Genomic DNA, 143,853 nt, shown 5'->3' with positions numbered 1-143,853 from the left:
AGTTTCTGAGAATCCTTCTCTCTAGTTTTTATGTGAAGATATTTCCTTTTCCAGCATAGGCCTCAAAGCGCTCCAAATAAACACATGCAGATTCTACAAAAGGAGTGTTTCAAAACTGTTCTATCAAAGGGAACGTTCAAGTCTGTGAGTTGAATGTACTCATCACACAGATGTTTCTCAGAATGCTTCTGCCTAGTTTTTAGGTGAAGAGATTTCATTTCCCAGCATAGGCCTCAAAGCGCTCCAAATATCCACTTGCAGAATCTACGAAAAGAGTGTTTCAAAGCTGCTCTTTCAAAAGCAAGGTTCAAGTCTGTGTGTTGAATGTACTCATCTGAAAGAAGTTTCTGAGAATGCTTCTGTCTAGTTCTTACGTGAAGATATTTCCTTTTCCAGCTTAGGCCTCAAAGCGCTCCAAATAAACACTTGCAAATTCTACAAAAGGAGTGTTTCAAAAGAGTTCTATCAAAAGGAACGTTCAAGTCTGTGAGTTGAATGCACTTATCATACCGAAGTTTCCTGGAATGCTTCTGTCTAGTTTTTATGTGAAGACATTTCCTTTTACAGCATAGGCCTCAAAGCACTCCAAATATCCACTTGCAGATTCTACAAAAAGAGTGTTTCAAAACTGCTCTATCAAAAGCAAGCTTCAACACTGTGAGTAGAATGCACTCATCACAAAGAAGTTTCTGAGAATGCTTCTGTCTAGGTTTTATGTGAAGAGATTTCCTTTTCCAACATAGGCCTCAAAGCGCTCCAAATAAACACTTGCAGATTCTACAAAAGGAGTGTTTCGAAACTGCTCTTTCAAGACGAACGTTCAAGTCTGTGAGTTGAATGCACTCATCACAAAGAAGTTTCTCAGAATGCTTCTGTCTAGTTTTTATGTGAAGATATTTCCTTTTCCAGCATAGGCCTCAAAACGCTCCAAATATCCTCTTGCAGATTCTACAAAAAGAGTGTTTCAAAACTGTTCTATCAAAAGGAAGGTTCAACTCTGTGAGTTGAATGAATGCATCGTGAAGAACTTTCTGAGAATGCTTCTCTGTAGTTTTTAGGTGAAGATATTCCAAAACCCAGCACAGGCCTCGAAGTGCTCCAAATAACCACTTGCAGATTTTACCAAAAGAGTGTTTCAAAACTGCTCTTTCTATAGGTAAGTTCAAGTCTGTGAGTTGAATGCACTCAACACAAAGAAGTTTCTGAGAATGCTTCTGTTCAGTTTTTATGTGAAGATATTTCCTTTTCCAGCATAGGCCTCAAACGGCTCCAAATATCCACTTGCAGATTCTACAAAAAGAGTGTTTCCAAACTTCTCTATCAATTGGTAGGTTCAACTCTGTGAGTTGAATGAACTCATCACAAAGAAGTTTCTGAGAATCCTTCTCTCTAGCTTTTATGTGAAGATATTTCCTTTTCCAACATAGGCCTCAAGGTGCTCCGAATAAACACTTGCAGATTCTACAAACTTAATGTTTCAAAACTGTTCTATCAAAAGGAACGTTGAAGTCTGTGAGTTGAATGCACTCATCACAAAGAAGTTTCTCAGAATGCTTCCGTCTAGTTTTTAGGTGAAGAGATTTCATTTCCCAGCATAGGCCTCAAAGCGCTCCAAATATCCACTTGCAGATTCTATAAGAAGAGTGTTTCCAAACTGCTCTTTCAAAAGGAAGCTTCAAGTCTGTGAGTTGAATGCACTCATCACAAAGAAGTTTCTGAGAATGCTTCCGTCTAGTTTCTATATGAAGATATTTCCTTTTCCAACATAGGCCCCAAAGTGCTCCAAATAAACCCTTGCAGATTCTACAAAAGGAGTGTTTCAAAACTGCTCTTTCTATAGGTAAGTTCAAGTCTGTGAGTTGAATACACTCAACACAAAGAAGTTTCTGAGAATGCTTCTGTTCAGTTTTTATGTGAAGATATTTCCTTTTCCAGCATAGGCCTCAAACGGCTCCAAATATCCACTTGCAGATTCTACAAAAACAGTGTTTCCAAACTTCTCTATCAATTGGTAGGTTCAACTCTGTGAGTTGAATGAACTCATCACAAAGAAGTTTCTGAGAATCCTTCTCTCTAGTTTTTATGTGAAGATATTTCCTTTTCCAACATAGGCCTCAAAGCACTCCAAATAAACACATGCAGATTCTACAAACGGAGTGTTTCAAAACTGTTCTATCAAAGGGAACGTTCAAGTCTGGGAGTTGAATGTACTCATCACACAGATGTTTCTCAGAATGCTTCTGTCTAGTTTTTAGGTGAAGAGATTTCATTCCCAGCATAGGCCTCAAAGCGCTCCAAATATCCACTTGCAGATTCTATAAGAAGAGTGTTTCCAAACTGCTCTTTCAAAAGGAAGCTTCAAGTCTGTGAGTTGAATGCACTCATCACAAAGAAGTTTCTGAGAATGCTTCCGTCTAGTTTCTATATGAAGATATTTCCTTTTCCAACATAGGCCCCAAAGTGCTCCAAATAAACCCTTGCAGATTCTACAAAAGGAGTGTTTCAAAACTGCTCTTTCTATAGGTAAGTTCAAGTCTGTGAGTTGAATACACTCAACACAAAGAAGTTTCTGAGAATGCTTCTGTTCAGTTTTTATGTGAAGATATTTCCTTTTCCAGCATAGGCCTCAAACGGCTCCAAATATCCACTTGCAGATTCTACAAAAACAGTGTTTCCAAACTTCTCTATCAATTGGTAGGTTCAACCCTGTGAGTTGAATGAACTCATCACAAAGAAGTTTCTGAGAATCCTTCTCTCTAGTTTTTATGTGAAGATATTTCCTTTTCCAACATAGGCCTCAAAGCGCTCCAAATAAACACATGCAGATTCTACAAACGGAGTGTTTCAAAACTGTTCTATCAAAGGGAACGTTCAAGTCTGTGAGTTGAATGTACTCATTACACAGATGTTTCTCAGAATGCTTCTGTCTAGTTTTTAGGTGAAGAGATTTCATTCCCAGCATAGGCCTCAAAGCGCTCCAAATATCCACTTGCAGAATCTACGAAAAGAGTGTTTCAAAGCTGCTCTTTCAAAAGCAAGGTTCAAGTCTGTGTGTTGAATGTACTCATCTGAAAGAAGTTTCTGAGAATGCTTCTGTCTAGTTCTTACGTGAAGATATTTCCTTTTCCAGCTTAGGCCTCAAAGCGCTCCAAATAAACACTTGCAAATTCTACAAAAGGAGTGTTTCAAAAGAGTTCTATCAAAAGGAACGTTCAAGTCTGTGAGTTGAATGCACTTATCATACCGAAGTTTCCTGGAATGCTTCTGTCTAGTTTTTATGTGAAGACATTTCCTTTTACAGCATAGGCCTCAAAGCACTCCAAATATCCACTTGCAGATTCTACAAAAAGAGTGTTTCAAAACTGCTCTATCAAAAGCAAGCTTCAACACTGTGAGTAGAATGCACTCATCACAAAGAAGTTTCTGAGAATGCTTCTGTCTAGTTTTTATGTGAAGAGATTTCCTTTTCCAACATAGGCCTCAAAGCGCTCCAAATAAACACTTGCAGATTCTACAAAAGGAGTGTTTCGAAACTGCTCTTTCAAGACGAACGTTCAAGTCTGTGAGTTGAATGCACTCATCACACAGAAGTTTCTGAGAATGCTTCTGTCTAGTTTTTATGTGAAGATATTTCCTTTTCCAGCATAGGCCTCAAAACGCTCCAAATATCCTCTTGCAGATTCTACAAAAAGAGTGTTTCAAAACTGTTCTATCAAAAGGAAGGTTCAACTCTGTGAGTTGAATGAATGCATCGTGAAGAACTTTCTGAGAATGCTTCTCTGTAGTTTTTAGGTGAAGATATTCCAAAACCCAGCACAGGCCTCGAAGTGCTCCAAATAACCACTTGCAGATTTTACCAAAAGAGTGTTTCAAAACTGCTCTTTCTATAGGTAAGTTCAAGTCTGTGAGTTGAATGCACTCAACACAAAGAAGTTTCTGAGAATGCTTCTGTTCAGTTTTTATGTGAAGATATTTCCTTTTCCAGCATAGGCCTCAAACGGCTCCAAATATCCACTTGCAGATTCTACAAAAAGAGTGTTTCCAAACTTCTCTATCAATTGGTAGGTTCAACTCTGTGAGTTGAATGAACTCATCACAAAGAAGTTTCTGAGAATCCTTCTCTCTAGCTTTTATGTGAAGATATTTCCTTTTCCAACATAGGCCTCAAGGTGCTCCGAATAAACACTTGCAGATTCTACAAACTTAATGTTTCAAAACTGTTCTATCAAAAGGAACGTTGAAGTCTGTGAGTTGAATGCACTCATCACAAAGAAGTTTCTCAGAATGCTTCCGTCTAGTTTTTAGGTGAAGAGATTTCATTTCCCAGCATAGGCCTCAAAGCGCTCCAAATATCCACTTGCAGATTCTATAAGAAGAGTGTTTCCAAACTGCTCTTTCAAAAGGAAGCTTCAAGTCTGTGAGTTGAATGCACTCATCACAAAGAAGTTTCTGAGAATGCTTCCGTCTAGTTTCTATATGAAGATATTTCCTTTTCCAACATAGGCCCCAAAGTGCTCCAAATAAACCCTTGCAGATTCTACAAAAGGAGTGTTTCAAAACTGCTCTTTCTATAGGTAAGTTCAAGTCTGTGAGTTGAATACACTCAACACAAAGAAGTTTCTGAGAATGCTTCTGTTCAGTTTTTATGTGAAGATATTTCCTTTTCCAGCATAGGCCTCAAACGGCTCCAAATATCCACTTGCAGATTCTACAAAAAGAGTGTTTCCAAACTTCTCTATCAATTGGTAGGTTCAACTCTGTGAGTTGAATGAACTCATCACAAAGAAGTTTCTGAGAATCCTTCTCTCTAGTTTTTATGTGAAGATATTTCCTTTTCCAACATAGGCCTCAAAGCACTCCAAATAAACACATGCAGATTCTACAAACGGAGTGTTTCAAAACTGTTCTATCAAAGGGAACGTTCAAGTCTGTGAGTTGAATGTACTCATCACACAGATGTTTCTCAGAATGCTTCTGTCTAGTTTTTAGGTGAAGAGATTTCATTCCCAGCATAGGCCTCAAAGCGCTCCAAATATCCACTTGCAGAATCTACGAAAAGAGTGTTTCAAAGCTGCTCTTTCAAAAGCAAGGTTCAAGTCTGTGTGTTGAATGTACTCATCTGAAAGAAGTTTCTGAGAATGCTTCTGTCTAGCTCTTACGTGAAGATATTTCCTTTTCCAGCTTAGGCCTCAAAGCGCTCCAAATAAACACTTGCAAATTCTACAAAAGGAGTGTTTCAAAAGAGTTCTATCAAAAGGAACGTTCAAGTCTGTGAGTTGAATGCACTTATCATACCGAAGTTTCCTGGAATGCTTCTGTCTAGTTTTTATGTGAAGACATTTCCTTTTCCAGCATAGGCCTCAAAGCACTCCAAATATCCACTTGCAGATTCTACAAAAAGAGTGTTTCAAAACTGCTCTATCAAAAGCAAGCTTCAACACGGTGAGTAGAATGCACTCATCACAAAGAAGTTTCTGAGAATGCTTCTGTCTAGTTTTTATGTGAAGAGATTTCCTTTTCCAACATAGGCCTCAAAGCGTTCCAAATAAACACTTGCAGATTCTACAAAAGGAGTGTTTCGAAACTGCTCTTTCAAGAGGAACGTTCAAGTCTGTGAGTTGAATGCCCTCATAACACAGAAGTTTCTGAGAATGCTTCTGTCTAGTTTTTATGTGAAGATATTTCCTTTTCCAGCATAGGCCTCAAAACGCTCCAAATATCCTCTTGCAGATAATACCAAAAGAGGGTTTCAAAACTGTTCTATCAAAAGGAAGATTCAACTCTGTGAGTTGAATGAATGCATCGTGAAGAACTTTCTGAGAATGCTTCTCTGTAGTTTTTAGGTGAAGATATTCCAAAACCCAGCACAGGCCTCGAAGTGCTCCAAATAACCACTTGCAGATTTTACCAAAAGAGTGTTTCAAAACTGCTCTTTCTACAGGTAGGTTCAAGTCTGTGAGTTGAATGCACTCAACACAAAGAAGTTTCTGAGAATGCTTCTGTTCAGTTTTTATGTGAAGATATTTCCTTTTCCAGCATAGGCCTCAAACGGCTCCAAATATCCACTTGCAGATTCTACAAAAAGAGTGTTTCCAAACTTCTCTATCAATTGGTAGGTTCAACTCTGTGAGTTGAATGAACTCATCACAAAGAAGTTTCTGAGAATCCTTCTCTCTAGCTTTTATGTGAAGATATTTCCTTTTCCAACATAGGCCTCAAGGTGCTCCGAATAAACACTTGCAGATTCTACAAACTTAATGTTTCAAAACTGTTCTATCAAAAGGAACGTTGAAGTCTGTGAGTTGAATGCACTCATCACAAAGAAGTTTCTCAGAATGCTTCCGTCTAGTTTTTAGGTGAAGAGATTTCATTTCCCAGCATAGGCCTCAAAGCGCTCCAAATATCCACTTGCAGACTCTATAAGAAGAGTGTTTCCAAACTGCTCTTTCAAAAGGAAGCTTCAAGTCTGTGAGTTGAATGCACTCATCACAAAGAAGTTTCTGAGAATGCTTCCGTCTAGTTTCTATATGAAGATATTTCCTTTTCCAACATAGGCCCCAAAGTGCTCCAAATAAACCCTTGCAGATTCTACAAAAGGAGTGTTTCAAAACTGCTCTTTCTATAGGTAAGTTCAAGTCTGTGAGTTGAATACACTCAACACAAAGAAGTTTCTGAGAATGCTTCTGTTCAGTTTTTATGTGAAGATATTTCCTTTTCCAGCATAGGCCTCAAACGGCTCCAAATATCCACTTGCAGATTCTACAAAAACAGTGTTTCCAAACTTCTCTATCAATTGGTAGGTTCAACTCTGTGAGTTGAATGAACTCATCACAAAGAAGTTTCTGAGAATCCTTCTCTCTAGTTTTTATGTGAAGATATTTCCTTTTCCAACATAGGCCTCAAAGCACTCCAAATAAACACATGCAGATTCTACAAACGGAGTGTTTCAAAACTGTTCTATCAAAGGGAACGTTCAAGTCTGGGAGTTGAATGTACTCATCACACAGATGTTTCTCAGAATGCTTCTGTCTAGTTTTTAGGTGAAGAGATTTCATTCCCAGCATAGGCCTCAAAGCGCTCCAAATATCCACTTGCAGATTCTATAAGAAGAGTGTTTCCAAACTGCTCTTTCAAAAGGAAGCTTCAAGTCTGTGAGTTGAATGCACTCATCACAAAGAAGTTTCTGAGAATGCTTCCGTCTAGTTTCTATATGAAGATATTTCCTTTTCCAACATAGGCCCCAAAGTGCTCCAAATAAACCCTTGCAGATTCTACAAAAGGAGTGTTTCAAAACTGCTCTTTCTATAGGTAAGTTCAAGTCTGTGAGTTGAATGCACTCAACACAAAGAAGTTTCTGAGAATGCTTCTGTTCAGTTTTTATGTGAAGATATTTCCTTTTCCAGCATAGGCCTCAAACGGCTCCAAATATCCACTTGCAGATTCTACAAAAAGAGTGTTTCCAAACTTCTCTATCAATTGGTAGGTTCAACTCTGTGAGTTGAATGAACTCATCACAAAGAAGTTTCTGAGAATCCTTCTCTCTAGTTTTTATGTGAAGATATTTCCTTTTCCAACATAGGCCTCAAAGCGCTCCAAATAAACACATGCAGATTCTACAAACGGAGTGTTTCAAAACTGTTCTATCAAAGGGAACGTTCAAGTCTATGAGTTGAATGTACTCATCACACAGATGTTTCTCAGAATGCTTCTGTCTAGTTTTTAGGTGAAGAGATTTCATTCCCAGCATAGGCCTCAAAGCGCTCCAAATATCCACTTGCAGAATCTACGAAAAGAGTGTTTCAAAGCTGCTCTTTCAAAAGCAAGGTTCAAGTCTGTGTGTTGAATGCACTCATGTGAAAGAAGTTTCTGAGAATGCTTCTGTCTAGTTCTTACGTGAAGATATTTCCTTTTCCAGCTTAGGCCTCAAAGCGCTCCAAATAAACACTTGCAAATTCTACAAAAGGAGTGTTTCAAAAGAGTTCTATCAAAAGGAATGTTCAAGTCTGTGAGTTGAATGCACTTATCATACCGAAGTTTCCTGGAATGCTTCTGTCTATTTTTTATGTGAAGACACTTCCTTTTACAGCATAGGCCTCAAAGCACTCCAACTATCCACTTGCAGATTCTACAAAAAGAGTGTTTCAAAACTGCTCTATCAAAAGCAAGCTTCAACACTGTGAGTAGAATGCACTCCTCACAAAGAAGTTTCTGAGAATGCTTCTGTCTAGTTTTTATGTGAAGAGATTTCCTTTTCCAACATAGGCCTCAAAGCGCTCCAAATAAACACTTGCAGATTCTACAAAAGGAGTGTTTCGAAACTGCTCTTTCAAGAGGAACGTTCAAGTCTGTGAGTTGAATGCCCACATAACACAGAAGTTTCTGAGAATGCTTCTGTCTAGTTTTTATGTGAAGATCTTTCCTTTTCCAGCATAGGCCTCAAAACGCTCCAAATATCCTCTTGCAGATAATACAAAAAGAGTGTTTCAAAACTGTTCTATCAAAAGGAAGGTTCAACTCTGTGAGTTGAATGAATGCATCGTGAAGAACTTTCTGAGAATGCTTCTCTGTAGTTTTTAGGTGAAGATATTCCAAAACCCAGCACAGGCCTCGAAGTGCTCCAAATAACCACTTGCAGATTTTACCAAAAGAGTGTTTCAAAACTGCTCTTTCTACAGGTAAGTTCAAGTCTGTGAGTTGAATGCACTCAACACAAAGAAGTTTCTGAGAATGCTTCTGTTCAGTTTTTATGTGAAGATATTTCCTTTTCCAGCATAGGCCTCAAACGGCTCCAAATATCCACTTGCAGATTCTACAAAAAGAGTGTTTCCAAACTTCTCTATCAATTGGTAGGTTCAACTCTGTGAGTTGAATGAACTCATCACAAAGAAGTTTCTGAGAATCCTTCTCTCTAGCTTTTATGTGAAGATATTTCCTTTTCCAACATAGGCCTCAAGGTGCTACGAATAAACACCTGCAGATTCTACAAACTTAATGTTTCAAAACTGTTCTATCAAAAGGAACGTTGAAGTCTGTGAGTTGAATGCACTCATCACAAAGAAGTTTCTCAGAATGCTTCCGTCTAGTTTTTAGGTGAAGAGATTTCATTTCCCAGCATAGGCCTCAAAGCGCTCCAAATATCCACTTGCAGATTCTATAAGAAGAGTGTTTCCAAACTGCTCTTTCAAAAGGAAGCTTCAAGTCTGTGAGTTGAATGCACTCATCACAAAGAAGTTTCTGAGAATGCTTCCGTCTAGTTTCTATATGAAGATATTTCCTTTTCCAACATAGGCCCCAAAGTGCTCCAAATAAACCCTTGCAGATTCTACAAAAGGAGTGTTTCAAAACTGCTCTTTCTATAGGTAAGTTCAAGTCTGTGAGTTGAATGCACTCAACACAAAGAAGTTTCTGAGAATGCTTCTGTTCAGTTTTTATGTGAAGATATCTCCTTTTCCAGCATAGGCCTTAAACGGCTCCAAATATCCACTTGCAGATTCTACAAAAAGAGTGTTTCCAAACTTCTCTATCAATTGGTAGGTTCAACTCTGTGAGTTGAATGAACTCATCACAAAGAAGTTTCTGAGAATCCTTCTCTCTAGTTTTTATGTGAAGATATTTCCTTTTCCAGCATAGGCCTCAAAGCGCTCCAAATAAACACATGCAGATTCTACAAAAGGAGTGTTTCAAAACTGTTCTATCAAAGGGAACGTTCAAGTCTGTGAGTTGAATGTACTCATCACACAGATGTTTCTCAGAATGCTTCTGCCTAGTTTTTAGGTGAAGAGATTTCATTTCCCAGCATAGGCCTCAAAGCGCTCCAAATATCCACTTGCAGAATCTACGAAAAGAGTGTTTCAAAGCTGCTCTTTCAAAAGCAAGGTTCAAGTCTGTGTGTTGAATGTACTCATCTGAAAGAAGTTTCTGAGAATGCTTCTGTCTAGTTCTTACGTGAAGATATTTCCTTTTCCAGCTTAGGCCTCAAAGCGCTCCAAATAAACACTTGCAAATTCTACAAAAGGAGTGTTTCAAAAGAGTTCTATCAAAAGGAACGTTCAAGTCTGTGAGTTGAATGCACTTATCATACCGAAGTTTCCTGGAATGCTTCTGTCTAGTTTTTATGTGAAGACATTTCCTTTTACAGCATAGGCCTCAAAGCACTCCAAATATCCACTTGCAGATTCTACAAAAAGAGTGTTTCAAAACTGCTCTATCAAAAGCAAGCTTCAACACTGTGAGTAGAATGCACTCATCACAAAGAAGTTTCTGAGAATGCTTCTGTCTAGTTTTTATGTGAAGAGATTTCCTTTTCCAACATAGGCCTCAAAGCGCTCCAAATAAACACTTGCAGATTCTACAAAAGGAGTGTTTCGAAACTGCTCTTTCAAGACGAACGTTCAAGTCTGTGAGTTGAATGCACTCATCACAAAGAAGTTTCTCAGAATGCTTCTGTCTAGTTTTTATGTGAAGATATTTCCTTTTCCAGCATAGGCCTCAAAACGCTCCAAATATCCTCTTGCAGATTCTACAAAAAGAGTGTTTCAAAACTGTTCTATCAAAAGGAAGGTTCAACTCTGTGAGTTGAATGAATGCATCGTGAAGAACTTTCTGAGAATGCTTCTCTGTAGTTTTTAGGTGAAGATATTCCAAAACCCAGCACAGGCCTCGAAGTGCTCCAAATAACCACTTGCAGATTTTACCAAAAGAGTGTTTCAAAACTGCTCTTTCTATAGGTAAGTTCAAGTCTGTGAGTTGAATGCACTCAACACAAAGAAGTTTCTGAGAATGCTTCTGTTCAGTTTTTATGTGAAGATATTTCCTTTTCCAGCATAGGCCTCAAACGGCTCCAAATATCCACTTGCAGATTCTACAAAAAGAGTGTTTCCAAACTTCTCTATCAATTGGTAGGTTCAACTCTGTGAGTTGAATGAACTCATCACAAAGAAGTTTCTGAGAATCCTTCTCTCTAGCTTTTATGTGAAGATATTTCCTTTTCCAACATAGGCCTCAAGGTGCTCCGAATAAACACTTGCAGATTCTACAAACTTAATGTTTCAAAACTGTTCTATCAAAAGGAACGTTGAAGTCTGTGAGTTGAATGCACTCATCACAAAGAAGTTTCTCAGAATGCTTCCGTCTAGTTTTTAGGTGAAGAGATTTCATTTCCCAGCATAGGCCTCAAAGCGCTCCAAATATCCACTTGCAGATTCTATAAGAAGAGTGTTTCCAAACTGCTCTTTCAAAAGGAAGCTTCAAGTCTGTGAGTTGAATGCACTCATCACAAAGAAGTTTCTGAGAATGCTTCCGTCTAGTTTCTATATGAAGATATTTCCTTTTCCAACATAGGCCCCAAAGTGCTCCAAATAAACCCTTGCAGATTCTACAAAAGGAGTGTTTCAAAACTGCTCTTTCTATAGGTAAGTTCAAGTCTGTGAGTTGAATACACTCAACACAAAGAAGTTTCTGAGAATGCTTCTGTTCAGTTTTTATGTGAAGATATTTCCTTTTCCAGCATAGGCCTCAAACGGCTCCAAATATCCACTTGCAGATTCTACAAAAACAGTGTTTCCAAACTTCTCTATCAATTGGTAGGTTCAACTCTGTGAGTTGAATGAACTCATCACAAAGAAGTTTCTGAGAATCCTTCTCTCTAGTTTTTATGTGAAGATATTTCCTTTTCCAACATAGGCCTCAAAGCACTCCAAATAAACACATGCAGATTCTACAAACGGAGTGTTTCAAAACTGTTCTATCAAAGGGAACGTTCAAGTCTGGGAGTTGAATGTACTCATCACACAGATGTTTCTCAGAATGCTTCTGTCTAGTTTTTAGGTGAAGAGATTTCATTCCCAGCATAGGCCTCAAAGCGCTCCAAATATCCACTTGCAGATTCTATAAGAAGAGTGTTTCCAAACTGCTCTTTCAAAAGGAAGCTTCAAGTCTGTGAGTTGAATGCACTCATCACAAAGAAGTTTCTGAGAATGCTTCCGTCTAGTTTCTATATGAAGATATTTCCTTTTCCAACATAGGCCCCAAAGTGCTCCAAATAAACCCTTGCAGATTCTACAAAAGGAGTGTTTCAAAACTGCTCTTTCTATAGGTAAGTTCAAGTCTGTGAGTTGAATACACTCAACACAAAGAAGTTTCTGAGAATGCTTCTGTTCAGTTTTTATGTGAAGATATTTCCTTTTCCAGCATAGGCCTCAAACGGCTCCAAATATCCACTTGCAGATTCTACAAAAACAGTGTTTCCAAACTTCTCTATCAATTGGTAGGTTCAACCCTGTGAGTTGAATGAACTCATCACAAAGAAGTTTCTGAGAATCCTTCTCTCTAGTTTTTATGTGAAGATATTTCCTTTTCCAACATAGGCCTCAAAGCGCTCCAAATAAACACATGCAGATTCTACAAACGGAGTGTTTCAAAACTGTTCTATCAAAGGGAACGTTCAAGTCTGTGAGTTGAATGTACTCATTACACAGATGTTTCTCAGAATGCTTCTGTCTAGTTTTTAGGTGAAGAGATTTCATTCCCAGCATAGGCCTCAAAGCGCTCCAAATATCCACTTGCAGAATCTACGAAAAGAGTGTTTCAAAGCTGCTCTTTCAAAAGCAAGGTTCAAGTCTGTGTGTTGAATGTACTCATCTGAAAGAAGTTTCTGAGAATGCTTCTGTCTAGTTCTTACGTGAAGATATTTCCTTTTCCAGCTTAGGCCTCAAAGCGCTCCAAATAAACACTTGCAAATTCTACAAAAGGAGTGTTTCAAAAGAGTTCTATCAAAAGGAACGTTCAAGTCTGTGAGTTGAATGCACTTATCATACCGAAGTTTCCTGGAATGCTTCTGTCTAGTTTTTATGTGAAGACATTTCCTTTTACAGCATAGGCCTCAAAGCACTCCAAATATCCACTTGCAGATTCTACAAAAAGAGTGTTTCAAAACTGCTCTATCAAAAGCAAGCTTCAACACGGTGAGTAGAATGCACTCATCACAAAGAAGTTTCTGAGAATGCTTCTGTCTAGTTTTTATGTGAAGAGATTTCCTTTTCCAACATAGGCCTCAAAGCGTTCCAAATAAACACTTGCAGATTCTACAAAAGGAGTGTTTCGAAACTGCTCTTTCAAGAGGAACGTTCAAGTCTGTGAGTTGAATGCCCTCATAACACAGAAGTTTCTGAGAATGCTTCTGTCTAGTTTTTATGTGAAGATATTTCCTTTTCCAGCATAGGCCTCAAAACGCTCCAAATATCCTCTTGCAGATAATACCAAAAGAGGGTTTCAAAACTGTTCTATCAAAAGGAAGATTCAACTCTGTGAGTTGAATGAATGCATCGTGAAGAACTTTCTGAGAATGCTTCTCTGTAGTTTTTAGGTGAAGATATTCCAAAACCCAGCACAGGCCTCGAAGTGCTCCAAATAACCACTTGCAGATTTTACCAAAAGAGTGTTTCAAAACTGCTCTTTCTACAGGTAGGTTCAAGTCTGTGAGTTGAATGCACTCAACACAAAGAAGTTTCTGAGAATGCTTCTGTTCAGTTTTTATGTGAAGATATTTCCTTTTCCAGCATAGGCCTCAAACGGCTCCAAATATCCACTTGCAGATTCTACAAAAAGAGTGTTTCCAAACTTCTCTATCAATTGGTAGGTTCAACTCTGTGAGTTGAATGAACTCATCACAAAGAAGTTTCTGAGAATCCTTCTCTCTAGCTTTTATGTGAAGATATTTCCTTTTCCAACATAGGCCTCAAGGTGCTCCGAATAAACACTTGCAGATTCTACAAACTTAATGTTTCAAAACTGTTCTATCAAAAGGAACGTTGAAGTCTGTGAGTTGAATGCACTCATCACAAAGAAGTTTCTCAGAATGCTTCCGTCTAGTTTTTAGGTGAAGAGATTTCATTTCCCAGCATAGGCCTCAAAGCGCTCCAAATATCCACTTGCAGACTCTATAAGAAGAGTGTTTCCAAACTGCTCTTTCAAAAGGAAGCTTCAAGTCTGTGAGTTGAATGCACTCATCACAAAGAAGTTTCTGAGAATGCTTCCGTCTAGTTTCTATATGAAGATATTTCCTTTTCCAACATAGGCCCCAAAGTGCTCCAAATAAACCCTTGCAGATTCTACAAAAGGAGTGTTTCAAAACTGCTCTTTCTATAGGTAAGTTCAAGTCTGTGAGTTGAATACACTCAACACAAAGAAGTTTCTGAGAATGCTTCTGTTCAGTTTTTATGTGAAGATATTTCCTTTTCCAGCATAGGCCTCAAACGGCTCCAAATATCCACTTGCAGATTCTACAAAAACAGTGTTTCCAAACTTCTCTATCAATTGGTAGGTTCAACTCTGTGAGTTGAATGAACTCATCACAAAGAAGTTTCTGAGAATCCTTCTCTCTAGTTTTTATGTGAAGATATTTCCTTTTCCAACATAGGCCTCAAAGCACTCCAAATAAACACATGCAGATTCTACAAACGGAGTGTTTCAAAACTGTTCTATCAAAGGGAACGTTCAAGTCTGGGAGTTGAATGTACTCATCACACAGATGTTTCTCAGAATGCTTCTGTCTAGTTTTTAGGTGAAGAGATTTCATTCCCAGCATAGGCCTCAAAGCGCTCCAAATATCCACTTGCAGATTCTATAAGAAGAGTGTTTCCAAACTGCTCTTTCAAAAGGAAGCTTCAAGTCTGTGAGTTGAATGCACTCATCACAAAGAAGTTTCTGAGAATGCTTCCGTCTAGTTTCTATATGAAGATATTTCCTTTTCCAACATAGGCCCCAAAGTGCTCCAAATAAACCCTTGCAGATTCTACAAAAGGAGTGTTTCAAAACTGCTCTTTCTATAGGTAAGTTCAAGTCTGTGAGTTGAATGCACTCAACACAAAGAAGTTTCTGAGAATGCTTCTGTTCAGTTTTTATGTGAAGATATTTCCTTTTCCAGCATAGGCCTCAAACGGCTCCAAATATCCACTTGCAGATTCTACAAAAAGAGTGTTTCCAAACTTCTCTATCAATTGGTAGGTTCAACTCTGTGAGTTGAATGAACTCATCACAAAGAAGTTTCTGAGAATCCTTCTCTCTAGTTTTTATGTGAAGATATTTCCTTTTCCAACATAGGCCTCAAAGCGCTCCAAATAAACACATGCAGATTCTACAAACGGAGTGTTTCAAAACTGTTCTATCAAAGGGAACGTTCAAGTCTATGAGTTGAATGTACTCATCACACAGATGTTTCTCAGAATGCTTCTGTCTAGTTTTTAGGTGAAGAGATTTCATTCCCAGCATAGGCCTCAAAGCGCTCCAAATATCCACTTGCAGAATCTACGAAAAGAGTGTTTCAAAGCTGCTCTTTCAAAAGCAAGGTTCAAGTCTGTGTGTTGAATGCACTCATGTGAAAGAAGTTTCTGAGAATGCTTCTGTCTAGTTCTTACGTGAAGATATTTCCTTTTCCAGCTTAGGCCTCAAAGCGCTCCAAATAAACACTTGCAAATTCTACAAAAGGAGTGTTTCAAAAGAGTTCTATCAAAAGGAATGTTCAAGTCTGTGAGTTGAATGCACTTATCATACCGAAGTTTCCTGGAATGCTTCTGTCTATTTTTTATGTGAAGACACTTCCTTTTACAGCATAGGCCTCAAAGCACTCCAACTATCCACTTGCAGATTCTACAAAAAGAGTGTTTCAAAACTGCTCTATCAAAAGCAAGCTTCAACACTGTGAGTAGAATGCACTCCTCACAAAGAAGTTTCTGAGAATGCTTCTGTCTAGTTTTTATGTGAAGAGATTTCCTTTTCCAACATAGGCCTCAAAGCGCTCCAAATAAACACTTGCAGATTCTACAAAAGGAGTGTTTCGAAACTGCTCTTTCAAGAGGAACGTTCAAGTCTGTGAGTTGAATGCCCACATAACACAGAAGTTTCTGAGAATGCTTCTGTCTAGTTTTTATGTGAAGATCTTTCCTTTTCCAGCATAGGCCTCAAAACGCTCCAAATATCCTCTTGCAGATAATACAAAAAGAGTGTTTCAAAACTGTTCTATCAAAAGGAAGGTTCAACTCTGTGAGTTGAATGAATGCATCGTGAAGAACTTTCTGAGAATGCTTCTCTGTAGTTTTTAGGTGAAGATATTCCAAAACCCAGCACAGGCCTCGAAGTGCTCCAAATAACCACTTGCAGATTTTACCAAAAGAGTGTTTCAAAACTGCTCTTTCTACAGGTAAGTTCAAGTCTGTGAGTTGAATGCACTCAACACAAAGAAGTTTCTGAGAATGCTTCTGTTCAGTTTTTATGTGAAGATATTTCCTTTTCCAGCATAGGCCTCAAACGGCTCCAAATATCCACTTGCAGATTCTACAAAAAGAGTGTTTCCAAACTTCTCTATCAATTGGTAGGTTCAACTCTGTGAGTTGAATGAACTCATCACAAAGAAGTTTCTGAGAATCCTTCTCTCTAGCTTTTATGTGAAGATATTTCCTTTTCCAACATAGGCCTCAAGGTGCTACGAATAAACACCTGCAGATTCTACAAACTTAATGTTTCAAAACTGTTCTATCAAAAGGAACGTTGAAGTCTGTGAGTTGAATGCACTCATCACAAAGAAGTTTCTCAGAATGCTTCCGTCTAGTTTTTAGGTGAAGAGATTTCATTTCCCAGCATAGGCCTCAAAGCGCTCCAAATATCCACTTGCAGATTCTATAAGAAGAGTGTTTCCAAACTGCTCTTTCAAAAGGAAGCTTCAAGTCTGTGAGTTGAATGCACTCATCACAAAGAAGTTTCTGAGAATGCTTCCGTCTAGTTTCTATATGAAGATATTTCCTTTTCCAACATAGGCCCCAAAGTGCTCCAAATAAACCCTTGCAGATTCTACAAAAGGAGTGTTTCAAAACTGCTCTTTCTATAGGTAAGTTCAAGTCTGTGAGTTGAATGCACTCAACACAAAGAAGTTTCTGAGAATGCTTCTGTTCAGTTTTTATGTGAAGATATCTCCTTTTCCAGCATAGGCCTTAAACGGCTCCAAATATCCACTTGCAGATTCTACAAAAAGAGTGTTTCCAAACTTCTCTATCAATTGGTAGGTTCAACTCTGTGAGTTGAATGAACTCATCACAAAGAAGTTTCTGAGAATCCTTCTCTCTAGTTTTTATGTGAAGATATTTCCTTTTCCAGCATAGGCCTCAAAGCGCTCCAAATAAACACATGCAGATTCTACAAAAGGAGTGTTTCAAAACTGTTCTATCAAAGGGAACGTTCAAGTCTGTGAGTTGAATGTACTCATCACACAGATGTTTCTCAGAATGCTTCTGCCTAGTTTTTAGGTGAAGAGATTTCATTTCCCAGCATAGGCCTCAAAGCGCTCCAAATATCCACTTGCAGAATCTACGAAAAGAGTGTTTCAAAGCTGCTCTTTCAAAAGCAAGGTTCAAGTCTGTGTGTTGAATGTACTCATCTGAAAGAAGTTTCTGAGAATGCTTCTGTCTAGTTCTTACGTGAAGATATTTCCTTTTCCAGCTTAGGCCTCAAAGCGCTCCAAATAAACACTTGCAAATTCTACAAAAGGAGTGTTTCAAAAGAGTTCTATCAAAAGGAACGTTCAAGTCTGTGAGTTGAATGCACTTATCATACCGAAGTTTCCTGGAATGCTTCTGTCTAGTTTTTATGTGAAGACATTTCCTTTTACAGCATAGGCCTCAAAGCACTCCAAATATCCACTTGCAGATTCTACAAAAAGAGTGTTTCAAAACTGCTCTATCAAAAGCAAGCTTCAACACTGTGAGTAGAATGCACTCATCACAAAGAAGTTTCTGAGAATGCTTCTGTCTAGTTTTTATGTGAAGAGATTTCCTTTTCCAACATAGGCCTCAAAGCGCTCCAAATAAACACTTGCAGATTCTACAAAAGGAGTGTTTCGAAACTGCTCTTTCAAGACGAACGTTCAAGTCTGTGAGTTGAATGCACTCATCACAAAGAAGTTTCTCAGAATGCTTCTGTCTAGTTTTTATGTGAAGATATTTCCTTTTCCAGCATAGGCCTCAAAACGCTCCAAATATCCTCTTGCAGATTCTACAAAAAGAGTGTTTCAAAACTGTTCTATCAAAAGGAAGGTTCAACTCTGTGAGTTGAATGAATGCATCGTGAAGAACTTTCTGAGAATGCTTCTCTGTAGTTTTTAGGTGAAGATATTCCAAAACCCAGCACAGGCCTCGAAGTGCTCCAAATAACCACTTGCAGATTTTACCAAAAGAGTGTTTCAAAACTGCTCTTTCTATAGGTAAGTTCAAGTCTGTGAGTTGAATGCACTCAACACAAAGAAGTTTCTGAGAATGCTTCTGTTCAGTTTTTATGTGAAGATATTTCCTTTTCCAGCATAGGCCTCAAACGGCTCCAAATATCCACTTGCAGATTCTACAAAAAGAGTGTTTCCAAACTTCTCTATCAATTGGTAGGTTCAACTCTGTGAGTTGAATGAACTCATCACAAAGAAGTTTCTGAGAATCCTTCTCTCTAGCTTTTATGTGAAGATATTTCCTTTTCCAACATAGGCCTCAAGGTGCTCCGAATAAACACTTGCAGATTCTACAAACTTAATGTTTCAAAACTGTTCTATCAAAAGGAACGTTGAAGTCTGTGAGTTGAATGCACTCATCACAAAGAAGTTTCTCAGAATGCTTCCGTCTAGTTTTTAGGTGAAGAGATTTCATTTCCCAGCATAGGCCTCAAAGCGCTCCAAATATCCACTTGCAGATTCTATAAGAAGAGTGTTTCCAAACTGCTCTTTCAAAAGGAAGCTTCAAGTCTGTGAGTTGAATGCACTCATCACAAAGAAGTTTCTGAGAATGCTTCCGTCTAGTTTCTATATGAAGATATTTCCTTTTCCAACATAGGCCCCAAAGTGCTCCAAATAAACCCTTGCAGATTCTACAAAAGGAGTGTTTCAAAACTGCTCTTTCTATAGGTAAGTTCAAGTCTGTGAGTTGAATACACTCAACACAAAGAAGTTTCTGAGAATGCTTCTGTTCAGTTTTTATGTGAAGATATTTCCTTTTCCAGCATAGGCCTCAAACGGCTCCAAATATCCACTTGCAGATTCTACAAAAACAGTGTTTCCAAACTTCTCTATCAATTGGTAGGTTCAACTCTGTGAGTTGAATGAACTCATCACAAAGAAGTTTCTGAGAATCCTTCTCTCTAGTTTTTATGTGAAGATATTTCCTTTTCCAACATAGGCCTCAAAGCACTCCAAATAAACACATGCAGATTCTACAAACGGAGTGTTTCAAAACTGTTCTATCAAAGGGAACGTTCAAGTCTGGGAGTTGAATGTACTCATCACACAGATGTTTCTCAGAATGCTTCTGTCTAGTTTTTAGGTGAAGAGATTTCATTCCCAGCATAGGCCTCAAAGCGCTCCAAATATCCACTTGCAGATTCTATAAGAAGAGTGTTTCCAAACTGCTCTTTCAAAAGGAAGCTTCAAGTCTGTGAGTTGAATGCACTCATCACAAAGAAGTTTCTGAGAATGCTTCCGTCTAGTTTCTATATGAAGATATTTCCTTTTCCAACATAGGCCCCAAAGTGCTCCAAATAAACCCTTGCAGATTCTACAAAAGGAGTGTTTCAAAACTGCTCTTTCTATAGGTAAGTTCAAGTCTGTGAGTTGAATACACTCAACACAAAGAAGTTTCTGAGAATGCTTCTGTTCAGTTTTTATGTGAAGATATTTCCTTTTCCAGCATAGGCCTCAAACGGCTCCAAATATCCACTTGCAGATTCTACAAAAACAGTGTTTCCAAACTTCTCTATCAATTGGTAGGTTCAACCCTGTGAGTTGAATGAACTCATCACAAAGAAGTTTCTGAGAATCCTTCTCTCTAGTTTTTATGTGAAGATATTTCCTTTTCCAACATAGGCCTCAAAGCGCTCCAAATAAACACATGCAGATTCTACAAACGGAGTGTTTCAAAACTGTTCTATCAAAGGGAACGTTCAAGTCTGTGAGTTGAATGTACTCATTACACAGATGTTTCTCAGAATGCTTCTGTCTAGTTTTTAGGTGAAGAGATTTCATTCCCAGCATAGGCCTCAAAGCGCTCCAAATATCCACTTGCAGAATCTACGAAAAGAGTGTTTCAAAGCTGCTCTTTCAAAAGCAAGGTTCAAGTCTGTGTGTTGAATGTACTCATCTGAAAGAAGTTTCTGAGAATGCTTCTGTCTAGTTCTTACGTGAAGATATTTCCTTTTCCAGCTTAGGCCTCAAAGCGCTCCAAATAAACACTTGCAAATTCTACAAAAGGAGTGTTTCAAAAGAGTTCTATCAAAAGGAACGTTCAAGTCTGTGAGTTGAATGCACTTATCATACCGAAGTTTCCTGGAATGCTTCTGTCTAGTTTTTATGTGAAGACATTTCCTTTTACAGCATAGGCCTCAAAGCACTCCAAATATCCACTTGCAGATTCTACAAAAAGAGTGTTTCAAAACTGCTCTATCAAAAGCAAGCTTCAACACTGTGAGTAGAATGCACTCATCACAAAGAAGTTTCTGAGAATGCTTCTGTCTAGTTTTTATGTGAAGAGATTTCCTTTTCCAACATAGGCCTCAAAGCGCTCCAAATAAACACTTGCAGATTCTACAAAAGGAGTGTTTCGAAACTGCTCTTTCAAGACGAACGTTCAAGTCTGTGAGTTGAATGCACTCATCACACAGAAGTTTCTGAGAATGCTTCTGTCTAGTTTTTATGTGAAGATATTTCCTTTTCCAGCATAGGCCTCAAAACGCTCCAAATATCCTCTTGCAGATTCTACAAAAAGAGTGTTTCAAAACTGTTCTATCAAAAGGAAGGTTCAACTCTGTGAGTTGAATGAATGCATCGTGAAGAACTTTCTGAGAATGCTTCTCTGTAGTTTTTAGGTGAAGATATTCCAAAACCCAGCACAGGCCTCGAAGTGCTCCAAATAACCACTTGCAGATTTTACCAAAAGAGTGTTTCAAAACTGCTCTTTCTATAGGTAAGTTCAAGTCTGTGAGTTGAATGCACTCAACACAAAGAAGTTTCTGAGAATGCTTCTGTTCAGTTTTTATGTGAAGATATTTCCTTTTCCAGCATAGGCCTCAAACGGCTCCAAATATCCACTTGCAGATTCTACAAAAAGAGTGTTTCCAAACTTCTCTATCAATTGGTAGGTTCAACTCTGTGAGTTGAATGAACTCATCACAAAGAAGTTTCTGAGAATCCTTCTCTCTAGCTTTTATGTGAAGATATTTCCTTTTCCAACATAGGCCTCAAGGTGCTCCGAATAAACACTTGCAGATTCTACAAACTTAATGTTTCAAAACTGTTCTATCAAAAGGAACGTTGAAGTCTGTGAGTTGAATGCACTCATCACAAAGAAGTTTCTCAGAATGCTTCCGTCTAGTTTTTAGGTGAAGAGATTTCATTTCCCAGCATAGGCCTCAAAGCGCTCCAAATATCCACTTGCAGATTCTATAAGAAGAGTGTTTCCAAACTGCTCTTTCAAAAGGAAGCTTCAAGTCTGTGAGTTGAATGCACTCATCACAAAGAAGTTTCTGAGAATGCTTCCGTCTAGTTTCTATATGAAGATATTTCCTTTTCCAACATAGGCCCCAAAGTGCTCCAAATAAACCCTTGCAGATTCTACAAAAGGAGTGTTTCAAAACTGCTCTTTCTATAGGTAAGTTCAAGTCTGTGAGTTGAATACACTCAACACAAAGAAGTTTCTGAGAATGCTTCTGTTCAGTTTTTATGTGAAGATATTTCCTTTTCCAGCATAGGCCTCAAACGGCTCCAAATATCCACTTGCAGATTCTACAAAAAGAGTGTTTCCAAACTTCTCTATCAATTGGTAGGTTCAACTCTGTGAGTTGAATGAACTCATCACAAAGAAGTTTCTGAGAATCCTTCTCTCTAGTTTTTATGTGAAGATATTTCCTTTTCCAACATAGGCCTCAAAGCACTCCAAATAAACACATGCAGATTCTACAAACGGAGTGTTTCAAAACTGTTCTATCAAAGGGAACGTTCAAGTCTGTGAGTTGAATGTACTCATCACACAGATGTTTCTCAGAATGCTTCTGTCTAGTTTTTAGGTGAAGAGATTTCATTCCCAGCATAGGCCTCAAAGCGCTCCAAATATCCACTTGCAGAATCTACGAAAAGAGTGTTTCAAAGCTGCTCTTTCAAAAGCAAGGTTCAAGTCTGTGTGTTGAATGTACTCATCTGAAAGAAGTTTCTGAGAATGCTTCTGTCTAGCTCTTACGTGAAGATATTTCCTTTTCCAGCTTAGGCCTCAAAGCGCTCCAAATAAACACTTGCAAATTCTACAAAAGGAGTGTTTCAAAAGAGTTCTATCAAAAGGAACGTTCAAGTCTGTGAGTTGAATGCACTTATCATACCGAAGTTTCCTGGAATGCTTCTGTCTAGTTTTTATGTGAAGACATTTCCTTTTCCAGCATAGGCCTCAAAGCACTCCAAATATCCACTTGCAGATTCTACAAAAAGAGTGTTTCAAAACTGCTCTATCAAAAGCAAGCTTCAACACGGTGAGTAGAATGCACTCATCACAAAGAAGTTTCTGAGAATGCTTCTGTCTAGTTTTTATGTGAAGAGATTTCCTTTTCCAACATAGGCCTCAAAGCGTTCCAAATAAACACTTGCAGATTCTACAAAAGGAGTGTTTCGAAACTGCTCTTTCAAGAGGAACGTTCAAGTCTGTGAGTTGAATGCCCTCATAACACAGAAGTTTCTGAGAATGCTTCTGTCTAGTTTTTATGTGAAGATATTTCCTTTTCCAGCATAGGCCTCAAAACGCTCCAAATATCCTCTTGCAGATAATACCAAAAGAGGGTTTCAAAACTGTTCTATCAAAAGGAAGATTCAACTCTGTGAGTTGAATGAATGCATCGTGAAGAACTTTCTGAGAATGCTTCTCTGTAGTTTTTAGGTGAAGATATTCCAAAACCCAGCACAGGCCTCGAAGTGCTCCAAATAACCACTTGCAGATTTTACCAAAAGAGTGTTTCAAAACTGCTCTTTCTACAGGTAGGTTCAAGTCTGTGAGTTGAATGCACTCAACACAAAGAAGTTTCTGAGAATGCTTCTGTTCAGTTTTTATGTGAAGATATTTCCTTTTCCAGCATAGGCCTCAAACGGCTCCAAATATCCACTTGCAGATTCTACAAAAAGAGTGTTTCCAAACTTCTCTATCAATTGGTAGGTTCAACTCTGTGAGTTGAATGAACTCATCACAAAGAAGTTTCTGAGAATCCTTCTCTCTAGCTTTTATGTGAAGATATTTCCTTTTCCAACATAGGCCTCAAGGTGCTCCGAATAAACACCTGCAGATTCTACAAACTTAATGTTTCAAAACTGTTCTATCAAAAGGAACGTTGAAGTCTGTGAGTGGAATGCACTCATCACAAAGAAGTTTCTCAGAATGCTTCCGTCTAGGTTTTAGGTGAAGAGATTTCATTTCCCAGCATAGGCCTCAAAGCGCTCCAAATATCCACTTGCAGATTCTATAAGAAGAGTGTTTCCAAACTGCTCTTTCAAAAGGAAGCTTCAAGTCTGTGAGTTGAATGCACTCATCACAAAGAAGTTTCTGAGAATGCTTCCGTCTAGTTTCTATATGAAGATATTTCCTTTTCCAACATAGGCCCCAAAGTGCTCCAAATAAACCCTTGCAGATTCTACAAAAGGAGTGTTTCAAAACTGCTCTTTCTATAGGTAAGTTCAAGTCTGTGAGTTGAATGCACTCAACACAAAGAAGTTTCTGAGAATGCTTCTGTTCAGTTTTTATGTGAAGATATTTCCTTTTCCAGCATAGGCCTCAAACGGCTCCAAATATCCACTTGCAGATTCTACAAAAAGAGTGTTTCCAAACTTCTCTATCAACTGGTAGGTTCAACTCTGTGAGTTGAATGAACTCATCACAAAGAAGTTTCTGAGAATCCTTCTCTCTAGTTTTTATGTGAAGATATTTCCTTTTCCAGCATAGGCCTCAAAGCGCTCCAAATAAACACATGCAGATTCTACAAAAGGAGTGTTTCAAAACTGTTCTATCAAAGGGAACGTTCAAGTGTGTGAGTTGAATGTACTCATCACACAGATGTTTCTCAGAATGCTTCTGTCTAGATTTTAGGTGAAGAGATTTCATTCCCAGCATAGGCCTCAAAGCGCTCCAAATATCCACTTGCAGAATCTACGAAAAGAGTGTTTCAAAGCTGCTCTTTCAAAAGCAAGGTTCAAGTCTGTGTGTTGAATGCACTCATCTGAAAGAAGTTTCTGAGAATGCTTCTGTCTAGTTCTTACGTGAAGATATTTCCTTTTCCAGCTTAGGCCTCAAAGCGCTCCAAATAAACACTTGCAAATTCTACAAAAGGAGTGTTTCAAAAGAGTTCTATCAAAAGGAACGTTCAAGTCTGTGAGTTGAATGCACTTATCATACCGAAGTTTCCTGGAATGCTTCTGTCTAGTTTTTATGTGAAGACACTTCCTTTTACAGCATAGGCCTCAAAGCACTCCAACTATCCACTTGCAGATTCTACAAAAAGAGTGTTTCAAAACTGCTCTATCAAAAGCAAGCTTCAACACTGTGAGTAGAATGCACTCATCACAAAGAAGTTTCTGAGAATGCTTCTGTCTAGTTTTTATGTGAAGAGATTTCCTTTTCCAACATAGGCCTCAAAGCGCTCCAAATAAACACTTGCAGATTCTACAAAAGGAGTGTTTCGAAACTGCTCTTTCAAGAGGAACGTTCAAGTCTGTGAGTTGAATGCCCTCATAACACAGAAGTTTCTGAGAATGCTTCTGTCTAGTTTTTATGTGAAGATATTTCCTTTTCCAGCATAGGCCTCAAAACGCTCCAAATATCCTCTTGCAGATAATAAAAAAAGAGTGTTTCAAAACTGTTCTATCAAAAGGAAGGTTCAACTCTGTGAGTTGAATGAATGCATCGTGAAGAACTTTCTGAGAATGCTTCTCTGTAGTTTTTAGGTGAAGATATTCCAAAACCCAGCACAGGCCTCGAAGTGCTCCAAATAACCACTTGCAGATTTTACCAAAAGAGTGTTTCAAAACTGCTCTTTCTACAGGTAAGTTCAAGTCTGTGAGTTGAATGCACTCAACACAAAGAAGTTTCTGAGAATGCTTCTGTTCAGTTTTTATGTGAAGATACTTCCTTTTCCAGCATAGGCCTCAAACGGCTCCAAATATCCACTTGCAGATTCTACAAAAAGAGTGTTTCCAAACTTCTCTATCAATTGGTAGGTTCAACTCTGTGAGTTGAATGAACTCATCACAAAGAAGTTTCTGAGAATCCTTCTCTCTAGCTTTTATGTGAAGATATTTCCTTTTCCAACATAGGCCTCAAGGTGCTCCGAATAAACACCTGCAGATTCTACAAACTTAATGTTTCAAAACTGTTCTATCAAAAGGAACGTTGAAGTCTGTGAGTGGAATGCACTCATCACAAAGAAGTTTCTCAGAATGCTTCCGTCTAGTTTTTAGGTGAGGAGATTTCATTTCCCAGCATAGGCCTCAAAGCGCTCCAAATATCCACTTGCAGATTCTATAAGAAGAGTGTTTCCAAACTGCTCTTTCAAAAGGAAGCTTCAAGTCTGTGAGTTGAATGCACTCATCACAAAGAAGTTTCTGAGAATGCTTCCGTCTAGTTTCTATATGAAGATATTTCCTTTTCCAACATAGGCCCCAAAGTGCTCCAAATAAACCCTTGCAGATTCTACAAAAGGAGTGTTTCAAAACTGCTCTTTCTATAGGTAAGTTCAAGTCTGTGAGTTGAATGCACTCAACACAAAGAAGTTTCTGAGAATGCTTCTGTTCAGTTTTTATGTGAAGATATCTCCTTTTCCAGCATAGGCCTTAAACGGCTCCAAATATCCACTTGCAGATTCTACAAAAAGAGTGTTTCCAAACTTCTCTATCAATTGGTAGGTTCAACTCTGTGAGTTGAATGAACTCATCACAAAGAAGTTTCTGAGAATCCTTCTCTCTAGTTTTTATGTGAAGATATTTCCTTTTCCAGCATAGGCCTCAAAGCGCTCCAAATAAACACATGCAGATTCTACAAAAGGAGTGTTTCAAAACTGTTCTATCAAAGGGAACGTTCAAGTGTGTGAGTTGAATGTACTCATCACACAGATGTTTCTCAGAATGCTTCTGTCTAGATTTTAGGTGAAGAGATTTCATTCCCAGCATAGGCCTCAAAGCGCTCCAAATATCCACTTGCAGAATCTACGAAAAGAGTGTTTCAAAGCTGCTCTTTCAAAAGCAAGGTTCAAGTCTGTGTGTTGAATGCACTCATCTGAAAGAAGTTGCTGAGAATGCTTCTGTCTAGTTCTTACGTGAAGATATTTCCTTTTCCAGCTTAGGCCTCAAAGCGCTCCAAATAAACACTTGCAAATTCTACAAAAGGAGTGTTTCAAAAGAGTTCTATCAAAAGGAACGTTCAAGTCTGTGAGTTGAATGCACTTATCATACCGAAGTTTCCTGGAATGCTTCTGTCTAGTTTTTATGTGAAGACATTTCCTTTTCCAGCGTAGGCCTCAAAGCACTCCAAATATCCACTTGCAGATTCTACAAAAAGAGTGTTTCAAAACTGCTCTATCAAAAGCAAGCTTCAACACTGTGAGTAGAATGCACTCATCACAAAGAAGTTTCTGAGAATGCTTCTGTCTAGTTTTTATGTGAAGAGATTTCCTTTTCCAACATAGGCCTCAAAGCGCTCCAAATAAACACTTGCAGATTCTACAAAAGGAGTGTTTCGAAACTGCTCTTTCAAGACGAACGTTCAAGTCTGTGAGTTGAATGCACTCATCACACAGAAGTTTCTGAGAATGCTTCTGTCTAGTTTTTATGTGAAGATATTTCCTTTTCCAGCATAGGCCTCAAAACGCTCCAAATATCCTCTTGCAGATTCTACAAAAAGAGTGTTTCAAAACTGTTCTATCAAAAGGAAGGTTCAACTCTGTGAGTTGAATGAATGCATCGTGAAGAACTTTCTGAGAATGCTTCTCTGTAGTTTTTAGGTGAAGATATTCCAAAACCCAGCACAGGCCTCGAAGTGCTCCAAATAACCACTTGCAGATTTTACCAAAAGAGTGTTTCAAAACTGCTCTTTCTATAGGTAAGTTCAAGTCTGTGAGTTGAATGCACTCAACACAAAGAAGTTTCTGAGAATGCTTCTGTTCAGTTTTTATGTGAAGATATTTCCTTTTCCAGCATAGGCCTCAAACGGCTCCAAATATCCACTTGCAGATTCTACAAAAAGAGTGTTTCCAAACTTCTCTATCAATTGGTAGGTTCAACTCTGTGAGTTGAATGAACTCATCACAAAGAAGTTTCTGAGAATCCTTCTCTCTAGCTTTTATGTGAAGATATTTCCTTTTCCAACATAGGCCTCAAGGTGCTCCGAATAAACACTTGCAGATTCTACAAACTTAATGTTTCAAAACTGTTCTATCAAAAGGAACGTTGAAGTCTGTGAGTTGAATGCACTCATCACAAAGAAGTTTCTCAGAATGCTTCCGTCTAGTTTTTAGGTGAAGAGATTTCATTTCCCAGCATAGGCCTCAAAGCGCTCCAAATATCCACTTGCAGATTCTATAAGAAGAGTGTTTCCAAACTGCTCTTTCAAAAGGAAGCTTCAAGTCTGTGAGTTGAATGCACTCATCACAAAGAAGTTTCTGAGAATGCTTCCGTCTAGTTTCTATATGAAGATATTTCCTTTTCCAACATAGGCCCCAAAGTGCTCCAAATAAACCCTTGCAGATTCTACAAAAGGAGTGTTTCAAAACTGCTCTTTCTATAGGTAAGTTCAAGTCTGTGAGTTGAATGCACTCAACACAAAGAAGTTTCTGAGAATGCTTCTGTTCAGTTTTTATGTGAAGATATTTCCTTTTCCAGCATAGGCCTCAAACGGCTCCAAATATCCACTTGCAGATTCTACAAAAAGAGTGTTTCCAAACTTCTCTATCAATTGGTAGGTTCAACTCTGTGAGTTGAATGAACTCATCACAAAGAAGTTTCTGAGAATCCTTCTCTCTAGTTTTTATGTGAAGATATTTCCTTTTCCAACATAGGCCTCAAAGCGCTCCAAATAAACACATGCAGATTCTACAAACGGAGTGTTTCAAAACTGTTCTATCAAAGGGAACGTTCAAGTCTGTGAGTTGAATGTACTCATCACACAGATGTTTCTCAGAATGCTTCTGTCTAGTTTTTAGGTGAAGAGATTTCATTCCCAGCATAGGCCTCAAAGCGCTCCAAATATCCACTTGCAGAATCTACGAAAAGAGTGTTTCAAAGCTGCTCTTTCAAAAGCAAGGTTCAAGTCTGTGTGTTGAATGCACTCATCTGAAAGAAGTTTCTGAGAATGCTTCTGTCTAGTTCTTACGTGAAGATATTTCCTTTTCCAGCTTAGGCCTCAAAGCGCTCCAAATAAACACTTGCAAATTCTACAAAAGGAGTGTTTCAAAAGAGTTCTATCAAAAGGAACGTTCAAGTCTGTGAGTTGAATGCACTTATCATACCGAAGTTTCCTGGAATGCTTCTGTCTAGTTTTTATGTGAAGACATTTCCTTTTACAGCATAGGCCTCAAAGCACTCCAACTATCCACTTGCAGATTCTACAAAAAGAGTGTTTCAAAACTGCTCTATCAAAAGCAAGCTTCAACGCGGTGAGTAGAATGCACTCATCACAAAGAAGTTTCTGAGAATGCTTCTGTCTAGTTTTTATGTGAAGAGATTTCCTTTTCCAACATAGGCCTCAAAGCGCTCCAAATAAACACTTGCAGATTCTACAAAAGGAGTGTTTCGAAACTGCTCTTTCAAGAGGAACGTTCAAGTCTGTGAGTTGAATGCCCTCATAACACAGAAGTTTCTGAGAATGCTTCTGTCTAGTTTTTATGTGAAGATATTTCCTTTTCCAGCATAGGCCTCAAAACGCTCCAAATATCCTCTTGCAGATAATACCAAAAGAGGGTTTCAAAACTGTTCTATCAAAAGGAAGGTTCAACTCTGTGAGTTGAATGAATGCATCGTGAAGAACTTTCTGAGAATGCTTCTCTGTAGTTTTTAGGTGAAGATATTCCAAAACCCAGCACAGGCCTCGAAGTGCTCCAAATAACCACTTGCAGATTTTACCAAAAGAGTGTTTCAAAACTGCTCTTTCTACAGGTAGGTTCAAGTCTGTGAGTTGAATGCACTCAACACAAAGAAGTTTCTGAGAATGCTTCTGTTCAGTTTTTATGTGAAGATATTTCCTTTTCCAGCATAGGCCTCAAACGGCTCCAAATATCCACTTGCAGATTCTACAAAAAGAGTGTTTCCAAACTTCTCTATCAATTGGTAGGTTCAACTCTGTGAGTTGAATGAACTCATCACAAAGAAGTTTCTGAGAATCCTTCTCTCTGGCTTTTATGTGAAGATATTTCCTTTTCCAACATAGGCCTCAAGGTGCTCCGAATAAACACCTGCAGATTCTACAAACTTAATGTTTCAAAACTGTTCTATCAAAAGGAACGTTGAAGTCTGTGAGTTGAATGCACTCATCACAAAGAAGTTTCTCAGAATGCTTCCGTCTAGTTTTTAGGTGAAGAGATTTCATTTCCCAGCATAGGCCTCAAAGCGCTCCAAATATCCACTTGCAGATTCTATAAGAAGAGTGTTTCCAAACTGCTCTTTCAAAAGGAAGCTTCAAGTCTGTGAGTTGAATGCACTCATCACAAAGAAGTTTCTGAGAATGCTTCCGTCTAGTTTCTATATGAAGATATTTCCTTTTCCAACATAGGCCCCAAAGTGCTCCAAATAAACCCTTGCAGATTCTACAAAAGGAGTGTTTCAAAACTGCTCTTTCTATAGGTAAGTTCAAGTCTGTGAGTTGAATGCACTCAACACAAAGAAGTTTCTGAGAATGCTTCTGTTCAGTTTTTATGTGAAGATATTTCCTTTTCCAGCATAGGCCTCAAACGGCTCCAAATATCCACTTGCAGATTCTACAAAAAGAGTGTTTCCAAACTTCTCTATCAACTGGTAGGTTCAACTCTGTGAGTTGAATGAACTCATCACAAAGAAGTTTCTGAGAATCCTTCTCTCTAGTTTTTATGTGAAGATATTTCCTTTTCCAGCATAGGCCTCAAAGCGCTCCAAATAAACACATGCAGATTCTACAAAAGGAGTGTTTCAAAACTGTTCTATCAAAGGGAACGTTCAAGTGTGTGAGTTGAATGTACTCATCACACAGATGTTTCTCAGAATGCTTCTGTCTAGATTTTAGGTGAAGAGATTTCATTCCCAGCATAGGCCTCAAAGCGCTCCAAATATCCACTTGCAGAATCTACGAAAAGAGTGTTTCAAAGCTGCTCTTTCAAAAGCAAGGTTCAAGTCTGTGTGTTGAATGCACTCATCTGAAAGAAGTTGCTGAGAATGCTTCTGTCTAGTTCTTACGTGAAGATATTTCCTTTTCCAGCTTAGGCCTCAAAGCGCTCCAAATAAACACTTGCAAATTCTACAAAAGGAGTGTTTCAAAAGAGTTCTATCAAAAGGAACGTTCAAGTCTGTGAGTTGAATGCACTTATCATACCGAAGTTTCCTGGAATGCTTCTGTCTAGTTTTTATGTGAAGACACTTCCTTTTACAGCATAGGCCTCAAAGCACTCCAACTATCCACTTGCAGATTCTACAAAAAGAGTGTTTCAAAACTGCTCTATCAAAAGCAAGCTTCAACACTGTGAGTAGAATGCACTCATCACAAAGAAGTTTCTGAGAATGCTTCTGTCTAGTTTTTATGTGAAGAGATTTCCTTTTCCAACATAGGCCTCAAAGCGCTCCAAATAAACACTTGCAGATTCTACAAAAGGAGTGTTTCAAAACTGCTCTTTCAAGAGGAACGTTCAAGTCTGTGAGTTGAATGCACTCATCACACAGAAGTTTCTGAGAATGCTTCTGTCTAGTTTTTATGTGAAGACATTTCCTTTTCCAGCATAGGCCTCAAAACGCTCCAAATATCCTCTTGCAGATTCTACAAAAAGAGTGTTTCAAAACTGTTCTATCAAAAGGAAGGTTCAACTCTGTGAGTTGAATGAATGCATCGTGAAGAACTTTCTGAGAATGCTTCTCTGTAGTTTTTAGGTGAAGATATTCCAAAACCCAGCACAGGCCTCGAAGTGCTCCAAATAACCACTTGCAGATTTTACCAAAAGAGTGTTTCAAAACTGCTCTTTCTATAGGGAAGTTCAAGTCTGTGAGTTGAATGCACTCAACACAAAGAAGTTTCTGAGAATGCTTCTGTTCAGTTTTTATGTGAAGATATTTCCTTTTCCAGCACAGGCCTCAAACGGCTCCAAATATCCACTTGCAGATTCTACAAAAAGAGTGTTTCCAAACTTCTCTATCAATTGGTAGGTTCAACTCTGTGAGTTGAATGAACTCATCACAAAGAAGTTTCTGAGAATCCTTCTCTCTAGCTTTTATGTGAAGATATTTCCTTTTCCAACATAGGCCTCAAGGTGCTCCGAATAAACACCTGCAGATTCTACAAACTTAATGTTTCAAAACTGTTCTATCAAAAGGAACGTTGAAGTCTGTGAGTGGAATGCACTCATCACAAAGAAGTTTCTCAGAATGCTTCCGTCTAGTTTTTAGGTGAGGAGATTTCATTTCCCAGCATAGGCCTCAAAGCGCTCCAAATATCCACTTGCAGATTCTATAAGAAGAGTGTTTCCAAACTGCTCTTTCAAAAGGAAGCTTCAAGTCTGTGAGTTGAATGCACTCATCACAAAGAAGTTTCTGAGAATGCTTCCGTCTAGTTTCTATATGAAGATATTTCCTTTTCCAACATAGGCCCCAAAGTGCTCCAAATAAACCCTTGCAGATTCTACAAAAGGAGTGTTTCAAAACTGCTCTTTCTATAGGTAAGTTCAAGTCTGTGAGTTGAATGCACTCAACACAAAGAAGTTTCTGAGAATGCTTCTGTTCAGTTTTTATGTGAAGATATCTCCTTTTCCAGCATAGGCCTCAAACGGCTCCAAATATCCACTTGCAGATTCTACAAAAACAGTGTTTCCAAACTTCTCTATCAATTGGTAGGTTCAACTCTGTGAGTTGAATGAACTCATCACAAAGAAGTTTCTGAGAATCCTTCTCTCTAGTTTTTATGTGAAGATATTTCCTTTTCCAACATAGGCCTCAAAGCGCTCCAAATAAACACCTGCAGATTCTACAAACGGAGTGTTGCAAAACTGTTCTATCAAAGGGAACGTTCAAGTCTGTGAGTTGAATGTACTCATCACACAGATGTTTCTCAGAATGCTTCTGTCTAGTTTTTAGGTGAAGAGATTTCATTCCCAGCATAGGCCTCAAAGCGCTCCAAATATCCACTTGCAGAATCTACGAAAAGAGTGTTTCAAAGCTGCTCTTTCAAAAGCAAGGTTCAAGTCTGTGTGTTGAATGCACTCATCTGAAAGAAGTTTCTGAGAATGCTTCTGTCTAGTTCTTACGTGAAGATATTTCCTTTTCCAGCTTAGGCCTCAAAGCGCTCCAAATAAACACTTGCAAATTCTACAAAAGGAGTGTTTCAAAAGAGTTCTATCAAAAGGAACGTTCAAGTCTGTGAGTTGAATGCACTTATCATACCGAAGTTTCCTGGAATGCTTCTGTCTAGTTTTTATGTGAAGACATTTCCTTTTACAGCATAGGCCTCAAAGCACTCCAACTATCCACTTGCAGATTCTACAAAAAGAGTGTTTCAAAACTGCTCTATCAAAAGCAAGCTTCAACGCGGTGAGTAGAATGCACTCATCACAAAGAAGTTTCTGAGAATGCTTCTGTCTAGTTTTTATGTGAAGAGATTTCCTTTTCCAACATAGGCCTCAAAGCGCTCCAAATAAACACTTGCAGATTCTACAAAAGGAGTGTTTCGAAACTGCTCTTTCAAGAGGAACGTTCAAGTCTGTGAGTTGAATGCCCTCATAACACAGAAGTTTCTGAGAATGCTTCTGTCTAGTTTTTATGTGAAGATATTTCCTTTTCCAGCATAGGCCTCAAAACGCTCCAAATATCCTCTTGCAGATAATACCAAAAGAGGGTTTCAAAACTGTTCTATCAAAAGGAAGGTTCAACTCTGTGAGTTGAATGAATGCATCGTGAAGAACTTTCTGAGAATGCTTCTCTGTAGTTTTTAGGTGAAGATATTCCAAAACCCAGCACAGGCCTCGAAGTGCTCCAAATAACCACTTGCAGATTTTACCAAAAGAGTGTTTCAAAACTGCTCTTTCTACAGGTAGGTTCAAGTCTGTGAGTTGAATGCACTCAACACAAAGAAGTTTCTGAGAATGCTTCTGTTCAGTTTTTATGTGAAGATATTTCCTTTTCCAGCATAGGCCTCAAACGGCTCCAAATATCCACTTGCAGATTCTACAAAAAGAGTGTTTCCAAACTTCTCTATCAATTGGTAGGTTCAACTCTGTGAGTTGAATGAACTCATCACAAAGAAGTTTCTGAGAATCCTTCTCTCTGGCTTTTATGTGAAGATATTTCCTTTTCCAACATAGGCCTCAAGGTGCTCCGAATAAACACCTGCAGATTCTACAAACTTAATGTTTCAAAACTGTTCTATCAAAAGGAACGTTGAAGTCTGTGAGTTGAATGCACTCATCACAAAGAAGTTTCTCAGAATGCTTCCGTCTAGTTTTTAGGTGAAGAGATTTCATTTCCCAGCATAGGCCTCAAAGCGCTCCAAATATCCACTTGCAGATTCTATAAGAAGAGTGTTTCCAAACTGCTCTTTCAAAAGGAAGCTTCAAGTCTGTGAGTTGAATGCACTCATCACAAAGAAGTTTCTGAGAATGCTTCCGTCTAGTTTCTATATGAAGATATTTCCTTTTCCAACATAGGCCCCAAAGTGCTCCAAATAAACCCTTGCAGATTCTACAAAAGGAGTGTTTCAAAACTGCTCTTTCTATAGGTAAGTTCAAGTCTGTGAGTTGAATGCACTCAACACAAAGAAGTTTCTGAGAATGCTTCTGTTCAGTTTTTATGTGAAGATATTTCCTTTTCCAGCATAGGCCTCAAACGGCTCCAAATATCCACTTGCAGATTCTACAAAAAGAGTGTTTCCAAACTTCTCTATCAACTGGTAGGTTCAACTCTGTGAGTTGAATGAACTCATCACAAAGAAGTTTCTGAGAATCCTTCTCTCTAGTTTTTATGTGAAGATATTTCCTTTTCCAGCATAGGCCTCAAAGCGCTCCAAATAAACACATGCAGATTCTACAAAAGGAGTGTTTCAAAACTGTTCTATCAAAGGGAACGTTCAAGTGTGTGAGTTGAATGTACTCATCACACAGATGTTTCTCAGAATGCTTCTGTCTAGATTTTAGGTGAAGAGATTTCATTCCCAGCATAGGCCTCAAAGCGCTCCAAATATCCACTTGCAGAATCTACGAAAAGAGTGTTTCAAAGCTGCTCTTTCAAAAGCAAGGTTCAAGTCTGTGTGTTGAATGCACTCATCTGAAAGAAGTTGCTGAGAATGCTTCTGTCTAGTTCTTACGTGAAGATATTTCCTTTTCCAGCTTAGGCCTCAAAGCGCTCCAAATAAACACTTGCAAATTCTACAAAAGGAGTGTTTCAAAAGAGTTCTATCAAAAGGAACGTTCAAGTCTGTGAGTTGAATGCACTTATCATACCGAAGTTTCCTGGAATGCTTCTGTCTAGTTTTTATGTGAAGACACTTCCTTTTACAGCATAGGCCTCAAAGCACTCCAACTATCCACTTGCAGATTCTACAAAAAGAGTGTTTCAAAACTGCTCTATCAAAAGCAAGCTTCAACACTGTGAGTAGAATGCACTCATCACAAAGAAGTTTCTGAGAATGCTTCTGTCTAGTTTTTATGTGAAGAGATTTCCTTTTCCAACATAGGCCTCAAAGCGCTCCAAATAAACACTTGCAGATTCTACAAAAGGAGTGTTTCAAAACTGCTCTTTCAAGAGGAACGTTCAAGTCTGTGAGTTGAATGCACTCATCACACAGAAGTTTCTGAGAATGCTTCTGTCTAGTTTTTATGTGAAGACATTTCCTTTTCCAGCATAGGCCTCAAAACGCTCCAAATATCCTCTTGCAGATTCTACAAAAAGAGTGTTTCAAAACTGTTCTATCAAAAGGAAGGTTCAACTCTGTGAGTTGAATGAATGCATCGTGAAGAACTTTCTGAGAATGCTTCTCTGTAGTTTTTAGGTGAAGATATTCCAAAACCCAGCACAGGCCTCGAAGTGCTCCAAATAACCACTTGCAGATTTTACCAAAAGAGTGTTTCAAAACTGCTCTTTCTATAGGGAAGTTCAAGTCTGTGAGTTGAATGCACTCAACACAAAGAAGTTTCTGAGAATGCTTCTGTTCAGTTTTTATGTGAAGATATTTCCTTTTCCAGCACAGGCCTCAAACGGCTCCAAATATCCACTTGCAGATTCTACAAAAAGAGTGTTTCCAAACTTCTCTATCAATTGGTAGGTTCAACTCTGTGAGTTGAATGAACTCATCACAAAGAAGTTTCTGAGAATCCTTCTCTCTAGCTTTTATATGAAGATATTTCCTTTTCCAACATAGGCCTCAAGGTGCTCCGAATAAACACCTGCAGATTCTACAAACTTAATGTTTCAAAACTGTTCTATCAAAAGGAACGTTGAAGTCTGTGAGTGGAATGCACTCATCACAAAGAAGTTTCTCAGAATGCTTCCGTCTAGTTTTTAGGTGAGGAGATTTCATTTCCCAGCATAGGCCTCAAAGCGCTCCAAATATCCACTTGCAGATTCTATAAGAAGAGTGTTTCCAAACTGCTCTTTCAAAAGGAAGCTTCAAGTCTGTGAGTTGAATGCACTCATCACAAAGAAGTTTCTGAGAATGCTTCCGTCTAGTTTCTATATGAAGATATTTCCTTTTCCAACATAGGCCCCAAAGTGCTCCAAATAAACCCTTGCAGATTCTACAAAAGGAGTGTTTCAAAACTGCTCTTTCTATAGGTAAGTTCAAGTCTGTGAGTTGAATGCACTCAACACAAAGAAGTTTCTGAGAATGCTTCTGTTCAGTTTTTATGTGAAGATATCTCCTTTTCCAGCATAGGCCTTAAACGGCTCCAAATATCCACTTGCAGATTCTACAAAAAGAGTGTTTCCAAACTTCTCTATCAATTGGTAGGTTCAACTCTGTGAGTTGAATGAACTCATCACAAAGAAGTTTCTGAGAATTCTTCTCTCTAGTTTTTATGTGAAGATATTTCCTTTTCCAGCATAGGCCTCAAAGCGCTCCAAATAAACACATGCAGATTCTACAAAAGGAGTGTTTCAAAACTGTTCTATCAAAGGGAACGTTCAAGTCTGTGAGTTGAATGTACTCATCACACAGATGTTTCTCAGAATGCTTCTGCCTAGTTTTTAGGTGAAGAGATTTCATTTCCCAGCATAGGCCTCAAAGCGCTCCAAATATCCACTTGCAGAATCTACGAAAAGAGTGTTTCAAAGCTGCTCTTTCAAAAGCAAGGTTCAACTCTGTGTGTTGAATGCACTCATCCGAAAGAAGTTTCTGAGAATGCTTCTGTCTAGTTCTTACGTGAAGATATTTCCTTTTCCAGCTTAGGCCTCAAAGCGCTCCAAATAAACACTTGCAAATTCTACAAAAGGAGTGTTTCAAAGGAGTTCTATCAAAAGGAACGTTCAAGTCTGTGAGTTGAATGCACTTATCATACCGAAGTTTCCTGGAATGCTTCTGTCTAGTTTTTATGTGAAGACACTTCCTTTTACAGCATAGGCCTCAAAGCACTCCAAATATCCACTTGCAGATTCTACAAAAAGAGTGTTTCAAAACTGCTCTATCAAAAGCAAGCTTCAACACTGTGAGTAGAATGCACTCATCACAAAGAAGTTTCTGAGAATGCTTCTGTCTAGTTTTTATGTGAAGAGATTTCCTTTTCCAACATAGGCCTCAAAGCGCTCCAAATAAACACTTGCAGATTCTACAAAAGGAGTGTTTCGAAACTGCTCTTTCAAGAGGAACGTTCAAGTCTGTGAGTTGAATGCCCTCATAACACAGAAGTTTCTGAGAATGCTTCTGTCTAGTTTTTATGTGAAGATATTTCCTTTTCCAGCATAGGCCTCAAAACGCTCCAAATATCCTCTTGCAGATAATACAAAAAGAGTGTTTCAAAACTGTTCTATCAAAAGGAAAGTTCAACTCTGTGAGTTGAATGAATGCATCGTGAAGAACTTTCTGAGAATGCTTCTCTGTAGTTTTTAGGTGAAGATATTCCAAAACCCAGCACAGGCCTCGAAGTGCTCCAAATAACCACTTGCAGATTTTACCAAAAGAGTGTTTCAAAACTGCTCTTTCTACAGGTAAGTTCAAGTCTGTGAGTTGAATGCACTCAACACAAAGAAGTTTCTGAGAATGCTTCTGTTCAGTTTTTATGTGAAGATATTTCCTTTTCCAGCATAGGCCTCAAACGGCTCCAAATATCCACTTGCAGATTCTACAAAAAGAGTGTTTCCAAACTTCTCTATCAATTGGTAGGTTCAATTCTTGAGTTGAATGAACTCATCACAAAGAAGTTTCTGAGAATCCTTCTCTCTAGCTTTTATGTGAAGATATTTCCTTTTCCAACATAGGCCTCAAGGTGCTCCGAATAAACACCTGCAGATTCTACAAACTTAATGTTTCAAAACTGTTCTATCAAAAGGAACGTTGAAGTCTGTGAGTTGAATGCACTCATCACAAAGAAGTTTCTCAGAATGCTTCCGTCTAGTTTTTAGGTGAAGAGATTTCATTTCCCAGCATAGGCCTCAAAGCGCTCCAAATATCCACTTGCAGATTCTATAAGAAGAGTGTTTCCAAACTGCTCTTTCAAAAGGAAGCTTCAAGTCTGTGAGTTGAATGCACTCATCACAAAGAAGTTTCTGAGAATGCTTCCGTCTAGTTTCTATATGAAGATATTTCCTTTTCCAACATAGGCCCCAAAGTGCTCCAAATAAACCCTTGCAGATTCTACAAAAGGAGTGTTTCAAAACTGCTCTTTCTATAGGTAAGTTCAAGTCTGTGAGTTGAATGCACTCAACACAAAGAAGTTTCTGAGAATGCTTCTGTTCAGTTTTTATGTGAAGATATTTCCTTTTCCAGCATAGGCCTCAAACGGCTCCAAATATCCACTTGCAGATTCTACAAAAACAGTGTTTCCAAACTTCTCTATCAATTGGTAGGTTCAACTCTGTGAGTTGAATGAACTCATCACAAAGAAGTTTCTGAGAATCCTTCTCTCTAGTTTTTATGTGAAGATATTTCCTTTTCCAACATAGGCCTCAAAGCGCTCCAAATAAACACCTGCAGATTCTACAAACGGAGTGTTTCAAAACTGTTCTATCAAAGGGAACGTTCAAGTCTGTGAGTTGAATGTACTCATCACACAGATGTTTCTCAGAATGCTTCTGTCTAGTTTTTAGGTGAAGAGATTTCATTCCCAGCATAGGCCTCAAAGCGCTCCAAATATCCACTTGCAGAATCTACGAAAAGAGTGTTTCAAAGCTGCTCTTTCAAAAGCAAGGTTCAAGTCTGTGTGTTGAATGCACTCATCTGAAAGAAGTTTCTGAGAATGCTTCTGTCTAGTTCTTACGTGAAGATATTTCCTTTTCCAGCTTAGGCCTCAAAGCGCTCCAAATAAACACTTGCAAATTCTACAAAAGGAGTGTTTCAAAAGAGTTCTATCAAAAGGAACGTTCAAGTCTGTGAGTTGAATGCACTTATCATACCGAAGTTTCCTGGAATGCTTCTGTCTAGTTTTTATGTGAAGACATTTCCTTTTACAGCATAGGCCTCAAAGCACTCCAACTATCCACTTGCAGATTCTACAAAAAGAGTGTTTCAAAACTGCTCTATCAAAAGCAAGCTTCAACGCGGTGAGTAGAATGCACTCATCACAAAGAAGTTTCTGAGAATGCTTCTGTCTAGTTTTTATGTGAAGAGATTTCCTTTTCCAACATAGGCCTCAAAGCGCTCCAAATAAACACTTGCAGATTCTACAAAAGGAGTGTTTCAAAACTGCTCTTTCAAGAGGAACGTTCAAGTCTGTGAGTTGAATGCACTCATCACACAGAAGTTTCTGAGAATGCTTCTGTCTAGTTTTTATGTGAAGACATTTCCTTTTCCAGCATAGGCCTCAAAACGCTCCAAATATCCTCTTGCAGATTCTACAAAAAGAGTGTTTCAAAACTGTTCTATCAAAAGGAAGGTTCAACTCTGTGAGTTGAATGAATGCATCGTGAAGAACTTTCTGAGAATGCTTCTCTGTAGTTTTTAGGTGAAGATATTCCAAAACCCAGCACAGGCCTCGAAGTGCTCCAAATAACCACTTGCAGATTTTACCAAAAGAGTGTTTCAAAACTGCTCTTTCTATAGGGAAGTTCAAGTCTGTGAGTTGAATGCACTCAACACAAAGAAGTTTCTGAGAATGCTTCTGTTCAGTTTTTATGTGAAGATATTTCCTTTTCCAGCACAGGCCTCAAACGGCTCCAAATATCCACTTGCAGATTCTACAAAAAGAGTGTTTCCAAACTTCTCTATCAATTGGTAGGTTCAACTCTGTGAGTTGAATGAACTCATCACAAAGAAGTTTCTGAGAATCCTTCTCTCTAGCTTTTATGTGAAGATATTTCCTTTTCCAACATAGGCCTCAAGGTGCTCCGAATAAACACCTGCAGATTCTACAAACTTAATGTTTCAAAACTGTTCTATCAAAAGGAACGTTGAAGTCTGTGAGTGGAATGCACTCATCACAAAGAAGTTTCTCAGAATGCTTCCGTCTAGTTTTTAGGTGAGGAGATTTCATTTCCCAGCATAGGCCTCAAAGCGCTCCAAATATCCACTTGCAGATTCTATAAGAAGAGTGTTTCCAAACTGCTCTTTCAAAAGGAAGCTTCAAGTCTGTGAGTTGAATGCACTCATCACAAAGAAGTTTCTGAGAATGCTTCCGTCTAGTTTCTATATGAAGATATTTCCTTTTCCAACATAGGCCCCAAAGTGCTCCAAATAAACCCTTGCAGATTCTACAAAAGGAGTGTTTCAAAACTGCTCTTTCTATAGGTAAGTTCAAGTCTGTGAGTTGAATGCACTCAACACAAAGAAGTTTCTGAGAATGCTTCTGTTCAGTTTTTATGTGAAGATATCTCCTTTTCCAGCATAGGCCTTAAACGGCTCCAAATATCCACTTGCAGATTCTACAAAAAGAGTGTTTCCAAACTTCTCTATCAATTGGTAGGTTCAACTCTGTGAGTTGAATGAACTCATCACAAAGAAGTTTCTGAGAATTCTTCTCTCTAGTTTTTATGTGAAGATATTTCCTTTTCCAGCATAGGCCTCAAAGCGCTCCAAATAAACACATGCAGATTCTACAAAAGGAGTGTTTCAAAACTGTTCTATCAAAGGGAACGTTCAAGTCTGTGAGTTGAATGTACTCATCACACAGATGTTTCTCAGAATGCTTCTGCCTAGTTTTTAGGTGAAGAGATTTCATTTCCCAGCATAGGCCTCAAAGCGCTCCAAATATCCACTTGCAGAATCTACGAAAAGAGTGTTTCAAAGCTGCTCTTTCAAAAGCAAGGTTCAACTCTGTGTGTTGAATGCACTCATCCGAAAGAAGTTTCTGAGAATGCTTCTGTCTAGTTCTTACGTGAAGATATTTCCTTTTCCAGCTTAGGCCTCAAAGCGCTCCAAATAAACACTTGCAAATTCTACAAAAGGAGTGTTTCAAAGGAGTTCTATCAAAAGGAACGTTCAAGTCTGTGAGTTGAATGCACTTATCATACCGAAGTTTCCTGGAATGCTTCTGTCTAGTTTTTATGTGAAGACACTTCCTTTTACAGCATAGGCCTCAAAGCACTCCAAATATCCACTTGCAGATTCTACAAAAAGAGTGTTTCAAAACTGCTCTATCAAAAGCAAGCTTCAACACTGTGAGTAGAATGCACTCATCACAAAGAAGTTTCTGAGAATGCTTCTGTCTAGTTTTTATGTGAAGAGATTTCCTTTTCCAACATAGGCCTCAAAGCGCTCCAAATAAACACTTGCAGATTCTACAAAAGGAGTGTTTCGAAACTGCTCTTTCAAGAGGAACGTTCAAGTCTGTGAGTTGAATGCCCTCATAACACAGAAGTTTCTGAGAATGCTTCTGTCTAGTTTTTATGTGAAGATATTTCCTTTTCCAGCATAGGCCTCAAAACGCTCCAAATATCCTCTTGCAGATAATACAAAAAGAGTGTTTCAAAACTGTTCTATCAAAAGGAAAGTTCAACTCTGTGAGTTGAATGAATGCATCGTGAAGAACTTTCTGAGAATGCTTCTCTGTAGTTTTTAGGTGAAGATATTCCAAAACCCAGCACAGGCCTCGAAGTGCTCCAAATAACCACTTGCAGATTTTACCAAAAGAGTGTTTCAAAACTGCTCTTTCTACAGGTAAGTTCAAGTCTGTGAGTTGAATGCACTCAACACAAAGAAGTTTCTGAGAATGCTTCTGTTCAGTTTTTATGTGAAGATATTTCCTTTTCCAGCATAGGCCTCAAACGGCTCCAAATATCCACTTGCAGATTCTACAAAAAGAGTGTTTCCAAACTTCTCTATCAATTGGTAGGTTCAATTCTTGAGTTGAATGAACTCATCACAAAGAAGTTTCTGAGAATCCTTCTCTCTAGCTTTTATGTGAAGATATTTCCTTTTCCAACATAGGCCTCAAGGTGCTCCGAATAAACACCTGCAGATTCTACAAACTTAATGTTTCAAAACTGTTCTATCAAAAGGAACGTTGAAGTCTGTGAGTTGAATGCACTCATCACAAAGAAGTTTCTCAGAATGCTTCCGTCTAGTTTTTAGGTGAAGAGATTTCATTTCCCAGCATAGGCCTCAAAGCGCTCCAAATATCCACTTGCAGATTCTATAAGAAGAGTGTTTCCAAACTGCTCTTTCAAAAGGAAGCTTCAAGTCTGTGAGTTGAATACACTCATCACAAAGAAGTTTCTGAGAATGCTTCCGTCTAGTTTCTATATGAAGATATTTCCTTTTCCAACATAGGCCCCAAAGTGCTCCAAATAAACCCTTGCAGATTCTACAAAAGGAGTGTTTCAAAACTGCTCTTTCTATAGGTAAGTTCAAGTCTGTGAGTTGAATGCACTCAACACAAAGAAGTTTCTGAGAATGCTTCTGTTCAGTTTTTATGTGAAGATATTTCCTTTTCCAGCATAGGCCTCAAACGGCTCCAAATATCCACTTGCAGATTCTACAAAAACAGTGTTTCCAAACTTCTCTATCAATTGGTAGGTTCAACTCTGTGAGTTGAATGAACTCATCACAAAGAAGTTTCTGAGAATCCTTCTCTCTAGTTTTTATGTGAAGATATTTCCTTTTCCAACATAGGCCTCAAAGCGCTCCAAATAAACACCTGCAGATTCTACAAACGGAGTGTTTCAAAACTGTTCTATCAAAGGGAACGTTCAAGTCTGTGAGTTGAATGTACTCATCACACAGATGTTTCTCAGAATGCTTCTGTCTAGTTTTTAGGTGAAGAGATTTCATTCCCAGCATAGGCCTCAAAGCGCTCCAAATATCCACTTGCAGAATCTACGAAAAGAGTGTTTCAAAGCTGCTCTTTCAAAAGCAAGGTTCAAGTCTGTGTGTTGAATGCACTCATCTGAAAGAAGTTTCTGAGAATGCTTCTGTCTAGTTCTTACGTGAAGATATTTCCTTTTCCAGCTTAGGCCTCAAAGCGCTCCAAATAAACACTTGCAAATTCTACAAAAGGAGTGTTTCAAAAGAGTTCTATCAAAAGGAACGTTCAAGTCTGTGAGTTGAATGCACTTATCATACCGAAGTTTCCTGGAATGCTTCTGTCTAGTTTTTATGTGAAGACATTTCCTTTTACAGCATAGGCCTCAAAGCACTCCAACTATCCACTTGCAGATTCTACAAAAAGAGTGTTTCAAAACTGCTCTATCAAAAGCAAGCTTCAACGCGGTGAGTAGAATGCACTCATCACAAAGAAGTTTCTGAGAATGCTTCTGTCTAGTTTTTATGTGAAGAGATTTCCTTTTCCAACATAGGCCTCAAAGCGCTCCAAATAAACACTTGCAGATTCTACAAAAGGAGTGTTTCGAAACTGCTCTTTCAAGAGGAACGTTCAAGTCTGTGAGTTGAATGCACTCATCACACAGAAGTTTCTGAGAATGCTTCTGTCTAGTTTTTATGTGAAGATATTTCCTTTTCCAGCATAGGCCTCAAAACGCTCCAAATATCCTCTTGCAGATTCTACAAAAAGAGTGTTTCAAAACTGTTCTATCAAAAGGAAGGTTCAACTCTGTGAGTTGAATGAATGCATCGTGAAGAACTTTCTGAGAATGCTTCTCTGTAGTTTTTAGGTGAAGATATTCCAAAACCCAGCACAGGCCTCGAAGTGCTCCAAATAACCACTTGCAGATTTTACCAAAAGAGTGTTTCAAAACTGCTCTTTCTATAGGTAAGTTCAAGTCTGTGAGTTGAATGCACTCAACACAAAGAAGTTTCTGAGAATGCTTCTGTTCAGTTTTTATGTGAAGATATTTCCTTTTCCAGCATAGGCCTCAAACGGCTCCAAATATCCACTTGCAGATTCTACAAAAAGAGTGTTTCCAAACTTCTCTATCAATTGGTAGGTTCAACTCTGTGAGTTGAATGAACTCATCACAAAGAAGTTTCTGAGAATCCTTCTCTCTAGCTTTTATGTGAAGATATTTCCTTTTCCAACATAGGCCTCAAGGTGCTCCGAATAAACACTTGCAGATTCTACAAACTTAATGTTTCAAAACTGTTCTATCAAAAGGAACGTTGAAGTCTGTGAGTTGAATGCACTCATCACAAAGAAGTTTCTCAGAATGCTTCCGTCTAGTTTTTAGGTGAAGAGATTTCATTTCCCAGCATAGGCCTCAAAGCGCTCCAAATATCCACTTGCAGATTCTATAAGAAGAGTGTTTCCAAACTGCTCTTTCAAAAGGAAGCTTCAAGTCTGTGAGTTGAATGCACTCATCACAAAGAAGTTTCTGAGAATGCTTCCGTCTAGTTTCTATATGAAGATATTTCCTTTTCCAACATAGGCCCCAAAGTGCTCCAAATAAACCCTTGCAGATTCTACAAAAGGAGTGTTTCAAAACTGCTCTTTCTATAGGTAAGTTCAAGTCTGTGAGTTGAATGCACTCAACACAAAGAAGTTTCTGAGAATGCTTCTGTTCAGTTTTTATGTGAAGATATTTCCTTTTCCAGCATAGGCCTCAAACGGCTCCAAATATCCACTTGCAGATTCTACAAAAACAGTGTTTCCAAACTTCTCTATCAATTGGTAGGTTCAACTCTGTGAGTTGAATGAACTCATCACAAAGAAGTTTCTGAGAATCCTTCTCTCTAGTTTTTATGTGAAGATATTTCCTTTTCCAGCATAGGCCTCACAGCACTCCAAATAAACACATGCAGATTCTACAAACGGAGTGTTTCAAAACTGTTCTATCAAAGGGAACGTTCAAGTCTGTGAGTTGAATGTACTCATCACACAGATGTTTCTCAGAATGCTTCTGTCTAGTTTTTAGGTGAAGAGATTTCATTCCCAGCATAGGCCTCAAAGCGCTCCAAATATCCACTTGCAGAATCTACGAAAAGAGTGTTTCAAAGCTGCTCTTTCAAAAGCAAGGTTCAAGTCTGTGTGTTGAATGTACTCATCTGAAAGAAGTTTCTGAGAATGCTTCTGTCTAGCTCTTACGTGAAGATATTTCCTTTTCCAGCTTAGGCCTCAAAGCGCTCCAAATAAACACTTGCAAATTCTACAAAAGGAGTGTTTCAAAAGAGTTCTATCAAAAGGAACGTTCAAGTCTGTGAGTTGAATGCACTTATCATACCGAAGTTTCCTGGAATGCTTCTGTCTAGTTTTTATGTGAAGACATTTCCTTTTCCAGCATAGGCCTCAAAGCACTCCAAATATCCACTTGCAGATTCTACAAAAAGAGTGTTTCAAAACTGCTCTATCAAAAGCAAGCTTCAACACGGTGAGTAGAATGCACTCATCACAAAGAAGTTTCTGAGAATGCTTCTGTCTAGTTTTTATGTGAAGAGATTTCCTTTTCCAACATAGGCCTCAAAGCGTTCCAAATAAACACTTGCAGATTCTACAAAAGGAGTGTTTCGAAACTGCTCTTTCAAGAGGAACGTTCAAGTCTGTGAGTTGAATGCCCTCATAACACAGAAGTTTCTGAGAATGCTTCTGTCTAGTTTTTATGTGAAGATATTTCCTTTTCCAGCATAGGCCTCAAAACGCTCCAAATATCCTCTTGCAGATAATACCAAAAGAGGGTTTCAAAACTGTTCTATCAAAAGGAAGATTCAACTCTGTGAGTTGAATGAATGCATCGTGAAGAACTTTCTGAGAATGCTTCTCTGTAGTTTTTAGGTGAAGATATTCCAAAACCCAGCACAGGCCTCGAAGTGCTCCAAATAACCACTTGCAGATTTTACCAAAAGAGTGTTTCAAAACTGCTCTTTCTACAGGTAGGTTCAAGTCTGTGAGTTGAATGCACTCAACACAAAGAAGTTTCTGAGAATGCTTCTGTTCAGTTTTTATGTGAAGATATTTCCTTTTCCAGCATAGGCCTCAAACGGCTCCAAATATCCACTTGCAGATTCTACAAAAAGAGTGTTTCCAAACTTCTCTATCAATTGGTAGGTTCAACTCTGTGAGTTGAATGAACTCATCACAAAGAAGTTTCTGAGAATCCTTCTCTCTAGCTTTTATGTGAAGATATTTCCTTTTCCAACATAGGCCTCAAGGTGCTCCGAATAAACACCTGCAGATTCTACAAACTTAATGTTTCAAAACTGTTCTATCAAAAGGAACGTTGAAGTCTGTGAGTGGAATGCACTCATCACAAAGAAGTTTCTCAGAATGCTTCCGTCTAGGTTTTAGGTGAAGAGATTTCATTTCCCAGCATAGGCCTCAAAGCGCTCCAAATATCCACTTGCAGATTCTATAAGAAGAGTGTTTCCAAACTGCTCTTTCAAAAGGAAGCTTCAAGTCTGTGAGTTGAATGCACTCATCACAAAGAAGTTTCTGAGAATGCTTCCGTCTAGTTTCTATATGAAGATATTTCCTTTTCCAACATAGGCCCCAAAGTGCTCCAAATAAACCCTTGCAGATTCTACAAAAGGAGTGTTTCAAAACTGCTCTTTCTATAGGTAAGTTCAAGTCTGTGAGTTGAATGCACTCAACACAAAGAAGTTTCTGAGAATGCTTCTGTTCAGTTTTTATGTGAAGATATTTCCTTTTCCAGCATAGGCCTCAAACGGCTCCAAATATCCACTTGCAGATTCTACAAAAAGAGTGTTTCCAAACTTCTCTATCAACTGGTAGGTTCAACTCTGTGAGTTGAATGAACTCATCACAAAGAAGTTTCTGAGAATCCTTCTCTCTAGTTTTTATGTGAAGATATTTCCTTTTCCAGCATAGGCCTCAAAGCGCTCCAAATAAACACATGCAGATTCTACAAAAGGAGTGTTTCAAAACTGTTCTATCAAAGGGAACGTTCAAGTGTGTGAGTTGAATGTACTCATCACACAGATGTTTCTCAGAATGCTTCTGTCTAGATTTTAGGTGAAGAGATTTCATTCCCAGCATAGGCCTCAAAGCGCTCCAAATATCCACTTGCAGAATCTACGAAAAGAGTGTTTCAAAGCTGCTCTTTCAAAAGCAAGGTTCAAGTCTGTGTGTTGAATGCACTCATCTGAAAGAAGTTGCTGAGAATGCTTCTGTCTAGTTCTTACGTGAAGATATTTCCTTTTCCAGCTTAGGCCTCAAAGCGCTCCAAATAAACACTTGCAAATTCTACAAAAGGAGTGTTTCAAAAGAGTTCTATCAAAAGGAACGTTCAAGTCTGTGAGTTGAATGCACTTATCATACCGAAGTTTCCTGGAATGCTTCTGTCTAGTTTTTATGTGAAGACACTTCCTTTTACAGCATAGGCCTCAAAGCACTCCAACTATCCACTTGCAGATTCTACAAAAAGAGTGTTTCAAAACTGCTCTATCAAAAGCAAGCTTCAACACTGTGAGTAGAATGCACTCATCACAAAGAAGTTTCTGAGAATGCTTCTGTCTAGTTTTTATGTGAAGAGATTTCCTTTTCCAACATAGGCCTCAAAGCGCTCCAAATAAACACTTGCAGATTCTACAAAAGGAGTGTTTCAAAACTGCTCTTTCAAGAGGAACGTTCAAGTCTGTGAGTTGAATGCACTCATCACACAGAAGTTTCTGAGAATGCTTCTGTCTAGTTTTTATGTGAAGACATTTCCTTTTCCAGCATAGGCCTCAAAACGCTCCAAATATCCTCTTGCAGATTCTACAAAAAGAGTGTTTCAAAACTGTTCTATCAAAAGGAAGGTTCAACTCTGTGAGTTGAATGAATGCATCGTGAAGAACTTTCTGAGAATGCTTCTCTGTAGTTTTTAGGTGAAGATATTCCAAAACCCAGCACAGGCCTCGAAGTGCTCCAAATAACCACTTGCAGATTTTACCAAAAGAGTGTTTCAAAACTGCTCTTTCTATAGGGAAGTTCAAGTCTGTGAGTTGAATGCACTCAACACAAAGAAGTTTCTGAGAATGCTTCTGTTCAGTTTTTATGTGAAGATATTTCCTTTTCCAGCACAGGCCTCAAACGGCTCCAAATATCCACTTGCAGATTCTACAAAAAGAGTGTTTCCAAACTTCTCTATCAATTGGTAGGTTCAACTCTGTGAGTTGAATGAACTCATCACAAAGAAGTTTCTGAGAATCCTTCTCTCTAGCTTTTATGTGAAGATATTTCCTTTTCCAACATAGGCCTCAAGGTGCTCCGAATAAACACCTGCAGATTCTACAAACTTAATGTTTCAAAACTGTTCTATCAAAAGGAACGTTGAAGTCTGTGAGTGGAATGCACTCATCACAAAGAAGTTTCTCAGAATGCTTCCGTCTAGTTTTTAGGTGAGGAGATTTCATTTCCCAGCATAGGCCTCAAAGCGCTCCAAATATCCACTTGCAGATTCTATAAGAAGAGTGTTTCCAAACTGCTCTTTCAAAAGGAAGCTTCAAGTCTGTGAGTTGAATGCACTCATCACAAAGAAGTTTCTGAGAATGCTTCCGTCTAGTTTCTATATGAAGATATTTCCTTTTCCAACATAGGCCCCAAAGTGCTCCAAATAAACCCTTGCAGATTCTACAAAAGGAGTGTTTCAAAACTGCTCTTTCTATAGGTAAGTTCAAGTCTGTGAGTTGAATGCACTCAACACAAAGAAGTTTCTGAGAATGCTTCTGTTCAGTTTTTATGTGAAGATATCTCCTTTTCCAGCATAGGCCTTAAACGGCTCCAAATATCCACTTGCAGATTCTACAAAAAGAGTGTTTCCAAACTTCTCTATCAATTGGTAGGTTCAACTCTGTGAGTTGAATGAACTCATCACAAAGAAGTTTCTGAGAATTCTTCTCTCTAGTTTTTATGTGAAGATATTTCCTTTTCCAGCATAGGCCTCAAAGCGCTCCAAATAAACACATGCAGATTCTACAAAAGGAGTGTTTCAAAACTGTTCTATCAAAGGGAACGTTCAAGTCTGTGAGTTGAATGTACTCATCACACAGATGTTTCTCAGAATGCTTCTGCCTAGTTTTTAGGTGAAGAGATTTCATTTCCCAGCATAGGCCTCAAAGCGCTCCAAATATCCACTTGCAGAATCTACGAAAAGAGTGTTTCAAAGCTGCTCTTTCAAAAGCAAGGTTCAACTCTGTGTGTTGAATGCACTCATCCGAAAGAAGTTTCTGAGAATGCTTCTGTCTAGTTCTTACGTGAAGATATTTCCTTTTCCAGCTTAGGCCTCAAAGCGCTCCAAATAAACACTTGCAAATTCTACAAAAGGAGTGTTTCAAAGGAGTTCTATCAAAAGGAACGTTCAAGTCTGTGAGTTGAATGCACTTATCATACCGAAGTTTCCTGGAATGCTTCTGTCTAGTTTTTATGTGAAGACACTTCCTTTTACAGCATAGGCCTCAAAGCACTCCAAATATCCACTTGCAGATTCTACAAAAAGAGTGTTTCAAAACTGCTCTATCAAAAGCAAGCTTCAACACTGTGAGTAGAATGCACTCATCACAAAGAAGTTTCTGAGAATGCTTCTGTCTAGTTTTTATGTGAAGAGATTTCCTTTTCCAACATAGGCCTCAAAGCGCTCCAAATAAACACTTGCAGATTCTACAAAAGGAGTGTTTCGAAACTGCTCTTTCAAGAGGAACGTTCAAGTCTGTGAGTTGAATGCCCTCATAACACAGAAGTTTCTGAGAATGCTTCTGTCTAGTTTTTATGTGAAGATATTTCCTTTTCCAGCATAGGCCTCAAAACGCTCCAAATATCCTCTTGCAGATAATACAAAAAGAGTGTTTCAAAACTGTTCTATCAAAAGGAAAGTTCAACTCTGTGAGTTGAATGAATGCATCGTGAAGAACTTTCTGAGAATGCTTCTCTGTAGTTTTTAGGTGAAGATATTCCAAAACCCAGCACAGGCCTCGAAGTGCTCCAAATAACCACTTGCAGATTTTACCAAAAGAGTGTTTCAAAACTGCTCTTTCTACAGGTAAGTTCAAGTCTGTGAGTTGAATGCACTCAACACAAAGAAGTTTCTGAGAATGCTTCTGTTCAGTTTTTATGTGAAGATATTTCCTTTTCCAGCATAGGCCTCAAACGGCTCCAAATATCCACTTGCAGATTCTACAAAAAGAGTGTTTCCAAACTTCTCTATCAATTGGTAGGTTCAATTCTTGAGTTGAATGAACTCATCACAAAGAAGTTTCTGAGAATCCTTCTCTCTAGCTTTTATGTGAAGATATTTCCTTTTCCAACATAGGCCTCAAGGTGCTCCGAATAAACACCTGCAGATTCTACAAACTTAATGTTTCAAAACTGTTCTATCAAAAGGAACGTTGAAGTCTGTGAGTTGAATGCACTCATCACAAAGAAGTTTCTCAGAATGCTTCCGTCTAGTTTTTAGGTGAAGAGATTTCATTTCCCAGCATAGGCCTCAAAGCGCTCCAAATATCCACTTGCAGATTCTATAAGAAGAGTGTTTCCAAACTGCTCTTTCAAAAGGAAGCTTCAAGTCTGTGAGTTGAATGCACTCATCACAAAGAAGTTTCTGAGAATGCTTCCGTCTAGTTTCTATATGAAGATATTTCCTTTTCCAACATAGGCCCCAAAGTGCTCCAAATAAACCCTTGCAGATTCTACAAAAGGAGTGTTTCAAAACTGCTCTTTCTATAGGTAAGTTCAAGTCTGTGAGTTGAATGCACTCAACACAAAGAAGTTTCTGAGAATGCTTCTGTTCAGTTTTTATGTGAAGATATTTCCTTTTCCAGCATAGGCCTCAAACGGCTCCAAATATCCACTTGCAGATTCTACAAAAACAGTGTTTCCAAACTTCTCTATCAATTGGTAGGTTCAACTCTGTGAGTTGAATGAACTCATCACAAAGAAGTTTCTGAGAATCCTTCTCTCTAGTTTTTATGTGAAGATATTTCCTTTTCCAACATAGGCCTCAAAGCGCTCCAAATAAACACCTGCAGATTCTACAAACGGAGTGTTTCAAAACTGTTCTATCAAAGGGAACGTTCAAGTCTGTGAGTTGAATGTACTCATCACACAGATGTTTCTCAGAATGCTTCTGTCTAGTTTTTAGGTGAAGAGATTTCATTCCCAGCATAGGCCTCAAAGCGCTCCAAATATCCACTTGCAGAATCTACGAAAAGAGTGTTTCAAAGCTGCTCTTTCAAAAGCAAGGTTCAAGTCTGTGTGTTGAATGCACTCATCTGAAAGAAGTTTCTGAGAATGCTTCTGTCTAGTTCTTACGTGAAGATATTTCCTTTTCCAGCTTAGGCCTCAAAGCGCTCCAAATAAACACTTGCAAATTCTACAAAAGGAGTGTTTCAAAAGAGTTCTATCAAAAGGAACGTTCAAGTCTGTGAGTTGAATGCACTTATCATACCGAAGTTTCCTGGAATGCTTCTGTCTAGTTTTTATGTGAAGACATTTCCTTTTACAGCATAGGCCTCAAAGCACTCCAACTATCCACTTGCAGATTCTACAAAAAGAGTGTTTCAAAACTGCTCTATCAAAAGCAAGCTTCAACGCGGTGAGTAGAATGCACTCATCACAAAGAAGTTTCTGAGAATGCTTCTGTCTAGTTTTTATGTGAAGAGATTTCCTTTTCCAACATAGGCCTCAAAGCGCTCCAAATAAACACTTGCAGATTCTACAAAAGGAGTGTTTCGAAACTGCTCTTTCAAGAGGAACGTTCAAGTCTGTGAGTTGAATGCACTCATCACACAGAAGTTTCTGAGAATGCTTCTGTCTAGTTTTTATGTGAAGATATTTCCTTTTCCAGCATAGGCCTCAAAACGCTCCAAATATCCTCTTGCAGATTCTACAAAAAGAGTGTTTCAAAACTGTTCTATCAAAAGGAAGGTTCAACTCTGTGAGTTGAATGAATGCATCGTGAAGAACTTTCTGAGAATGCTTCTCTGTAGTTTTTAGGTGAAGATATTCCAAAACCCAGCACAGGCCTCGAAGTGCTCCAAATAACCACTTGCAGATTTTACCAAAAGAGTGTTTCAAAACTGCTCTTTCTATAGGTAAGTTCAAGTCTGTGAGTTGAATGCACTCAACACAAAGAAGTTTCTGAGAATGCTTCTGTTCAGTTTTTATGTGAAGATATTTCCTTTTCCAGCATAGGCCTCAAACGGCTCCAAATATCCACTTGCAGATTCTACAAAAAGAGTGTTTCCAAACTTCTCTATCAATTGGTAGGTTCAACTCTGTGAGTTGAATGAACTCATCACAAAGAAGTTTCTGAGAATCCTTCTCTCTAGCTTTTATGTGAAGATATTTCCTTTTCCAACATAGGCCTCAAGGTGCTCCGAATAAACACCTGCAGATTCTACAAACTTAATGTTTCAAAACTGTTCTATCAAAAGGAACGTTGAAGTCTGTGAGTGGAATGCACTCATCACAAAGAAGTTTCTCAGAATGCTTCCGTCTAGTTTTTAGGTGAGGAGATTTCATTTCCCAGCATAGGCCTCAAAGCGCTCCAAATATCCACTTGCAGATTCTATAAGAAGAGTGTTTCCAAACTGCTCTTTCAAAAGGAAGCTTCAAGTCTGTGAGTTGAATGCACTCATCACAAAGAAGTTTCTGAGAATGCTTCCGTCTAGTTTCTATATGAAGATATTTCCTTTTCCAACATAGGCCCCAAAGTGCTCCAAATAAACCCTTGCAGATTCTACAAAAGGAGTGTTTCAAAACTGCTCTTTCTATAGGTAAGTTCAAGTCTGTGAGTTGAATGCACTCAACACAAAGAAGTTTCTGAGAATGCTTCTGTTCAGTTTTTATGTGAAGATATCTCCTTTTCCAGCATAGGCCTTAAACGGCTCCAAATATCCACTTGCAGATTCTACAAAAAGAGTGTTTCCAAACTTCTCTATCAATTGGTAGGTTCAACTCTGTGAGTTGAATGAACTCATCACAAAGAAGTTTCTGAGAATTCTTCTCTCTAGTTTTTATGTGAAGATATTTCCTTTTCCAGCATAGGCCTCAAAGCGCTCCAAATAAACACATGCAGATTCTACAAAAGGAGTGTTTCAAAACTGTTCTATCAAAGGGAACGTTCAAGTCTGTGAGTTGAATGTACTCATCACACAGATGTTTCTCAGAATGCTTCTGCCTAGTTTTTAGGTGAAGAGATTTCATTTCCCAGCATAGGCCTCAAAGCGCTCCAAATATCCACTTGCAGAATCTACGAAAAGAGTGTTTCAAAGCTGCTCTTTCAAAAGCAAGGTTCAACTCTGTGTGTTGAATGCACTCATCCGAAAGAAGTTTCTGAGAATGCTTCTGTCTAGTTCTTACGTGAAGATATTTCCTTTTCCAGCTTAGGCCTCAAAGCGCTCCAAATAAACACTTGCAAATTCTACAAAAGGAGTGTTTCAAAGGAGTTCTATCAAAAGGAACGTTCAAGTCTGTGAGTTGAATGCACTTATCATACCGAAGTTTCCTGGAATGCTTCTGTCTAGTTTTTATGTGAAGACACTTCCTTTTACAGCATAGACCTCAAAGCACTCCAAATATCCACTTGCAGATTCTACAAAAAGAGTGTTTCAAAACTGCTCTATCAAAAGCAAGCTTCAACACTGTGAGTAGAATGCACTCATCACAAAGAAGTTTCTGAGAATGCTTCTGTCTAGTTTTTATGTGAAGAGATTTCCTTTTCCAACATAGGCCTCAAAGCGCTCCAAATAAACACTTGCAGATTCTACAAAAGGAGTGTTTCGAAACTGCTCTTTCAAGAGGAACGTTCAAGTCTGTGAGTTGAATGCCCTCATAACACAGAAGTTTCTGAGAATGCTTCTGTCTAGTTTTTATGTGAAGATATTTCCTTTTCCAGCATAGGCCTCAAAACGCTCCAAATATCCTCTTGCAGATAATACAAAAAGAGTGTTTCAAAACTGTTCTATCAAAAGGAAAGTTCAACTCTGTGAGTTGAATGAATGCATCGTGAAGAACTTTCTGAGAATGCTTCTCTGTAGTTTTTAGGTGAAGATATTCCAAAACCCAGCACAGGCCTCGAAGTGCTCCAAATAACCACTTGCAGATTTTACCAAAAGAGTGTTTCAAAACTGCTCTTTCTACAGGTAAGTTCAAGTCTGTGAGTTGAATGCACTCAACACAAAGAAGTTTCTGAGAATGCTTCTGTTCAGTTTTTATGTGAAGATATTTCCTTTTCCAGCATAGGCCTCAAACGGCTCCAAATATCCACTTGCAGATTCTACAAAAAGAGTGTTTCCAAACTTCTCTATCAATTGGTAGGTTCAATTCTTGAGTTGAATGAACTCATCACAAAGAAGTTTCTGAGAATCCTTCTCTCTAGCTTTTATGTGAAGATATTTCCTTTTCCAACATAGGCCTCAAGGTGCTCCGAATAAACACCTGCAGATTCTACAAACTTAATGTTTCAAAACTGTTCTATCAAAAGGAACGTTGAAGTCTGTGAGTTGAATGCACTCATCACAAAGAAGTTTCTCAGAATGCTTCCGTCTAGTTTTTAGGTGAAGAGATTTCATTTCCCAGCATAGGCCTCAAAGCGCTCCAAATATCCACTTGCAGATTCTATAAGAAGAGTGTTTCCAAACTGCTCTTTCAAAAGGAAGCTTCAAGTCTGTGAGTTGAATGCACTCATCACAAAGAAGTTTCTGAGAATGCTTCCGTCTAGTTTCTATATGAAGATATTTCCTTTTCCAACATAGGCCCCAAAGTGCTCCAAATAAACCCTTGCAGATTCTACAAAAGGAGTGTTTCAAAACTGCTCTTTCTATAGGTAAGTTCAAGTCTGTGAGTTGAATGCACTCAACACAAAGAAGTTTCTGAGAATGCTTCTGTTCAGTTTTTATGTGAAGATATTTCCTTTTCCAGCATAGGCCTCAAACGGCTCCAAATATCCACTTGCAGATTCTACAAAAACAGTGTTTCCAAACTTCTCTATCAATTGGTAGGTTCAACTCTGTGAGTTGAATGAACTCATCACAAAGAAGTTTCTGAGAATCCTTCTCTCTAGTTTTTATGTGAAGATATTTCCTTTTCCAACATAGGCCTCAAAGCGCTCCAAATAAACACCTGCAGATTCTACAAACGGAGTGTTTCAAAACTGTTCTATCAAAGGGAACGTTCAAGTCTGTGAGTTGAATGTACTCATCACACAGATGTTTCTCAGAATGCTTCTGTCTAGTTTTTAGGTGAAGAGATTTCATTCCCAGCATAGGCCTCAAAGCGCTCCAAATATCCACTTGCAGAATCTACGAAAAGAGTGTTTCAAAGCTGCTCTTTCAAAAGCAAGGTTCAAGTCTGTGTGTTGAATGCACTCATCTGAAAGAAGTTTCTGAGAATGCTTCTGTCTAGTTCTTACGTGAAGATATTTCCTTTTCCAGCTTAGGCCTCAAAGCGCTCCAAATAAACACTTGCAAATTCTACAAAAGGAGTGTTTCAAAAGAGTTCTATCAAAAGGAACGTTCAAGTCTGTGAGTTGAATGCACTTATCATACCGAAGTTTCCTGGAATGCTTCTGTCTAGTTTTTATGTGAAGACATTTCCTTTTACAGCATAGGCCTCAAAGCACTCCAACTATCCACTTGCAGATTCTACAAAAAGAGTGTTTCAAAACTGCTCTATCAAAAGCAAGCTTCAACGCGGTGAGTAGAATGCACTCATCACAAAGAAGTTTCTGAGAATGCTTCTGTCTAGTTTTTATGTGAAGAGATTTCCTTTTCCAACATAGGCCTCAAAGCGCTCCAAATAAACACTTGCAGATTCTACAAAAGGAGTGTTTCGAAACTGCTCTTTCAAGAGGAACGTTCAAGTCTGTGAGTTGAATGCACTCATCACACAGAAGTTTCTGAGAATGCTTCTGTCTAGTTTTTATGTGAAGATATTTCCTTTTCCAGCATAGGCCTCAAAACGCTCCAAATATCCTCTTGCAGATTCTACAAAAAGAGTGTTTCAAAACTGTTCTATCAAAAGGAAGGTTCAACTCTGTGAGTTGAATGAATGCATCGTGAAGAACTTTCTGAGAATGCTTCTCTGTAGTTTTTAGGTGAAGATATTCCAAAACCCAGCACAGGCCTCGAAGTGCTCCAAATAACCACTTGCAGATTTTACCAAAAGAGTGTTTCAAAACTGCTCTTTCTATAGGTAAGTTCAAGTCTGTGAGTTGAATGCACTCAACACAAAGAAGTTTCTGAGAATGCTTCTGTTCAGTTTTTATGTGAAGATATTTCCTTTTCCAGCATAGGCCTCAAACGGCTCCAAATATCCACTTGCAGATTCTACAAAAAGAGTGTTTCCAAACTTCTCTATCAATTGGTAGGTTCAACTCTGTGAGTTGAATGAACTCATCACAAAGAAGTTTCTGAGAATCCTTCTCTCTAGCTTTTATGTGAAGATATTTCCTTTTCCAACATAGGCCTCAAGGTGCTCCGAATAAACACTTGCAGATTCTACAAACTTAATGTTTCAAAACTGTTCTATCAAAAGGAACGTTGAAGTCTGTGAGTTGAATGCACTCATCACAAAGAAGTTTCTCAGAATGCTTCCGTCTAGTTTTTAGGTGAAGAGATTTCATTTCCCAGCATAGGCCTCAAAGCGCTCCAAATATCCACTTGCAGATTCTATAAGAAGAGTGTTTCCAAACTGCTCTTTCAAAAGGAAGCTTCAAGTCTGTGAGTTGAATGCACTCATCACAAAGAAGTTTCTGAGAATGCTTCCGTCTAGTTTCTATATGAAGATATTTCCTTTTCCAACATAGGCCCCAAAGTGCTCCAAATAAACCCTTGCAGATTCTACAAAAGGAGTGTTTCAAAACTGCTCTTTCTATAGGTAAGTTCAAGTCTGTGAGTTGAATGCACTCAACACAAAGAAGTTTCTGAGAATGCTTCTGTTCAGTTTTTATGTGAAGATATTTCCTTTTCCAGCATAGGCCTCAAACGGCTCCAAATATCCACTTGCAGATTCTACAAAAACAGTGTTTCCAAACTTCTCTATCAATTGGTAGGTTCAACTCTGTGAGTTGAATGAACTCATCACAAAGAAGTTTCTGAGAATCCTTCTCTCTAGTTTTTATGTGAAGATATTTCCTTTTCCAACATAGGCCTCAAAGCACTCCAAATAAACACATGCAGATTCTACAAACGGAGTGTTTCAAAACTGTTCTATCAAAGGGAACGTTCAAGTCTGTGAGTTGAATGTACTCATCACACAGATGTTTCTCAGAATGCTTCTGTCTAGTTTTTAGGTGAAGAGATTTCATTCCCAGCATAGGCCTCAAAGCGCTCCAAATATCCACTTGCAGAATCTACGAAAAGAGTGTTTCAAAGCTGCTCTTTCAAAAGCAAGGTTCAAGTCTGTGTGTTGAATGTACTCATCTGAAAGAAGTTTCTGAGAATGCTTCTGTCTAGCTCTTACGTGAAGATATTTCCTTTTCCAGCTTAGGCCTCAAAGCGCTCCAAATAAACACTTGCAAATTCTACAAAAGGAGTGTTTCAAAAGAGTTCTATCAAAAGGAACGTTCAAGTCTGTGAGTTGAATGCACTTATCATACCGAAGTTTCCTGGAATGCTTCTGTCTAGTTTTTATGTGAAGACATTTCCTTTTCCAGCATAGGCCTCAAAGCACTCCAAATATCCACTTGCAGATTCTACAAAAAGAGTGTTTCAAAACTGCTCTATCAAAAGCAAGCTTCAACACGGTGAGTAGAATGCACTCATCACAAAGAAGTTTCTGAGAATGCTTCTGTCTAGTTTTTATGTGAAGAGATTTCCTTTTCCAACATAGGCCTCAAAGCGTTCCAAATAAACACTTGCAGATTCTACAAAAGGAGTGTTTCGAAACTGCTCTTTCAAGAGGAACGTTCAAGTCTGTGAGTTGAATGCCCTCATAACACAGAAGTTTCTGAGAATGCTTCTGTCTAGTTTTTATGTGAAGATATTTCCTTTTCCAGCATAGGCCTCAAAACGCTCCAAATATCCTCTTGCAGATAATACCAAAAGAGGGTTTCAAAACTGTTCTATCAAAAGGAAGATTCAACTCTGTGAGTTGAATGAATGCATCGTGAAGAACTTTCTGAGAATGCTTCTCTGTAGTTTTTAGGTGAAGATATTCCAAAACCCAGCACAGGCCTCGAAGTGCTCCAAATAACCACTTGCAGATTTTACCAAAAGAGTGTTTCAAAACTGCTCTTTCTACAGGTAGGTTCAAGTCTGTGAGTTGAATGCACTCAACACAAAGAAGTTTCTGAGAATGCTTCTGTTCAGTTTTTATGTGAAGATATTTCCTTTTCCAGCATAGGCCTCAAACGGCTCCAAATATCCACTTGCAGATTCTACAAAAAGAGTGTTTCCAAACTTCTCTATCAATTGGTAGGTTCAACTCTGTGAGTTGAATGAACTCATCACAAAGAAGTTTCTGAGAATCCTTCTCTCTAGCTTTTATGTGAAGATATTTCCTTTTCCAACATAGGCCTCAAGGTGCTCCGAATAAACACCTGCAGATTCTACAAACTTAATGTTTCAAAACTGTTCTATCAAAAGGAACGTTGAAGTCTGTGAGTGGAATGCACTCATCACAAAGAAGTTTCTCAGAATGCTTCCGTCTAGGTTTTAGGTGAAGAGATTTCATTTCCCAGCATAGGCCTCAAAGCGCTCCAAATATCCACTTGCAGATTCTATAAGAAGAGTGTTTCCAAACTGCTCTTTCAAAAGGAAGCTTCAAGTCTGTGAGTTGAATGCACTCATCACAAAGAAGTTTCTGAGAATGCTTCCGTCTAGTTTCTATATGAAGATATTTCCTTTTCCAACATAGGCCCCAAAGTGCTCCAAATAAACCCTTGCAGATTCTACAAAAGGAGTGTTTCAAAACTGCTCTTTCTATAGGTAAGTTCAAGTCTGTGAGTTGAATGCACTCAACACAAAGAAGTTTCTGAGAATGCTTCTGTTCAGTTTTTATGTGAAGATATTTCCTTTTCCAGCATAGGCCTCAAACGGCTCCAAATATCCACTTGCAGATTCTACAAAAAGAGTGTTTCCAAACTTCTCTATCAACTGGTAGGTTCAACTCTGTGAGTTGAATGAACTCATCACAAAGAAGTTTCTGAGAATCCTTCTCTCTAGTTTTTATGTGAAGATATTTCCTTTTCCAGCATAGGCCTCAAAGCGCTCCAAATAAACACATGCAGATTCTACAAAAGGAGTGTTTCAAAACTGTTCTATCAAAGGGAACGTTCAAGTGTGTGAGTTGAATGTACTCATCACACAGATGTTTCTCAGAATGCTTCTGTCTAGATTTTAGGTGAAGAGATTTCATTCCCAGCATAGGCCTCAAAGCGCTCCAAATATCCACTTGCAGAATCTACGAAAAGAGTGTTTCAAAGCTGCTCTTTCAAAAGCAAGGTTCAAGTCTGTGTGTTGAATGCACTCATCTGAAAGAAGTTGCTGAGAATGCTTCTGTCTAGTTCTTACGTGAAGATATTTCCTTTTCCAGCTTAGGCCTCAAAGCGCTCCAAATAAACACTTGCAAATTCTACAAAAGGAGTGTTTCAAAAGAGTTCTATCAAAAGGAACGTTCAAGTCTGTGAGTTGAATGCACTTATCATACCGAAGTTTCCTGGAATGCTTCTGTCTAGTTTTTATGTGAAGACACTTCCTTTTACAGCATAGGCCTCAAAGCACTCCAACTATCCACTTGCAGATTCTACAAAAAGAGTGTTTCAAAACTGCTCTATCAAAAGCAAGCTTCAACACTGTGAGTAGAATGCACTCATCACAAAGAAGTTTCTGAGAATGCTTCTGTCTAGTTTTTATGTGAAGAGATTTCCTTTTCCAACATAGGCCTCAAAGCGCTCCAAATAAACACTTGCAGATTCTACAAAAGGAGTGTTTCGAAACTGCTCTTTCAAGAGGAACGTTCAAGTCTGTGAGTTGAATGCCCTCATAACACAGAAGTTTCTGAGAATGCTTCTGTCTAGTTTTTATGTGAAGATATTTCCTTTTCAAGCATAGGCCTCAAAACGCTCCAAATATCCTCTTGCAGATAATAAAAAAAGAGTGTTTCAAAACTGTTCTATCAAAAGGAAGGTTCAACTCTGTGAGTTGAATGAATGCATCGTGAAGAACTTTCTGAGAATGCTTCTCTGTAGTTTTTAGGTGAAGATATTCCAAAACCCAGCACAGGCCTCGAAGTGCTCCAAATAACCACTTGCAGATTTTACCAAAAGAGTGTTTCAAAACTGCTCTTTCTACAGGTAAGTTCAAGTCTGTGAGTTGAATGCACTCAACACAAAGAAGTTTCTGAGAATGCTTCTGTTCAGTTTTTATGTGAAGATATTTCCTTTTCCAGCATAGGCCTCAAACGGCTCCAAATATCCACTTGCAGATTCTACAAAAAGAGTGTTTCCAAACTTCTCTATCAATTGGTAGGTTCAACTCTGTGAGTTGAATGAACTCATCACAAAGAAGTTTCTGAGAATCCTTCTCTCTAGCTTTTATGTGAAGATATTTCCTTTTCCAACATAGGCCTCAAGGTGCTCCGAATAAACACCTGCAGATTCTACAAACTTAATGTTTCAAAACTGTTCTATCAAAAGGAACGTTGAAGTCTGTGAGTGGAATGCACTCATCACAAAGAAGTTTCTCAGAATGCTTCCGTCTAGTTTTTAGGTGAGGAGATTTCATTTCCCAGCATAGGCCTCAAAGCGCTCCAAATATCCACTTGCAGATTCTATAAGAAGAGTGTTTCCAAACTGCTCTTTCAAAAGGAAGCTTCAAGTCTGTGAGTTGAATGCACTCATCACAAAGAAGTTTCTGAGAATGCTTCCGTCTAGTTTCTATATGAAGATATTTCCTTTTCCAACATAGGCCCCAAAGTGCTCCAAATAAACCCTTGCAGATTCTACAAAAGGAGTGTTTCAAAACTGCTCTTTCTATAGGTAAGTTCAAGTCTGTGAGTTGAATGCACTCAACACAAAGAAGTTTCTGAGAATGCTTCTGTTCAGTTTTTATGTGAAGATATCTCCTTTTCCAGCATAGGCCTTAAACGGCTCCAAATATCCACTTGCAGATTCTACAAAAAGAGTGTTTCCAAACTTCTCTATCAATTGGTAGGTTCAACTCTGTGAGTTGAATGAACTCATCACAAAGAAGTTTCTGAGAATCCTTCTCTCTAGTTTTTATGTGAAGATATTTCCTTTTCCAGCATAGGCCTCAAAGCGCTCCAAATAAACACATGCAGATTCTACAAAAGGAGTGTTTCAAAACTGTTCTATCAAAGGGAACGTTCAAGTGTGTGAGTTTAATGTACTCATCACACAGATGTTTCTCAGAATGCTTCTGTCTAGATTTTAGGTGAAGAGATTTCATTCCCAGCATAGGCCTCAAAGCGCTCCAAATATCCACTTGCAGAATCTACGAAAAGAGTGTTTCAAAGCTGCTCTTTCAAAAGCAAGGTTCAAGTCTGTGTGTTGAATGCACTCATCTGAAAGAAGTTGCTGAGAATGCTTCTGTCTAGTTCTTACGTGAAGATATTTCCTTTTCCAGCTTAGGCCTCAAAGCGCTCCAAATAAACACTTGCAAATTCTACAAAAGGAGTGTTTCAAAAGAGTTCTATCAAAAGGAACGTTCAAGTCTGTGAGTTGAATGCACTTATCATACCGAAGTTTCCTGGAATGCTTCTGTCTAGTTTTTATGTGAAGACATTTCCTTTTCCAGCATAGGCCTCAAAGCACTCCAAATATCCACTTGCAGATTCTACAAAAAGAGTGTTTCAAAACTGCTCTATCAAAAGCAAGCTTCAACACTGTGAGTAGAATGCACTCATCACAAAGAAGTTTCTGAGAATGCTTCTGTCTAGTTTTTATGTGAAGAGATTTCCTTTTCCAACATAGGCCTCAAAGCGCTCCAAATAAACACTTGCAGATTCTACAAAAGGAGTGTTTCGAAACTGCTCTTTCAAGACGAACGTTCAAGTCTGTGAGTTGAATGCACTCATCACACAGAAGTTTCTGAGAATGCTTCTGTCTAGTTTTTATGTGAAGATATTTCCTTTTCCAGCATAGGCCTCAAAACGCTCCAAATATCCTCTTGCAGATTCTACAAAAAGAGTGTTTCAAAACTGTTCTATCAAAAGGAAGGTTCAACTCTGTGAGTTGAATGAATGCATCGTGAAGAACTTTCTGAGAATGCTTCTCTGTAGTTTTTAGGTGAAGATATTCCAAAACCCAGCACAGGCCTCGAAGTGCTCCAAATAACCACTTGCAGATTTTACCAAAAGAGTGTTTCAAAACTGCTCTTTCTATAGGTAAGTTCAAGTCTGTGAGTTGAATGCACTCAACACAAAGAAGTTTCTGAGAATGCTTCTGTTCAGTTTTTATGTGAAGATATTTCCTTTTCCAGCATAGGCCTCAAACGGCTCCAAATATCCACTTGCAGATTCTACAAAAAGAGTGTTTCCAAACTTCTCTATCAATTGGTAGGTTCAACTCTGTGAGTTGAATGAACTCATCACAAAGAAGTTTCTGAGAATCCTTCTCTCTAGCTTTTATGTGAAGATATTTCCTTTTCCAACATAGGCCTCAAGGTGCTCCGAATAAACACTTGCAGATTCTACAAACTTAATGTTTCAAAACTGTTCTATCAAAAGGAACGTTGAAGTCTGTGAGTTGAATGCACTCATCACAAAGAAGTTTCTCAGAATGCTTCCGTCTAGTTTTTAGGTGAAGAGATTTCATTTCCCAGCATAGGCCTCAAAGCGCTCCAAATATCCACTTGCAGATTCTATAAGAAGAGTGTTTCCAAACTGCTCTTTCAAAAGGAAGCTTCAAGTCTGTGAGTTGAATGCACTCATCACAAAGAAGTTTCTGAGAATGCTTCCGTCTAGTTTCTATATGAAGATATTTCCTTTTCCAACATAGGCCCCAAAGTGCTCCAAATAAACCCTTGCAGATTCTACAAAAGGAGTGTTTCAAAACTGCTCTTTCTATAGGTAAGTTCAAGTCTGTGAGTTGAATGCACTCAACACAAAGAAGTTTCTGAGAATGCTTCTGTTCAGTTTTTATGTGAAGATATTTCCTTTTCCAGCATAGGCCTCAAACGGCTCCAAATATCCACTTGCAGATTCTACAAAAACAGTGTTTCCAAACTTCTCTATCAATTGGTAGGTTCAACTCTGTGAGTTGAATGAACTCATCACAAAGAAGTTTCTGAGAATCCTTCTCTCTAGTTTTTATGTGAAGATATTTCCTTTTCCAACATAGGCCTCAAAGCGCTCCAAATAAACACATGCAGATTCTACAAACGGAGTGTTTCAAAACTGTTCTATCAAAGGGAACGTTCAAGTCTGTGAGTTGAATGTACTCATCACACAGATGTTTCTCAGAATGCTTCTGTCTAGTTTTTAGGTGAAGAGATTTCATTCCCAGCATAGGCCTCAAAGCGCTCCAAATATCCACTTGCAGAATCTACGAAAAGAGTGTTTCAAAGCTGCTCTTTCAAAAGCAAGGTTCAAGTCTGTGTGTTGAATGCACTCATCTGAAAGAAGTTTCTGAGAATGCTTCTGTCTAGTTCTTACGTGAAGATATTTCCTTTTCCAGCTTAGGCCTCAAAGCGCTCCAAATAAACACTTGCAAATTCTACAAAAGGAGTGTTTCAAAGGAGTTCTATCAAAAGGAACGTTCAAGTCTGTGAGTTGAATGCACTTATCATACCGAAGTTTCCTGGAATGCTTCTGTCTAGTTTTTATGTGAAGACACTTCCTTTTACAGCATAGGCCTCAAAGCACTCCAAATATCCACTTGCAGATTCTACAAAAAGAGTGTTTCAAAACTGCTCTATCAAAAGCAAGCTTCAACACTGTGAGTAGAATGCACTCATCACAAAGAAGTTTCTGAGAATGCTTCTGTCTAGTTTTTATGTGAAGAGATTTCCTTTTCCAACATAGGCCTCAAAGCGCTCCAAATAAACACTTGCAGATTCTACAAAAGGAGTGTTTCGAAACTGCTCTTTCAAGAGGAACGTTCAAGTCTGTGAGTTGAATGCCCTCATAACACAGAAGTTTCTGAGAATGCTTCTGTCTAGTTTTTATGTGAAGATATTTCCTTTTCCAGCATAGGCCTCAAAACGCTCCAAATATCCTCTTGCAGATAATACAAAAAGAGTGTTTCAAAACTGTTCCATCAAAAGGAAAGTTCAACTCTGTGAGTTGAATGAATGCATCGTGAAGAACTTTCTGAGAATGCTTCTCTGTAGTTTTTAGGTGAAGATATTCCAAAACCCAGCACAGGCCTCGAAGTGCTCCAAATAACCACTTGCAGATTTTACCAAAAGAGTGTTTCAAAACTGCTCTTTCTACAGGTAAGTTCAAGTCTGTGAGTTGAATGCACTCAACACAAAGAAGTTTCTGAGAATGCTTCTGTTCAGTTTTTATGTGAAGATATTTCCTTTTCCAGCATAGGCCTCAAACGGCTCCAAATATCCACTTGCAGATTCTACAAAAAGAGTGTTTCCAAACTTCTCTATCAATTGGTAGGTTCAATTCTTGAGTTGAATGAACTCATCACAAAGAAGTTTCTGAGAATCCTTCTCTCTAGCTTTTATGTGAAGATATTTCCTTTTCCAACATAGGCCTCAAGGTGCTCCGAATAAACACCTGCAGATTCTACAAACTTAATGTTTCAAAACTGTTCTATCAAAAGGAACGTTGAAGTCTGTGAGTTGAATGCACTCATCACAAAGAAGTTTCTCAGAATGCTTCCGTCTAGTTTTTAGGTGAAGAGATTTCATTTCCCAGCATAGGCCTCAAAGCGCTCCAAATATCCACTTGCAGATTCTATAAGAAGAGTGTTTCCAAACTGCTCTTTCAAAAGGAAGCTTCAAGTCTGTGAGTTGAATGCACTCATCACAAAGAAGTTTCTGAGAATGCTTCCGTCTAGTTTCTATATGAAGATATTTCCTTTTCCAACATAGGCCCCAAAGTGCTCCAAATAAACCCTTGCAGATTCTACAAAAGGAGTGTTTCAAAACTGCTCTTTCTATAGGTAAGTTCAAGTCTGTGAGTTGAATGCACTCAACACAAAGAAGTTTCTGAGAATGCTTCTGTTCAGTTTTTATGTGAAGATATTTCCTTTTCCAGCATAGGCCTCAAACGGCTCCAAATATCCACTTGCAGATTCTACAAAAAGAGTGTTTCCAAACTTCTCTATCAATTGGTAGGTTCAACTCTGTGAGTTGAATGAACTCATCACAAAGAAGTTTCTGAGAATCCTTCTCTCTAGTTTTTATGTGAAGATATTTCCTTTTCCAACATAGGCCTCAAAGCGCTCCAAATAAACACCTGCAGATTCTACAAACGGAGTGTTTCAAAACTGTTCTATCAAAGGGAACGTTCAAGTCTGTGAGTTGAATGTACTCATCACACAGATGTTTCTCAGAATGCTTCTGTCGAGTTTTTAGGTGAAGAGATTTCATTCCCAGCATAGGCCTCAAAGCGCTCCAAATATCCACTTGCAGAATCTACGAAAAGAGTGTTTCAAAGCTGCTCTTTCAAAAGCAAGGTTCAAGTCTGTGTGTTGAATGCACTCATCTGAAAGAAGTTTCTGAGAATGCTTCTGTCTAGTTCTTACGTGAAGATATTTCCTTTTCCAGCTTAGGCCTCAAAGCGCTCCAAATAAACACTTGCAAATTCTACAAAAGGAGTGTTTCAAAGGAGTTCTATCAAAAGGAACGTTCAAGTCTGTGAGTTGAATGCACTTATCATACCGAAGTTTCCTGGAATGCTTCTGTCTAGTTTTTATGTGAAGACACTTCCTTTTACAGCATAGGCCTCAAAGCACTCCAAATATCCACTTGCAGATTCTACAAAAAGAGTGTTTCAAAACTGCTCTATCAAAAGCAAGCTTCAACACTGTGAGTAGAATGCACTCATCACAAAGAAGTTTCTGAGAATGCTTCTGTCTAGTTTTTATGTGAAGAGATTTCCTTTTCCAACATAGGCCTCAAAGCGCTCCAAATAAACACTTGCAGATTCTACAAAAGGAGTGTTTCGAAACTGCTCTTTCAAGAGGAACGTTCAAGTCTGTGAGTTGAATGCCCTCATAACACAGAAGTTTCTGAGAATGCTTCTGTCTAGTTTTTATGTGAAGATATTTCCTTTTCCAGCATAGGCCTCAAAACGCTCCAAATATCCTCTTGCAGATAATACAAAAAGAGTGTTTCAAAACTGTTCCATCAAAAGGAAAGTTCAACTCTGTGAGTTGAATGAATGCATCGTGAAGAACTTTCTGAGAATGCTTCTCTGTAGTTTTTAGGTGAAGATATTCCAAAACCCAGCACAGGCCTCGAAGTGCTCCAAATAACCACTTGCAGATTTTACCAAAAGAGTGTTTCAAAACTGCTCTTTCTACAGGTAAGTTCAAGTCTGTGAGTTGAATGCACTCAACACAAAGAAGTTTCTGAGAATGCTTCTGTTCAGTTTTTATGTGAAGATATTTCCTTTTCCAGCATAGGCCTCAAACGGCTCCAAATATCCACTTGCAGATTCTACAAAAACAGTGTTTCCAAACTTCTCTATCAATTGGTAGGTTCAACTCTGTGAGTTGAATGAACTCATCACAAAGAAGTTTCTGAGAATCCTTCTCTCTAGTTTTTATGTGAAGATATTTCCTTTTCCAACATAGGCCTCAAAGCGCTCCAAATAAACACCTGCAGATTCTACAAACGGAGTGTTTCAAAACTGTTCTATCAAAGGGAACGTTCAAGTCTGTGAGTTGAATGTACTCATCACACAGATGTTTCTCAGAATGCTTCTGTCTAGTTTTTAGGTGAAGAGATTTCATTCCCAGCATAGGCCTCAAAGCGCTCCAAATATCCACTTGCAGAATCTACGAAAAGAGTGTTTCAAAGCTGCTCTTTCAAAAGCAAGGTTCAAGTCTGTGTGTTGAATGCACTCATCTGAAAGAAGTTTCTGAGAATGCTTCTGTCTAGTTCTTACGTGAAGATATTTCCTTTTCCAGCTTAGGCCTCAAAGCGCTCCAAATAAACACTTGCAAATTCTACAAAAGGAGTGTTTCAAAAGAGTTCTATCAAAAGGAACGTTCAAGTCTGTGAGTTGAATGCACTTATCATACCGAAGTTTCCTGGAATGCTTCTGTCTAGTTTTTATGTGAAGACATTTCCTTTTACAGCATAGGCCTCAAAGCACTCCAACTATCCACTTGCAGATTCTACAAAAAGAGTGTTTCAAAACTGCTCTATCAAAAGCAAGCTTCAACGCGGTGAGTAGAATGCACTCATCACAAAGAAGTTTCTGAGAATGCTTCTGTCTAGTTTTTATGTGAAGAGATTTCCTTTTCCAACATAGGCCTCAAAGCGCTCCAAATAAACACTTGCAGATTCTACAAAAGGAGTGTTTCGAAACTGCTCTTTCAAGAGGAACGTTCAAGTCTGTGAGTTGAATGCCCTCATAACACAGAAGTTTCTGAGAATGCTTCTGTCTAGTTTTTATGTGAAGATATTTCCTTTTCCAGCATAGGCCTCAAAACGCTCCAAATATCCTCTTGCAGATAATACCAAAAGAGGGTTTCAAAACTGTTCTATCAAAAGGAAGGTTCAACTCTGTGAGTTGAATGAATGCATCGTGAAGAACTTTCTGAGAATGCTTCTCTGTAGTTTTTAGGTGAAGATATTCCAAAACCCAGCACAGGCCTCGAAGTGCTCCAAATAACCACTTGCAGATTTTACCAAAAGAGTGTTTCAAAACTGCTCTTTCTACAGGTAGGTTCAAGTCTGTGAGTTGAATGCACTCAACACAAAGAAGTTTCTGAGAATGCTTCTGTTCAGTTTTTATGTGAAGATATTTCCTTTTCCAGCATAGGCCTCAAACGGCTCCAAATATCCACTTGCAGATTCTACAAAAAGAGTGTTTCCAAACTTCTCTATCAATTGGTAGGTTCAACTCTGTGAGTTGAATGAACTCATCACAAAGAAGTTTCTGAGAATCCTTCTCTCTGGCTTTTATGTGAAGATATTTCCTTTTCCAACATAGGCCTCAAGGTGCTCCGAATAAACACCTGCAGATTCTACAAACTTAATGTTTCAAAACTGTTCTATCAAAAGGAACGTTGAAGTCTGTGAGTTGAATGCACTCATCACAAAGAAGTTTCTCAGAATGCTTCCGTCTAGTTTTTAGGTGAAGAGATTTCATTTCCCAGCATAGGCCTCAAAGCGCTCCAAATATCCACTTGCAGATTCTATAAGAAGAGTGTTTCCAAACTGCTCTTTCAAAAGGAAGCTTCAAGTCTGTGAGTTGAATGCACTCATCACAAAGAAGTTTCTGAGAATGCTTCCGTCTAGTTTCTATATGAAGATATTTCCTTTTCCAACATAGGCCCCAAAGTGCTCCAAATAAACCCTTGCAGATTCTACAAAAGGAGTGTTTCAAAACTGCTCTTTCTATAGGTAAGTTCAAGTCTGTGAGTTGAATGCACTCAACACAAAGAAGTTTCTGAGAATGCTTCTGTTCAGTTTTTATGTGAAGATATTTCCTTTTCCAGCATAGGCCTCAAACGGCTCCAAATATCCACTTGCAGATTCTACAAAAAGAGTGTTTCCAAACTTCTCTATCAACTGGTAGGTTCAACTCTGTGAGTTGAATGAACTCATCACAAAGAAGTTTCTGAGAATCCTTCTCTCTAGTTTTTATGTGAAGATATTTCCTTTTCCAGCATAGGCCTCAAAGCGCTCCAAATAAACACATGCAGATTCTACAAAAGGAGTGTTTCAAAACTGTTCTATCAAAGGGAACGTTCAAGTGTGTGAGTTGAATGTACTCATCACACAGATGTTTCTCAGAATGCTTCTGTCTAGATTTTAGGTGAAGAGATTTCATTCCCAGCATAGGCCTCAAAGCGCTCCAAATATCCACTTGCAGAATCTACGAAAAGAGTGTTTCAAAGCTGCTCTTTCAAAAGCAAGGTTCAAGTCTGTGTGTTGAATGCACTCATCTGAAAGAAGTTGCTGAGAATGCTTCTGTCTAGTTCTTACGTGAAGATATTTCCTTTTCCAGCTTAGGCCTCAAAGCGCTCCAAATAAACACTTGCAAATTCTACAAAAGGAGTGTTTCAAAAGAGTTCTATCAAAAGGAACGTTCAAGTCTGTGAGTTGAATGCACTTATCATACCGAAGTTTCCTGGAATGCTTCTGTCTAGTTTTTATGTGAAGACACTTCCTTTTACAGCATAGGCCTCAAAGCACTCCAACTATCCACTTGCAGATTCTACAAAAAGAGTGTTTCAAAACTGCTCTATCAAAAGCAAGCTTCAACACTGTGAGTAGAATGCACTCATCACAAAGAAGTTTCTGAGAATGCTTCTGTCTAGTTTTTATGTGAAGAGATTTCCTTTTCCAACATAGGCCTCAAAGCGCTCCAAATAAACACTTGCAGATTCTACAAAAGGAGTGTTTCAAAACTGCTCTTTCAAGAGGAACGTTCAAGTCTGTGAGTTGAATGCACTCATCACACAGAAGTTTCTGAGAATGCTTCTGTCTAGTTTTTATGTGAAGACATTTCCTTTTCCAGCATAGGCCTCAAAACGCTCCAAATATCCTCTTGCAGATTCTACAAAAAGAGTGTTTCAAAACTGTTCTATCAAAAGGAAGGTTCAACTCTGTGAGTTGAATGAATGCATCGTGAAGAACTTTCTGAGAATGCTTCTCTGTAGTTTTTAGGTGAAGATATTCCAAAACCCAGCACAGGCCTCGAAGTGCTCCAAATAACCACTTGCAGATTTTACCAAAAGAGTGTTTCAAAACTGCTCTTTCTATAGGGAAGTTCAAGTCTGTGAGTTGAATGCACTCAACACAAAGAAGTTTCTGAGAATGCTTCTGTTCAGTTTTTATGTGAAGATATTTCCTTTTCCAGCACAGGCCTCAAACGGCTCCAAATATCCACTTGCAGATTCTACAAAAAGAGTGTTTCCAAACTTCTCTATCAATTGGTAGGTTCAACTCTGTGAGTTGAATGAACTCATCACAAAGAAGTTTCTGAGAATCCTTCTCTCTAGCTTTTATGTGAAGATATTTCCTTTTCCAACATAGGCCTCAAGGTGCTCCGAATAAACACCTGCAGATTCTACAAACTTAATGTTTCAAAACTGTTCTATCAAAAGGAACGTTGAAGTCTGTGAGTGGAATGCACTCATCACAAAGAAGTTTCTCAGAATGCTTCCGTCTAGTTTTTAGGTGAGGAGATTTCATTTCCCAGCATAGGCCTCAAAGCGCTCCAAATATCCACTTGCAGATTCTATAAGAAGAGTGTTTCCAAACTGCTCTTTCAAAAGGAAGCTTCAAGTCTGTGAGTTGAATGCACTCATCACAAAGAAGTTTCTGAGAATGCTTCCGTCTAGTTTCTATATGAAGATATTTCCTTTTCCAACATAGGCCCCAAAGTGCTCCAAATAAACCCTTGCAGATTCTACAAAAGGAGTGTTTCAAAACTGCTCTTTCTATAGGTAAGTTCAAGTCTGTGAGTTGAATGCACTCAACACAAAGAAGTTTCTGAGAATGCTTCTGTTCAGTTTTTATGTGAAGATATCTCCTTTTCCAGCATAGGCCTTAAACGGCTCCAAATATCCACTTGCAGATTCTACAAAAAGAGTGTTTCCAAACTTCTCTATCAATTGGTAGGTTCAACTCTGTGAGTTGAATGAACTCATCACAAAGAAGTTTCTGAGAATTCTTCTCTCTAGTTTTTATGTGAAGATATTTCCTTTTCCAGCATAGGCCTCAAAGCGCTCCAAATAAACACATGCAGATTCTACAAAAGGAGTGTTTCAAAACTGTTCTATCAAAGGGAACGTTCAAGTCTGTGAGTTGAATGTACTCATCACACAGATGTTTCTCAGAATGCTTCTGCCTAGTTTTTAGGTGAAGAGATTTCATTTCCCAGCATAGGCCTCAAAGCGCTCCAAATATCCACTTGCAGAATCTACGAAAAGAGTGTTTCAAAGCTGCTCTTTCAAAAGCAAGGTTCAACTCTGTGTGTTGAATGCACTCATCCGAAAGAAGTTTCTGAGAATGCTTCTGTCTAGTTCTTACGTGAAGATATTTCCTTTTCCAGCTTAGGCCTCAAAGCGCTCCAAATAAACACTTGCAAATTCTACAAAAGGAGTGTTTCAAAGGAGTTCTATCAAAAGGAACGTTCAAGTCTGTGAGTTGAATGCACTTATCATACCGAAGTTTCCTGGAATGCTTCTGTCTAGTTTTTATGTGAAGACACTTCCTTTTACAGCATAGGCCTCAAAGCACTCCAAATATCCACTTGCAGATTCTACAAAAAGAGTGTTTCAAAACTGCTCTATCAAAAGCAAGCTTCACCACTGTGAGTAGAATGCACTCATCACAAAGAAGTTTCTGAGAATGCTTCTGTCTAGTTTTTATGTGAAGAGATTTCCTTTTCCAACATAGGCCTCAAAGCGCTCCAAATAAACACTTGCATATTCTACAAAAGGAGTGTTTCGAAACTGCTCTTTCAAGAGGAACGTTCAAGTCTGTGAGTTGAATGCCCTCATAACACAGAAGTTTCTGAGAATGCTTCTGTCTAGTTTTTATGTGAAGATATTTCCTTTTCCAGCATAGGCCTCAAAACGCTCCAAATATCCTCTTGCAGATAATACAAAAAGAGTGTTTCAAAACTGTTCTATCAAAAGGAAAGTTCAACTCTGTGAGTTGAATGAATGCATCGTGAAGAACTTTCTGAGAATGCTTCTCTGTAGTTTTTAGGTGAAGATATTCCAAAACCCAGCACAGGCCTCGAAGTGCTCCAAATAACCACTTGCAGATTTTACCAAAAGAGTGTTTCAAAACTGCTCTTTCTACAGGTAAGTTCAAGTCTGTGAGTTGAATGCACTCAACACAAAGAAGTTTCTGAGAATGCTTCTGTTCAGTTTTTATGTGAAGATATTTCCTTTTCCAGCATAGGCCTCAAACGGCTCCAAATATCCACTTGCAGATTCTACAAAAAGAGTGTTTCCAAACTTCTCTATCAATTGGTAGGTTCAATTCTTGAGTTGAATGAACTCATCACAAAGAAGTTTCTGAGAATCCTTCTCTCTAGCTTTTATGTGAAGATATTTCCTTTTCCAACATAGGCCTCAAGGTGCTCCGAATAAACACCTGCAGATTCTACAAACTTAATGTTTCAAAACTGTTCTATCAAAAGGAACGTTGAAGTCTGTGAGTTGAATGCACTCATCACAAAGAAGTTTCTCAGAATGCTTCCGTCTAGTTTTTAGGTGAAGAGATTTCATTTCCCAGCATAGGCCTCAAAGCGCTCCAAATATCCACTTGCAGATTCTATAAGAAGAGTGTTTCCAAACTGCTCTTTCAAAAGGAAGCTTCAAGTCTGTGAGTTGAATGCACTCATCACAAAGAAGTTTCTGAGAATGCTTCCGTCTAGTTTCTATATGAAGATATTTCCTTTTCCAACATAGGCCCCAAAGTGCTCCAAATAAACCCTTGCAGATTCTACAAAAGGAGTGTTTCAAAACTGCTCTTTCTATAGGTAAGTTCAAGTCTGTGAGTTGAATGCACTCAACACAAAGAAGTTTCTGAGAATGCTTCTGTTCAGTTTTTATGTGAAGATATTTCCTTTTCCAGCATAGGCCTCAAACGGCTCCAAATATCCACTTGCAGATTCTACAAAAACAGTGTTTCCAAACTTCTCTATCAATTGGTAGGTTCAACTCTGTGAGTTGAATGAACTCATCACAAAGAAGTTTCTGAGAATCCTTCTCTCTAGTTTTTATGTGAAGATATTTCCTTTTCCAACATAGGCCTCAAAGCGCTCCAAATAAACACCTGCAGATTCTACAAACGGAGTGTTTCAAAACTGTTCTATCAAAGGGAACGTTCAAGTCTGTGAGTTGAATGTACTCATCACACAGATGTTTCTCAGAATGCTTCTGTCTAGTTTTTAGGTGAAGAGATTTCATTCCCAGCATAGGCCTCAAAGCGCTCCAAATATCCACTTGCAGAATCTACGAAAAGAGTGTTTCAAAGCTGCTCTTTCAAAAGCAAGGTTCAAGTCTGTGTGTTGAATGCACTCATCTGAAAGAAGTTTCTGAGAATGCTTCTGTCTAGTTCTTACGTGAAGATATTTCCTTTTCCAGCTTAGGCCTCAAAGCGCTCCAAATAAACACTTGCAAATTCTACAAAAGGAGTGTTTCAAAAGAGTTCTATCAAAAGGAACGTTCAAGTCTGTGAGTTGAATGCACTTATCATACCGAAGTTTCCTGGAATGCTTCTGTCTAGTTTTTATGTGAAGACATTTCCTTTTACAGCATAGGCCTCAAAGCACTCCAACTATCCACTTGCAGATTCTACAAAAAGAGTGTTTCAAAACTGCTCTATCAAAAGCAAGCTTCAACGCGGTGAGTAGAATGCACTCATCACAAAGAAGTTTCTGAGAATGCTTCTGTCTAGTTTTTATGTGAAGAGATTTCCTTTTCCAACATAGGCCTCAAAGCGCTCCAAATAAACACTTGCAGATTCTACAAAAGGAGTGTTTCGAAACTGCTCTTTCAAGAGGAACGTTCAAGTCTGTGAGTTGAATGCACTCATCACACAGAAGTTTCTGAGAATGCTTCTGTCTAGTTTTTATGTGAAGATATTTCCTTTTCCAGCATAGGCCTCAAAACGCTCCAAATATCCTCTTGCAGATTCTACAAAAAGAGTGTTTCAAAACTGTTCTATCAAAAGGAAGGTTCAACTCTGTGAGTTGAATGAATGCATCGTGAAGAACTTTCTGAGAATGCTTCTCTGTAGTTTTTAGGTGAAGATATTCCAAAACCCAGCACAGGCCTCGAAGTGCTCCAAATAACCACTTGCAGATTTTACCAAAAGAGTGTTTCAAAACTGCTCTTTCTATAGGTAAGTTCAAGTCTGTGAGTTGAATGCACTCAACACAAAGAAGTTTCTGAGAATGCTTCTGTTCAGTTTTTATGTGAAGATATTTCCTTTTCCAGCATAGGCCTCAAACGGCTCCAAATATCCACTTGCAGATTCTACAAAAAGAGTGTTTCCAAACTTCTCTATCAATTGGTAGGTTCAACTCTGTGAGTTGAATGAACTCATCACAAAGAAGTTTCTGAGAATCCTTCTCTCTAGCTTTTATGTGAAGATATTTCCTTTTCCAACATAGGCCTCAAGGTGCTCCGAATAAACACTTGCAGATTCTACAAACTTAATGTTTCAAAACTGTTCTATCAAAAGGAACGTTGAAGTCTGTGAGTTGAATGCACTCATCACAAAGAAGTTTCTCAGAATGCTTCCGTCTAGTTTTTAGGTGAAGAGATTTCATTTCCCAGCATAGGCCTCAAAGCGCTCCAAATATCCACTTGCAGATTCTATAAGAAGAGTGTTTCCAAACTGCTCTTTCAAAAGGAAGCTTCAAGTCTGTGAGTTGAATGCACTCATCACAAAGAAGTTTCTGAGAATGCTTCCGTCTAGTTTCTATATGAAGATATTTCCTTTTCCAACATAGGCCCCAAAGTGCTCCAAATAAACCCTTGCAGATTCTACAAAAGGAGTGTTTCAAAACTGCTCTTTCTATAGGTAAGTTCAAGTCTGTGAGTTGAATGCACTCAACACAAAGAAGTTTCTGAGAATGCTTCTGTTCAGTTTTTATGTGAAGATATTTCCTTTTCCAGCATAGGCCTCAAACGGCTCCAAATATCCACTTGCAGATTCTACAAAAACAGTGTTTCCAAACTTCTCTATCAATTGGTAGGTTCAACTCTGTGAGTTGAATGAACTCATCACAAAGAAGTTTCTGAGAATCCTTCTCTCTAGTTTTTATGTGAAGATATTTCCTTTTCCAACATAGGCCTCAAAGCACTCCAAATAAACACATGCAGATTCTACAAACGGAGTGTTTCAAAACTGTTCTATCAAAGGGAACGTTCAAGTCTGTGAGTTGAATGTACTCATCACACAGATGTTTCTCAGAATGCTTCTGTCTAGTTTTTAGGTGAAGAGATTTCATTCCCAGCATAGGCCTCAAAGCGCTCCAAATATCCACTTGCAGAATCTACGAAAAGAGTGTTTCAAAGCTGCTCTTTCAAAAGCAAGGTTCAAGTCTGTGTGTTGAATGTACTCATCTGAAAGAAGTTTCTGAGAATGCTTCTGTCTAGCTCTTACGTGAAGATATTTCCTTTTCCAGCTTAGGCCTCAAAGCGCTCCAAATAAACACTTGCAAATTCTACAAAAGGAGTGTTTCAAAAGAGTTCTATCAAAAGGAACGTTCAAGTCTGTGAGTTGAATGCACTTATCATACCGAAGTTTCCTGGAATGCTTCTGTCTAGTTTTTATGTGAAGACATTTCCTTTTCCAGCATAGGCCTCAAAGCACTCCAAATATCCACTTGCAGATTCTACAAAAAGAGTGTTTCAAAACTGCTCTATCAAAAGCAAGCTTCAACACGGTGAGTAGAATGCACTCATCACAAAGAAGTTTCTGAGAATGCTTCTGTCTAGTTTTTATGTGAAGAGATTTCCTTTTCCAACATAGGCCTCAAAGCGTTCCAAATAAACACTTGCAGATTCTACAAAAGGAGTGTTTCGAAACTGCTCTTTCAAGAGGAACGTTCAAGTCTGTGAGTTGAATGCCCTCATAACACAGAAGTTTCTGAGAATGCTTCTGTCTAGTTTTTATGTGAAGATATTTCCTTTTCCAGCATAGGCCTCAAAACGCTCCAAATATCCTCTTGCAGATAATACCAAAAGAGGGTTTCAAAACTGTTCTATCAAAAGGAAGATTCAACTCTGTGAGTTGAATGAATGCATCGTGAAGAACTTTCTGAGAATGCTTCTCTGTAGTTTTTAGGTGAAGATATTCCAAAACCCAGCACAGGCCTCGAAGTGCTCCAAATAACCACTTGCAGATTTTACCAAAAGAGTGTTTCAAAACTGCTCTTTCTACAGGTAGGTTCAAGTCTGTGAGTTGAATGCACTCAACACAAAGAAGTTTCTGAGAATGCTTCTGTTCAGTTTTTATGTGAAGATATTTCCTTTTCCAGCATAGGCCTCAAACGGCTCCAAATATCCACTTGCAGATTCTACAAAAAGAGTGTTTCCAAACTTCTCTATCAATTGGTAGGTTCAACTCTGTGAGTTGAATGAACTCATCACAAAGAAGTTTCTGAGAATCCTTCTCTCTAGCTTTTATGTGAAGATATTTCCTTTTCCAACATAGGCCTCAAGGTGCTCCGAATAAACACCTGCAGATTCTACAAACTTAATGTTTCAAAACTGTTCTATCAAAAGGAACGTTGAAGTCTGTGAGTGGAATGCACTCATCACAAAGAAGTTTCTCAGAATGCTTCCGTCTAGGTTTTAGGTGAAGAGATTTCATTTCCCAGCATAGGCCTCAAAGCGCTCCAAATATCCACTTGCAGATTCTATAAGAAGAGTGTTTCCAAACTGCTCTTTCAAAAGGAAGCTTCAAGTCTGTGAGTTGAATGCACTCATCACAAAGAAGTTTCTGAGAATGCTTCCGTCTAGTTTCTATATGAAGATATTTCCTTTTCCAACATAGGCCCCAAAGTGCTCCAAATAAACCCTTGCAGATTCTACAAAAGGAGTGTTTCAAAACTGCTCTTTCTATAGGTAAGTTCAAGTCTGTGAGTTGAATGCACTCAACACAAAGAAGTTTCTGAGAATGCTTCTGTTCAGTTTTTATGTGAAGATATTTCCTTTTCCAGCATAGGCCTCAAACGGCTCCAAATATCCACTTGCAGATTCTACAAAAAGAGTGTTTCCAAACTTCTCTATCAACTGGTAGGTTCAACTCTGTGAGTTGAATGAACTCATCACAAAGAAGTTTCTGAGAATCCTTCTCTCTAGTTTTTATGTGAAGATATTTCCTTTTCCAGCATAGGCCTCAAAGCGCTCCAAATAAACACATGCAGATTCTACAAAAGGAGTGTTTCAAAACTGTTCTATCAAAGGGAACGTTCAAGTGTGTGAGTTGAATGTACTCATCACACAGATGTTTCTCAGAATGCTTCTGTCTAGATTTTAGGTGAAGAGATTTCATTCCCAGCATAGGCCTCAAAGCGCTCCAAATATCCACTTGCAGAATCTACGAAAAGAGTGTTTCAAAGCTGCTCTTTCAAAAGCAAGGTTCAAGTCTGTGTGTTGAATGCACTCATCTGAAAGAAGTTGCTGAGAATGCTTCTGTCTAGTTCTTACGTGAAGATATTTCCTTTTCCAGCTTAGGCCTCAAAGCGCTCCAAATAAACACTTGCAAATTCTACAAAAGGAGTGTTTCAAAAGAGTTCTATCAAAAGGAACGTTCAAGTCTGTGAGTTGAATGCACTTATCATACCGAAGTTTCCTGGAATGCTTCTGTCTAGTTTTTATGTGAAGACACTTCCTTTTACAGCATAGGCCTCAAAGCACTCCAACTATCCACTTGCAGATTCTACAAAAAGAGTGTTTCAAAACTGCTCTATCAAAAGCAAGCTTCAACACTGTGAGTAGAATGCACTCATCACAAAGAAGTTTCTGAGAATGCTTCTGTCTAGTTTTTATGTGAAGAGATTTCCTTTTCCAACATAGGCCTCAAAGCGCTCCAAATAAACACTTGCAGATTCTACAAAAGGAGTGTTTCGAAACTGCTCTTTCAAGAGGAACGTTCAAGTCTGTGAGTTGAATGCCCTCATAACACAGAAGTTTCTGAGAATGCTTCTGTCTAGTTTTTATGTGAAGATATTTCCTTTTCCAGCATAGGCCTCAAAACGCTCCAAATATCCTCTTGCAGATAATAAAAAAAGAGTGTTTCAAAACTGTTCTATCAAAAGGAAGGTTCAACTCTGTGAGTTGAATGAATGCATCGTGAAGAACTTTCTGAGAATGCTTCTCTGTAGTTTTTAGGTGAAGATATTCCAAAACCCAGCACAGGCCTCGAAGTGCTCCAAATAACCACTTGCAGATTTTACCAAAAGAGTGTTTCAAAACTGCTCTTTCTACAGGTAAGTTCAAGTCTGTGAGTTGAATGCACTCAACACAAAGAAGTTTCTGAGAATGCTTCTGTTCAGTTTTTATGTGAAGATATTTCCTTTTCCAGCATAGGCCTCAAACGGCTCCAAATATCCACTTGCAGATTCTACAAAAAGAGTGTTTCCAAACTTCTCTATCAATTGGTAGGTTCAACTCTGTGAGTTGAATGAACTCATCACAAAGAAGTTTCTGAGAATCCTTCTCTCTAGCTTTTATGTGAAGATATTTCCTTTTCCAACATAGGCCTCAAGGTGCTCCGAATAAACACCTGCAGATTCTACAAACTTAATGTTTCAAAACTGTTCTATCAAAAGGAACGTTGAAGTCTGTGAGTGGAATGCACTCATCACAAAGAAGTTTCTCAGAATGCTTCCGTCTAGTTTTTAGGTGAGGAGATTTCATTTCCCAGCATAGGCCTCAAAGCGCTCCAAATATCCACTTGCAGATTCTATAAGAAGAGTGTTTCCAAACTGCTCTTTCAAAAGGAAGCTTCAAGTCTGTGAGTTGAATGCACTCATCACAAAGAAGTTTCTGAGAATGCTTCCGTCTAGTTTCTATATGAAGATATTTCCTTTTCCAACATAGGCCCCAAAGTGCTCCAAATAAACCCTTGCAGATTCTACAAAAGGAGTGTTTCAAAACTGCTCTTTCTATAGGTAAGTTCAAGTCTGTGAGTTGAATGCACTCAACACAAAGAAGTTTCTGAGAATGCTTCTGTTCAGTTTTTATGTGAAGATATCTCCTTTTCCAGCATAGGCCTTAAACGGCTCCAAATATCCACTTGCAGATTCTACAAAAAGAGTGTTTCCAAACTTCTCTATCAATTGGTAGGTTCAACTCTGTGAGTTGAATGAACTCATCACAAAGAAGTTTCTGAGAATCCTTCTCTCTAGTTTTTATGTGAAGATATTTCCTTTTCCAGCATAGGCCTCAAAGCGCTCCAAATAAACACATGCAGATTCTACAAAAGGAGTGTTTCAAAACTGTTCTATCAAAGGGAACGTTCAAGTGTGTGAGTTGAATGTACTCATCACACAGATGTTTCTCAGAATGCTTCTGTCTAGATTTTAGGTGAAGAGATTTCATTCCCAGCATAGGCCTCAAAGCGCTCCAAATATCCACTTGCAGAATCTACGAAAAGAGTGTTTCAAAGCTGCTCTTTCAAAAGCAAGGTTCAAGTCTGTGTGTTGAATGCACTCATCTGAAAGAAGTTGCTGAGAATGCTTCTGTCTAGTTCTTACGTGAAGATATTTCCTTTTCCAGCTTAGGCCTCAAAGCGCTCCAAATAAACACTTGCAAATTCTACAAAAGGAGTGTTTCAAAAGAGTTCTATCAAAAGGAACGTTCAAGTCTGTGAGTTGAATGCACTTATCATACCGAAGTTTCCTGGAATGCTTCTGTCTAGTTTTTATGTGAAGACATTTCCTTTTCCAGCATAGGCCTCAAAGCACTCCAAATATCCACTTGCAGATTCTACAAAAAGAGTGTTTCAAAACTGCTCTATCAAAAGCAAGCTTCAACACTGTGAGTAGAATGCACTCATCACAAAGAAGTTTCTGAGAATGCTTCTGTCTAGTTTTTATGTGAAGAGATTTCCTTTTCCAACATAGGCCTCAAAGCGCTCCAAATAAACACTTGCAGATTCTACAAAAGGAGTGTTTCGAAACTGCTCTTTCAAGACGAACGTTCAAGTCTGTGAGTTGAATGCACTCATCACACAGAAGTTTCTGAGAATGCTTCTGTCTAGTTTTTATGTGAAGATATTTCCTTTTCCAGCATAGGCCTCAAAACGCTCCAAATATCCTCTTGCAGATTCTACAAAAAGAGTGTTTCAAAACTGTTCTATCAAAAGGAAGGTTCAACTCTGTGAGTTGAATGAATGCATCGTGAAGAACTTTCTGAGAATGCTTCTCTGTAGTTTTTAGGTGAAGATATTCCAAAACCCAGCACAGGCCTCGAAGTGCTCCAAATAACCACTTGCAGATTTTACCAAAAGAGTGTTTCAAAACTGCTCTTTCTATAGGTAAGTTCAAGTCTGTGAGTTGAATGCACTCAACACAAAGAAGTTTCTGAGAATGCTTCTGTTCAGTTTTTATGTGAAGATATTTCCTTTTCCAGCATAGGCCTCAAACGGCTCCAAATATCCACTTGCAGATTCTACAAAAAGAGTGTTTCCAAACTTCTCTATCAATTGGTAGGTTCAACTCTGTGAGTTGAATGAACTCATCACAAAGAAGTTTCTGAGAATCCTTCTCTCTAGCTTTTATGTGAAGATATTTCCTTTTCCAACATAGGCCTCAAGGTGCTCCGAATAAACACTTGCAGATTCTACAAACTTAATGTTTCAAAACTGTTCTATCAAAAGGAACGTTGAAGTCTGTGAGTTGAATGCACTCATCACAAAGAAGTTTCTCAGAATGCTTCCGTCTAGTTTTTAGGTGAAGAGATTTCATTTCCCAGCATAGGCCTCAAAGCGCTCCAAATATCCACTTGCAGATTCTATAAGAAGAGTGTTTCCAAACTGCTCTTTCAAAAGGAAGCTTCAAGTCTGTGAGTTGAATGCACTCATCACAAAGAAGTTTCTGAGAATGCTTCCGTCTAGTTTCTATATGAAGATATTTCCTTTTCCAACATAGGCCCCAAAGTGCTCCAAATAAACCCTTGCAGATTCTACAAAAGGAGTGTTTCAAAACTGCTCTTTCTATAGGTAAGTTCAAGTCTGTGAGTTGAATGCACTCAACACAAAGAAGTTTCTGAGAATGCTTCTGTTCAGTTTTTATGTGAAGATATTTCCTTTTCCAGCATAGGCCTCAAACGGCTCCAAATATCCACTTGCAGATTCTACAAAAAGAGTGTTTCCAAACTTCTCTATCAATTGGTAGGTTCAACTCTGTGAGTTGAATGAACTCATCACAAAGAAGTTTCTGAGAATCCTTCTCTCTAGTTTTTATGTGAAGATATTTCCTTTTCCAACATAGGCCTCAAAGCGCTCCAAATAAACACATGCAGATTCTACAAACGGAGTGTTTCAAAACTGTTCTATCAAAGGGAACGTTCAAGTCTGTGAGTTGAATGTACTCATCACACAGATGTTTCTCAGAATGCTTCTGTCTAGTTTTTAGGTGAAGAGATTTCATTCCCAGCATAGGCCTCAAAGCGCTCCAAATATCCACTTGCAGAATCTACGAAAAGAGTGTTTCAAAGCTGCTCTTTCAAAAGCAAGGTTCAAGTCTGTGTGTTGAATGCACTCATCTGAAAGAAGTTTCTGAGAATGCTTCTGTCTAGTTCTTACGTGAAGATATTTCCTTTTCCAGCTTAGGCCTCAAAGCGCTCCAAATAAACACTTGCAAATTCTACAAAAGGAGTGTTTCAAAGGAGTTCTATCAAAAGGAACGTTCAAGTCTGTGAGTTGAATGCACTTATCATACCGAAGTTTCCTGGAATGCTTCTGTCTAGTTTTTATGTGAAGACACTTCCTTTTACAGCATAGGCCTCAAAGCACTCCAAATATCCACTTGCAGATTCTACAAAAAGAGTGTTTCAAAACTGCTCTATCAAAAGCAAGCTTCAACACTGTGAGTAGAATGCACTCATCACAAAGAAGTTTCTGAGAATGCTTCTGTCTAGTTTTTATGTGAAGAGATTTCCTTTTCCAACATAGGCCTCAAAGCGCTCCAAATAAACACTTGCAGATTCTACAAAAGGAGTGTTTCGAAACTGCTCTTTCAAGAGGAACGTTCAAGTCTGTGAGTTGAATGCCCTCATAACACAGAAGTTTCTGAGAATGCTTCTGTCTAGTTTTTATGTGAAGATATTTCCTTTTCCAGCATAGGCCTCAAAACGCTCCAAATATCCTCTTGCAGATAATACAAAAAGAGTGTTTCAAAACTGTTCCATCAAAAGGAAAGTTCAACTCTGTGAGTTGAATGAATGCATCGTGAAGAACTTTCTGAGAATGCTTCTCTGTAGTTTTTAGGTGAAGATATTCCAAAACCCAGCACAGGCCTCGAAGTGCTCCAAATAACCACTTGCAGATTTTACCAAAAGAGTGTTTCAAAACTGCTCTTTCTACAGGTAAGTTCAAGTCTGTGAGTTGAATGCACTCAACACAAAGAAGTTTCTGAGAATGCTTCTGTTCAGTTTTTATGTGAAGATATTTCCTTTTCCAGCATAGGCCTCAAACGGCTCCAAATATCCACTTGCAGATTCTACAAAAAGAGTGTTTCCAAACTTCTCTATCAATTGGTAGGTTCAATTCTTGAGTTGAATGAACTCATCACAAAGAAGTTTCTGAGAATCCTTCTCTCTAGCTTTTATGTGAAGATATTTCCTTTTCCAACATAGGCCTCAAGGTGCTCCGAATAAACACCTGCAGATTCTACAAACTTAATGTTTCAAAACTGTTCTATCAAAAGGAACGTTGAAGTCTGTGAGTTGAATGCACTCATCACAAAGAAGTTTCTCAGAATGCTTCCGTCTAGTTTTTAGGTGAAGAGATTTCATTTCCCAGCATAGGCCTCAAAGCGCTCCAAATATCCACTTGCAGATTCTATAAGAAGAGTGTTTCCAAACTGCTCTTTCAAAAGGAAGCTTCAAGTCTGTGAGTTGAATGCACTCATCACAAAGAAGTTTCTGAGAATGCTTCCGTCTAGTTTCTATATGAAGATATTTCCTTTTCCAACATAGGCCCCAAAGTGCTCCAAATAAACCCTTGCAGATTCTACAAAAGGAGTGTTTCAAAACTGCTCTTTCTATAGGTAAGTTCAAGTCTGTGAGTTGAATGCACTCAACACAAAGAAGTTTCTGAGAATGCTTCTGTTCAGTTTTTATGTGAAGATATTTCCTTTTCCAGCATAGGCCTCAAACGGCTCCAAATATCCACTTGCAGATTCTACAAAAAGAGTGTTTCCAAACTTCTCTATCAATTGGTAGGTTCAACTCTGTGAGTTGAATGAACTCATCACAAAGAAGTTTCTGAGAATCCTTCTCTCTAGTTTTTATGTGAAGATATTTCCTTTTCCAACATAGGCCTCAAAGCGCTCCAAATAAACACCTGCAGATTCTACAAACGGAGTGTTTCAAAACTGTTCTATCAAAGGGAACGTTCAAGTCTGTGAGTTGAATGTACTCATCACACAGATGTTTCTCAGAATGCTTCTGTCGAGTTTTTAGGTGAAGAGATTTCATTCCCAGCATAGGCCTCAAAGCGCTCCAAATATCCACTTGCAGAATCTACGAAAAGAGTGTTTCAAAGCTGCTCTTTCAAAAGCAAGGTTCAAGTCTGTGTGTTGAATGCACTCATCTGAAAGAAGTTTCTGAGAATGCTTCTGTCTAGTTCTTACGTGAAGATATTTCCTTTTCCAGCTTAGGCCTCAAAGCGCTCCAAATAAACACTTGCAAATTCTACAAAAGGAGTGTTTCAAAGGAGTTCTATCAAAAGGAACGTTCAAGTCTGTGAGTTGAATGCACTTATCATACCGAAGTTTCCTGGAATGCTTCTGTCTAGTTTTTATGTGAAGACACTTCCTTTTACAGCATAGGCCTCAAAGCACTCCAAATATCCACTTGCAGATTCTACAAAAAGAGTGTTTCAAAACTGCTCTATCAAAAGCAAGCTTCAACACTGTGAGTAGAATGCACTCATCACAAAGAAGTTTCTGAGAATGCTTCTGTCTAGTTTTTATGTGAAGAGATTTCCTTTTCCAACATAGGCCTCAAAGCGCTCCAAATAAACACTTGCAGATTCTACAAAAGGAGTGTTTCGAAACTGCTCTTTCAAGAGGAACGTTCAAGTCTGTGAGTTGAATGCCCTCATAACACAGAAGTTTCTGAGAATGCTTCTGTCTAGTTTTTATGTGAAGATATTTCCTTTTCCAGCATAGGCCTCAAAACGCTCCAAATATCCTCTTGCAGATAATACAAAAAGAGTGTTTCAAAACTGTTCCATCAAAAGGAAAGTTCAACTCTGTGAGTTGAATGAATGCATCGTGAAGAACTTTCTGAGAATGCTTCTCTGTAGTTTTTAGGTGAAGATATTCCAAAACCCAGCACAGGCCTCGAAGTGCTCCAAATAACCACTTGCAGATTTTACCAAAAGAGTGTTTCAAAACTGCTCTTTCTACAGGTAAGTTCAAGTCTGTGAGTTGAATGCACTCAACACAAAGAAGTTTCTGAGAATGCTTCTGTTCAGTTTTTATGTGAAGATATTTCCTTTTCCAGCATAGGCCTCAAACGGCTCCAAATATCCACTTGCAGATTCTACAAAAACAGTGTTTCCAAACTTCTCTATCAATTGGTAGGTTCAACTCTGTGAGTTGAATGAACTCATCACAAAGAAGTTTCTGAGAATCCTTCTCTCTAGTTTTTATGTGAAGATATTTCCTTTTCCAACATAGGCCTCAAAGCGCTCCAAATAAACACCTGCAGATTCTACAAACGGAGTGTTTCAAAACTGTTCTATCAAAGGGAACGTTCAAGTCTGTGAGTTGAATGTACTCATCACACAGATGTTTCTCAGAATGCTTCTGTCTAGTTTTTAGGTGAAGAGATTTCATTCCCAGCATAGGCCTCAAAGCGCTCCAAATATCCACTTGCAGAATCTACGAAAAGAGTGTTTCAAAGCTGCTCTTTCAAAAGCAAGGTTCAAGTCTGTGTGTTGAATGCACTCATCTGAAAGAAGTTTCTGAGAATGCTTCTGTCTAGTTCTTACGTGAAGATATTTCCTTTTCCAGCTTAGGCCTCAAAGCGCTCCAAATAAACACTTGCAAATTCTACAAAAGGAGTGTTTCAAAAGAGTTCTATCAAAAGGAACGTTCAAGTCTGTGAGTTGAATGCACTTATCATACCGAAGTTTCCTGGAATGCTTCTGTCTAGTTTTTATGTGAAGACATTTCCTTTTACAGCATAGGCCTCAAAGCACTCCAACTATCCACTTGCAGATTCTACAAAAAGAGTGTTTCAAAACTGCTCTATCAAAAGCAAGCTTCAACGCGGTGAGTAGAATGCACTCATCACAAAGAAGTTTCTGAGAATGCTTCTGTCTAGTTTTTATGTGAAGAGATTTCCTTTTCCAACATAGGCCTCAAAGCGCTCCAAATAAACACTTGCAGATTCTACAAAAGGAGTGTTTCGAAACTGCTCTTTCAAGAGGAACGTTCAAGTCTGTGAGTTGAATGCCCTCATAACACAGAAGTTTCTGAGAATGCTTCTGTCTAGTTTTTATGTGAAGATATTTCCTTTTCCAGCATAGGCCTCAAAACGCTCCAAATATCCTCTTGCAGATAATACCAAAAGAGGGTTTCAAAACTGTTCTATCAAAAGGAAGGTTCAACTCTGTGAGTTGAATGAATGCATCGTGAAGAACTTTCTGAGAATGCTTCTCTGTAGTTTTTAGGTGAAGATATTCCAAAACCCAGCACAGGCCTCGAAGTGCTCCAAATAACCACTTGCAGATTTTACCAAAAGAGTGTTTCAAAACTGCTCTTTCTACAGGTAGGTTCAAGTCTGTGAGTTGAATGCACTCAACACAAAGAAGTTTCTGAGAATGCTTCTGTTCAGTTTTTATGTGAAGATATTTCCTTTTCCAGCATAGGCCTCAAACGGCTCCAAATATCCACTTGCAGATTCTACAAAAAGAGTGTTTCCAAACTTCTCTATCAATTGGTAGGTTCAACTCTGTGAGTTGAATGAACTCATCACAAAGAAGTTTCTGAGAATCCTTCTCTCTGGCTTTTATGTGAAGATATTTCCTTTTCCAACATAGGCCTCAAGGTGCTCCGAATAAACACCTGCAGATTCTACAAACTTAATGTTTCAAAACTGTTCTATCAAAAGGAACGTTGAAGTCTGTGAGTTGAATGCACTCATCACAAAGAAGTTTCTCAGAATGCTTCCGTCTAGTTTTTAGGTGAAGAGATTTCATTTCCCAGCATAGGCCTCAAAGCGCTCCAAATATCCACTTGCAGATTCTATAAGAAGAGTGTTTCCAAACTGCTCTTTCAAAAGGAAGCTTCAAGTCTGTGAGTTGAATGCACTCATCACAAAGAAGTTTCTGAGAATGCTTCCGTCTAGTTTCTATATGAAGATATTTCCTTTTCCAACATAGGCCCCAAAGTGCTCCAAATAAACCCTTGCAGATTCTACAAAAGGAGTGTTTCAAAACTGCTCTTTCTATAGGTAAGTTCAAGTCTGTGAGTTGAATGCACTCAACACAAAGAAGTTTCTGAGAATGCTTCTGTTCAGTTTTTATGTGAAGATATTTCCTTTTCCAGCATAGGCCTCAAACGGCTCCAAATATCCACTTGCAGATTCTACAAAAAGAGTGTTTCCAAACTTCTCTATCAACTGGTAGGTTCAACTCTGTGAGTTGAATGAACTCATCACAAAGAAGTTTCTGAGAATCCTTCTCTCTAGTTTTTATGTGAAGATATTTCCTTTTCCAGCATAGGCCTCAAAGCGCTCCAAATAAACACATGCAGATTCTACAAAAGGAGTGTTTCAAAACTGTTCTATCAAAGGGAACGTTCAAGTGTGTGAGTTGAATGTACTCATCACACAGATGTTTCTCAGAATGCTTCTGTCTAGATTTTAGGTGAAGAGATTTCATTCCCAGCATAGGCCTCAAAGCGCTCCAAATATCCACTTGCAGAATCTACGAAAAGAGTGTTTCAAAGCTGCTCTTTCAAAAGCAAGGTTCAAGTCTGTGTGTTGAATGCACTCATCTGAAAGAAGTTGCTGAGAATGCTTCTGTCTAGTTCTTACGTGAAGATATTTCCTTTTCCAGCTTAGGCCTCAAAGCGCTCCAAATAAACACTTGCAAATTCTACAAAAGGAGTGTTTCAAAAGAGTTCTATCAAAAGGAACGTTCAAGTCTGTGAGTTGAATGCACTTATCATACCGAAGTTTCCTGGAATGCTTCTGTCTAGTTTTTATGTGAAGACACTTCCTTTTACAGCATAGGCCTCAAAGCACTCCAACTATCCACTTGCAGATTCTACAAAAAGAGTGTTTCAAAACTGCTCTATCAAAAGCAAGCTTCAACACTGTGAGTAGAATGCACTCATCACAAAGAAGTTTCTGAGAATGCTTCTGTCTAGTTTTTATGTGAAGAGATTTCCTTTTCCAACATAGGCCTCAAAGCGCTCCAAATAAACACTTGCAGATTCTACAAAAGGAGTGTTTCAAAACTGCTCTTTCAAGAGGAACGTTCAAGTCTGTGAGTTGAATGCACTCATCACACAGAAGTTTCTGAGAATGCTTCTGTCTAGTTTTTATGTGAAGACATTTCCTTTTCCAGCATAGGCCTCAAAACGCTCCAAATATCCTCTTGCAGATTCTACAAAAAGAGTGTTTCAAAACTGTTCTATCAAAAGGAAGGTTCAACTCTGTGAGTTGAATGAATGCATCGTGAAGAACTTTCTGAGAATGCTTCTCTGTAGTTTTTAGGTGAAGATATTCCAAAACCCAGCACAGGCCTCGAAGTGCTCCAAATAACCACTTGCAGATTTTACCAAAAGAGTGTTTCAAAACTGCTCTTTCTATAGGGAAGTTCAAGTCTGTGAGTTGAATGCACTCAACACAAAGAAGTTTCTGAGAATGCTTCTGTTCAGTTTTTATGTGAAGATATTTCCTTTTCCAGCACAGGCCTCAAACGGCTCCAAATATCCACTTGCAGATTCTACAAAAAGAGTGTTTCCAAACTTCTCTATCAATTGGTAGGTTCAACTCTGTGAGTTGAATGAACTCATCACAAAGAAGTTTCTGAGAATCCTTCTCTCTAGCTTTTATGTGAAGATATTTCCTTTTCCAACATAGGCCTCAAGGTGCTCCGAATAAACACCTGCAGATTCTACAAACTTAATGTTTCAAAACTGTTCTATCAAAAGGAACGTTGAAGTCTGTGAGTGGAATGCACTCATCACAAAGAAGTTTCTCAGAATGCTTCCGTCTAGTTTTTAGGTGAGGAGATTTCATTTCCCAGCATAGGCCTCAAAGCGCTCCAAATATCCACTTGCAGATTCTATAAGAAGAGTGTTTCCAAACTGCTCTTTCAAAAGGAAGCTTCAAGTCTGTGAGTTGAATGCACTCATCACAAAGAAGTTTCTGAGAATGCTTCCGTCTAGTTTCTATATGAAGATATTTCCTTTTCCAACATAGGCCCCAAAGTGCTCCAAATAAACCCTTGCAGATTCTACAAAAGGAGTGTTTCAAAACTGCTCTTTCTATAGGTAAGTTCAAGTCTGTGAGTTGAATGCACTCAACACAAAGAAGTTTCTGAGAATGCTTCTGTTCAGTTTTTATGTGAAGATATCTCCTTTTCCAGCATAGGCCTTAAACGGCTCCAAATATCCACTTGCAGATTCTACAAAAAGAGTGTTTCCAAACTTCTCTATCAATTGGTAGGTTCAACTCTGTGAGTTGAATGAACTCATCACAAAGAAGTTTCTGAGAATTCTTCTCTCTAGTTTTTATGTGAAGATATTTCCTTTTCCAGCATAGGCCTCAAAGCGCTCCAAATAAACACATGCAGATTCTACAAAAGGAGTGTTTCAAAACTGTTCTATCAAAGGGAACGTTCAAGTCTGTGAGTTGAATGTACTCATCACACAGATGTTTCTCAGAATGCTTCTGCCTAGTTTTTAGGTGAAGAGATTTCATTTCCCAGCATAGGCCTCAAAGCGCTCCAAATATCCACTTGCAGAATCTACGAAAAGAGTGTTTCAAAGCTGCTCTTTCAAAAGCAAGGTTCAACTCTGTGTGTTGAATGCACTCATCCGAAAGAAGTTTCTGAGAATGCTTCTGTCTAGTTCTTACGTGAAGATATTTCCTTTTCCAGCTTAGGCCTCAAAGCGCTCCAAATAAACACTTGCAAATTCTACAAAAGGAGTGTTTCAAAGGAGTTCTATCAAAAGGAACGTTCAAGTCTGTGAGTTGAATGCACTTATCATACCGAAGTTTCCTGGAATGCTTCTGTCTAGTTTTTATGTGAAGACACTTCCTTTTACAGCATAGGCCTCAAAGCACTCCAAATATCCACTTGCAGATTCTACAAAAAGAGTGTTTCAAAACTGCTCTATCAAAAGCAAGCTTCACCACTGTGAGTAGAATGCACTCATCACAAAGAAGTTTCTGAGAATGCTTCTGTCTAGTTTTTATGTGAAGAGATTTCCTTTTCCAACATAGGCCTCAAAGCGCTCCAAATAAACACTTGCATATTCTACAAAAGGAGTGTTTCGAAACTGCTCTTTCAAGAGGAACGTTCAAGTCTGTGAGTTGAATGCCCTCATAACACAGAAGTTTCTGAGAATGCTTCTGTCTAGTTTTTATGTGAAGATATTTCCTTTTCCAGCATAGGCCTCAAAACGCTCCAAATATCCTCTTGCAGATAATACAAAAAGAGTGTTTCAAAACTGTTCTATCAAAAGGAAAGTTCAACTCTGTGAGTTGAATGAATGCATCGTGAAGAACTTTCTGAGAATGCTTCTCTGTAGTTTTTAGGTGAAGATATTCCAAAACCCAGCACAGGCCTCGAAGTGCTCCAAATAACCACTTGCAGATTTTACCAAAAGAGTGTTTCAAAACTGCTCTTTCTACAGGTAAGTTCAAGTCTGTGAGTTGAATGCACTCAACACAAAGAAGTTTCTGAGAATGCTTCTGTTCAGTTTTTATGTGAAGATATTTCCTTTTCCAGCATAGGCCTCAAACGGCTCCAAATATCCACTTGCAGATTCTACAAAAAGAGTGTTTCCAAACTTCTCTATCAATTGGTAGGTTCAATTCTTGAGTTGAATGAACTCATCACAAAGAAGTTTCTGAGAATCCTTCTCTCTAGCTTTTATGTGAAGATATTTCCTTTTCCAACATAGGCCTCAAGGTGCTCCGAATAAACACCTGCAGATTCTACAAACTTAATGTTTCAAAACTGTTCTATCAAAAGGAACGTTGAAGTCTGTGAGTTGAATGCACTCATCACAAAGAAGTTTCTCAGAATGCTTCCGTCTAGTTTTTAGGTGAAGAGATTTCATTTCCCAGCATAGGCCTCAAAGCGCTCCAAATATCCACTTGCAGATTCTATAAGAAGAGTGTTTCCAAACTGCTCTTTCAAAAGGAAGCTTCAAGTCTGTGAGTTGAATGCACTCATCACAAAGAAGTTTCTGAGAATGCTTCCGTCTAGTTTCTATATGAAGATATTTCCTTTTCCAACATAGGCCCCAAAGTGCTCCAAATAAACCCTTGCAGATTCTACAAAAGGAGTGTTTCAAAACTGCTCTTTCTATAGGTAAGTTCAAGTCTGTGAGTTGAATGCACTCAACACAAAGAAGTTTCTGAGAATGCTTCTGTTCAGTTTTTATGTGAAGATATTTCCTTTTCCAGCATAGGCCTCAAACGGCTCCAAATATCCACTTGCAGATTCTACAAAAACAGTGTTTCCAAACTTCTCTATCAATTGGTAGGTTCAACTCTGTGAGTTGAATGAACTCATCACAAAGAAGTTTCTGAGAATCCTTCTCTCTAGTTTTTATGTGAAGATATTTCCTTTTCCAACATAGGCCTCAAAGCGCTCCAAATAAACACCTGCAGATTCTACAAACGGAGTGTTTCAAAACTGTTCTATCAAAGGGAACGTTCAAGTCTGTGAGTTGAATGTACTCATCACACAGATGTTTCTCAGAATGCTTCTGTCTAGTTTTTAGGTGAAGAGATTTCATTCCCAGCATAGGCCTCAAAGCGCTCCAAATATCCACTTGCAGAATCTACGAAAAGAGTGTTTCAAAGCTGCTCTTTCAAAAGCAAGGTTCAAGTCTGTGTGTTGAATGCACTCATCTGAAAGAAGTTTCTGAGAATGCTTCTGTCTAGTTCTTACGTGAAGATATTTCCTTTTCCAGCTTAGGCCTCAAAGCGCTCCAAATAAACACTTGCAAATTCTACAAAAGGAGTGTTTCAAAAGAGTTCTATCAAAAGGAACGTTCAAGTCTGTGAGTTGAATGCACTTATCATACCGAAGTTTCCTGGAATGCTTCTGTCTAGTTTTTATGTGAAGACATTTCCTTTTACAGCATAGGCCTCAAAGCACTCCAACTATCCACTTGCAGATTCTACAAAAAGAGTGTTTCAAAACTGCTCTATCAAAAGCAAGCTTCAACGCGGTGAGTAGAATGCACTCATCACAAAGAAGTTTCTGAGAATGCTTCTGTCTAGTTTTTATGTGAAGAGATTTCCTTTTCCAACATAGGCCTCAAAGCGCTCCAAATAAACACTTGCAGATTCTACAAAAGGAGTGTTTCGAAACTGCTCTTTCAAGAGGAACGTTCAAGTCTGTGAGTTGAATGCACTCATCACACAGAAGTTTCTGAGAATGCTTCTGTCTAGTTTTTATGTGAAGATATTTCCTTTTCCAGCATAGGCCTCAAAACGCTCCAAATATCCTCTTGCAGATTCTACAAAAAGAGTGTTTCAAAACTGTTCTATCAAAAGGAAGGTTCAACTCTGTGAGTTGAATGAATGCATCGTGAAGAACTTTCTGAGAATGCTTCTCTGTAGTTTTTAGGTGAAGATATTCCAAAACCCAGCACAGGCCTCGAAGTGCTCCAAATAACCACTTGCAGATTTTACCAAAAGAGTGTTTCAAAACTGCTCTTTCTATAGGTAAGTTCAAGTCTGTGAGTTGAATGCACTCAACACAAAGAAGTTTCTGAGAATGCTTCTGTTCAGTTTTTATGTGAAGATATTTCCTTTTCCAGCATAGGCCTCAAACGGCTCCAAATATCCACTTGCAGATTCTACAAAAAGAGTGTTTCCAAACTTCTCTATCAATTGGTAGGTTCAACTCTGTGAGTTGAATGAACTCATCACAAAGAAGTTTCTGAGAATCCTTCTCTCTAGCTTTTATGTGAAGATATTTCCTTTTCCAACATAGGCCTCAAGGTGCTCCGAATAAACACTTGCAGATTCTACAAACTTAATGTTTCAAAACTGTTCTATCAAAAGGAACGTTGAAGTCTGTGAGTTGAATGCACTCATCACAAAGAAGTTTCTCAGAATGCTTCCGTCTAGTTTTTAGGTGAAGAGATTTCATTTCCCAGCATAGGCCTCAAAGCGCTCCAAATATCCACTTGCAGATTCTATAAGAAGAGTGTTTCCAAACTGCTCTTTCAAAAGGAAGCTTCAAGTCTGTGAGTTGAATGCACTCATCACAAAGAAGTTTCTGAGAATGCTTCCGTCTAGTTTCTATATGAAGATATTTCCTTTTCCAACATAGGCCCCAAAGTGCTCCAAATAAACCCTTGCAGATTCTACAAAAGGAGTGTTTCAAAACTGCTCTTTCTATAGGTAAGTTCAAGTCTGTGAGTTGAATGCACTCAACACAAAGAAGTTTCTGAGAATGCTTCTGTTCAGTTTTTATGTGAAGATATTTCCTTTTCCAGCATAGGCCTCAAACGGCTCCAAATATCCACTTGCAGATTCTACAAAAACAGTGTTTCCAAACTTCTCTATCAATTGGTAGGTTCAACTCTGTGAGTTGAATGAACTCATCACAAAGAAGTTTCTGAGAATCCTTCTCTCTAGTTTTTATGTGAAGATATTTCCTTTTCCAACATAGGCCTCAAAGCACTCCAAATAAACACATGCAGATTCTACAAACGGAGTGTTTCAAAACTGTTCTATCAAAGGGAACGTTCAAGTCTGTGAGTTGAATGTACTCATCACACAGATGTTTCTCAGAATGCTTCTGTCTAGTTTTTAGGTGAAGAGATTTCATTCCCAGCATAGGCCTCAAAGCGCTCCAAATATCCACTTGCAGAATCTACGAAAAGAGTGTTTCAAAGCTGCTCTTTCAAAAGCAAGGTTCAAGTCTGTGTGTTGAATGTACTCATCTGAAAGAAGTTTCTGAGAATGCTTCTGTCTAGCTCTTACGTGAAGATATTTCCTTTTCCAGCTTAGGCCTCAAAGCGCTCCAAATAAACACTTGCAAATTCTACAAAAGGAGTGTTTCAAAAGAGTTCTATCAAAAGGAACGTTCAAGTCTGTGAGTTGAATGCACTTATCATACCGAAGTTTCCTGGAATGCTTCTGTCTAGTTTTTATGTGAAGACATTTCCTTTTCCAGCATAGGCCTCAAAGCACTCCAAATATCCACTTGCAGATTCTACAAAAAGAGTGTTTCAAAACTGCTCTATCAAAAGCAAGCTTCAACACGGTGAGTAGAATGCACTCATCACAAAGAAGTTTCTGAGAATGCTTCTGTCTAGTTTTTATGTGAAGAGATTTCCTTTTCCAACATAGGCCTCAAAGCGTTCCAAATAAACACTTGCAGATTCTACAAAAGGAGTGTTTCGAAACTGCTCTTTCAAGAGGAACGTTCAAGTCTGTGAGTTGAATGCCCTCATAACACAGAAGTTTCTGAGAATGCTTCTGTCTAGTTTTTATGTGAAGATATTTCCTTTTCCAGCATAGGCCTCAAAACGCTCCAAATATCCTCTTGCAGATAATACCAAAAGAGGGTTTCAAAACTGTTCTATCAAAAGGAAGATTCAACTCTGTGAGTTGAATGAATGCATCGTGAAGAACTTTCTGAGAATGCTTCTCTGTAGTTTTTAGGTGAAGATATTCCAAAACCCAGCACAGGCCTCGAAGTGCTCCAAATAACCACTTGCAGATTTTACCAAAAGAGTGTTTCAAAACTGCTCTTTCTACAGGTAGGTTCAAGTCTGTGAGTTGAATGCACTCAACACAAAGAAGTTTCTGAGAATGCTTCTGTTCAGTTTTTATGTGAAGATATTTCCTTTTCCAGCATAGGCCTCAAACGGCTCCAAATATCCACTTGCAGATTCTACAAAAAGAGTGTTTCCAAACTTCTCTATCAATTGGTAGGTTCAACTCTGTGAGTTGAATGAACTCATCACAAAGAAGTTTCTGAGAATCCTTCTCTCTAGCTTTTATGTGAAGATATTTCCTTTTCCAACATAGGCCTCAAGGTGCTCCGAATAAACACCTGCAGATTCTACAAACTTAATGTTTCAAAACTGTTCTATCAAAAGGAACGTTGAAGTCTGTGAGTGGAATGCACTCATCACAAAGAAGTTTCTCAGAATGCTTCCGTCTAGGTTTTAGGTGAAGAGATTTCATTTCCCAGCATAGGCCTCAAAGCGCTCCAAATATCCACTTGCAGATTCTATAAGAAGAGTGTTTCCAAACTGCTCTTTCAAAAGGAAGCTTCAAGTCTGTGAGTTGAATGCACTCATCACAAAGAAGTTTCTGAGAATGCTTCCGTCTAGTTTCTATATGAAGATATTTCCTTTTCCAACATAGGCCCCAAAGTGCTCCAAATAAACCCTTGCAGATTCTACAAAAGGAGTGTTTCAAAACTGCTCTTTCTATAGGTAAGTTCAAGTCTGTGAGTTGAATGCACTCAACACAAAGAAGTTTCTGAGAATGCTTCTGTTCAGTTTTTATGTGAAGATATTTCCTTTTCCAGCATAGGCCTCAAACGGCTCCAAATATCCACTTGCAGATTCTACAAAAAGAGTGTTTCCAAACTTCTCTATCAACTGGTAGGTTCAACTCTGTGAGTTGAATGAACTCATCACAAAGAAGTTTCTGAGAATCCTTCTCTCTAGTTTTTATGTGAAGATATTTCCTTTTCCAGCATAGGCCTCAAAGCGCTCCAAATAAACACATGCAGATTCTACAAAAGGAGTGTTTCAAAACTGTTCTATCAAAGGGAACGTTCAAGTGTGTGAGTTGAATGTACTCATCACACAGATGTTTCTCAGAATGCTTCTGTCTAGATTTTAGGTGAAGAGATTTCATTCCCAGCATAGGCCTCAAAGCGCTCCAAATATCCACTTGCAGAATCTACGAAAAGAGTGTTTCAAAGCTGCTCTTTCAAAAGCAAGGTTCAAGTCTGTGTGTTGAATGCACTCATCTGAAAGAAGTTGCTGAGAATGCTTCTGTCTAGTTCTTACGTGAAGATATTTCCTTTTCCAGCTTAGGCCTCAAAGCGCTCCAAATAAACACTTGCAAATTCTACAAAAGGAGTGTTTCAAAAGAGTTCTATCAAAAGGAACGTTCAAGTCTGTGAGTTGAATGCACTTATCATACCGAAGTTTCCTGGAATGCTTCTGTCTAGTTTTTATGTGAAGACACTTCCTTTTACAGCATAGGCCTCAAAGCACTCCAACTATCCACTTGCAGATTCTACAAAAAGAGTGTTTCAAAACTGCTCTATCAAAAGCAAGCTTCAACACTGTGAGTAGAATGCACTCATCACAAAGAAGTTTCTGAGAATGCTTCTGTCTAGTTTTTATGTGAAGAGATTTCCTTTTCCAACATAGGCCTCAAAGCGCTCCAAATAAACACTTGCAGATTCTACAAAAGGAGTGTTTCGAAACTGCTCTTTCAAGAGGAACGTTCAAGTCTGTGAGTTGAATGCCCTCATAACACAGAAGTTTCTGAGAATGCTTCTGTCTAGTTTTTATGTGAAGATATTTCCTTTTCCAGCATAGGCCTCAAAACGCTCCAAATATCCTCTTGCAGATAATAAAAAAAGAGTGTTTCAAAACTGTTCTATCAAAAGGAAGGTTCAACTCTGTGAGTTGAATGAATGCATCGTGAAGAACTTTCTGAGAATGCTTCTCTGTAGTTTTTAGGTGAAGATATTCCAAAACCCAGCACAGGCCTCGAAGTGCTCCAAATAACCACTTGCAGATTTTACCAAAAGAGTGTTTCAAAACTGCTCTTTCTACAGGTAAGTTCAAGTCTGTGAGTTGAATGCACTCAACACAAAGAAGTTTCTGAGAATGCTTCTGTTCAGTTTTTATGTGAAGATATTTCCTTTTCCAGCATAGGCCTCAAACGGCTCCAAATATCCACTTGCAGATTCTACAAAAAGAGTGTTTCCAAACTTCTCTATCAATTGGTAGGTTCAACTCTGTGAGTTGAATGAACTCATCACAAAGAAGTTTCTGAGAATCCTTCTCTCTAGCTTTTATGTGAAGATATTTCCTTTTCCAACATAGGCCTCAAGGTGCTCCGAATAAACACCTGCAGATTCTACAAACTTAATGTTTCAAAACTGTTCTATCAAAAGGAACGTTGAAGTCTGTGAGTGGAATGCACTCATCACAAAGAAGTTTCTCAGAATGCTTCCGTCTAGTTTTTAGGTGAGGAGATTTCATTTCCCAGCATAGGCCTCAAAGCGCTCCAAATATCCACTTGCAGATTCTATAAGAAGAGTGTTTCCAAACTGCTCTTTCAAAAGGAAGCTTCAAGTCTGTGAGTTGAATGCACTCATCACAAAGAAGTTTCTGAGAATGCTTCCGTCTAGTTTCTATATGAAGATATTTCCTTTTCCAACATAGGCCCCAAAGTGCTCCAAATAAACCCTTGCAGATTCTACAAAAGGAGTGTTTCAAAACTGCTCTTTCTATAGGTAAGTTCAAGTCTGTGAGTTGAATGCACTCAACACAAAGAAGTTTCTGAGAATGCTTCTGTTCAGTTTTTATGTGAAGATATCTCCTTTTCCAGCATAGGCCTTAAACGGCTCCAAATATCCACTTGCAGATTCTACAAAAAGAGTGTTTCCAAACTTCTCTATCAATTGGTAGGTTCAACTCTGTGAGTTGAATGAACTCATCACAAAGAAGTTTCTGAGAATCCTTCTCTCTAGTTTTTATGTGAAGATATTTCCTTTTCCAGCATAGGCCTCAAAGCGCTCCAAATAAACACATGCAGATTCTACAAAAGGAGTGTTTCAAAACTGTTCTATCAAAGGGAACGTTCAAGTGTGTGAGTTGAATGTACTCATCACACAGATGTTTCTCAGAATGCTTCTGTCTAGATTTTAGGTGAAGAGATTTCATTCCCAGCATAGGCCTCAAAGCGCTCCAAATATCCACTTGCAGAATCTACGAAAAGAGTGTTTCAAAGCTGCTCTTTCAAAAGCAAGGTTCAAGTCTGTGTGTTGAATGCACTCATCTGAAAGAAGTTGCTGAGAATGCTTCTGTCTAGTTCTTACGTGAAGATATTTCCTTTTCCAGCTTAGGCCTCAAAGCGCTCCAAATAAACACTTGCAAATTCTACAAAAGGAGTGTTTCAAAAGAGTTCTATCAAAAGGAACGTTCAAGTCTGTGAGTTGAATGCACTTATCATACCGAAGTTTCCTGGAATGCTTCTGTCTAGTTTTTATGTGAAGACATTTCCTTTTCCAGCATAGGCCTCAAAGCACTCCAAATATCCACTTGCAGATTCTACAAAAAGAGTGTTTCAAAACTGCTCTATCAAAAGCAAGCTTCAACACTGTGAGTAGAATGCACTCATCACAAAGAAGTTTCTGAGAATGCTTCTGTCTAGTTTTTATGTGAAGAGATTTCCTTTTCCAACATAGGCCTCAAAGCGCTCCAAATAAACACTTGCAGATTCTACAAAAGGAGTGTTTCGAAACTGCTCTTTCAAGACGAACGTTCAAGTCTGTGAGTTGAATGCACTCATCACACAGAAGTTTCTGAGAATGCTTCTGTCTAGTTTTTATGTGAAGATATTTCCTTTTCCAGCATAGGCCTCAAAACGCTCCAAATATCCTCTTGCAGATTCTACAAAAAGAGTGTTTCAAAACTGTTCTATCAAAAGGAAGGTTCAACTCTGTGAGTTGAATGAATGCATCGTGAAGAACTTTCTGAGAATGCTTCTCTGTAGTTTTTAGGTGAAGATATTCCAAAACCCAGCACAGGCCTCGAAGTGCTCCAAATAACCACTTGCAGATTTTACCAAAAGAGTGTTTCAAAACTGCTCTTTCTATAGGTAAGTTCAAGTCTGTGAGTTGAATGCACTCAACACAAAGAAGTTTCTGAGAATGCTTCTGTTCAGTTTTTATGTGAAGATATTTCCTTTTCCAGCATAGGCCTCAAACGGCTCCAAATATCCACTTGCAGATTCTACAAAAAGAGTGTTTCCAAACTTCTCTATCAATTGGTAGGTTCAACTCTGTGAGTTGAATGAACTCATCACAAAGAAGTTTCTGAGAATCCTTCTCTCTAGCTTTTATGTGAAGATATTTCCTTTTCCAACATAGGCCTCAAGGTGCTCCGAATAAACACTTGCAGATTCTACAAACTTAATGTTTCAAAACTGTTCTATCAAAAGGAACGTTGAAGTCTGTGAGTTGAATGCACTCATCACAAAGAAGTTTCTCAGAATGCTTCCGTCTAGTTTTTAGGTGAAGAGATTTCATTTCCCAGCATAGGCCTCAAAGCGCTCCAAATATCCACTTGCAGATTCTATAAGAAGAGTGTTTCCAAACTGCTCTTTCAAAAGGAAGCTTCAAGTCTGTGAGTTGAATGCACTCATCACAAAGAAGTTTCTGAGAATGCTTCCGTCTAGTTTCTATATGAAGATATTTCCTTTTCCAACATAGGCCCCAAAGTGCTCCAAATAAACCCTTGCAGATTCTACAAAAGGAGTGTTTCAAAACTGCTCTTTCTATAGGTAAGTTCAAGTCTGTGAGTTGAATGCACTCAACACAAAGAAGTTTCTGAGAATGCTTCTGTTCAGTTTTTATGTGAAGATATTTCCTTTTCCAGCATAGGCCTCAAACGGCTCCAAATATCCACTTGCAGATTCTACAAAAAGAGTGTTTCCAAACTTCTCTATCAATTGGTAGGTTCAACTCTGTGAGTTGAATGAACTCATCACAAAGAAGTTTCTGAGAATCCTTCTCTCTAGTTTTTATGTGAAGATATTTCCTTTTCCAACATAGGCCTCAAAGCGCTCCAAATAAACACATGCAGATTCTACAAACGGAGTGTTTCAAAACTGTTCTATCAAAGGGAACGTTCAAGTCTGTGAGTTGAATGTACTCATCACACAGATGTTTCTCAGAATGCTTCTGTCTAGTTTTTAGGTGAAGAGATTTCATTCCCAGCATAGGCCTCAAAGCGCTCCAAATATCCACTTGCAGAATCTACGAAAAGAGTGTTTCAAAGCTGCTCTTTCAAAAGCAAGGTTCAAGTCTGTGTGTTGAATGCACTCATCTGAAAGAAGTTTCTGAGAATGCTTCTGTCTAGTTCTTACGTGAAGATATTTCCTTTTCCAGCTTAGGCCTCAAAGCGCTCCAAATAAACACTTGCAAATTCTACAAAAGGAGTGTTTCAAAGGAGTTCTATCAAAAGGAACGTTCAAGTCTGTGAGTTGAATGCACTTATCATACCGAAGTTTCCTGGAATGCTTCTGTCTAGTTTTTATGTGAAGACACTTCCTTTTACAGCATAGGCCTCAAAGCACTCCAAATATCCACTTGCAGATTCTACAAAAAGAGTGTTTCAAAACTGCTCTATCAAAAGCAAGCTTCAACACTGTGAGTAGAATGCACTCATCACAAAGAAGTTTCTGAGAATGCTTCTGTCTAGTTTTTATGTGAAGAGATTTCCTTTTCCAACATAGGCCTCAAAGCGCTCCAAATAAACACTTGCAGATTCTACAAAAGGAGTGTTTCGAAACTGCTCTTTCAAGAGGAACGTTCAAGTCTGTGAGTTGAATGCCCTCATAACACAGAAGTTTCTGAGAATGCTTCTGTCTAGTTTTTATGTGAAGATATTTCCTTTTCCAGCATAGGCCTCAAAACGCTCCAAATATCCTCTTGCAGATAATACAAAAAGAGTGTTTCAAAACTGTTCCATCAAAAGGAAAGTTCAACTCTGTGAGTTGAATGAATGCATCGTGAAGAACTTTCTGAGAATGCTTCTCTGTAGTTTTTAGGTGAAGATATTCCAAAACCCAGCACAGGCCTCGAAGTGCTCCAAATAACCACTTGCAGATTTTACCAAAAGAGTGTTTCAAAACTGCTCTTTCTACAGGTAAGTTCAAGTCTGTGAGTTGAATGCACTCAACACAAAGAAGTTTCTGAGAATGCTTCTGTTCAGTTTTTATGTGAAGATATTTCCTTTTCCAGCATAGGCCTCAAACGGCTCCAAATATCCACTTGCAGATTCTACAAAAAGAGTGTTTCCAAACTTCTCTATCAATTGGTAGGTTCAATTCTTGAGTTGAATGAACTCATCACAAAGAAGTTTCTGAGAATCCTTCTCTCTAGCTTTTATGTGAAGATATTTCCTTTTCCAACATAGGCCTCAAGGTGCTCCGAATAAACACCTGCAGATTCTACAAACTTAATGTTTCAAAACTGTTCTATCAAAAGGAACGTTGAAGTCTGTGAGTTGAATGCACTCATCACAAAGAAGTTTCTCAGAATGCTTCCGTCTAGTTTTTAGGTGAAGAGATTTCATTTCCCAGCATAGGCCTCAAAGCGCTCCAAATATCCACTTGCAGATTCTATAAGAAGAGTGTTTCCAAACTGCTCTTTCAAAAGGAAGCTTCAAGTCTGTGAGTTGAATGCACTCATCACAAAGAAGTTTCTGAGAATGCTTCCGTCTAGTTTCTATATGAAGATATTTCCTTTTCCAACATAGGCCCCAAAGTGCTCCAAATAAACCCTTGCAGATTCTACAAAAGGAGTGTTTCAAAACTGCTCTTTCTATAGGTAAGTTCAAGTCTGTGAGTTGAATGCACTCAACACAAAGAAGTTTCTGAGAATGCTTCTGTTCAGTTTTTATGTGAAGATATTTCCTTTTCCAGCATAGGCCTCAAACGGCTCCAAATATCCACTTGCAGATTCTACAAAAAGAGTGTTTCCAAACTTCTCTATCAATTGGTAGGTTCAACTCTGTGAGTTGAATGAACTCATCACAAAGAAGTTTCTGAGAATCCTTCTCTCTAGTTTTTATGTGAAGATATTTCCTTTTCCAACATAGGCCTCAAAGCGCTCCAAATAAACACCTGCAGATTCTACAAACGGAGTGTTTCAAAACTGTTCTATCAAAGGGAACGTTCAAGTCTGTGAGTTGAATGTACTCATCACACAGATGTTTCTCAGAATGCTTCTGTCTAGTTTTTAGGTGAAGAGATTTCATTCCCAGCATAGGCCTCAAAGCGCTCCAAATATCCACTTGCAGAATCTACGAAAAGAGTGTTTCAAAGCTGCTCTTTCAAAAGCAAGGTTCAAGTCTGTGTGTTGAATGCACTCATCTGAAAGAAGTTTCTGAGAATGCTTCTGTCTAGTTCTTACGTGAAGATATTTCCTTTTCCAGCTTAGGCCTCAAAGCGCTCCAAATAAACACTTGCAAATTCTACAAAAGGAGTGTTTCAAAGGAGTTCTATCAAAAGGAACGTTCAAGTCTGTGAGTTGAATGCACTTATCATACCGAAGTTTCCTGGAATGCTTCTGTCTAGTTTTTATGTGAAGACACTTCCTTTTACAGCATAGGCCTCAAAGCACTCCAAATATCCACTTGCAGATTCTACAAAAAGAGTGTTTCAAAACTGCTCTATCAAAAGCAAGCTTCAACACTGTGAGTAGAATGCACTCATCACAAAGAAGTTTCTGAGAATGCTTCTGTCTAGTTTTTATGTGAAGAGATTTCCTTTTCCAACATAGGCCTCAAAGCGCTCCAAATAAACACTTGCAGATTCTACAAAAGGAGTGTTTCGAAACTGCTCTTTCAAGAGGAACGTTCAAGTCTGTGAGTTGAATGCCCTCATAACACAGAAGTTTCTGAGAATGCTTCTGTCTAGTTTTTATGTGAAGATATTTCCTTTTCCAGCATAGGCCTCAAAACGCTCCAAATATCCTCTTGCAGATAATACAAAAAGAGTGTTTCAAAACTGTTCCATCAAAAGGAAAGTTCAACTCTGTGAGTTGAATGAATGCATCGTGAAGAACTTTCTGAGAATGCTTCTCTGTAGTTTTTAGGTGAAGATATTCCAAAACCCAGCACAGGCCTCGAAGTGCTCCAAATAACCACTTGCAGATTTTACCAAAAGAGTGTTTCAAAACTGCTCTTTCTACAGGTAAGTTCAAGTCTGTGAGTTGAATGCACTCAACACAAAGAAGTTTCTGAGAATGCTTCTGTTCAGTTTTTATGTGAAGATATTTCCTTTTCCAGCATAGGCCTCAAACGGCTCCAAATATCCACTTGCAGATTCTACAAAAAGAGTGTTTCCAAACTTCTCTATCAATTGGTAGGTTCAATTCTTGAGTTGAATGAACTCATCACAAAGAAGTTTCTGAGAATCCTTCTCTCTAGCTTTTATGTGAAGATATTTCCTTTTCCAACATAGGCCTCAAGGTGCTCCGAATAAACACCTGCAGATTCTACAAACTTAATGTTTCAAAACTGTTCTATCAAAAGGAACGTTGAAGTCTGTGAGTTGAATGCACTCATCACAAAGAAGTTTCTCAGAATGCTTCCGTCTAGTTTTTAGGTGAAGAGATTTCATTTCCCAGCATAGGCCTCAAAGCGCTCCAAATATCCACTTGCAGATTCTATAAGAAGAGTGTTTCCAAACTGCTCTTTCAAAAGGAAGCTTCAAGTCTGTGAGTTGAATGCACTCATCACAAAGAAGTTTCTGAGAATGCTTCCGTCTAGTTTCTATATGAAGATATTTCCTTTTCCAACATAGGCCCCAAAGTGCTCCAAATAAACCCTTGCAGATTCTACAAAAGGAGTGTTTCAAAACTGCTCTTTCTATAGGTAAGTTCAAGTCTGTGAGTTGAATGCACTCAACACAAAGAAGTTTCTGAGAATGCTTCTGTTCAGTTTTTATGTGAAGATATTTCCTTTTCCAGCATAGGCCTCAAACGGCTCCAAATATCCACTTGCAGATTCTACAAAAACAGTGTTTCCAAACTTCTCTATCAATTGGTAGGTTCAACTCTGTGAGTTGAATGAACTCATCACAAAGAAGTTTCTGAGAATCCTTCTCTCTAGTTTTTATGTGAAGATATTTCCTTTTCCAACATAGGCCTCAAAGCGCTCCAAATAAACACCTGCAGATTCTACAAACGGAGTGTTTCAAAACTGTTCTATCAAAGGGAACGTTCAAGTCTGTGAGTTGAATGTACTCATCACACAGATGTTTCTCAGAATGCTTCTGTCTAGTTTTTAGGTGAAGAGATTTCATTCCCAGCATAGGCCTCAAAGCGCTCCAAATATCCACTTGCAGAATCTACGAAAAGAGTGTTTCAAAGCTGCTCTTTCAAAAGCAAGGTTCAAGTCTGTGTGTTGAATGCACTCATCTGAAAGAAGTTTCTGAGAATGCTTCTGTCTAGTTCTTACGTGAAGATATTTCCTTTTCCAGCTTAGGCCTCAAAGCGCTCCAAATAAACACTTGCAAATTCTACAAAAGGAGTGTTTCAAAAGAGTTCTATCAAAAGGAACGTTCAAGTCTGTGAGTTGAATGCACTTATCATACCGAAGTTTCCTGGAATGCTTCTGTCTAGTTTTTATGTGAAGACATTTCCTTTTACAGCATAGGCCTCAAAGCACTCCAACTATCCACTTGCAGATTCTACAAAAAGAGTGTTTCAAAACTGCTCTATCAAAAGCAAGCTTCAACGCGGTGAGTAGAATGCACTCATCACAAAGAAGTTTCTGAGAATGCTTCTGTCTAGTTTTTATGTGAAGAGATTTCCTTTTCCAACATAGGCCTCAAAGCGCTCCAAATAAACACTTGCAGATTCTACAAAAGGAGTGTTTCGAAACTGCTCTTTCAAGAGGAACGTTCAAGTCTGTGAGTTGAATGCCCTCATAACACAGAAGTTTCTGAGAATGCTTCTGTCTAGTTTTTATGTGAAGATATTTCCTTTTCCAGCATAGGCCTCAAAACGCTCCAAATATCCTCTTGCAGATAATACCAAAAGAGGGTTTCAAAACTGTTCTATCAAAAGGAAGGTTCAACTCTGTGAGTTGAATGAATGCATCGTGAAGAACTTTCTGAGAATGCTTCTCTGTAGTTTTTAGGTGAAGATATTCCAAAACCCAGCACAGGCCTCGAAGTGCTCCAAATAACCACTTGCAGATTTTACCAAAAGAGTGTTTCAAAACTGCTCTTTCTACAGGTAGGTTCAAGTCTGTGAGTTGAATGCACTCAACACAAAGAAGTTTCTGAGAATGCTTCTGTTCAGTTTTTATGTGAAGATATTTCCTTTTCCAGCATAGGCCTCAAACGGCTCCAAATATCCACTTGCAGATTCTACAAAAAGAGTGTTTCCAAACTTCTCTATCAATTGGTAGGTTCAACTCTGTGAGTTGAATGAACTCATCACAAAGAAGTTTCTGAGAATCCTTCTCTCTGGCTTTTATGTGAAGATATTTCCTTTTCCAACATAGGCCTCAAGGTGCTCCGAATAAACACCTGCAGATTCTACAAACTTAATGTTTCAAAACTGTTCTATCAAAAGGAACGTTGAAGTCTGTGAGTTGAATGCACTCATCACAAAGAAGTTTCTCAGAATGCTTCCGTCTAGTTTTTAGGTGAAGAGATTTCATTTCCCAGCATAGGCCTCAAAGCGCTCCAAATATCCACTTGCAGATTCTATAAGAAGAGTGTTTCCAAACTGCTCTTTCAAAAGGAAGCTTCAAGTCTGTGAGTTGAATGCACTCATCACAAAGAAGTTTCTGAGAATGCTTCCGTCTAGTTTCTATATGAAGATATTTCCTTTTCCAACATAGGCCCCAAAGTGCTCCAAATAAACCCTTGCAGATTCTACAAAAGGAGTGTTTCAAAACTGCTCTTTCTATAGGTAAGTTCAAGTCTGTGAGTTGAATGCACTCAACACAAAGAAGTTTCTGAGAATGCTTCTGTTCAGTTTTTATGTGAAGATATTTCCTTTTCCAGCATAGGCCTCAAACGGCTCCAAATATCCACTTGCAGATTCTACAAAAAGAGTGTTTCCAAACTTCTCTATCAACTGGTAGGTTCAACTCTGTGAGTTGAATGAACTCATCACAAAGAAGTTTCTGAGAATCCTTCTCTCTAGTTTTTATGTGAAGATATTTCCTTTTCCAGCATAGGCCTCAAAGCGCTCCAAATAAACACATGCAGATTCTACAAAAGGAGTGTTTCAAAACTGTTCTATCAAAGGGAACGTTCAAGTGTGTGAGTTGAATGTACTCATCACACAGATGTTTCTCAGAATGCTTCTGTCTAGATTTTAGGTGAAGAGATTTCATTCCCAGCATAGGCCTCAAAGCGCTCCAAATATCCACTTGCAGAATCTACGAAAAGAGTGTTTCAAAGCTGCTCTTTCAAAAGCAAGGTTCAAGTCTGTGTGTTGAATGCACTCATCTGAAAGAAGTTGCTGAGAATGCTTCTGTCTAGTTCTTACGTGAAGATATTTCCTTTTCCAGCTTAGGCCTCAAAGCGCTCCAAATAAACACTTGCAAATTCTACAAAAGGAGTGTTTCAAAAGAGTTCTATCAAAAGGAACGTTCAAGTCTGTGAGTTGAATGCACTTATCATACCGAAGTTTCCTGGAATGCTTCTGTCTAGTTTTTATGTGAAGACACTTCCTTTTACAGCATAGGCCTCAAAGCACTCCAACTATCCACTTGCAGATTCTACAAAAAGAGTGTTTCAAAACTGCTCTATCAAAAGCAAGCTTCAACACTGTGAGTAGAATGCACTCATCACAAAGAAGTTTCTGAGAATGCTTCTGTCTAGTTTTTATGTGAAGAGATTTCCTTTTCCAACATAGGCCTCAAAGCGCTCCAAATAAACACTTGCAGATTCTACAAAAGGAGTGTTTCGAAACTGCTCTTTCAAGAGGAACGTTCAAGTCTGTGAGTTGAATGCCCTCATAACACAGAAGTTTCTGAGAATGCTTCTGTCTAGTTTTTATGTGAAGATATTTCCTTTTCCAGCATAGGCCTCAAAACGCTCCAAATATCCTCTTGCAGATAATAAAAAAAGAGTGTTTCAAAACTGTTCTATCAAAAGGAAGGTTCAACTCTGTGAGTTGAATGAATGCATCGTGAAGAACTTTCTGAGAATGCTTCTCTGTAGTTTTTAGGTGAAGATATTCCAAAACCCAGCACAGGCCTCGAAGTGCTCCAAATAACCACTTGCAGATTTTACCAAAAGAGTGTTTCAAAACTGCTCTTTCTACAGGTAAGTTCAAGTCTGTGAGTTGAATGCACTCAACACAAAGAAGTTTCTGAGAATGCTTCTGTTCAGTTTTTATGTGAAGATATTTCCTTTTCCAGCATAGGCCTCAAACGGCTCCAAATATCCACTTGCAGATTCTACAAAAAGAGTGTTTCCAAACTTCTCTATCAATTGGTAGGTTCAACTCTGTGAGTTGAATGAACTCATCACAAAGAAGTTTCTGAGAATCCTTCTCTCTAGCTTTTATGTGAAGATATTTCCTTTTCCAACATAGGCCTCAAGGTGCTCCGAATAAACACCTGCAGATTCTACAAACTTAATGTTTCAAAACTGTTCTATCAAAAGGAACGTTGAAGTCTGTGAGTGGAATGCACTCATCACAAAGAAGTTTCTCAGAATGCTTCCGTCTAGTTTTTAGGTGAGGAGATTTCATTTCCCAGCATAGGCCTCAAAGCGCTCCAAATATCCACTTGCAGATTCTATAAGAAGAGTGTTTCCAAACTGCTCTTTCAAAAGGAAGCTTCAAGTCTGTGAGTTGAATGCACTCATCACAAAGAAGTTTCTGAGAATGCTTCCGTCTAGTTTCTATATGAAGATATTTCCTTTTCCAACATAGGCCCCAAAGTGCTCCAAATAAACCCTTGCAGATTCTACAAAAGGAGTGTTTCAAAACTGCTCTTTCTATAGGTAAGTTCAAGTCTGTGAGTTGAATGCACTCAACACAAAGAAGTTTCTGAGAATGCTTCTGTTCAGTTTTTATGTGAAGATATCTCCTTTTCCAGCATAGGCCTTAAACGGCTCCAAATATCCACTTGCAGATTCTACAAAAAGAGTGTTTCCAAACTTCTCTATCAATTGGTAGGTTCAACTCTGTGAGTTGAATGAACTCATCACAAAGAAGTTTCTGAGAATCCTTCTCTCTAGTTTTTATGTGAAGATATTTCCTTTTCCAGCATAGGCCTCAAAGCGCTCCAAATAAACACATGCAGATTCTACAAAAGGAGTGTTTCAAAACTGTTCTATCAAAGGGAACGTTCAAGTGTGTGAGTTGAATGTACTCATCACACAGATGTTTCTCAGAATGCTTCTGTCTAGATTTTAGGTGAAGAGATTTCATTCCCAGCATAGGCCTCAAAGCGCTCCAAATATCCACTTGCAGAATCTACGAAAAGAGTGTTTCAAAGCTGCTCTTTCAAAAGCAAGGTTCAAGTCTGTGTGTTGAATGCACTCATCTGAAAGAAGTTGCTGAGAATGCTTCTGTCTAGTTCTTACGTGAAGATATTTCCTTTTCCAGCTTAGGCCTCAAAGCGCTCCAAATAAACACTTGCAAATTCTACAAAAGGAGTGTTTCAAAAGAGTTCTATCAAAAGGAACGTTCAAGTCTGTGAGTTGAATGCACTTATCATACCGAAGTTTCCTGGAATGCTTCTGTCTAGTTTTTATGTGAAGACATTTCCTTTTCCAGCATAGGCCTCAAAGCACTCCAAATATCCACTTGCAGATTCTACAAAAAGAGTGTTTCAAAACTGCTCTATCAAAAGCAAGCTTCAACACTGTGAGTAGAATGCACTCATCACAAAGAAGTTTCTGAGAATGCTTCTGTCTAGTTTTTATGTGAAGAGATTTCCTTTTCCAACATAGGCCTCAAAGCGCTCCAAATAAACACTTGCAGATTCTACAAAAGGAGTGTTTCGAAACTGCTCTTTCAAGACGAACGTTCAAGTCTGTGAGTTGAATGCACTCATCACACAGAAGTTTCTGAGAATGCTTCTGTCTAGTTTTTATGTGAAGATATTTCCTTTTCCAGCATAGGCCTCAAAACGCTCCAAATATCCTCTTGCAGATTCTACAAAAAGAGTGTTTCAAAACTGTTCTATCAAAAGGAAGGTTCAACTCTGTGAGTTGAATGAATGCATCGTGAAGAACTTTCTGAGAATGCTTCTCTGTAGTTTTTAGGTGAAGATATTCCAAAACCCAGCACAGGCCTCGAAGTGCTCCAAATAACCACTTGCAGATTTTACCAAAAGAGTGTTTCAAAACTGCTCTTTCTATAGGTAAGTTCAAGTCTGTGAGTTGAATGCACTCAACACAAAGAAGTTTCTGAGAATGCTTCTGTTCAGTTTTTATGTGAAGATATTTCCTTTTCCAGCATAGGCCTCAAACGGCTCCAAATATCCACTTGCAGATTCTACAAAAAGAGTGTTTCCAAACTTCTCTATCAATTGGTAGGTTCAACTCTGTGAGTTGAATGAACTCATCACAAAGAAGTTTCTGAGAATCCTTCTCTCTAGCTTTTATGTGAAGATATTTCCTTTTCCAACATAGGCCTCAAGGTGCTCCGAATAAACACCTGCAGATTCTACAAACTTAATGTTTCAAAACTGTTCTATCAAAAGGAACGTTGAAGTCTGTGAGTTGAATGCACTCATCACAAAGAAGTTTCTCAGAATGCTTCCGTCTAGTTTTTAGGTGAAGAGATTTCATTTCCCAGCATAGGCCTCAAAGCGCTCCAAATATCCACTTGCAGATTCTATAAGAAGAGTGTTTCCAAACTGCTCTTTCAAAAGGAAGCTTCAAGTCTGTGAGTTGAATGCACTCATCACAAAGAAGTTTCTGAGAATGCTTCCGTCTAGTTTCTATATGAAGATATTTCCTTTTCCAACATAGGCCCCAAAGTGCTCCAAATAAACCCTTGCAGATTCTACAAAAGGAGTGTTTCAAAACTGCTCTTTCTATAGGTAAGTTCAAGTCTGTGAGTTGAATGCACTCAACACAAAGAAGTTTCTGAGAATGCTTCTGTTCAGTTTTTATGTGAAGATATTTCCTTTTCCAGCATAGGCCTCAAACGGCTCCAAATATCCACTTGCAGATTCTACAAAAAGAGTGTTTCCAAACTTCTCTATCAATTGGTAGGTTCAACTCTGTGAGTTGAATGAACTCATCACAAAGAAGTTTCTGAGAATCCTTCTCTCTAGTTTTTATGTGAAGATATTTCCTTTTCCAACATAGGCCTCAAAGCGCTCCAAATAAACACATGCAGATTCTACAAACGGAGTGTTTCAAAACTGTTCTATCAAAGGGAACGTTCAAGTCTGTGAGTTGAATGTACTCATCACACAGATGTTTCTCAGAATGCTTCTGTCTAGTTTTTAGGTGAAGAGATTTCATTCCCAGCATAGGCCTCAAAGCGCTCCAAATATCCACTTGCAGAATCTACGAAAAGAGTGTTTCAAAGCTGCTCTTTCAAAAGCAAGGTTCAAGTCTGTGTGTTGAATGCACTCATCTGAAAGAAGTTTCTGAGAATGCTTCTGTCTAGTTCTTACGTGAAGATATTTCCTTTTCCAGCTTAGGCCTCAAAGCGCTCCAAATAAACACTTGCAAATTCTACAAAAGGAGTGTTTCAAAGGAGTTCTATCAAAAGGAACGTTCAAGTCTGTGAGTTGAATGCACTTATCATACCGAAGTTTCCTGGAATGCTTCTGTCTAGTTTTTATGTGAAGACACTTCCTTTTACAGCATAGGCCTCAAAGCACTCCAAATATCCACTTGCAGATTCTACAAAAAGAGTGTTTCAAAACTGCTCTAACAAAAGCAAGCTTCAACACTGTGAGTAGAATGCACTCATCACAAAGAAGTTTCTGAGAATGCTTCTGTCTAGTTTTTATGTGAAGAGATTTCCTTTTCCAACATAGGCCTCAAAGCGCTCCAAATAAACACTTGCAGATTCTACAAAAGGAGTGTTTCGAAACTGCTCTTTCAAGAGGAACGTTCAAGTCTGTGAGTTGAATGCCCTCATAACACAGAAGTTTCTGAGAATGCTTCTGTCTAGTTTTTATGTGAAGATATTTCCTTTTCCAGCATAGGCCTCAAAACGCTCCAAATATCCTCTTGCAGATAATACAAAAAGAGTGTTTCAAAACTGTTCCATCAAAAGGAAAGTTCAACTCTGTGAGTTGAATGAATGCATCGTGAAGAACTTTCTGAGAATGCTTCTCTGTAGTTTTTAGGTGAAGATATTCCAAAACCCAGCACAGGCCTCGAAGTGCTCCAAATAACCACTTGCAGATTTTACCAAAAGAGTGTTTCAAAACTGCTCTTTCTACAGGTAAGTTCAAGTCTGTGAGTTGAATGCACTCAACACAAAGAAGTTTCTGAGAATGCTTCTGTTCAGTTTTTATGTGAAGATATTTCCTTTTCCAGCATAGGCCTCAAACGGCTCCAAATATCCACTTGCAGATTCTACAAAAAGAGTGTTTCCAAACTTCTCTATCAATTGGTAGGTTCAATTCTTGAGTTGAATGAACTCATCACAAAGAAGTTTCTGAGAATCCTTCTCTCTAGCTTTTATGTGAAGATATTTCCTTTTCCAACATAGGCCTCAAGGTGCTCCGAATAAACACCTGCAGATTCTACAAACTTAATGTTTCAAAACTGTTCTATCAAAAGGAACGTTGAAGTCTGTGAGTTGAATGCACTCATCACAAAGAAGTTTCTCAGAATGCTTCCGTCTAGTTTTTAGGTGAAGAGATTTCATTTCCCAGCATAGGCCTCAAAGCGCTCCAAATATCCACTTGCAGATTCTATAAGAAGAGTGTTTCCAAACTGCTCTTTCAAAAGGAAGCTTCAAGTCTGTGAGTTGAATGCACTCATCACAAAGAAGTTTCTGAGAATGCTTCCGTCTAGTTTCTATATGAAGATATTTCCTTTTCCAACATAGGCCCCAAAGTGCTCCAAATAAACCCTTGCAGATTCTACAAAAGGAGTGTTTCAAAACTGCTCTTTCTATAGGTAAGTTCAAGTCTGTGAGTTGAATGCACTCAACACAAAGAAGTTTCTGAGAATGCTTCTGTTCAGTTTTTATGTGAAGATATTTCCTTTTCCAGCATAGGCCTCAAACGGCTCCAAATATCCACTTGCAGATTCTACAAAAAGAGTGTTTCCAAACTTCTCTATCAATTGGTAGGTTCAACTCTGTGAGTTGAATGAACTCATCACAAAGAAGTTTCTGAGAATCCTTCTCTCTAGTTTTTATGTGAAGATATTTCCTTTTCCAACATAGGCCTCAAAGCGCTCCAAATAAACACCTGCAGATTCTACAAACGGAGTGTTTCAAAACTGTTCTATCAAAGGGAACGTTCAAGTCTGTGAGTTGAATGTACTCATCACACAGATGTTTCTCAGAATGCTTCTGTCTAGTTTTTAGGTGAAGAGATTTCATTCCCAGCATAGGCCTCAAAGCGCTCCAAATATCCACTTGCAGAATCTACGAAAAGAGTGTTTCAAAGCTGCTCTTTCAAAAGCAAGGTTCAAGTCTGTGTGTTGAATGCACTCATCTGAAAGAAGTTTCTGAGAATGCTTCTGTCTAGTTCTTACGTGAAGATATTTCCTTTTCCAGCTTAGGCCTCAAAGCGCTCCAAATAAACACTTGCAAATTCTACAAAAGGAGTGTTTCAAAGGAGTTCTATCAAAAGGAACGTTCAAGTCTGTGAGTTGAATGCACTTATCATACCGAAGTTTCCTGGAATGCTTCTGTCTAGTTTTTATGTGAAGACACTTCCTTTTACAGCATAGGCCTCAAAGCACTCCAAATATCCACTTGCAGATTCTACAAAAAGAGTGTTTCAAAACTGCTCTATCAAAAGCAAGCTTCAACACTGTGAGTAGAATGCACTCATCACAAAGAAGTTTCTGAGAATGCTTCTGTCTAGTTTTTATGTGAAGAGATTTCCTTTTCCAACATAGGCCTCAAAGCGCTCCAAATAAACACTTGCAGATTCTACAAAAGGAGTGTTTCGAAACTGCTCTTTCAAGAGGAACGTTCAAGTCTGTGAGTTGAATGCCCTCATAACACAGAAGTTTCTGAGAATGCTTCTGTCTAGTTTTTATGTGAAGATATTTCCTTTTCCAGCATAGGCCTCAAAACGCTCCAAATATCCTCTTGCAGATAATACAAAAAGAGTGTTTCAAAACTGTTCCATCAAAAGGAAAGTTCAACTCTGTGAGTTGAATGAATGCATCGTGAAGAACTTTCTGAGAATGCTTCTCTGTAGTTTTTAGGTGAAGATATTCCAAAACCCAGCACAGGCCTCGAAGTGCTCCAAATAACCACTTGCAGATTTTACCAAAAGAGTGTTTCAAAACTGCTCTTTCTACAGGTAAGTTCAAGTCTGTGAGTTGAATGCACTCAACACAAAGAAGTTTCTGAGAATGCTTCTGTTCAGTTTTTATGTGAAGATATTTCCTTTTCCAGCATAGGCCTCAAACGGCTCCAAATATCCACTTGCAGATTCTACAAAAAGAGTGTTTCCAAACTTCTCTATCAATTGGTAGGTTCAATTCTTGAGTTGAATGAACTCATCACAAAGAAGTTTCTGAGAATCCTTCTCTCTAGCTTTTATGTGAAGATATTTCCTTTTCCAACATAGGCCTCAAGGTGCTCCGAATAAACACCTGCAGATTCTACAAACTTAATGTTTCAAAACTGTTCTATCAAAAGGAACGTTGAAGTCTGTGAGTTGAATGCACTCATCACAAAGAAGTTTCTCAGAATGCTTCCGTCTAGTTTTTAGGTGAAGAGATTTCATTTCCCAGCATAGGCCTCAAAGCGCTCCAAATATCCACTTGCAGATTCTATAAGAAGAGTGTTTCCAAACTGCTCTTTCAAAAGGAAGCTTCAAGTCTGTGAGTTGAATGCACTCATCACAAAGAAGTTTCTGAGAATGCTTCCGTCTAGTTTCTATATGAAGATATTTCCTTTTCCAACATAGGCCCCAAAGTGCTCCAAATAAACCCTTGCAGATTCTACAAAAGGAGTGTTTCAAAACTGCTCTTTCTATAGGTAAGTTCAAGTCTGTGAGTTGAATGCACTCAACACAAAGAAGTTTCTGAGAATGCTTCTGTTCAGTTTTTATGTGAAGATATTTCCTTTTCCAGCATAGGCCTCAAACGGCTCCAAATATCCACTTGCAGATTCTACAAAAACAGTGTTTCCAAACTTCTCTATCAATTGGTAGGTTCAACTCTGTGAGTTGAATGAACTCATCACAAAGAAGTTTCTGAGAATCCTTCTCTCTAGTTTTTATGTGAAGATATTTCCTTTTCCAACATAGGCCTCAAAGCGCTCCAAATAAACACCTGCAGATTCTACAAACGGAGTGTTTCAAAACTGTTCTATCAAAGGGAACGTTCAAGTCTGTGAGTTGAATGTACTCATCACACAGATGTTTCTCAGAATGCTTCTGTCTAGTTTTTAGGTGAAGAGATTTCATTCCCAGCATAGGCCTCAAAGCGCTCCAAATATCCACTTGCAGAATCTACGAAAAGAGTGTTTCAAAGCTGCTCTTTCAAAAGCAAGGTTCAAGTCTGTGTGTTGAATGCACTCATCTGAAAGAAGTTTCTGAGAATGCTTCTGTCTAGTTCTTACGTGAAGATATTTCCTTTTCCAGCTTAGGCCTCAAAGCGCTCCAAATAAACACTTGCAAATTCTACAAAAGGAGTGTTTCAAAAGAGTTCTATCAAAAGGAACGTTCAAGTCTGTGAGTTGAATGCACTTATCATACCGAAGTTTCCTGGAATGCTTCTGTCTAGTTTTTATGTGAAGACATTTCCTTTTACAGCATAGGCCTCAAAGCACTCCAACTATCCACTTGCAGATTCTACAAAAAGAGTGTTTCAAAACTGCTCTATCAAAAGCAAGCTTCAACGCGGTGAGTAGAATGCACTCATCACAAAGAAGTTTCTGAGAATGCTTCTGTCTAGTTTTTATGTGAAGAGATTTCCTTTTCCAACATAGGCCTCAAAGCGCTCCAAATAAACACTTGCAGATTCTACAAAAGGAGTGTTTCGAAACTGCTCTTTCAAGAGGAACGTTCAAGTCTGTGAGTTGAATGCCCTCATAACACAGAAGTTTCTGAGAATGCTTCTGTCTAGTTTTTATGTGAAGATATTTCCTTTTCCAGCATAGGCCTCAAAACGCTCCAAATATCCTCTTGCAGATAATACCAAAAGAGGGTTTCAAAACTGTTCTATCAAAAGGAAGGTTCAACTCTGTGAGTTGAATGAATGCATCGTGAAGAACTTTCTGAGAATGCTTCTCTGTAGTTTTTAGGTGAAGATATTCCAAAACCCAGCACAGGCCTCGAAGTGCTCCAAATAACCACTTGCAGATTTTACCAAAAGAGTGTTTCAAAACTGCTCTTTCTACAGGTAGGTTCAAGTCTGTGAGTTGAATGCACTCAACACAAAGAAGTTTCTGAGAATGCTTCTGTTCAGTTTTTATGTGAAGATATTTCCTTTTCCAGCATAGGCCTCAAACGGCTCCAAATATCCACTTGCAGATTCTACAAAAAGAGTGTTTCCAAACTTCTCTATCAATTGGTAGGTTCAACTCTGTGAGTTGAATGAACTCATCACAAAGAAGTTTCTGAGAATCCTTCTCTCTGGCTTTTATGTGAAGATATTTCCTTTTCCAACATAGGCCTCAAGGTGCTCCGAATAAACACCTGCAGATTCTACAAACTTAATGTTTCAAAACTGTTCTATCAAAAGGAACGTTGAAGTCTGTGAGTTGAATGCACTCATCACAAAGAAGTTTCTCAGAATGCTTCCGTCTAGTTTTTAGGTGAAGAGATTTCATTTCCCAGCATAGGCCTCAAAGCGCTCCAAATATCCACTTGCAGATTCTATAAGAAGAGTGTTTCCAAACTGCTCTTTCAAAAGGAAGCTTCAAGTCTGTGAGTTGAATGCACTCATCACAAAGAAGTTTCTGAGAATGCTTCCGTCTAGTTTCTATATGAAGATATTTCCTTTTCCAACATAGGCCCCAAAGTGCTCCAAATAAACCCTTGCAGATTCTACAAAAGGAGTGTTTCAAAACTGCTCTTTCTATAGGTAAGTTCAAGTCTGTGAGTTGAATGCACTCAACACAAAGAAGTTTCTGAGAATGCTTCTGTTCAGTTTTTATGTGAAGATATTTCCTTTTCCAGCATAGGCCTCAAACGGCTCCAAATATCCACTTGCAGATTCTACAAAAAGAGTGTTTCCAAACTTCTCTATCAACTGGTAGGTTCAACTCTGTGAGTTGAATGAACTCATCACAAAGAAGTTTCTGAGAATCCTTCTCTCTAGTTTTTATGTGAAGATATTTCCTTTTCCAGCATAGGCCTCAAAGCGCTCCAAATAAACACATGCAGATTCTACAAAAGGAGTGTTTCAAAACTGTTCTATCAAAGGGAACGTTCAAGTGTGTGAGTTGAATGTACTCATCACACAGATGTTTCTCAGAATGCTTCTGTCTAGATTTTAGGTGAAGAGATTTCATTCCCAGCATAGGCCTCAAAGCGCTCCAAATATCCACTTGCAGAATCTACGAAAAGAGTGTTTCAAAGCTGCTCTTTCAAAAGCAAGGTTCAAGTCTGTGTGTTGAATGCACTCATCTGAAAGAAGTTGCTGAGAATGCTTCTGTCTAGTTCTTACGTGAAGATATTTCCTTTTCCAGCTTAGGCCTCAAAGCGCTCCAAATAAACACTTGCAAATTCTACAAAAGGAGTGTTTCAAAAGAGTTCTATCAAAAGGAACGTTCAAGTCTGTGAGTTGAATGCACTTATCATACCGAAGTTTCCTGGAATGCTTCTGTCTAGTTTTTATGTGAAGACACTTCCTTTTACAGCATAGGCCTCAAAGCACTCCAACTATCCACTTGCAGATTCTACAAAAAGAGTGTTTCAAAACTGCTCTATCAAAAGCAAGCTTCAACACTGTGAGTAGAATGCACTCATCACAAAGAAGTTTCTGAGAATGCTTCTGTCTAGTTTTTATGTGAAGAGATTTCCTTTTCCAACATAGGCCTCAAAGCGCTCCAAATAAACACTTGCAGATTCTACAAAAGGAGTGTTTCAAAACTGCTCTTTCAAGAGGAACGTTCAAGTCTGTGAGTTGAATGCACTCATCACACAGAAGTTTCTGAGAATGCTTCTGTCTAGTTTTTATGTGAAGACATTTCCTTTTCCAGCATAGGCCTCAAAACGCTCCAAATATCCTCTTGCAGATTCTACAAAAAGAGTGTTTCAAAACTGTTCTATCAAAAGGAAGGTTCAACTCTGTGAGTTGAATGAATGCATCGTGAAGAACTTTCTGAGAATGCTTCTCTGTAGTTTTTAGGTGAAGATATTCCAAAACCCAGCACAGGCCTCGAAGTGCTCCAAATAACCACTTGCAGATTTTACCAAAAGAGTGTTTCAAAACTGCTCTTTCTATAGGGAAGTTCAAGTCTGTGAGTTGAATGCACTCAACACAAAGAAGTTTCTGAGAATGCTTCTGTTCAGTTTTTATGTGAAGATATTTCCTTTTCCAGCACAGGCCTCAAACGGCTCCAAATATCCACTTGCAGATTCTACAAAAAGAGTGTTTCCAAACTTCTCTATCAATTGGTAGGTTCAACTCTGTGAGTTGAATGAACTCATCACAAAGAAGTTTCTGAGAATCCTTCTCTCTAGCTTTTATGTGAAGATATTTCCTTTTCCAACATAGGCCTCAAGGTGCTCCGAATAAACACCTGCAGATTCTACAAACTTAATGTTTCAAAACTGTTCTATCAAAAGGAACGTTGAAGTCTGTGAGTGGAATGCACTCATCACAAAGAAGTTTCTCAGAATGCTTCCGTCTAGTTTTTAGGTGAGGAGATTTCATTTCCCAGCATAGGCCTCAAAGCGCTCCAAATATCCACTTGCAGATTCTATAAGAAGAGTGTTTCCAAACTGCTCTTTCAAAAGGAAGCTTCAAGTCTGTGAGTTGAATGCACTCATCACAAAGAAGTTTCTGAGAATGCTTCCGTCTAGTTTCTATATGAAGATATTTCCTTTTCCAACATAGGCCCCAAAGTGCTCCAAATAAACCCTTGCAGATTCTACAAAAGGAGTGTTTCAAAACTGCTCTTTCTATAGGTAAGTTCAAGTCTGTGAGTTGAATGCACTCAACACAAAGAAGTTTCTGAGAATGCTTCTGTTCAGTTTTTATGTGAAGATATCTCCTTTTCCAGCATAGGCCTTAAACGGCTCCAAATATCCACTTGCAGATTCTACAAAAAGAGTGTTTCCAAACTTCTCTATCAATTGGTAGGTTCAACTCTGTGAGTTGAATGAACTCATCACAAAGAAGTTTCTGAGAATTCTTCTCTCTAGTTTTTATGTGAAGATATTTCCTTTTCCAGCATAGGCCTCAAAGCGCTCCAAATAAACACATGCAGATTCTACAAAAGGAGTGTTTCAAAACTGTTCTATCAAAGGGAACGTTCAAGTCTGTGAGTTGAATGTACTCATCACACAGATGTTTCTCAGAATGCTTCTGCCTAGTTTTTAGGTGAAGAGATTTCATTTCCCAGCATAGGCCTCAAAGCGCTCCAAATATCCACTTGCAGAATCTACGAAAAGAGTGTTTCAAAGCTGCTCTTTCAAAAGCAAGGTTCAACTCTGTGTGTTGAATGCACTCATCCGAAAGAAGTTTCTGAGAATGCTTCTGTCTAGTTCTTACGTGAAGATATTTCCTTTTCCAGCTTAGGCCTCAAAGCGCTCCAAATAAACACTTGCAAATTCTACAAAAGGAGTGTTTCAAAGGAGTTCTATCAAAAGGAACGTTCAAGTCTGTGAGTTGAATGCACTTATCATACCGAAGTTTCCTGGAATGCTTCTGTCTAGTTTTTATGTGAAGACACTTCCTTTTACAGCATAGGCCTCAAAGCACTCCAAATATCCACTTGCAGATTCTACAAAAAGAGTGTTTCAAAACTGCTCTATCAAAAGCAAGCTTCACCACTGTGAGTAGAATGCACTCATCACAAAGAAGTTTCTGAGAATGCTTCTGTCTAGTTTTTATGTGAAGAGATTTCCTTTTCCAACATAGGCCTCAAAGCGCTCCAAATAAACACTTGCAGATTCTACAAAAGGAGTGTTTCGAAACTGCTCTTTCAAGAGGAACGTTCAAGTCTGTGAGTTGAATGCCCTCATAACACAGAAGTTTCTGAGAATGCTTCTGTCTAGTTTTTATGTGAAGATATTTCCTTTTCCAGCATAGGCCTCAAAACGCTCCAAATATCCTCTTGCAGATAATACAAAAAGAGTGTTTCAAAACTGTTCTATCAAAAGGAAAGTTCAACTCTGTGAGTTGAATGAATGCATCGTGAAGAACTTTCTGAGAATGCTTCTCTGTAGTTTTTAGGTGAAGATATTCCAAAACCCAGCACAGGCCTCGAAGTGCTCCAAATAACCACTTGCAGATTTTACCAAAAGAGTGTTTCAAAACTGCTCTTTCTACAGGTAAGTTCAAGTCTGTGAGTTGAATGCACTCAACACAAAGAAGTTTCTGAGAATGCTTCTGTTCAGTTTTTATGTGAAGATATTTCCTTTTCCAGCATAGGCCTCAAACGGCTCCAAATATCCACTTGCAGATTCTACAAAAAGAGTGTTTCCAAACTTCTCTATCAATTGGTAGGTTCAATTCTTGAGTTGAATGAACTCATCACAAAGAAGTTTCTGAGAATCCTTCTCTCTAGCTTTTATGTGAAGATATTTCCTTTTCCAACATAGGCCTCAAGGTGCTCCGAATAAACACCTGCAGATTCTACAAACTTAATGTTTCAAAACTGTTCTATCAAAAGGAACGTTGAAGTCTGTGAGTTGAATGCACTCATCACAAAGAAGTTTCTCAGAATGCTTCCGTCTAGTTTTTAGGTGAAGAGATTTCATTTCCCAGCATAGGCCTCAAAGCGCTCCAAATATCCACTTGCAGATTCTATAAGAAGAGTGTTTCCAAACTGCTCTTTCAAAAGGAAGCTTCAAGTCTGTGAGTTGAATGCACTCATCACAAAGAAGTTTCTGAGAATGCTTCCGTCTAGTTTCTATATGAAGATATTTCCTTTTCCAACATAGGCCCCAAAGTGCTCCAAATAAACCCTTGCAGATTCTACAAAAGGAGTGTTTCAAAACTGCTCTTTCTATAGGTAAGTTCAAGTCTGTGAGTTGAATGCACTCAACACAAAGAAGTTTCTGAGAATGCTTCTGTTCAGTTTTTATGTGAAGATATTTCCTTTTCCAGCATAGGCCTCAAACGGCTCCAAATATCCACTTGCAGATTCTACAAAAACAGTGTTTCCAAACTTCTCTATCAATTGGTAGGTTCAACTCTGTGAGTTGAATGAACTCATCACAAAGAAGTTTCTGAGAATCCTTCTCTCTAGTTTTTATGTGAAGATATTTCCTTTTCCAACATAGGCCTCAAAGCGCTCCAAATAAACACCTGCAGATTCTACAAACGGAGTGTTTCAAAACTGTTCTATCAAAGGGAACGTTCAAGTCTGTGAGTTGAATGTACTCATCACACAGATGTTTCTCAGAATGCTTCTGTCTAGTTTTTAGGTGAAGAGATTTCATTCCCAGCATAGGCCTCAAAGCGCTCCAAATATCCACTTGCAGAATCTACGAAAAGAGTGTTTCAAAGCTGCTCTTTCAAAAGCAAGGTTCAAGTCTGTGTGTTGAATGCACTCATCTGAAAGAAGTTTCTGAGAATGCTTCTGTCTAGTTCTTACGTGAAGATATTTCCTTTTCCAGCTTAGGCCTCAAAGCGCTCCAAATAAACACTTGCAAATTCTACAAAAGGAGTGTTTCAAAAGAGTTCTATCAAAAGGAACGTTCAAGTCTGTGAGTTGAATGCACTTATCATACCGAAGTTTCCTGGAATGCTTCTGTCTAGTTTTTATGTGAAGACATTTCCTTTTACAGCATAGGCCTCAAAGCACTCCAACTATCCACTTGCAGATTCTACAAAAAGAGTGTTTCAAAACTGCTCTATCAAAAGCAAGCTTCAACGCGGTGAGTAGAATGCACTCATCACAAAGAAGTTTCTGAGAATGCTTCTGTCTAGTTTTTATGTGAAGAGATTTCCTTTTCCAACATAGGCCTCAAAGCGCTCCAAATAAACACTTGCAGATTCTACAAAAGGAGTGTTTCGAAACTGCTCTTTCAAGAGGAACGTTCAAGTCTGTGAGTTGAATGCCCTCATAACACAGAAGTTTCTGAGAATGCTTCTGTCTAGTTTTTATGTGAAGATATTTCCTTTTCCAGCATAGGCCTCAAAACGCTCCAAATATCCTCTTGCAGATAATACCAAAAGAGGGTTTCAAAACTGTTCTATCAAAAGGAAGGTTCAACTCTGTGAGTTGAATGAATGCATCGTGAAGAACTTTCTGAGAATGCTTCTCTGTAGTTTTTAGGTGAAGATATTCCAAAACCCAGCACAGGCCTCGAAGTGCTCCAAATAACCACTTGCAGATTTTACCAAAAGAGTGTTTCAAAACTGCTCTTTCTACAGGTAGGTTCAAGTCTGTGAGTTGAATGCACTCAACACAAAGAAGTTTCTGAGAATGCTTCTGTTCAGTTTTTATGTGAAGATATTTCCTTTTCCAGCATAGGCCTCAAACGGCTCCAAATATCCACTTGCAGATTCTACAAAAAGAGTGTTTCCAAACTTCTCTATCAATTGGTAGGTTCAACTCTGTGAGTTGAATGAACTCATCACAAAGAAGTTTCTGAGAATCCTTCTCTCTGGCTTTTATGTGAAGATATTTCCTTTTCCAACATAGGCCTCAAGGTGCTCCGAATAAACACCTGCAGATTCTACAAACTTAATGTTTCAAAACTGTTCTATCAAAAGGAACGTTGAAGTCTGTGAGTGGAATGCACTCATCACAAAGAAGTTTCTCAGAATGCTTCCGTCTAGGTTTTAGGTGAAGAGATTTCATTTCCCAGCATAGGCCTCAAAGCGCTCCAAATATCCACTTGCAGATTCTATAAGAAGAGTGTTTCCAAACTGCTCTTTCAAAAGGAAGCTTCAAGTCTGTGAGTTGAATGCACTCATCACAAAGAAGTTTCTGAGAATGCTTCCGTCTAGTTTCTATATGAAGATATTTCCTTTTCCAACATAGGCCCCAAAGTGCTCCAAATAAACCCTTGCAGATTCTACAAAAGGAGTGTTTCAAAACTGCTCTTTCTATAGGTAAGTTCAAGTCTGTGAGTTGAATGCACTCAACACAAAGAAGTTTCTGAGAATGCTTCTGTTCAGTTTTTATGTGAAGATATTTCCTTTTCCAGCATAGGCCTCAAACGGCTCCAAATATCCACTTGCAGATTCTACAAAAAGAGTGTTTCCAAACTTCTCTATCAACTGGTAGGTTCAACTCTGTGAGTTGAATGAACTCATCACAAAGAAGTTTCTGAGAATCCTTCTCTCTAGTTTTTATGTGAAGATATTTCCTTTTCCAGCATAGGCCTCAAAGCGCTCCAAATAAACACATGCAGATTCTACAAAAGGAGTGTTTCAAAACTGTTCTATCAAAGGGAACGTTCAAGTGTGTGAGTTGAATGTACTCATCACACAGATGTTTCTCAGAATGCTTCTGCCTAGATTTTAGGTGAAGAGATTTCATTCCCAGCATAGGCCTCAAAGCGCTCCAAATATCCACTTGCAGAATCTACGAAAAGAGTGTTTCAAAGCTGCTCTTTCAAAAGCAAGGTTCAAGTCTGTGTGTTGAATGCACTCATCTGAAAGAAGTTTCTGAGAATGCTTCTGTCTAGTTCTTACGTGAAGATATTTCCTTTTCCAGCTTAGGCCTCAAAGCGCTCCAAATAAACACTTGCAAATTCTACAAAAGGAGTGTTTCAAAAGAGTTCTATCAAAAGGAACGTTCAAGTCTGTGAGTTGAATGCACTTATCATACCGAAGTTTCCTGGAATGCTTCTGTCTAGTTTTTATGTGAAGACACTTCCTTTTACAGCATAGGCCTCAAAGCACTCCAACTATCCACTTGCAGATTCTACAAAAAGAGTGTTTCAAAACTGCTCTATCAAAAGCAAGCTTCAACACTGTGAGTAGAATGCACTCATCACAAAGAAGTTTCTGAGAATGCTTCTGTCTAGTTTTTATGTGAAGAGATTTCCTTTTCCAACATAGGCCTCAAAGCGCTCCAAATAAACACTTGCAGATTCTACAAAAGGAGTGTTTCGAAACTGCTCTTTCAAGAGGAACGTTCAAGTCTGTGAGTTGAATGCCCTCATAACACAGAAGTTTCTGAGAATGCTTCTGTCTAGTTTTTATGTGAAGATATTTCCTTTTCCAGCATAGGCCTCAAAACGCTCCAAATATCCTCTTGCAGATAATAAAAAAAGAGTGTTTCAAAACTGTTCTATCAAAAGGAAGGTTCAACTCTGTGAGTTGAATGAATGCATCGTGAAGAACTTTCTGAGAATGCTTCTCTGTAGTTTTTAGGTGAAGATATTCCAAAACCCAGCACAGGCCTCGAAGTGCTCCAAATAACCACTTGCAGATTTTACCAAAAGAGTGTTTCAAAACTGCTCTTTCTACAGGTAAGTTCAAGTCTGTGAGTTGAATGCACTCAACACAAAGAAGTTTCTGAGAATGCTTCTGTTCAGTTTTTATGTGAAGATATTTCCTTTTCCAGCATAGGCCTCAAACGGCTCCAAATATCCACTTGCAGATTCTACAAAAAGAGTGTTTCCAAACTTCTCTATCAATTGGTAGGTTCAACTCTGTGAGTTGAATGAACTCATCACAAAGAAGTTTCTGAGAATCCTTCTCTCTAGCTTTTATGTGAAGATATTTCCTTTTCCAACATAGGCCTCAAGGTGCTCCGAATAAACACCTGCAGATTCTACAAACTTAATGTTTCAAAACTGTTCTATCAAAAGGAACGTTGAAGTCTGTGAGTGGAATGCACTCATCACAAAGAAGTTTCTCAGAATGCTTCCGTCTAGTTTTTAGGTGAGGAGATTTCATTTCCCAGCATAGGCCTCAAAGCGCTCCAAATATCCACTTGCAGATTCTATAAGAAGAGTGTTTCCAAACTGCTCTTTCAAAAGGAAGCTTCAAGTCTGTGAGTTGAATGCACTCATCACAAAGAAGTTTCTGAGAATGCTTCCGTCTAGTTTCTATATGAAGATATTTCCTTTTCCAACATAGGCCCCAAAGTGCTCCAAATAAACCCTTGCAGATTCTACAAAAGGAGTGTTTCAAAACTGCTCTTTCTATAGGTAAGTTCAAGTCTGTGAGTTGAATGCACTCAACACAAAGAAGTTTCTGAGAATGCTTCTGTTCAGTTTTTATGTGAAGATATCTCCTTTTCCAGCATAGGCCTTAAACGGCTCCAAATATCCACTTGCAGATTCTACAAAAAGAGTGTTTCCAAACTTCTCTATCAATTGGTAGGTTCAACTCTGTGAGTTGAATGAACTCATCACAAAGAAGTTTCTGAGAATCCTTCTCTCTAGTTTTTATGTGAAGATATTTCCTTTTCCAGCATAGGCCTCAAAGCGCTCCAAATAAACACATGCAGATTCTACAAAAGGAGTGTTTCAAAACTGTTCTATCAAAGGGAACGTTCAAGTGTGTGAGTTGAATGTACTCATCACACAGATGTTTCTCAGAATGCTTCTGTCTAGATTTTAGGTGAAGAGATTTCATTCCCAGCATAGGCCTCAAAGCGCTCCAAATATCCACTTGCAGAATCTACGAAAAGAGTGTTTCAAAGCTGCTCTTTCAAAAGCAAGGTTCAAGTCTGTGTGTTGAATGCACTCATCTGAAAGAAGTTGCTGAGAATGCTTCTGTCTAGTTCTTACGTGAAGATATTTCCTTTTCCAGCTTAGGCCTCAAAGCGCTCCAAATAAACACTTGCAAATTCTACAAAAGGAGTGTTTCAAAAGAGTTCTATCAAAAGGAACGTTCAAGTCTGTGAGTTGAATGCACTTATCATACCGAAGTTTCCTGGAATGCTTCTGTCTAGTTTTTATGTGAAGACATTTCCTTTTCCAGCATAGGCCTCAAAGCACTCCAAATATCCACTTGCAGATTCTACAAAAAGAGTGTTTCAAAACTGCTCTATCAAAAGCAAGCTTCAACACTGTGAGTAGAATGCACTCATCACAAAGAAGTTTCTGAGAATGCTTCTGTCTAGTTTTTATGTGAAGAGATTTCCTTTTCCAACATAGGCCTCAAAGCGCTCCAAATAAACACTTGCAGATTCTACAAAAGGAGTGTTTCGAAACTGCTCTTTCAAGACGAACGTTCAAGTCTGTGAGTTGAATGCACTCATCACACAGAAGTTTCTGAGAATGCTTCTGTCTAGTTTTTATGTGAAGATATTTCCTTTTCCAGCATAGGCCTCAAAACGCTCCAAATATCCTCTTGCAGATTCTACAAAAAGAGTGTTTCAAAACTGTTCTATCAAAAGGAAGGTTCAACTCTGTGAGTTGAATGAATGCATCGTGAAGAACTTTCTGAGAATGCTTCTCTGTAGTTTTTAGGTGAAGATATTCCAAAACCCAGCACAGGCCTCGAAGTGCTCCAAATAACCACTTGCAGATTTTACCAAAAGAGTGTTTCAAAACTGCTCTTTCTATAGGTAAGTTCAAGTCTGTGAGTTGAATGCACTCAACACAAAGAAGTTTCTGAGAATGCTTCTGTTCAGTTTTTATGTGAAGATATTTCCTTTTCCAGCATAGGCCTCAAACGGCTCCAAATATCCACTTGCAGATTCTACAAAAAGAGTGTTTCCAAACTTCTCTATCAATTGGTAGGTTCAACTCTGTGAGTTGAATGAACTCATCACAAAGAAGTTTCTGAGAATCCTTCTCTCTAGCTTTTATGTGAAGATATTTCCTTTTCCAACATAGGCCTCAAGGTGCTCCGAATAAACACTTGCAGATTCTACAAACTTAATGTTTCAAAACTGTTCTATCAAAAGGAACGTTGAAGTCTGTGAGTTGAATGCACTCATCACAAAGAAGTTTCTCAGAATGCTTCCGTCTAGTTTTTAGGTGAAGAGATTTCATTTCCCAGCATAGGCCTCAAAGCGCTCCAAATATCCACTTGCAGATTCTATAAGAAGAGTGTTTCCAAACTGCTCTTTCAAAAGGAAGCTTCAAGTCTGTGAGTTGAATGCACTCATCACAAAGAAGTTTCTGAGAATGCTTCCGTCTAGTTTCTATATGAAGATATTTCCTTTTCCAACATAGGCCCCAAAGTGCTCCAAATAAACCCTTGCAGATTCTACAAAAGGAGTGTTTCAAAACTGCTCTTTCTATAGGTAAGTTCAAGTCTGTGAGTTGAATGCACTCAACACAAAGAAGTTTCTGAGAATGCTTCTGTTCAGTTTTTATGTGAAGATATTTCCTTTTCCAGCATAGGCCTCAAACGGCTCCAAATATCCACTTGCAGATTCTACAAAAAGAGTGTTTCCAAACTTCTCTATCAATTGGTAGGTTCAACTCTGTGAGTTGAATGAACTCATCACAAAGAAGTTTCTGAGAATCCTTCTCTCTAGTTTTTATGTGAAGATATTTCCTTTTCCAACATAGGCCTCAAAGCGCTCCAAATAAACACATGCAGATTCTACAAACGGAGTGTTTCAAAACTGTTCTATCAAAGGGAACGTTCAAGTCTGTGAGTTGAATGTACTCATCACACAGATGTTTCTCAGAATGCTTCTGTCTAGTTTTTAGGTGAAGAGATTTCATTCCCAGCATAGGCCTCAAAGCGCTCCAAATATCCACTTGCAGAATCTACGAAAAGAGTGTTTCAAAGCTGCTCTTTCAAAAGCAAGGTTCAAGTCTGTGTGTTGAATGCACTCATCTGAAAGAAGTTTCTGAGAATGCTTCTGTCTAGTTCTTACGTGAAGATATTTCCTTTTCCAGCTTAGGCCTCAAAGCGCTCCAAATAAACACTTGCAAATTCTACAAAAGGAGTGTTTCAAAGGAGTTCTATCAAAAGGAACGTTCAAGTCTGTGAGTTGAATGCACTTATCATACCGAAGTTTCCTGGAATGCTTCTGTCTAGTTTTTATGTGAAGACACTTCCTTTTACAGCATAGGCCTCAAAGCACTCCAAATATCCACTTGCAGATTCTACAAAAAGAGTGTTTCAAAACTGCTCTATCAAAAGCAAGCTTCAACACTGTGAGTAGAATGCACTCATCACAAAGAAGTTTCTGAGAATGCTTCTGTCTAGTTTTTATGTGAAGAGATTTCCTTTTCCAACATAGGCCTCAAAGCGCTCCAAATAAACACTTGCAGATTCTACAAAAGGAGTGTTTCGAAACTGCTCTTTCAAGAGGAACGTTCAAGTCTGTGAGTTGAATGCCCTCATAACACAGAAGTTTCTGAGAATGCTTCTGTCTAGTTTTTATGTGAAGATATTTCCTTTTCCAGCATAGGCCTCAAAACGCTCCAAATATCCTCTTGCAGATAATACAAAAAGAGTGTTTCAAAACTGTTCCATCAAAAGGAAAGTTCAACTCTGTGAGTTGAATGAATGCATCGTGAAGAACTTTCTGAGAATGCTTCTCTGTAGTTTTTAGGTGAAGATATTCCAAAACCCAGCACAGGCCTCGAAGTGCTCCAAATAACCACTTGCAGATTTTACCAAAAGAGTGTTTCAAAACTGCTCTTTCTACAGGTAAGTTCAAGTCTGTGAGTTGAATGCACTCAACACAAAGAAGTTTCTGAGAATGCTTCTGTTCAGTTTTTATGTGAAGATATTTCCTTTTCCAGCATAGGCCTCAAACGGCTCCAAATATCCACTTGCAGATTCTACAAAAAGAGTGTTTCCAAACTTCTCTATCAATTGGTAGGTTCAATTCTTGAGTTGAATGAACTCATCACAAAGAAGTTTCTGAGAATCCTTCTCTCTAGCTTTTATGTGAAGATATTTCCTTTTCCAACATAGGCCTCAAGGTGCTCCGAATAAACACCTGCAGATTCTACAAACTTAATGTTTCAAAACTGTTCTATCAAAAGGAACGTTGAAGTCTGTGAGTTGAATGCACTCATCACAAAGAAGTTTCTCAGAATGCTTCCGTCTAGTTTTTAGGTGAAGAGATTTCATTTCCCAGCATAGGCCTCAAAGCGCTCCAAATATCCACTTGCAGATTCTATAAGAAGAGTGTTTCCAAACTGCTCTTTCAAAAGGAAGCTTCAAGTCTGTGAGTTGAATGCACTCATCACAAAGAAGTTTCTGAGAATGCTTCCGTCTAGTTTCTATATGAAGATATTTCCTTTTCCAACATAGGCCCCAAAGTGCTCCAAATAAACCCTTGCAGATTCTACAAAAGGAGTGTTTCAAAACTGCTCTTTCTATAGGTAAGTTCAAGTCTGTGAGTTGAATGCACTCAACACAAAGAAGTTTCTGAGAATGCTTCTGTTCAGTTTTTATGTGAAGATATTTCCTTTTCCAGCATAGGCCTCAAACGGCTCCAAATATCCACTTGCAGATTCTACAAAAAGAGTGTTTCCAAACTTCTCTATCAATTGGTAGGTTCAACTCTGTGAGTTGAATGAACTCATCACAAAGAAGTTTCTGAGAATCCTTCTCTCTAGTTTTTATGTGAAGATATTTCCTTTTCCAACATAGGCCTCAAAGCGCTCCAAATAAACACCTGCAGATTCTACAAACGGAGTGTTTCAAAACTGTTCTATCAAAGGGAACGTTCAAGTCTGTGAGTTGAATGTACTCATCACACAGATGTTTCTCAGAATGCTTCTGTCTAGTTTTTAGGTGAAGAGATTTCATTCCCAGCATAGGCCTCAAAGCGCTCCAAATATCCACTTGCAGAATCTACGAAAAGAGTGTTTCAAAGCTGCTCTTTCAAAAGCAAGGTTCAAGTCTGTGTGTTGAATGCACTCATCTGAAAGAAGTTTCTGAGAATGCTTCTGTCTAGTTCTTACGTGAAGATATTTCCTTTTCCAGCTTAGGCCTCAAAGCGCTCCAAATAAACACTTGCAAATTCTACAAAAGGAGTGTTTCAAAGGAGTTCTATCAAAAGGAACGTTCAAGTCTGTGAGTTGAATGCACTTATCATACCGAAGTTTCCTGGAATGCTTCTGTCTAGTTTTTATGTGAAGACACTTCCTTTTACAGCATAGGCCTCAAAGCACTCCAAATATCCACTTGCAGATTCTACAAAAAGAGTGTTTCAAAACTGCTCTATCAAAAGCAAGCTTCAACACTGTGAGTAGAATGCACTCATCACAAAGAAGTTTCTGAGAATGCTTCTGTCTAGTTTTTATGTGAAGAGATTTCCTTTTCCAACATAGGCCTCAAAGCGCTCCAAATAAACACTTGCAGATTCTACAAAAGGAGTGTTTCGAAACTGCTCTTTCAAGAGGAACGTTCAAGTCTGTGAGTTGAATGCCCTCATAACACAGAAGTTTCTGAGAATGCTTCTGTCTAGTTTTTATGTGAAGATATTTCCTTTTCCAGCATAGGCCTCAAAACGCTCCAAATATCCTCTTGCAGATAATACAAAAAGAGTGTTTCAAAACTGTTCCATCAAAAGGAAAGTTCAACTCTGTGAGTTGAATGAATGCATCGTGAAGAACTTTCTGAGAATGCTTCTCTGTAGTTTTTAGGTGAAGATATTCCAAAACCCAGCACAGGCCTCGAAGTGCTCCAAATAACCACTTGCAGATTTTACCAAAAGAGTGTTTCAAAACTGCTCTTTCTACAGGTAAGTTCAAGTCTGTGAGTTGAATGCACTCAACACAAAGAAGTTTCTGAGAATGCTTCTGTTCAGTTTTTATGTGAAGATATTTCCTTTTCCAGCATAGGCCTCAAACGGCTCCAAATATCCACTTGCAGATTCTACAAAAAGAGTGTTTCCAAACTTCTCTATCAATTGGTAGGTTCAATTCTTGAGTTGAATGAACTCATCACAAAGAAGTTTCTGAGAATCCTTCTCTCTAGCTTTTATGTGAAGATATTTCCTTTTCCAACATAGGCCTCAAGGTGCTCCGAATAAACACCTGCAGATTCTACAAACTTAATGTTTCAAAACTGTTCTATCAAAAGGAACGTTGAAGTCTGTGAGTTGAATGCACTCATCACAAAGAAGTTTCTCAGAATGCTTCCGTCTAGTTTTTAGGTGAAGAGATTTCATTTCCCAGCATAGGCCTCAAAGCGCTCCAAATATCCACTTGCAGATTCTATAAGAAGAGTGTTTCCAAACTGCTCTTTCAAAAGGAAGCTTCAAGTCTGTGAGTTGAATGCACTCATCACAAAGAAGTTTCTGAGAATGCTTCCGTCTAGTTTCTATATGAAGATATTTCCTTTTCCAACATAGGCCCCAAAGTGCTCCAAATAAACCCTTGCAGATTCTACAAAAGGAGTGTTTCAAAACTGCTCTTTCTATAGGTAAGTTCAAGTCTGTGAGTTGAATGCACTCAACACAAAGAAGTTTCTGAGAATGCTTCTGTTCAGTTTTTATGTGAAGATATTTCCTTTTCCAGCATAGGCCTCAAACGGCTCCAAATATCCACTTGCAGATTCTACAAAAACAGTGTTTCCAAACTTCTCTATCAATTGGTAGGTTCAACTCTGTGAGTTGAATGAACTCATCACAAAGAAGTTTCTGAGAATCCTTCTCTCTAGTTTTTATGTGAAGATATTTCCTTTTCCAACATAGGCCTCAAAGCGCTCCAAATAAACACCTGCAGATTCTACAAACGGAGTGTTTCAAAACTGTTCTATCAAAGGGAACGTTCAAGTCTGTGAGTTGAATGTACTCATCACACAGATGTTTCTCAGAATGCTTCTGTCTAGTTTTTAGGTGAAGAGATTTCATTCCCAGCATAGGCCTCAAAGCGCTCCAAATATCCACTTGCAGAATCTACGAAAAGAGTGTTTCAAAGCTGCTCTTTCAAAAGCAAGGTTCAAGTCTGTGTGTTGAATGCACTCATCTGAAAGAAGTTTCTGAGAATGCTTCTGTCTAGTTCTTACGTGAAGATATTTCCTTTTCCAGCTTAGGCCTCAAAGCGCTCCAAATAAACACTTGCAAATTCTACAAAAGGAGTGTTTCAAAAGAGTTCTATCAAAAGGAACGTTCAAGTCTGTGAGTTGAATGCACTTATCATACCGAAGTTTCCTGGAATGCTTCTGTCTAGTTTTTATGTGAAGACATTTCCTTTTACAGCATAGGCCTCAAAGCACTCCAACTATCCACTTGCAGATTCTACAAAAAGAGTGTTTCAAAACTGCTCTATCAAAAGCAAGCTTCAACGCGGTGAGTAGAATGCACTCATCACAAAGAAGTTTCTGAGAATGCTTCTGTCTAGTTTTTATGTGAAGAGATTTCCTTTTCCAACATAGGCCTCAAAGCGCTCCAAATAAACACTTGCAGATTCTACAAAAGGAGTGTTTCGAAACTGCTCTTTCAAGAGGAACGTTCAAGTCTGTGAGTTGAATGCCCTCATAACACAGAAGTTTCTGAGAATGCTTCTGTCTAGTTTTTATGTGAAGATATTTCCTTTTCCAGCATAGGCCTCAAAACGCTCCAAATATCCTCTTGCAGATAATACCAAAAGAGGGTTTCAAAACTGTTCTATCAAAAGGAAGGTTCAACTCTGTGAGTTGAATGAATGCATCGTGAAGAACTTTCTGAGAATGCTTCTCTGTAGTTTTTAGGTGAAGATATTCCAAAACCCAGCACAGGCCTCGAAGTGCTCCAAATAACCACTTGCAGATTTTACCAAAAGAGTGTTTCAAAACTGCTCTTTCTACAGGTAGGTTCAAGTCTGTGAGTTGAATGCACTCAACACAAAGAAGTTTCTGAGAATGCTTCTGTTCAGTTTTTATGTGAAGATATTTCCTTTTCCAGCATAGGCCTCAAACGGCTCCAAATATCCACTTGCAGATTCTACAAAAAGAGTGTTTCCAAACTTCTCTATCAATTGGTAGGTTCAACTCTGTGAGTTGAATGAACTCATCACAAAGAAGTTTCTGAGAATCCTTCTCTCTGGCTTTTATGTGAAGATATTTCCTTTTCCAACATAGGCCTCAAGGTGCTCCGAATAAACACCTGCAGATTCTACAAACTTAATGTTTCAAAACTGTTCTATCAAAAGGAACGTTGAAGTCTGTGAGTTGAATGCACTCATCACAAAGAAGTTTCTCAGAATGCTTCCGTCTAGTTTTTAGGTGAAGAGATTTCATTTCCCAGCATAGGCCTCAAAGCGCTCCAAATATCCACTTGCAGATTCTATAAGAAGAGTGTTTCCAAACTGCTCTTTCAAAAGGAAGCTTCAAGTCTGTGAGTTGAATGCACTCATCACAAAGAAGTTTCTGAGAATGCTTCCGTCTAGTTTCTATATGAAGATATTTCCTTTTCCAACATAGGCCCCAAAGTGCTCCAAATAAACCCTTGCAGATTCTACAAAAGGAGTGTTTCAAAACTGCTCTTTCTATAGGTAAGTTCAAGTCTGTGAGTTGAATGCACTCAACACAAAGAAGTTTCTGAGAATGCTTCTGTTCAGTTTTTATGTGAAGATATTTCCTTTTCCAGCATAGGCCTCAAACGGCTCCAAATATCCACTTGCAGATTCTACAAAAAGAGTGTTTCCAAACTTCTCTATCAACTGGTAGGTTCAACTCTGTGAGTTGAATGAACTCATCACAAAGAAGTTTCTGAGAATCCTTCTCTCTAGTTTTTATGTGAAGATATTTCCTTTTCCAGCATAGGCCTCAAAGCGCTCCAAATAAACACATGCAGATTCTACAAAAGGAGTGTTTCAAAACTGTTCTATCAAAGGGAACGTTCAAGTGTGTGAGTTGAATGTACTCATCACACAGATGTTTCTCAGAATGCTTCTGTCTAGATTTTAGGTGAAGAGATTTCATTCCCAGCATAGGCCTCAAAGCGCTCCAAATATCCACTTGCAGAATCTACGAAAAGAGTGTTTCAAAGCTGCTCTTTCAAAAGCAAGGTTCAAGTCTGTGTGTTGAATGCACTCATCTGAAAGAAGTTGCTGAGAATGCTTCTGTCTAGTTCTTACGTGAAGATATTTCCTTTTCCAGCTTAGGCCTCAAAGCGCTCCAAATAAACACTTGCAAATTCTACAAAAGGAGTGTTTCAAAAGAGTTCTATCAAAAGGAACGTTCAAGTCTGTGAGTTGAATGCACTTATCATACCGAAGTTTCCTGGAATGCTTCTGTCTAGTTTTTATGTGAAGACACTTCCTTTTACAGCATAGGCCTCAAAGCACTCCAACTATCCACTTGCAGATTCTACAAAAAGAGTGTTTCAAAACTGCTCTATCAAAAGCAAGCTTCAACACTGTGAGTAGAATGCACTCATCACAAAGAAGTTTCTGAGAATGCTTCTGTCTAGTTTTTATGTGAAGAGATTTCCTTTTCCAACATAGGCCTCAAAGCGCTCCAAATAAACACTTGCAGATTCTACAAAAGGAGTGTTTCAAAACTGCTCTTTCAAGAGGAACGTTCAAGTCTGTGAGTTGAATGCACTCATCACACAGAAGTTTCTGAGAATGCTTCTGTCTAGTTTTTATGTGAAGACATTTCCTTTTCCAGCATAGGCCTCAAAACGCTCCAAATATCCTCTTGCAGATTCTACAAAAAGAGTGTTTCAAAACTGTTCTATCAAAAGGAAGGTTCAACTCTGTGAGTTGAATGAATGCATCGTGAAGAACTTTCTGAGAATGCTTCTCTGTAGTTTTTAGGTGAAGATATTCCAAAACCCAGCACAGGCCTCGAAGTGCTCCAAATAACCACTTGCAGATTTTACCAAAAGAGTGTTTCAAAACTGCTCTTTCTATAGGGAAGTTCAAGTCTGTGAGTTGAATGCACTCAACACAAAGAAGTTTCTGAGAATGCTTCTGTTCAGTTTTTATGTGAAGATATTTCCTTTTCCAGCACAGGCCTCAAACGGCTCCAAATATCCACTTGCAGATTCTACAAAAAGAGTGTTTCCAAACTTCTCTATCAATTGGTAGGTTCAACTCTGTGAGTTGAATGAACTCATCACAAAGAAGTTTCTGAGAATCCTTCTCTCTAGCTTTTATGTGAAGATATTTCCTTTTCCAACATAGGCCTCAAGGTGCTCCGAATAAACACCTGCAGATTCTACAAACTTAATGTTTCAAAACTGTTCTATCAAAAGGAACGTTGAAGTCTGTGAGTGGAATGCACTCATCACAAAGAAGTTTCTCAGAATGCTTCCGTCTAGTTTTTAGGTGAGGAGATTTCATTTCCCAGCATAGGCCTCAAAGCGCTCCAAATATCCACTTGCAGATTCTATAAGAAGAGTGTTTCCAAACTGCTCTTTCAAAAGGAAGCTTCAAGTCTGTGAGTTGAATGCACTCATCACAAAGAAGTTTCTGAGAATGCTTCCGTCTAGTTTCTATATGAAGATATTTCCTTTTCCAACATAGGCCCCAAAGTGCTCCAAATAAACCCTTGCAGATTCTACAAAAGGAGTGTTTCAAAACTGCTCTTTCTATAGGTAAGTTCAAGTCTGTGAGTTGAATGCACTCAACACAAAGAAGTTTCTGAGAATGCTTCTGTTCAGTTTTTATGTGAAGATATCTCCTTTTCCAGCATAGGCCTTAAACGGCTCCAAATATCCACTTGCAGATTCTACAAAAAGAGTGTTTCCAAACTTCTCTATCAATTGGTAGGTTCAACTCTGTGAGTTGAATGAACTCATCACAAAGAAGTTTCTGAGAATTCTTCTCTCTAGTTTTTATGTGAAGATATTTCCTTTTCCAGCATAGGCCTCAAAGCGCTCCAAATAAACACATGCAGATTCTACAAAAGGAGTGTTTCAAAACTGTTCTATCAAAGGGAACGTTCAAGTCTGTGAGTTGAATGTACTCATCACACAGATGTTTCTCAGAATGCTTCTGCCTAGTTTTTAGGTGAAGAGATTTCATTTCCCAGCATAGGCCTCAAAGCGCTCCAAATATCCACTTGCAGAATCTACGAAAAGAGTGTTTCAAAGCTGCTCTTTCAAAAGCAAGGTTCAACTCTGTGTGTTGAATGCACTCATCCGAAAGAAGTTTCTGAGAATGCTTCTGTCTAGTTCTTACGTGAAGATATTTCCTTTTCCAGCTTAGGCCTCAAAGCGCTCCAAATAAACACTTGCAAATTCTACAAAAGGAGTGTTTCAAAGGAGTTCTATCAAAAGGAACGTTCAAGTCTGTGAGTTGAATGCACTTATCATACCGAAGTTTCCTGGAATGCTTCTGTCTAGTTTTTATGTGAAGACACTTCCTTTTACAGCATAGGCCTCAAAGCACTCCAAATATCCACTTGCAGATTCTACAAAAAGAGTGTTTCAAAACTGCTCTATCAAAAGCAAGCTTCACCACTGTGAGTAGAATGCACTCATCACAAAGAAGTTTCTGAGAATGCTTCTGTCTAGTTTTTATGTGAAGAGATTTCCTTTTCCAACATAGGCCTCAAAGCGCTCCAAATAAACACTTGCAGATTCTACAAAAGGAGTGTTTCGAAACTGCTCTTTCAAGAGGAACGTTCAAGTCTGTGAGTTGAATGCCCTCATAACACAGAAGTTTCTGAGAATGCTTCTGTCTAGTTTTTATGTGAAGATATTTCCTTTTCCAGCATAGGCCTCAAAACGCTCCAAATATCCTCTTGCAGATAATACAAAAAGAGTGTTTCAAAACTGTTCTATCAAAAGGAAAGTTCAACTCTGTGAGTTGAATGAATGCATCGTGAAGAACTTTCTGAGAATGCTTCTCTGTAGTTTTTAGGTGAAGATATTCCAAAACCCAGCACAGGCCTCGAAGTGCTCCAAATAACCACTTGCAGATTTTACCAAAAGAGTGTTTCAAAACTGCTCTTTCTACAGGTAAGTTCAAGTCTGTGAGTTGAATGCACTCAACACAAAGAAGTTTCTGAGAATGCTTCTGTTCAGTTTTTATGTGAAGATATTTCCTTTTCCAGCATAGGCCTCAAACGGCTCCAAATATCCACTTGCAGATTCTACAAAAAGAGTGTTTCCAAACTTCTCTATCAATTGGTAGGTTCAATTCTTGAGTTGAATGAACTCATCACAAAGAAGTTTCTGAGAATCCTTCTCTCTAGCTTTTATGTGAAGATATTTCCTTTTCCAACATAGGCCTCAAGGTGCTCCGAATAAACACCTGCAGATTCTACAAACTTAATGTTTCAAAACTGTTCTATCAAAAGGAACGTTGAAGTCTGTGAGTTGAATGCACTCATCACAAAGAAGTTTCTCAGAATGCTTCCGTCTAGTTTTTAGGTGAAGAGATTTCATTTCCCAGCATAGGCCTCAAAGCGCTCCAAATATCCACTTGCAGATTCTATAAGAAGAGTGTTTCCAAACTGCTCTTTCAAAAGGAAGCTTCAAGTCTGTGAGTTGAATGCACTCATCACAAAGAAGTTTCTGAGAATGCTTCCGTCTAGTTTCTATATGAAGATATTTCCTTTTCCAACATAGGCCCCAAAGTGCTCCAAATAAACCCTTGCAGATTCTACAAAAGGAGTGTTTCAAAACTGCTCTTTCTATAGGTAAGTTCAAGTCTGTGAGTTGAATGCACTCAACACAAAGAAGTTTCTGAGAATGCTTCTGTTCAGTTTTTATGTGAAGATATTTCCTTTTCCAGCATAGGCCTCAAACGGCTCCAAATATCCACTTGCAGATTCTACAAAAACAGTGTTTCCAAACTTCTCTATCAATTGGTAGGTTCAACTCTGTGAGTTGAATGAACTCATCACAAAGAAGTTTCTGAGAATCCTTCTCTCTAGTTTTTATGTGAAGATATTTCCTTTTCCAACATAGGCCTCAAAGCGCTCCAAATAAACACCTGCAGATTCTACAAACGGAGTGTTTCAAAACTGTTCTATCAAAGGGAACGTTCAAGTCTGTGAGTTGAATGTACTCATCACACAGATGTTTCTCAGAATGCTTCTGTCTAGTTTTTAGGTGAAGAGATTTCATTCCCAGCATAGGCCTCAAAGCGCTCCAAATATCCACTTGCAGAATCTACGAAAAGAGTGTTTCAAAGCTGCTCTTTCAAAAGCAAGGTTCAAGTCTGTGTGTTGAATGCACTCATCTGAAAGAAGTTTCTGAGAATGCTTCTGTCTAGTTCTTACGTGAAGATATTTCCTTTTCCAGCTTAGGCCTCAAAGCGCTCCAAATAAACACTTGCAAATTCTACAAAAGGAGTGTTTCAAAAGAGTTCTATCAAAAGGAACGTTCAAGTCTGTGAGTTGAATGCACTTATCATACCGAAGTTTCCTGGAATGCTTCTGTCTAGTTTTTATGTGAAGACATTTCCTTTTACAGCATAGGCCTCAAAGCACTCCAACTATCCACTTGCAGATTCTACAAAAAGAGTGTTTCAAAACTGCTCTATCAAAAGCAAGCTTCAACGCGGTGAGTAGAATGCACTCATCACAAAGAAGTTTCTGAGAATGCTTCTGTCTAGTTTTTATGTGAAGAGATTTCCTTTTCCAACATAGGCCTCAAAGCGCTCCAAATAAACACTTGCAGATTCTACAAAAGGAGTGTTTCGAAACTGCTCTTTCAAGAGGAACGTTCAAGTCTGTGAGTTGAATGCCCTCATAACACAGAAGTTTCTGAGAATGCTTCTGTCTAGTTTTTATGTGAAGATATTTCCTTTTCCAGCATAGGCCTCAAAACGCTCCAAATATCCTCTTGCAGATAATACCAAAAGAGGGTTTCAAAACTGTTCTATCAAAAGGAAGGTTCAACTCTGTGAGTTGAATGAATGCATCGTGAAGAACTTTCTGAGAATGCTTCTCTGTAGTTTTTAGGTGAAGATATTCCAAAACCCAGCACAGGCCTCGAAGTGCTCCAAATAACCACTTGCAGATTTTACCAAAAGAGTGTTTCAAAACTGCTCTTTCTACAGGTAGGTTCAAGTCTGTGAGTTGAATGCACTCAACACAAAGAAGTTTCTGAGAATGCTTCTGTTCAGTTTTTATGTGAAGATATTTCCTTTTCCAGCATAGGCCTCAAACGGCTCCAAATATCCACTTGCAGATTCTACAAAAAGAGTGTTTCCAAACTTCTCTATCAATTGGTAGGTTCAACTCTGTGAGTTGAATGAACTCATCACAAAGAAGTTTCTGAGAATCCTTCTCTCTGGCTTTTATGTGAAGATATTTCCTTTTCCAACATAGGCCTCAAGGTGCTCCGAATAAACACCTGCAGATTCTACAAACTTAATGTTTCAAAACTGTTCTATCAAAAGGAACGTTGAAGTCTGTGAGTTGAATGCACTCATCACAAAGAAGTTTCTCAGAATGCTTCCGTCTAGTTTTTAGGTGAAGAGATTTCATTTCCCAGCATAGGCCTCAAAGCGCTCCAAATATCCACTTGCAGATTCTATAAGAAGAGTGTTTCCAAACTGCTCTTTCAAAAGGAAGCTTCAAGTCTGTGAGTTGAATGCACTCATCACAAAGAAGTTTCTGAGAATGCTTCCGTCTAGTTTCTATATGAAGATATTTCCTTTTCCAACATAGGCCCCAAAGTGCTCCAAATAAACCCTTGCAGATTCTACAAAAGGAGTGTTTCAAAACTGCTCTTTCTATAGGTAAGTTCAAGTCTGTGAGTTGAATGCACTCAACACAAAGAAGTTTCTGAGAATGCTTCTGTTCAGTTTTTATGTGAAGATATTTCCTTTTCCAGCATAGGCCTCAAACGGCTCCAAATATCCACTTGCAGATTCTACAAAAAGAGTGTTTCCAAACTTCTCTATCAACTGGTAGGTTCAACTCTGTGAGTTGAATGAACTCATCACAAAGAAGTTTCTGAGAATCCTTCTCTCTAGTTTTTATGTGAAGATATTTCCTTTTCCAGCATAGGCCTCAAAGCGCTCCAAATAAACACATGCAGATTCTACAAAAGGAGTGTTTCAAAACTGTTCTATCAAAGGGAACGTTCAAGTGTGTGAGTTGAATGTACTCATCACACAGATGTTTCTCAGAATGCTTCTGTCTAGATTTTAGGTGAAGAGATTTCATTCCCAGCATAGGCCTCAAAGCGCTCCAAATATCCACTTGCAGAATCTACGAAAAGAGTGTTTCAAAGCTGCTCTTTCAAAAGCAAGGTTCAAGTCTGTGTGTTGAATGCACTCATCTGAAAGAAGTTGCTGAGAATGCTTCTGTCTAGTTCTTACGTGAAGATATTTCCTTTTCCAGCTTAGGCCTCAAAGCGCTCCAAATAAACACTTGCAAATTCTACAAAAGGAGTGTTTCAAAAGAGTTCTATCAAAAGGAACGTTCAAGTCTGTGAGTTGAATGCACTTATCATACCGAAGTTTCCTGGAATGCTTCTGTCTAGTTTTTATGTGAAGACACTTCCTTTTACAGCATAGGCCTCAAAGCACTCCAACTATCCACTTGCAGATTCTACAAAAAGAGTGTTTCAAAACTGCTCTATCAAAAGCAAGCTTCAACACTGTGAGTAGAATGCACTCATCACAAAGAAGTTTCTGAGAATGCTTCTGTCTAGTTTTTATGTGAAGAGATTTCCTTTTCCAACATAGGCCTCAAAGCGCTCCAAATAAACACTTGCAGATTCTACAAAAGGAGTGTTTCAAAACTGCTCTTTCAAGAGGAACGTTCAAGTCTGTGAGTTGAATGCACTCATCACACAGAAGTTTCTGAGAATGCTTCTGTCTAGTTTTTATGTGAAGACATTTCCTTTTCCAGCATAGGCCTCAAAACGCTCCAAATATCCTCTTGCAGATTCTACAAAAAGAGTGTTTCAAAACTGTTCTATCAAAAGGAAGGTTCAACTCTGTGAGTTGAATGAATGCATCGTGAAGAACTTTCTGAGAATGCTTCTCTGTAGTTTTTAGGTGAAGATATTCCAAAACCCAGCACAGGCCTCGAAGTGCTCCAAATAACCACTTGCAGATTTTACCAAAAGAGTGTTTCAAAACTGCTCTTTCTATAGGGAAGTTCAAGTCTGTGAGTTGAATGCACTCAACACAAAGAAGTTTCTGAGAATGCTTCTGTTCAGTTTTTATGTGAAGATATTTCCTTTTCCAGCACAGGCCTCAAACGGCTCCAAATATCCACTTGCAGATTCTACAAAAAGAGTGTTTCCAAACTTCTCTATCAATTGGTAGGTTCAACTCTGTGAGTTGAATGAACTCATCACAAAGAAGTTTCTGAGAATCCTTCTCTCTAGCTTTTATGTGAAGATATTTCCTTTTCCAACATAGGCCTCAAGGTGCTCCGAATAAACACCTGCAGATTCTACAAACTTAATGTTTCAAAACTGTTCTATCAAAAGGAACGTTGAAGTCTGTGAGTGGAATGCACTCATCACAAAGAAGTTTCTCAGAATGCTTCCGTCTAGTTTTTAGGTGAGGAGATTTCATTTCCCAGCATAGGCCTCAAAGCGCTCCAAATATCCACTTGCAGATTCTATAAGAAGAGTGTTTCCAAACTGCTCTTTCAAAAGGAAGCTTCAAGTCTGTGAGTTGAATGCACTCATCACAAAGAAGTTTCTGAGAATGCTTCCGTCTAGTTTCTATATGAAGATATTTCCTTTTCCAACATAGGCCCCAAAGTGCTCCAAATAAACCCTTGCAGATTCTACAAAAGGAGTGTTTCAAAACTGCTCTTTCTATAGGTAAGTTCAAGTCTGTGAGTTGAATGCACTCAACACAAAGAAGTTTCTGAGAATGCTTCTGTTCAGTTTTTATGTGAAGATATCTCCTTTTCCAGCATAGGCCTTAAACGGCTCCAAATATCCACTTGCAGATTCTACAAAAAGAGTGTTTCCAAACTTCTCTATCAATTGGTAGGTTCAACTCTGTGAGTTGAATGAACTCATCACAAAGAAGTTTCTGAGAATTCTTCTCTCTAGTTTTTATGTGAAGATATTTCCTTTTCCAGCATAGGCCTCAAAGCGCTCCAAATAAACACATGCAGATTCTACAAAAGGAGTGTTTCAAAACTGTTCTATCAAAGGGAACGTTCAAGTCTGTGAGTTGAATGTACTCATCACACAGATGTTTCTCAGAATGCTTCTGCCTAGTTTTTAGGTGAAGAGATTTCATTTCCCAGCATAGGCCTCAAAGCGCTCCAAATATCCACTTGCAGAATCTACGAAAAGAGTGTTTCAAAGCTGCTCTTTCAAAAGCAAGGTTCAACTCTGTGTGTTGAATGCACTCATCCGAAAGAAGTTTCTGAGAATGCTTCTGTCTAGTTCTTACGTGAAGATATTTCCTTTTCCAGCTTAGGCCTCAAAGCGCTCCAAATAAACACTTGCAAATTCAACAAAAGGAGTGTTTCAAAAGAGTTCTATCAAAAGGAAAGTTCAAGTCTGTGAGTTGAATGCACTTATCATACCGAAGTTTCCTGGAATGCTTCTGTCTAGTTTTTATGTGAAGACATTTCCTTTTCCAGCATAGGCCTCAAAGCACTCCAAATATCCACTTGCAGATTCTACAAAAAGAGTGTTTCCAAACTTCTCTATCAATTGGTAGGTTCAACTCTGTGAGTTGAATGAACTCATCACAAAGAAGTTTCTGAGAATCCTTCTCTCTAGCTTTTATGTGAAGATATTTCCTTTTCCAGCATAGGCCTCAAAGCGCTCCAAATAAACACATGCAGATTCTACAAAAGGAGTGTTTCAAAACTGTTCTATCAAAGGGAACGTTCAAGTGTGTGAGTTGAATGTACTCATCACACAGATGTTTCTCAGAATGCTTCTGTCTAGATTTTAGGTGAAGAGATTTCATTCCCAGCATAGGCCTCAAAGCGCTCCAAATATCCACTTGCAGAATCTACGAAAAGAGTGTTTCAAAGCTGCTCTTTCAAAAGCAAGGTTCAAGTCTGTGTGTTGAATGCACTCATCTGAAAGAAGTTGCTGAGAATGCTTCTGTCTAGTTCTTACGTGAAGATATTTCCTTTTCCAGCTTAGGCCTCAAAGCGCTCCAAATAAACACTTGCAAATTCTACAAAAGGAGTGTTTCAAAAGAGTTCTATCAAAAGGAACGTTCAAGTCTGTGAGTTGAATGCACTTATCATACCGAAGTTTCCTGGAATGCTTCTGTCTAGTTTTTATGTGAAGACACTTCCTTTTACAGCATAGGCCTCAAAGCACTCCAACTATCCACTTGCAGATTCTACAAAAAGAGTGTTTCAAAACTGCTCTATCAAAAGCAAGCTTCAACACTGTGAGTAGAATGCACTCATCACAAAGAAGTTTCTGAGAATGCTTCTGTCTAGTTTTTATGTGAAGAGATTTCCTTTTCCAACATAGGCCTCAAAGCGCTCCAAATAAACACTTGCAGATTCTACAAAAGGAGTGTTTCAAAACTGCTCTTTCAAGAGGAACGTTCAAGTCTGTGAGTTGAATGCACTCATCACACAGAAGTTTCTGAGAATGCTTCTGTCTAGTTTTTATGTGAAGACATTTCCTTTTCCAGCATAGGCCTCAAAACGCTCCAAATATCCTCTTGCAGATTCTACAAAAAGAGTGTTTCAAAACTGTTCTATCAAAAGGAAGGTTCAACTCTGTGAGTTGAATGAATGCATCGTGAAGAACTTTCTGAGAATGCTTCTCTGTAGTTTTTAGGTGAAGATATTCCAAAACCCAGCACAGGCCTCGAAGTGCTCCAAATAACCACTTGCAGATTTTACCAAAAGAGTGTTTCAAAACTGCTCTTTCTATAGGGAAGTTCAAGTCTGTGAGTTGAATGCACTCAACACAAAGAAGTTTCTGAGAATGCTTCTGTTCAGTTTTTATGTGAAGATATTTCCTTTTCCAGCACAGGCCTCAAACGGCTCCAAATATCCACTTGCAGATTCTACAAAAAGAGTGTTTCCAAACTTCTCTATCAATTGGTAGGTTCAACTCTGTGAGTTGAATGAACTCATCACAAAGAAGTTTCTGAGAATCCTTCTCTCTAGCTTTTATGTGAAGATATTTCCTTTTCCAACATAGGCCTCAAGGTGCTCCGAATAAACACCTGCAGATTCTACAAACTTAATGTTTCAAAACTGTTCTATCAAAAGGAACGTTGAAGTCTGTGAGTGGAATGCACTCATCACAAAGAAGTTTCTCAGAATGCTTCCGTCTAGTTTTTAGGTGAGGAGATTTCATTTCCCAGCATAGGCCTCAAAGCGCTCCAAATATCCACTTGCAGATTCTATAAGAAGAGTGTTTCCAAACTGCTCTTTCAAAAGGAAGCTTCAAGTCTGTGAGTTGAATGCACTCATCACAAAGAAGTTTCTGAGAATGCTTCCGTCTAGTTTCTATATGAAGATATTTCCTTTTCCAACATAGGCCCCAAAGTGCTCCAAATAAACCCTTGCAGATTCTACAAAAGGAGTGTTTCAAAACTGCTCTTTCTATAGGTAAGTTCAAGTCTGTGAGTTGAATGCACTCAACACAAAGAAGTTTCTGAGAATGCTTCTGTTCAGTTTTTATGTGAAGATATCTCCTTTTCCAGCATAGGCCTTAAACGGCTCCAAATATCCACTTGCAGATTCTACAAAAAGAGTGTTTCCAAACTTCTCTATCAATTGGTAGGTTCAACTCTGTGAGTTGAATGAACTCATCACAAAGAAGTTTCTGAGAATTCTTCTCTCTAGTTTTTATGTGAAGATATTTCCTTTTCCAGCATAGGCCTCAAAGCGCTCCAAATAAACACATGCAGATTCTACAAAAGGAGTGTTTCAAAACTGTTCTATCAAAGGGAACGTTCAAGTCTGTGAGTTGAATGTACTCATCACACAGATGTTTCTCAGAATGCTTCTGCCTAGTTTTTAGGTGAAGAGATTTCATTTCCCAGCATAGGCCTCAAAGCGCTCCAAATATCCACTTGCAGAATCTACGAAAAGAGTGTTTCAAAGCTGCTCTTTCAAAAGCAAGGTTCAACTCTGTGTGTTGAATGCACTCATCCGAAAGAAGTTTCTGAGAATGCTTCTGTCTAGTTCTTACGTGAAGATATTTCCTTTTCCAGCTTAGGCCTCAAAGCGCTCCAAATAAACACTTGCAAATTCTACAAAAGGAGTGTTTCAAAGGAGTTCTATCAAAAGGAACGTTCAAGTCTGTGAGTTGAATGCACTTATCATACCGAAGTTTCCTGGAATGCTTCTGTCTAGTTTTTATGTGAAGACACTTCCTTTTACAGCATAGGCCTCAAAGCACTCCAAATATCCACTTGCAGATTCTACAAAAAGAGTGTTTCAAAACTGCTCTATCAAAAGCAAGCTTCACCACTGTGAGTAGAATGCACTCATCACAAAGAAGTTTCTGAGAATGCTTCTGTCTAGTTTTTATGTGAAGAGATTTCCTTTTCCAACATAGGCCTCAAAGCGCTCCAAATAAACACTTGCAGATTCTACAAAAGGAGTGTTTCGAAACTGCTCTTTCAAGAGGAACGTTCAAGTCTGTGAGTTGAATGCCCTCATAACACAGAAGTTTCTGAGAATGCTTCTGTCTAGTTTTTATGTGAAGATATTTCCTTTTCCAGCATAGGCCTCAAAACGCTCCAAATATCCTCTTGCAGATAATACAAAAAGAGTGTTTCAAAACTGTTCTATCAAAAGGAAAGTTCAACTCTGTGAGTTGAATGAATGCATCGTGAAGAACTTTCTGAGAATGCTTCTCTGTAGTTTTTAGGTGAAGATATTCCAAAACCCAGCACAGGCCTCGAAGTGCTCCAAATAACCACTTGCAGATTTTACCAAAAGAGTGTTTCAAAACTGCTCTTTCTACAGGTAAGTTCAAGTCTGTGAGTTGAATGCACTCAACACAAAGAAGTTTCTGAGAATGCTTCTGTTCAGTTTTTATGTGAAGATATTTCCTTTTCCAGCATAGGCCTCAAACGGCTCCAAATATCCACTTGCAGATTCTACAAAAAGAGTGTTTCCAAACTTCTCTATCAATTGGTAGGTTCAATTCTTGAGTTGAATGAACTCATCACAAAGAAGTTTCTGAGAATCCTTCTCTCTAGCTTTTATGTGAAGATATTTCCTTTTCCAACATAGGCCTCAAGGTGCTCCGAATAAACACCTGCAGATTCTACAAACTTAATGTTTCAAAACTGTTCTATCAAAAGGAACGTTGAAGTCTGTGAGTTGAATGCACTCATCACAAAGAAGTTTCTCAGAATGCTTCCGTCTAGTTTTTAGGTGAAGAGATTTCATTTCCCAGCATAGGCCTCAAAGCGCTCCAAATATCCACTTGCAGATTCTATAAGAAGAGTGTTTCCAAACTGCTC

The sequence above is a fragment of the Pongo abelii genome, chromosome 17, assembly GCF_028885655.2.
Source record: "Pongo abelii isolate AG06213 chromosome 17, NHGRI_mPonAbe1-v2.0_pri, whole genome shotgun sequence".
Taxonomy (NCBI): Eukaryota; Metazoa; Chordata; class Mammalia; order Primates; family Hominidae; genus Pongo; species Pongo abelii.
The sequence above is the reverse complement of the archived record's forward strand: the minus strand, read 5'-3'. Positions refer to the sequence as shown.